General features: G+C 41.2%; 10 protein-coding genes and 1 pseudogene across 18 annotated transcripts in view; all 11 read left to right on the top strand.

The window, feature by feature from the left end:
* The window catches only part of LOC115044262 (acidic mammalian chitinase-like), a 15,814-nt gene extending 7,272 nt beyond the window's left edge, over positions 1–8,542 (top strand). The window contains exons 4-11 of the mRNA XM_029503218.1: positions 5,144–5,200; positions 5,288–5,453; positions 6,339–6,463; positions 6,632–6,755; positions 7,132–7,314; positions 7,740–7,856; positions 8,017–8,143; positions 8,334–8,542. Of these exons, the coding sequence (XP_029359078.1) occupies positions 5,144–5,200; positions 5,288–5,453; positions 6,339–6,463; positions 6,632–6,755; positions 7,132–7,314; positions 7,740–7,856; positions 8,017–8,143; positions 8,334–8,542 (1,108 nt within the window). The remainder of the gene's footprint in view (positions 1–5,143; positions 5,201–5,287; positions 5,454–6,338; positions 6,464–6,631; positions 6,756–7,131; positions 7,315–7,739; positions 7,857–8,016; positions 8,144–8,333) is intronic.
* Positions 8,543–15,775: 7,233 nt separating this feature from the next.
* LOC115043255 (acidic mammalian chitinase-like) lies at positions 15,776–19,233 on the top strand. 2 transcript variants are annotated; one of them, XM_029501555.1, is made up of 12 exons: positions 15,776–15,800; positions 15,914–15,940; positions 16,046–16,250; positions 16,381–16,437; positions 16,856–17,021; positions 17,099–17,223; positions 17,310–17,433; positions 18,150–18,332; positions 18,427–18,543; positions 18,636–18,768; positions 18,902–18,984; positions 19,060–19,233. In XM_029501555.1, the coding sequence occupies exons 1-12, from the start codon at positions 15,776–15,778 to the stop codon at positions 19,231–19,233; spliced, it is 1,419 nt and encodes a 472-aa protein (XP_029357415.1). The 2 variants fall into 2 exon arrangements, with proteins under 2 accessions (XP_029357415.1, XP_029357413.1); XM_029501553.1 differs by having other exon boundaries at positions 18,902–19,233.
* Positions 19,234–26,908: 7,675 nt separating this feature from the next.
* Positions 26,909–30,835, top strand: LOC115043131 (acidic mammalian chitinase-like). 2 transcript variants are annotated; one of them, XM_029501318.1, is made up of 11 exons: positions 26,909–26,933; positions 27,018–27,044; positions 27,137–27,341; positions 27,521–27,577; positions 28,114–28,279; positions 28,380–28,504; positions 28,598–28,721; positions 28,881–29,063; positions 29,159–29,275; positions 29,365–29,497; positions 30,594–30,835. In XM_029501318.1, the coding sequence occupies exons 1-11, from the start codon at positions 26,909–26,911 to the stop codon at positions 30,833–30,835; spliced, it is 1,404 nt and encodes a 467-aa protein (XP_029357178.1). The 2 variants fall into 2 exon arrangements, with proteins under 2 accessions (XP_029357178.1, XP_029357177.1); XM_029501317.1 differs by lacking the exon at positions 27,018–27,044 and having other exon boundaries at positions 26,909–26,939; positions 27,116–27,341.
* A 2,974-nt stretch (positions 30,836–33,809) lies between these two features.
* LOC115044261 (acidic mammalian chitinase-like) lies at positions 33,810–38,872 on the top strand. Its single transcript, XM_029503217.1, has 10 exons — positions 33,810–33,837; positions 33,934–33,957; positions 34,053–34,257; positions 34,347–34,400; positions 34,696–34,861; positions 36,090–36,214; positions 36,294–36,396; positions 36,621–36,803; positions 37,595–37,711; positions 38,678–38,872. The coding sequence occupies exons 1-10, from the start codon at positions 33,810–33,812 to the stop codon at positions 38,870–38,872; spliced, it is 1,200 nt and encodes a 399-aa protein (XP_029359077.1).
* Positions 38,873–40,720: 1,848 nt separating this feature from the next.
* arfrp1 (ADP-ribosylation factor related protein 1) lies at positions 40,721–46,620 on the top strand. The gene is made up of 7 exons (XM_029501491.1): positions 40,721–41,072; positions 42,160–42,247; positions 42,509–42,591; positions 43,117–43,198; positions 44,066–44,136; positions 45,145–45,245; positions 46,091–46,620. Exons 1-7 carry the CDS (start codon positions 40,980–40,982, stop codon positions 46,176–46,178), a joined length of 606 nt encoding a protein of 201 aa, XP_029357351.1. The 5' UTR covers positions 40,721–40,979; the 3' UTR covers positions 46,179–46,620.
* Positions 46,621–47,945: 1,325 nt separating this feature from the next.
* Positions 47,946–66,191, top strand: stmn3 (stathmin-like 3). 2 transcript variants are annotated; one of them, XM_029501493.1, is made up of 5 exons: positions 47,946–48,031; positions 61,920–62,000; positions 62,758–62,936; positions 63,632–63,823; positions 65,982–66,191. In XM_029501493.1, exons 1-5 carry the CDS (start codon positions 48,010–48,012, stop codon positions 66,039–66,041), a joined length of 534 nt encoding a protein of 177 aa, XP_029357353.1. In that variant the 5' UTR covers positions 47,946–48,009; the 3' UTR covers positions 66,042–66,191. The 2 variants fall into 2 exon arrangements, with proteins under 2 accessions (XP_029357353.1, XP_029357352.1); XM_029501492.1 differs by lacking the exon at positions 65,982–66,191 and having other exon boundaries at positions 47,971–48,031; positions 61,863–62,000; positions 63,632–63,885.
* Positions 66,192–67,611: 1,420 nt separating this feature from the next.
* Positions 67,612–85,727, top strand: LOC115043059 (helicase with zinc finger domain 2). 3 transcript variants are annotated; one of them, XM_029501136.1, is made up of 20 exons: positions 67,612–67,742; positions 69,238–70,724; positions 70,937–71,120; positions 71,368–71,475; positions 71,656–72,164; positions 72,276–72,914; positions 74,240–75,038; positions 75,185–75,260; positions 75,407–78,758; positions 78,864–78,949; positions 79,139–79,264; positions 79,857–80,012; positions 80,127–80,271; positions 80,350–80,481; positions 80,641–80,833; positions 81,447–81,608; positions 82,332–82,541; positions 82,633–82,789; positions 83,073–83,240; positions 83,340–85,727. In XM_029501136.1, exons 2-20 carry the CDS (start codon positions 69,373–69,375, stop codon positions 83,450–83,452), a joined length of 8,667 nt encoding a protein of 2,888 aa, XP_029356996.1. In that variant the 5' UTR covers positions 67,612–67,742; positions 69,238–69,372; the 3' UTR covers positions 83,453–85,727. The 3 variants fall into 3 exon arrangements, with proteins under 3 accessions (XP_029356996.1, XP_029356997.1, XP_029356998.1); XM_029501138.1 differs by having other exon boundaries at positions 67,635–67,742; positions 70,601–70,724; XM_029501137.1 differs by lacking the exons at positions 80,641–80,833; positions 81,447–81,608; positions 82,332–82,541; ... (1 more) ...; positions 83,073–83,240; positions 83,340–85,727 and having other exon boundaries at positions 80,350–80,485.
* A 3,380-nt stretch (positions 85,728–89,107) lies between these two features.
* LOC115043058 (serine/threonine-protein kinase 35-like) lies at positions 89,108–99,829 on the top strand. 2 transcript variants are annotated; one of them, XM_029501135.1, is made up of 4 exons: positions 89,108–89,126; positions 89,494–90,194; positions 91,862–92,603; positions 97,559–99,829. In XM_029501135.1, exons 2-3 carry the CDS (start codon positions 89,507–89,509, stop codon positions 92,578–92,580), a joined length of 1,407 nt encoding a protein of 468 aa, XP_029356995.1. In that variant the 5' UTR covers positions 89,108–89,126; positions 89,494–89,506; the 3' UTR covers positions 92,581–92,603; positions 97,559–99,829. The 2 variants fall into 2 exon arrangements, with proteins under 2 accessions (XP_029356995.1, XP_029356994.1); XM_029501134.1 differs by lacking the exon at positions 89,108–89,126 and adding an exon at positions 89,274–89,365.
* A 6,895-nt stretch (positions 99,830–106,724) lies between these two features.
* On the top strand, positions 106,725–111,094 carry LOC115044258 (WNT1-inducible-signaling pathway protein 2-like; annotated as a pseudogene).
* Positions 111,095–114,520: 3,426 nt separating this feature from the next.
* Positions 114,521–119,575, top strand: LOC115043817 (P2Y purinoceptor 1-like). The gene has a single exon (XM_029502532.1). The coding sequence runs from the start codon at positions 114,625–114,627 to the stop codon at positions 115,648–115,650; it is 1,026 nt and encodes a 341-aa protein (XP_029358392.1). The 5' UTR covers positions 114,521–114,624; the 3' UTR covers positions 115,651–119,575.
* Positions 119,576–126,087: 6,512 nt separating this feature from the next.
* On the top strand, positions 126,088–140,713 carry LOC115043816 (serine incorporator 1-like). 3 transcript variants are annotated; one of them, XM_029502531.1, is made up of 11 exons: positions 126,088–126,267; positions 130,784–130,945; positions 131,183–131,376; positions 133,135–133,214; positions 133,299–133,436; positions 133,525–133,694; positions 133,954–134,044; positions 135,359–135,385; positions 135,446–135,560; positions 136,313–136,540; positions 137,167–140,713. In XM_029502531.1, the coding sequence occupies exons 1-11, from the start codon at positions 126,229–126,231 to the stop codon at positions 137,300–137,302; spliced, it is 1,380 nt and encodes a 459-aa protein (XP_029358391.1). In that variant the 5' UTR covers positions 126,088–126,228; the 3' UTR covers positions 137,303–140,713. The 3 variants fall into 3 exon arrangements, with proteins under 3 accessions (XP_029358391.1, XP_029358389.1, XP_029358390.1); XM_029502529.1 differs by having other exon boundaries at positions 135,359–135,560; XM_029502530.1 differs by having other exon boundaries at positions 133,954–134,050; positions 135,365–135,560.
* Positions 140,714–142,075: the final 1,362 nt, after the last annotated feature.

Below are 142,075 nucleotides of genomic sequence, written 5' to 3'. Positions count from 1 at the left end.
ATCCCGCTGCTGCCTAGCCAGGCCCTGTTAAAAAACAATGCGCAATACTTCAGTGTAGGCTAAATGTCACACAATGTGAAGAAATGTGAATGGGAGCTATCAGTAACATCAAGATGTTACCTCTATAGGCCTTTCTGGAGTCCCCTCTGTAAAGGCACACAGTTTCCTCGTGCTCGACATCCAGGATGAGTGATATGTTTCATTATACTTAAACTAACAATTGTCAAAATCATTGGAGTATTGCCTATTTACAGTTACAAGGTCTGTTGTGGCGAGAGAGGGCTCCAGCAGGCAGATAGCACCATCAGAATCTGTTGGGACAAAAGAAAAAAGGAAAAAAAAAAAAAAGACATGAAAGGGGAATAAATATTTTTATGAATGGGCTTAAAAAGATATATAGTCCTTGCAAGTTATATTTCATCAACGCACTGTCTTTAGGGGGTGGGCTCAAAGGATGAGCTCCCTCCGGGGATTCCCTAAACCACTGGCCTTCCTAAATTCTGGCTTATGGCCAGCTCCTCTGCCTCCATTAGAGGTGGTGGTGGTGAATTATTTAACAGAACATGATATAGATGAGAAGATATTTATGTGTGTGCAAAAAGCATTATGTTGGGGATAAAACAACTGCGCAGTCAAACAGCCACTTAATATTTACTTAATGATGTAAAACATGATCAACACGAGGTACCCCGTGAGATTATTCTGAGGTTTTGACTGTGTGAGCAATGTTTTTATACTTCTATTAAGCTGCTGCCAAGTGCGCCTCTCTGCCACAGGATTGCACCTAAATGAAATAAATTAATAGGCTGCCATTCAAGCAGTTTTAACCTGTAATATTATTGTGATTGCAAAGGACTGCATTTACATGTACGCATTGGCCCGTGCAGTGATGTTCTCCCACACCGTCTTCCTCTCTTTTGCAGCTGAAGCAGTGTTGCACTTCTTTCTAAAAACATGTTCAAACTCATTAAGATGTCCAATTCTATCGGGGTGAAAAACGTGGCCCTCCTCTTCCCCATTGCCACAGTGACTTGTCAAATCAGGGCTCCATTGATGCTGTCTTTTTATAGTTATGGTGCATGTACTTAACTCCAGGTGAGACTACTCCGAGTTAATAAAACTAACTGAAATTAACTGTTCTGGAACCGAAAACTCAGAGTTTCCTATTTCAGGGTAGATCGACTCAGTTCAGGGTCACACTCAAAGGATTATTTTACCCATATTTTATATTTTAGAATTTCCTGATTAGTACCTTTTTGAGCATTTCAGTTCTTTTTTGCACCATCTATAATTTATCTTAACAATATTCTCAGTCCCCACATTGCTCGCATAAGAAATCGTGGACATGCTCTCAGCTGAAATTCTTTGCATTGCACTTAATTTTTCTGCCAACGGCAGTTTTTTTGTATGACACTAGCAATGTGGGGCATCTGTCAAAGGCAACCATCTGTCAGGCTGGCACTCAAACATTTACTGTATATGTTCCCCACTGACAGATCCACCAGACTTCTCAAAGGGGGTTCCACAGAATGGCAGGTATCAGTTAAAGCAATAGTTAATTTATGTAGTATAAAGCTTCGAGACTTGAAGCACTAATCAATTTTATATATTTTAGGGTTTCCAGGTGTGACTGGCTGCATAGCGGGCAATCACATTCCCATCACAGCTTCCCACACAGGAGATTATATGAATAGATCTTACCACAGTATTAATGTGCAGGTAGGCTAGGCCAAAAGAAACAAAATACAACTGATGCAGCTAATTGCTGTCCTGATTAAATGTGATGTAGCCTACATGATCAACACTGTGGAGGCAAAGTGGCCTGGGCCTGTGCACGACTCAATATTTTTGTGTAAAGTGTTAGGTTTGCCTGTGCTGAGTTCATATACAGTACATATCTATGTCCTATGATCAAAAATTAGTTTCCTTCTATTGTAAATGAAAATCACTCAAGACAAAATATTTCTTTTTTTTTTTGCCAATTTTTTCAATTAAACTCACACATTGACTTGGCCAGTGATCTTCTGCCATGTGAGCTCCTGTTTTGCTCCTGCTATAGTATTGCTTTTTTTTTTTTTTTATATATGCTCTTATTCTGCAGTCATTACTACCTCCAACTCCACTGGGGGAAAGTAGCTTTTTTCACTTGATGCCATGGTGATTCACGTTATCTGTGTTTCATTGAGGGCTTTTTATATCCACTTGCACGAGCTTCACTTGGGGTTACTTCAACTCAGAGTTGATTGAACTAATTGTTATCATCTGTTCTGAAACAGAAAACTCTGAGTTTGACAGCCCAGTGTTAGTCAACACAGAGCTGAAGTTTAGACTTAGTTTGTTGAACCTGCTTTCTGAAATTGGTCCCTGGTGTGGACTAAAAATATATTTACATAAACAAAATAAACCCAAATAAGAAAATGCAATTTTACAAACAAATTGTAACACAAGAAACCAAACATAAAGAAATACAAAACTATTAAACTACAGAAATTACTACTAAATTAATAAAAAAAAAGATTAACAAAATCAAGAAAACCGTTTAAGACACATTCATTTTAAAAATAGTGGCAGTCCACATGGTAGGGGTGGGAAACAGGATTAACCAAGCAGTCAGCTACCAGTGCGCCCCCGACAGCATCGGTAGCTGACCAAGCCTTCAAGGACGAACAGCCTTGCCAGCTGATCTGAGTCCAGTTAAATAGAGCCAAACAGCAGCGGCAATCAGGGTCTGGTGGCTAAGGTGGACAGGCCACACAATTTCACCCAGCCATGACAGAGAAGGCCACCTCCAAGGCCATAACTTCATCACACACCTGAATGAAAAGTATGCAGAAGCACAAATCAGCTGCACTTCCAGTGCCAGGCATTGAGTACAGTGCCAAATAGTGGATCCCAGCCACTTCACACTTGGCTGCAAACCACCCCAGTGCATGCTAAAGGAGCTGACTCGAAGGAGCCAACAGGAAAACACCACCAGCCATTGCCAGGGGCCCCGGACTCCATATTCTCAGAGCACCTCCCATAGAATGCCACTAGGGACACAGAAATGAATGCCTTATCCAAGTCCACAAAACAAATTTGGATTGGTTGGGCCAACTCTCATGAACCCTCAAGGACCCTGTATTTTAAAGTATAGAACTGCTCCAGTGTTCAATGAACGGAATGAAAGCCACATTGTTTCTCTGGAATCCAGGCTCGACTGTTGGCTAAATTCTCCTCTCCTGTACTGAATTAATTATTCCTTCCACCATCAACAACTCCCAGACTCCAATGTAAGTAGTGTTGTGAAGGTACCGCTTCCCCTTTCTGAACAGTTTGAATGTCTTTGAGGCAGACCAATAGTCCTCCTCCATGACTTCCCCGAACTCCTCACAAGACCAAGTCTTTGCCTCTGCAACTGCCCGGTCTGCAGCAGACTTAGCCTGCTGGTACCAATCAACTTCCTCAAGACTCCAAGAAGCCAACCAGGCTCAACATGACTCCTTCGTCAGCCTGACAGCATCCCTTAGTTCCAGTGTCTGCTACCAGGTTTGGGGCTATCCACCACGTCATACACCTAGATCGAGGGTGTTCTTATGCCATGTGCGCTGATGTGCACGCTTATGTTTGAACATGGTGTTCATTAAGAACAGACTGTGTCCAATACAGAAGACCAACAACTACACACCACTTGAGTTCAGATCGTGGAAGCCATCCCCCCCAATCACAAGACTCCAGGTGTCACTGTCGCTACCCACATAGGTGTTGAAGTCTCCCCAGTAGAACTATGGAGCCCCGAGTCAGAGTACTTTCCATCATCCTTCCCAGGGTCTCAAAGAAGTCTGGGTACTTTGCACTGTCGTTCAGCCTGTGAACCAAAACGACCTGCTGCCTCTCACCGTAGGCAACTCCAGAGTAGAAAAGAGTCCATCTTCTCTCAAGGAGTTGGGTTCAAGAGGCTGTTCATGGAAGTGAACCTGACTTTCTCTAGCCGGTACCACTCAGGCTCTTTCCCCCCAAGGGAGGTAACGTTCCATGTCTTGGTCACCAAAGCTCTACCAATAACTGCCACCTAATCCTCTACTGCACCAGCCCTTTATGCTCCTTCCTACAGGTTTTGGGCCTACAGGAAGGCAGGCCCACAAGGCTCCTAGAGGCTCCAAAGGGTCTTCTTTGTCCAGGAGTTTTGGAACTGCTCTTGGTCTTCTATCTAGGACCTTTTTGCCTCTGGAAATCCTACAGAGGGTTTTAGGTTTCATACATCATCATCATCATTCGGGTGCTCAAACCACTCCTCCACCACAATAAGTTGGCAGTTCAAGGAGGGATTGAGGCACATTTGTAGAACAACACATTATTACAGAGCCTAGCACGTACTGATCTGAGTGGTGTAACAGGTTCACTCCTAACAAGCATGTCAGATATGAACCCTGGAGTGAGGAGTGAGGTAATTTAAAACCTTGTATACAGTGACAAGACAGCAACACAGTTTTAATAACCACTTACACACACACATCTGAGTCAGCTGCAATCTCCTAATCAACTGCTAATAAAGTAATTTATAGACACGTTACCTGGTGAGCTGAGAAAGAGATACAAAAACAAACTGCTGAGAAACGCTGCAGAAATGTTTCACTAATGTAACCAACAGGTGGGGGAATAACCCAGTGATGTTATTTACAAAAGAAACAAAAAACTAATATTGATGTACCCTGCCAAAATAACATGAATATAGTCAAAATGTAATAGCTGTAGAAGCGAAGTAAAATTTCTGGCACAACTCCCTGAGCGCACAGGGTAGTGAAAAGTCCAAAGAGGTCAAATCTCCAGCGGCAATTTAATTAGACAGATTTTGTGATCGTTGTAATTAGTCCAACTCAGTGTAGGTCGAAGTCTCACCAAATTGCCCTCAACATTTCACCATTTCTTTTTTGTTTCTTTTTTGTTCTTACCATGATCTTACCATGAGCTGTTCTGTTAGCTTCATGCTGGTATTCTCCTATGGGTCATATTTGATGGTTGGACCTCTATAGTTATGAGGAAGGATGACCTGTTGACAGGAGAATGTCACTCTTATCATCAGGTTAAGCTGACATTGACAGAAAGCGTAAGATAGTTATCAGTGTATGTTTGATCAGAAACACTGTAATGCTCTTTTTTTTAGCAATCCTGCACTGAAGACCCTGCTGTCGGTGGGAGGAACAGTCAATGGTGTGAGCCCGTAAGTCCAAACACTATGCCAATCTCCCACAAGCAGCTGCTGCTTTTTAAAATGAAGGCCGCCAAAGCTTTTAATGTCTCCCACCAGATTCATCGCCATGGTTGCCAGGCCTGAGAGTCGTGCAGCCTTCATCAGGTCAGCCATCAGCTTCCTGCGCACCCATAACTTTGATGGATTAAACCTGGCATGGGAATATCCAGGACATAATGGCAGCCCACAGGAGGACAAGGAGAGGTTCACTCTGCTGGTCGTGGTTAGCATCACTCCCATGACTATATGAATGTGTGGAACCAAACAGTTGTTGGTATGCATGCCAACTTGCTAAAAGTAACCATATGATTTGTGTTTATAGCATTTATTTGACTATACTCTTTCTATGGGCATGTTATATACCATTGACCAGACGATTGGCTGGGATTGGCTACAGAACCCCTGGCAACTCAGAAAGAGATAAGCAGTAGAAAATGAGTGAGGGATTCTGGTTTATTTTAAGCTCATCTCTGGCTCTACCAGAAGGTTTTCCTTTTTGAGCAAAAATCTCAAAATTATTGGACAGATTGAAATCCTCCACAAAACATTCAAAGCTGGTGAACATGGAAAACTTTTAACTTCAACATATAGGCATTCCAACACGAGCACGGACATCAGAGAACACAGTTCTGCTCAAATAAGCTAACTCAAAATTTTGCTCTTCCACATATTCAACACTAACTTTGATAGCTGCTTATTTAACAGTTTTGACAAGAAGAGCTATTTCTTCAGAGACAGCTGAACACTCTGGTGACTCAGTCAGGAAGGACTGAGGTTGGCTGCCCACATGCTAACTTCAATAGAAGAAAAAAGTGTTGGAAATAAAAATGGTTATTAGTGGTAAAATAATTAAGCTTGATAGTGAATGCACATTGTATCTTCTAAATCAACAGTTCTTCATTCTATTTGTAACCCGTGATTCAGCCATTGAATCAGTCTTATTCAAAGAAGTGCAATGAATCTCCTGAGGTTTCTTTTTGATATTGTATGACAAACTAATGTAAAAGCATGTAGTGTTGATATTGCACAAAGCTCCTACACAGTGTGGTTGTAGAAGACAGACTAAATTGTGAGACCCGAGGTCATGTTTTGTTCATTGTGCTTCCAGGAACTGTCCACTGCCTTTGAGGAGGATGCCAGAGAAAACAGGAAGACTCAACTGCTGCTGTCGGCCAACGTAGCAGGTCTCCAGCCGACCATTGACAGGGCCTACGAAGTCAGCAAGATTTCACTGTAAGTGGAACTACACTGGATTCAGTTAGTCATACTTCCTACCAAGGTGTCCTTGGTATGATATAAATAAGAGAACTGAACAAATGTCTGTTACTGTTAGGAGTTAGAATATATGTTATGTCTTCTCTTTTACTGTGGACCTTAAAAAAACACTTTCTACACCATCAGTCATTTGGACTTCATCAATGTTATGACCTATGACTTCCATGGACACTGGGAGGCAGTTACTGGACACAACAGCCCGCTGTACCGCAGTTCCGTGGACTCTGGCTCACACAATAATCACAACATTGTAAGAGAGGCACAATCTACAAACACTCTCTCACATTAGTCAATGTGTTCGTTTTACCGTGTACTCATTGTCAAATTTTCCCGAATGCTGTAGAATAAAAGTTTAGGTTGGGACCGTTCTGGCTGTAGGATATGCCCTGAGAATGTGAATATCACTGACTGACTGATTGAAGTTCCACTACTTGTTGCCCAAGTGTTCCAGTTTCCCTCTTGGCCATTGTTCTGTGAACTGAATCACTATGAACAACACTTACAGCAGTAGTAATCACATTTAGGGCAGTCAGTAGCTTCTACTGCCCCAAAGACAATGAGCTCCGATATGATACTGAAGAATTAAAGTTTCTTTCACGTACCAACAGCCATGTCCTTTATTTTAGGACTCCTCTGTGTCATACTGGCTGTCATTGGGAGCGCCAGCTGTCAAGCTGCTCTTGGGTTTCCCCACCTATGGACGAACCTTCCGCCTGATCACCTCTGCTAACAGCCTGGGAGCGCCAACTAACGGACCTGCAGATGCTGGAGTCTACACACGCACTTCTGGCTTCTGGGCCTTCTATGAGGTACATGTACCTACAAATAAGTCTGCGCTGAAAGTCAATAGTGTTGAAGGCACCTGTGTTCCATGATGTTAACCAGTGTTGTCAGAAAAACCAAACACCCTCAATTAAAAAGCCAGGAAACATTTGTCACTCGTACTGCATCTTTTAATGTTCACTGCCTTTCAAATACTGACAATCTCACAGTGCTGACTGTTCACTATACCTCAACATTTAGGTGGTTTTTATTCTGCTGTATTTCAGCATTACATCTACATTTGATCAGCTATTCATAAAAAAAAAAAATAAAAAAAATCTAAAATACGCCCCTGAACAAGTGACTGATCCAAAACACTAAATCACATCAGTGAAGTCGGCACACCTACCTAGAATAATCGCCTACCAAGCCTTGAGTATTCTAGTCTAACACTTTGTCTCCATGCCACCAGATCTGTGAATTTATCACAAGTGCTACAGGTGGCTGGATCTCAGAGCAGGAGGTTCCATATGCCACCGACGGCAGTGCATGGGTGGGCTATGACAACGAGCAGAGCTTCTCTTCAAAGGTAGAAACTCAGTTTTTACTAAATCTGTCTGTTGCAGTCTATCCGTCTTTTGAAGGGCCTGTGCTTATTAAGAAATGTAAACAGTTGCCATTCTGGGACCCTTTCATTGCTGAGGCCTGCAGGTGTTCTCACCTTTGTCACTGTTGTGGTCGTCCTACAGGTCCAGTGGATGACAGCCAACAACCTGGGAGGTGCTCATGTGTGGACTCTGGACATGGATGATTTTGGTGGAGCCTTCTGTTCAAGTGGGCCATATCCTCTCATCAACCACCTCAGAAAGTCTATGGGTAAACAGTGACGCTCTGATGCCTTTTACATGCTTCATTTCATCTGTTGATCATTCCCTGAAAATGACGAAAAAACGACTTGCTGCACAGTTTCATAAGATCCTCTTCATCTTCCCTACATTTTAGTGCATTGTTGAGTCACCTGTTGGTTTATTCTCTGCTGATTGCATCCTTAAATCTGACTCTTCAGGCTTCTCCCCAAAGCCCACCACCACCCAAGCTCCCACCACTACCAGAAACCCTATTGCCGACTTCTGCCGTGGCCGTCCTGATGGTCTGTACGAGAACTTGGCTGATAGGACCACCTACTTCCAATGCTTCCATGGAATCACCTACCTACATCACTGCCAGCCCAGTCTCATCTACTGGGACTCCTGCAAATGCTGCAACTGGCCCTGAGCCACACAAACATGAACCACAACATACACCGGGTCCATATGTAATGTATGTTTGATTAAAATGTGGCAGAGACCACCTTATGGAGCAAAACTACAACAGGAACAGAACCAAAACAAGTTGCTATCTTACTTAAACGTTCTTCTTTTAAACTGCTTCAAATAAAGAAAAGCTTATCAGCTCATCTGACAGACTTTAATTATTTTTATTTTCTATTTATAAAAATGAAAACATGTCCACATGTTCAACATATTTTAAAATGTTACAGTCATTAAATAAATTCAATGTCCCCCCATTCAACACTTAATTCAACCAAAGATTATTAGTGTGTTTCCATGATTTGTCACCTTCACAATGAAACTCTCAGCACTATTTTAAGGGACTATAGTGTTCGCACTAAAGCTGAGTAGCACCAGCTGCATCATTCACCCCCAGTGACTCACTCACCATCTGTGTGGTGGTCAACTGACTATTACAGCCAATTACCACCTCTAAAACATATTTTCATTCAAATTATTATTTTCTGTAAAAACGAGCTATGTTCACCAAAGGTCTGACTCAGCCACCTCATCAACATCTGAGTGCAGAATCACACACTTTTCAGATCAAACACAAAGACACGAAAAGACAAAGACCGTTACACATCTTAAAAAGCTGTTCAGTGCAGATCACCTCAAGTAATAAGATTCAGGGTATATATAGTGCATTTATAAAATTTTAACAAATCAGATTAATTCAATAAATGTGTAAAATGAGATTTAGTGTTTTAGTGATTTATGAAACCTGTTCATTGATTTTGCTGCAGCACAGGTGCTGCGACACTTCTCATTATGGCCCCATTTCACCTTGTCGTTGCTTCTGTCAGAATAAAATCCAGACGCCAATGTTTGTATTTTCACTACAGTGCCGTTAGACTATCAATCCTGTTCCAACCTTGGTTTTGGGCTGCATGCATGTGAAAGTCCAATGTTAGTCATACACATGAAACTGTCTGCTATCTGTCAGCGGGGGAAAAGAGGAGTAAGTACGATGGCTAATGGGTGAACTGTAGCCTGTGTATGAACTACTGGCCCACACAGCTGGAGTGGACAGAACATGAATGGATGAGAAATCTGTAAAATGCTGCAGCAGCTCCCTCTTCTCTATCGTGATACGTGTTGAAGCTGCTGTTCTAATGATTTTATTATGAAATAAGCCAACAATAATTTGACTGCAGGGAACAAACAGAGTCTGTTGTCAGCTCTTGCTGGCCACTGTGGTGTTAGGTCGGGAAGGGTGCACCTCTTCAGGTACCACCATTCAGATGGTGAGTAGGATCATTATTATGTTGTAGATGCACAAAAGTGAATGTTGTGAATCTTGTCGGCACATCCACCATATTTACCAAATTCTGTTGTCGTTTCTTCATGACAAAGCAAGAAAATGGTGGCCTGAGAACTCATCACTGTCTCCTCAGGCCTGTCCCTCTTTGTGGGCATCGGTCACTTCTGTTTTTCGTGGCTGCTGCTACTTGTTGTAATGATTCTCTGTGGAGTCTGACTGTTTATAAAGCCTTCAAATTCACATCACCTTTCCCAATGAGGATTATCAACAATTCAGAACAAATTTCAGTCTGAGACCTTAATGAGTGTTGAGAGTCAAAACTTGCCTTTTCCTTTTTTCCCTCTGTTGTTCTTTGACAGATCTAGACAGGACAAGGTGTCAGCAGATAAACTTTGATGAAATTGAAAGGTACGAAGAACATCCCTGAAATAGAGTTAACACTCACTGTAGATCAGGCCTGCTGTAACAAGAGCTCAGTGGTTTGATGTACTGGTGTGTATGCGTAATATACTGTAGATGACAGCATTAAAATACAAAGATGTCAGCTCTCTGACTCTTCTTAAATATCTGCAGTCACCCACATACAACACAGCTCTCATCCACTTGCTCCTGATTTTTATGATTTCTGATCAAACCAGCTGGCTGCAGATCCAGCATTGGTCAGACTCCAACCATACTTAAGCCTTGCACCAGAGTAACACATGGATTCCAGAGGTGTGTGTAGGTGTGTGACCACACTGTCACTAGGTGGCGTAACTCTCTGTCCACATTTTAAACCAGGTTCCTCTCTTCAGTCACTTAGATTGGAGCAGTAAGAAAAAAAGACCCAAGACCGGCAACTATGAAACAGAAATGCTAGAAGAGTTTTTTTTTTATCATTGTGGAAATGTATTCACTCAAATATTCACTCACTCAATTTCCACTGCAGAGCTGTGTGATGTAAGCAATTGGAGAATATCTCCATCCCCTTCTTCTGCTGGGTTTTCGAAAGCATAAAGACCAATCAGTCTCCTCATTTATTCATCTACAACCGCTTTACCTGTATCGCGGGGCTGCTGGAGCCGATCCCACCTCACAGGGTACACCCTGGACAGGTCGCCAGTCCATTGCAGAGCCAACACATAAGGACAAACATCCACTCACGCTCGCAGTCACACCTACAGTCAATTTAGAGTCCCCAATTAACTTATACATGCATGTCCCACGCAGAAGGCCCCAGGCTGGGGACCGAACCCAACAGCTCTGTGTCCTTCACCCAGCCCTTGGTCCAGGTTATTGTTCTGACAGACTTCCCTTCACCTGCAGTAGGTGAAATACCCATGACATCCACCAACAACAGATGGCCCTGAATTAATCTTTGCTTCAGAGTGACTGCAGGGTCTGCACCATCTACTCCACCTCCTTTTCATTTCCTGAGTTCCTCTGATGACGATTGCCTGCAATAAAGTAATTTAATTTAAAGTAATTCTGATTTCCAGTTTCTCTCCAGTTAAAAGGTCCAGAGATAAATGGAACAACTTGTCCACTATAGAGGAAGTCTGTCATTTTGCAGTGTTGTCTGAACATACAGTGAGGATGATCACACGCTATAAAGTGGAGCCATTGAATCTCATGACGCACCTTGACATGTTATGTGCCATGTTGGTACCATGCACAATGATGGTCACTAACTAAACAACACAAAGCATCATGGATTGTACTCGTGGTGAAGCACAAAGATGGTGCAGAGGTAACCCCCAAGGTCTTGTCTAAAACTGCTTTCAGTGTTACTGACTTCATAGTGATTAGGAAGGAGTGAATGAATGACTTGGACCATAGGCCAAGCTTGAAACAGAACAAATTTAAATATAAGGTGAAATGACAAATCAAATCTGCCATCATTGCTATTTCAGTGTGTAAATATTTACTATAGTATAATATGTGCTGGGCAGACAATGTTACGTTATATGTCCAAACTCCATGTTAATATTTTGCTCTTCTTGATATTTAAAGACTTTCATCAGGACATAAGCATATGGTTTATGATCAGCATGACCATGTTGATTTACGTCAGCCGTATAAATCCACCAGGGACATTAGCTGGAATTATCATGCATACACATATACTGTATAAAAGAAAAACAAACTAAAACAAACCCCAAAAAACTCTAATAGCAGTAAAATGTTCTCATAAACTGATATTGTAATCAAGCAAGAGGCGAGAGAAGCTGAGGAAAAGCTTTCTAAACTGTATGCAAAAGTTAATCCAGGAGGCGTCAGGAGTATTGACGCCTCCTGGATGAGGTGGAAACTAGAAACATGACCTAGTTTTACATACACATTTTCAGATGTGTATGTATATTTTCAGTATAATGTGTGGATGAGTTTGATTTGCTATTAAAGACTTTGTATTGTTTATTATGGTGACTGATGAATTTATAGAAATTGACTCTATATTTTTATTTTAATTTTTTGATACAGGTGGTACTGCTACATAGTGGTTAATGTCGTTGCCTCACAGCAAGATGGTTATTGGTTCAATTCCCGGGCCAGCAAAATTCCTGTAGGTCAGAGTGTGAGTGTGAGTGGTTGTTGGTCTCTGTCTGTCTCTGTGTGTTGGCCCTGTGATGGACTGGGGACCTGTCCAAGTTGTCCCCTGCCCTCACCCAGTGTGAGCTGGGATTGCTCCAACACCTCCCATGACCCTTACAGATAAGCTGCAGAAAATGAGAGGTAGAGAGAGACAGCAAGAGTGTTTTGACCTGAAGAACCCTCCACAGCAGATGACACCTATCACAAAAGTAAGAGTGTCATAAGTTTCCATCAGCACACTTTTAAGAGAGGAGAGAACACTGTTCTTGGTGTATAGTCATTTATTGCTGGTGTATTAGTTATGTCTTTCACCCATGACATTGTCAGTTTCATATTAATATTATATGTTAAGTTTATCTTGCAATGATTGTGTGTCTTTTTTGTATTTTGTGAATTATTCACCATGTGATTTTACAGTAGCTACAAAATTTATATAAGCGCAATGGGAGAGGCCTGTTATTAATCTGTCTCTTCCTTTCTTTATCCTGTACCCTGTTGCAGAGTGCCTTGTCAGCAGTCTATGGAGGCACTCAAGGACAAGTTCTTGGGACAAAGACAGCCCAAGCATTAAAGGGCCATTGTAGTTTTTAGTAGTGACTCTATCACACATCAGCTTTGAAATATCAGAGAGTAGCTGTAGTTTAGATAAGTGTTTATGAGACAGGAACCGCTCCTGCAGCATGTCTGAAAAATACGAAACTATGTGAAATAGACCACATGGTCACACCCAACATACGCAAATGCGAATTTTACAGCCTCATTATCAACAGTGAGATTAATAATTTGTCTGTGTTCTAGTGTTATCAGACATGTAGCAATATTTACTAATATGAAAGATTTTTAATCTCATACTCCAGCTTCTGACTTTCAAAGACAGATATTGAGTAATCTACATGTACCTCCAAACCCTATACTTACATAATTTTAGGCACAAATTATTGATATACATGGGGCATTTAAGGAGAGTCATTGAGCATTGCTCGAATAACCTGCGTATTTTTGGACAGCCGCCAGCAGAAATCTCTATTCAAGGAAAAATTAATGATAAACACAATTGCGTCTTAATGTCTTTTCTATTTTTGTTTTTTCTTTTTCTCTGGATCACTTGTATTGATGTGATTTAATTGTTTGTGTATGCTTTTATTTTCTTATTGACTTTGGTGAGGTTTAGTCTTTGAGTATTTTCAAAATCACTAAAAATAAAATGTTTTATTCTATTATTATTATCGTTGTTGTTGTTGTTGTTGTTGTTGTTGTTGTTGTTATTATGTCTGTGTGAAGACCATAGGTGAGGGGAAAGAGCTCACAATATGTAAGCCAGCTAGCAGCTCAAAAGCTCACTCTTCTTTCCAATACGTAAATGAATATGTGAAGTGTGCATCTTAGCAGCAGAAGTAATGAGTTGTCCTTTGATGCATTCATTTTATACCTACATGCTTTTCTTGATGTCCCAGCTCATCTTTCCGTAAACACAATTCAATACAATCTGCCAGCACATGGGGTCAACTATGATTATGATGTTAATTTGATCTGTTGGGTAATTTTATATTGAGTTTGGTCTAGACTTGCTCTATATGTAAAGTGTCTTGATGTAATTTTGTTATGATTTAGCGCCATATAAATAAATCTGATTTGATTTTATCATTGGAAGGTTTACAATTATCTCTGATGTGGATGTATCCAGCAATTAGTTACTCATGCATTGTGACTCCAGTGGCATGAGCTGAAACTAGAAACATGGACAGTGAGTCTGAAGAGACTACCCTGCTGTGTAGAAAGAAGAATTAGAACAGTAGAACTCTTCTTCCTCTTGGATGTCTCTATTTTGAATTGATTGTCTGTGTGCATAAAGAAAATATGTAGATGAGCCTGCAAGGCACATATAAGGAACCTGAACTACATGTGTGAGAAGATTTTAGAGTATAAGACAAGCTCAGGGGGACTACTGGTTCACCAAGACAGAGGAAACCTGATTTATCTGCATTATGACTGTTCCATAATCTGAAATTTGTGCTTATTTCTGCAGCCATCATCTATAAGGGGTTTTTGTTAGTTTTGCTAATGCTACATGGCCAACATTAGTGTTTGCAGTTAAAAAAACAGCATCATATTTCACTCATTTACTCACCAAAATCAACACAAACACCTTTCTTCCACAACCCTGTTGTCACCATGATGATGAAGAGCTGGCATACCTGCCTTTGTTGAGCTCCACTAATCCAGCGTAGGGCTCATTAATGCTGGAGGATTTGCTCCAGACATATAGAAGTTCCACAGCGCCATTAACTTGGCACAGTAGAGCCAAGTTAATGAGCCTTTTAATTCCCCATTATCAAGAATAGTCAGTTTTCCATTATTTTTCATGTTGACTCATGTGAAGTAAACACAGCTACTGCCATAGATAGGATAGCTGTTGACACACAGATGTGAGATTAATTTGACCAACTCATCCTAAGTGATGAAGAATCCGGCACCTTCTGTGAGAAGAAAGTGTCCTTCTGATTTTCAACTTGCTGAGAGGACAGAACTAAAGTCTGACCTACACTGAGCCCCATAACTGAAATAAGCTTTACTATATTATATAGCTTATCACCAGCTGTCAGTTTAGGTCTGATATCACTTATCTTATCCACTTTTCTAACCTCAATATACTTTATGTTTCCTTAGTGACCACCTCCCCGCTGAGGACTGATACATTATCTCCCACCCCCACAAGAAGCAATGTATATAAAAACCTGCAGAACCCACTGGTTCCTTGGAGATCCCAAGGTAAGGAATTCAGCATCACTTCTTTTCCTACGTCCTGTGTTTAAAGGAGCTGCCTTGCTGTAGACTGTAGAGACTCTAGATTGAATTGAATGCTTTCATTTTCTTGTGGCTGGAGAAGCTTTACCATTGTGGTTAGGGCTGCAATGGAAATGTGAAGGTCAAGCTCATGATGTCATTTAGTAATCACACCTGCAACCAAAGGCTTTTTAGCTACGACAGGGAAAATATTAATGTTCCTGAAGATGTTTCTTTAGGTGTCAGATACTTTAATATCTTAATAATGATTCATGCAACAGAAAGTGAACTCATGTAACCTTTATTAAAGTTGCACTATATATATATATATATATATATATATATATATATACTCTTGATCTTAAGTGTCAGGAGGGGATTTTAAAAGAAAATTATTGAAAAATTAGTTCAGACTCTCTGAGATCAGTCGTTTCCGTCAAATTATACAGTAATCCTGATTAATATATGATTATATCATATATATGTGACATATATATATATATTGTTGTTTTTCTGCTTTAGAAAGTTGAAGTTGAGGTTCTGAGCTTTGAAATCAAGATGACCAAGCTCACTGTTCTAGCAGGTAAAGTCCCCAGGCTTGTGTGTTTCACATCAGCATGATGTTTAACTGGCATGATGAATTTTACTGTTATATCTGAGTTTTACTCTCTCACCTGTCTGTATTGCTCTCTGTAGGTCTTTGCCTGGTGATGTGCCACCTTGGTGAGTTAATCCTGATTAAAGTTTGTATTAACACTGACTTTTTGCCTTGGAATAATAGAAACTGAAGGCATCTCTGACCACAGACTTTCTCTCACTGGTCTCCAGCAACTGCGTCCCAGATGGTGTGCTACTTCACCAACTGGTCCCAGTACAGACCTGGGACTGGGAAATACACACCCCAAAACGTAGATCCCTTCATGTGCACTCATCTGATCTACGCCTTCTCCATCATCAACAACAAAAACGAACTGGTTACCTATGAGTGGAACGATGACGTCCTCTACAAGTCCTTCAATGGCCTGAAGAGCAAGTAAGATCACAGAAATGTTTGGCTGCAAAAGCTTTGATCCACTAATGATCATGGCCCTTTGTGATGAACAAACTTTTGTTAACATTGTGTACCATTCAGCTCGATATAACACCACATCTCTGCTTCATAGAAACCCTGGCCTGAAGACATTACTGGCTGTTGGTGGATGGAATTTTGGCTCAACTCAGTGAGTATTTCTGCTACATTTATTGAATTTTAGCTTCTTTTTGAAAACCTCAGCTATTGACTGTGGAATTAGAGCTCGCATATTAAAACCCAACAGGCTAAATTCACTTAAAATATATTTTCGGTACACTGCAAAAAAAAGAACTGGGATTCAACTTAATGTGAACATATTATCGTAGCTATTGAGTAAAGATGTGACAACTTTAGATATTTCACAACAGTCAACCTCAGTCAAGCAAAACAGAGCAATTGATCAAACAAACAGGTGACTAAGAATTCAAACAAGCATCTGTTGTTTGTCACACTACATACGAAAACATAACAGCTAGCACACTAATATAAAAGGTGCAATTCAACAATTCACAGTATACCAATCACTTAGTCCTACAGTAGTTGACAACAAGCGAATGTCCCTACAGGTTCTCCATCATGGTGTCCACTCCAGCCAACCGTCAGACATTCATCCAGTCTTCGATCAAATTCCTGAGGACTCATGGATTTGATGGTCTGGATCTGGACTGGGAGTACCCTGGATCTCGTGGAAGTCCCCCACAGGACAAACAGAGGTTCACTCTGCTCTGCAAGGTAGATTTTGAGCTCCACAGTCTTCAGGAACAGATACAGTACATTATATCAATCTTATCGCTTGCCTTTGTCTGCAGGAACTTGTTGCTGCCTATGCAGCTGAAGCCAAGTCCACTGGTAAGCCCCAGCTCATGCTGACTGCTGCTGTGTCTGCTGGAAAAGGAACCATCGATGCTGGATATGAGATCGCAGAGATTGCCAAGTACTTTTCTTTGTTTTGAAAATTCTTTACTATATATTTTTGATTGGCTGGCTGTTTGACTGGCTGGGTCTTTTATTCATTTGCAGGCACCTGGACTTCATTAATGTGATGACTTATGACTTCCATGGAGCTTGGGAACGAGCCACTGGACATAACAGTCCTCTGTACCGTGGCTCACAGGACAAGGGTGACCTCATCTACTTCAACACTGTAAGAACTCTATGGAAAAGATTTATTTATTATTATATATTTCATGGCCAGTTTCACAGTTTTCACAGAGATTTGATGCAGAAAGGTATAATCTTAGTTAGAACTACTAACTACAATTACAGTAAGTCTTCTGTGATGGCATAGTGATAGTGTGCTTGGAGACTGTTCAGATCCAAAACATTAACTTGCAAAGGAGTGCAAATTGTGTGAAAAGTTGCGTAAGGTTCCACATTTCAGACCCATCAGGTCAGTAGCCAGTCTTACAAAGTGTGCTTCTTGAAGGTTGAAAGTTTGGGTATTTACCAGCAAGATGATGAAAATACAGCTAAAATATAGCTTATAGGAAACTCAGGATACAGCTTGTTTGGAGCTTGACAAATTAATTGGACGAGCATATCTCAGTCTCTGCTGCTTCACCTCTCTCAACATCCCTAACTTTATTGATGTGCAACGACATTCATTCACCTTCAACCGCTTATGGACTGGCGACCCTGGACAGGTCACCGGTCCATCACAGGGCCAACACACAGAGACAGACAGAGACCAACAACCACTCACACTCACACTCAGACCTACGGACAATTTAGAGTCACCAATTAACCTAAACATGATGTCTTTGGATGGTGGAAGGAAACTACTAAAATGCCTGTTTGATACCTGACAAACAAAGTCTAAGCATTTTGCCCCCATCCTTTATGCCTCTATTCCAATTTTAGGACTATGCCATGAAGTACTGGAGAGACAAAGGAACTCCAGTGGAGAAGCTGATGATGGGATTTGCTACTTATGGTCGTACCTTCCGTCTGACATCTTCAAACACCAATGTTGGAGCCCCAGCTAGTGGTGCTGCATCGGCTGGTCCATTTACACGAGAAGCTGGATTCTGGTCCTACTATGAGGTGAAGTATAAATAAATTAAAGTACAAACTAACAAGGCTATAATCAATTGGCCATGGGACAAACCAGTGGCATTTCCTTAATCTGTTCCATCAGGTCTGCACCTTTCTGAAGGGTGCCACCGTCGGGTGGATTGATGACCAGAAAGTTCCCTATGCCAGCAAGAACAACGAGTGGGTGGGATTTGACAACAAGGACAGCTATGAGATCAAGGTTGGTGAAACATCAATACAACTGATTACCAACTGAAGGTCAAAACATGGACTTCAATTTGCTTATTTTTACTGATCTTTTTCAATCCACAGGTCAAGTACATGAAGAACATGAAGTATGGTGGTGCCTTTGTGTGGGCCCTGGATCTGGATGACTTTAAAGGAGAATTCTGTGGACAGGGAAATTACCCTCTGCTGTCATATCTTCGCAAACTCATCGACAGTGGTAAGTCCTGCACCTCATCTTTTTTGTAAAACCCTGTGTTCCCTTGATTACTGAGGTAAGGTAACATTACTGTCTTAATGCCCTTTGTTGAAACATTGTCTGACTGTCATTCTGTTTCTTTCAACTCTTACAGACACACCTCCAGTCCCAGGAACCACAACCCAGAGACCTAGTGTTACTACCACAGCACCATCCGGTACCACAACACCTAAACCTGTTACGACTGCTGCACCAGCCTCTACAACAACTCGCAAACCCAGTGGCACCACCACCAATGCTCCCTCCACCAAGACCACAATCCCTATTCCAGGACGAGGCTTCTGCAAAGACAAGCCTGATGGCACATATGCCCACCCTGAAGACAAGACCAGCTTCTACGTGTGTGCAGGTGGCCGTACCTACCTGAGGAAGTGTGGAAACGGCACTGTCTTCGAGGACAGCTGCAAGTGCTGTGTGTGGCCTTGAGTGTGGATGACTGTCGCTGACATCTCAGTTTTGACCAAATAAGCTAACTGAATCTGGAGAAACATGTTTTACTCTATGACTATAATAAGCTGTAACAGAGGGATTTTGCAAAACAGCTTGTAAGCTTAACATCACAAGTCTAACTTGAAACATGTATGTGCTGTCACGATAAAAGTACTATGGCAAATTAAAAAAAATTGTCCGAAGTCATTTAAAACTAAAATATGTTTTCAACTCATCCTCCATTTTTATAACATTTACATTTTTACATGTTGCATACATATGAAAATGTATATCAAATCCACAAATGTCTCCAGAAATACAGCTAAAAATATTAACAAACTGGGCCCCTGAATGCAACTTATGTTGCATTTAGCAGCTTACTGTGGCCTTCAGAAACCTGTGGCTGACTTCATCTATTTTCATCTATGGTTCATGATTTCATCGCCATTTATAGAACTAAATCAAATCAGATTTATTTATATAGCATCAAATCATAACCAAGTTACATCAAGGCACTTTACATATAGAGCAGGTCTAGACCAAACTCTTTCTAAAATTATTTAAAGGGACCCAACAGATCCCCTGATGAGGAAGCACTTGGCAACAGTGGCAAGGAAAAACTTCCTTTAAGAGGCAGAAACCTCGGGCAGAACCAGGCTCAGGGGGGGCGGCCATCTGCCTCGACTGGTTGGGGGCAGAGAGATAGAGAGAACTGGGGGTGCGGGGGGGGGGCAGCAAAGTTGGGTAGAGTAAGGAGAGAATGAGAGCAGGAGGAGGGGATATTCAATAAAGGTGCAAACAGGGATATGATACTATATGAAGTTCATAGAAATGTGGGAGCAGCAGGTGTTGCAGGAACATGGAGTAGTGATGATTCACCACCTGCAGGATGAGGACAGGGAGAGAGAGGAGAGGAACTGGGAGAGACTTTAGACTTTGGGTAACATGGTTAGGAGTATGTTGGTGCATGCAAGGGGTAGGAAGAGGGAGAGAGCGAGAGAGAGAGAGATGCTCAGTCCTTCCTCCAGCAGTCTAGGCCTATAGCAGCATCGCTAAAGACTAAATGAACTTTCACTTTTTAACTATAAGCTTTAGAAAAGTTTTAAGCCTGGTCTTGAAAATTGCAAATGAGTCCGCCCCCCGGACCGATACTAGAAGTTGGTTCCATAGAAGAGGAGCCTGATAACTGAAAGATCTGCCTCCTGATTTACTCTTGGAGACTCTAGGAACCACAAGTAAACCTCCATCTAGAGAGTGGAGTGGCCTACTAGGACCGTAGTAAGGAACTATGAGCTCTCTGAGATATGATGGAGCTTGGCCATTAAGAGCTTTATGTGTTTATGTGTTAACAGAAGGATTTTAAATTCTACTCTGTATTTTACCAGCAGCCAATGAAGAGCAGCTTTCCTAGTTCCTGTTAATATTCATGCAGCAGTGTTCTGAATCAACTGAAGGCCTTTCAGAGATTTGTTTGGACATCCACATAGTAATGAGTTACAGTTGTCCAGCCTAAAAGTTACGAATGCATGGACTAGTTTTTCTCTATCCACTTGAGACAGGATGATTCTGATGTTTCTCAGGTGGAAGAAAGCTGCCCTACTGACTTGTTTTATGTGAGGGAGGGACAAGAGGCATGTCCTGGTAAAAAGTTAGTCCGAGATTTCTTACATTGGAGCTGGAAGCCAAAGTAATGCCACCCAGACTAATTAGATGATTAGATAGTGTTTTTCTGAGGTGCTTTGGGCCGAGTACAATAGCTTCAGTTTTTTCAATCATGACTTTGGTCTTCAAGACATGTCTGCAATCTGTCTGACTGACTTCATTTGGCTTCATTGATAAATACAGCTGAGTGTCGTCTGCATAACAGTGGAAATTGATGCTCTGTTTCCTGATGACGTTGCCTAAAGGAAGCAGATAAAGAGGAACGGTCCAATGATCCATCGTCTGAAGCCATTATATCAATATCAATATCACCAATATCATTAGAGACTTTAACCAGCGCTGTTTCTGTGCTAAATCCTGACGGAAACTCTTCAAGCAAGTTATTCCTATTCAGGTTGAGAGTGGGAGAGAGCGAGAGAGAGGGAGAGAGAGGGTGAGAGAGGCATGGGGGTTGTGTAGGCAGGAACATGTTGCTACATGAAGTTCATGGAGATGAGCAGTGGTACAGAATTCATGAAGATAAGGGACCGGCAGGTGTTGCAGGAACATGGGATGGCGATGAGTCACCACCTGCAGGATGAGGACAGAGAGAGAGGAGAGGAGTAAATGCAGTACACATGCTTAGAACTGGGAGAAACAGGGATTTTGAAGAAGCATGGTTTTTATCAGCACATGCAGGGGGGAGGGAGGGAGAGAGGGAGTGAGAGAGAGTGATGCTCAGTCCTTTCCCCAGCAGCCTAGGCCTACAGCAGCATAGCTAAAGAGTAGAGGACTTTAACTTTTTAACTATAAGCTCTGTCATACAGGAAAGTTTTAAGCCTGGTCTTGAAAATTGCTAATGAGTCCGCCCCCCGGACTGATGCTGGAAGTCAGTTCCACAGAAGAGGAGCCCGATAACTGAAAGATTCTACTCTGTATTTTACCAGCAGCCAAAGAAGAGCAGCTAACACGAGAGAGATGTGATCTCTTTTCCTAGTTCCTGTTAATATTCGTGCAGCAGCGTTCTGAATCAACTGAAGGCCTTTCAGAGACTTGTTTGGACATCCAGATAATAATGAGTTACAGTAGTCCAGCCTAGAAGTTACAAATGCATGGACTAGTTTTTCTCTATCCACTTGAGACAGGATGATTCTGATGTTTCTCAGGTGAAAGAAAGCTGCCCTACTGACTTGTTTTATGTGAGGGAAGGACAAAGGACATGTCCTGGTCAAAAGTTACTCCAAGGTTTCTAACAGTGGAGCTGGAAGCCAAAGTAATGCCATCCAGACTGATTCGATGATTAGATAGGGTTTCTCTGAGGTGCTTCGGGCCGAGTACAATAACTTCAGTTTTGTCAGAATTAAGGAGTAAAAAATTTGGGGTCATCCAGACTTTTCTATGTTCAAGACATGTCTACAGTCTGACTATCTCACTGGCTAAGAGTCTGAGGTACATAAGACAAAAATAAGGTCAGCTTGATCAGATCCAAAATAAACGGCTCCATTAAGTAAAAAATCTCTTTAAAGGTGGCAGGTTGGCAGGTTGATGGTCTGGATGATGAAACTAAACTTCTTGTTTTCTTCTATTAGTGCTGAGTAATATGATCTTCTAGCACTGTGGAGAGCTTTTTTATATGTCTTTAAGCTATCTTTCCAGACTTGGTGAAACTCTTCTGAGTTGCTGGAACAATATTTTCTTTTTAATTTCCATGACGTCTGCTTTAAGGCACGAATTTCAGAGTTATACCATGGAGCCAGCCTCCCTCTGTTTTATTACTTTCTTTTTGAGACGGGCAGCATCATTAAGATTTGAACACAGTGTGGCCATAGTGCTGATAGAATAGAATGCCCTTTACTGTCATTACACAGTTGTACAACGAGGTTGGAGAGCTTCTCCCTTTCTCCCTTCTCCCTATTCACAAGGTTATCAACCTGTGTAAAGGAGAGATCCTCAATTGAATTTACAGATGGCATTGGTGCAAGTGATGACTGAATATTCTGTTTAAATTTAGCCACAGCAACTTCAGATAAACATCTCCGATAGCTGAATTTCCTCGATGCTGTGCAGTCTATTAATGTAAACTAAAATGTAACAAGGAAATGGTCAGTTAAAAGAGAGTTTTGAGGAAAATTTGAAAAATTGCAGTGAGTGGGTTCATTCACATGCTTGGAAAAGCCAAGTGAGTCTTGTAAGGAAAGAAACACAAAACTAAGGCTGTCACTGTCTTCATGAATATTGAAATCTCCCAGTATAATGATTTTATGATCGTTAAATGAGGCAAACAGGTTCACAAACTCTGTATATGAAACCCAACCCATGTACTATGGCCTCTCTGCATCCACAGACTCTACATTGTTTTCTGATGTGTGCTGCACTCGTGTCATGCAGAATGGCATGCCGGACACATTGAGGTAGCAGATCATGACTTTGAACCTTGCCATTTATTTAGTTTGGTTCTTATAGGTAACAAAGAAAGTATTTTTAAACAAAATGTGTAGTGCAAAAAGTGTCCACAATGAACAATTTAATATAGAATAACTCAACAACCATGAATAAGCAAAATATTTACAATCATGTAGAGAGCCAATTATGACTCAGTTTTTAGTCAGTGTAACCTCATTTTAGATGAATCAAAGGTTTCTTCCAAAGCTATCTTACTCAACAGGTCTGAAATAAAATAAAATAAAATAAAATAACATCCATTTGCAGCCACTACTATCAAGCAGGTCTGACTAAAACTCTCTTTCAGTAATCATGAACACCAAGCTAATGTAATAGCTTACCAACTTCATACTCAAGATGTCTAACAGGCACTAAAAATGTACGTGAGAAGCAAAGATTGACATCAGACCAACCTCGGGGCTTAAGTCCTGCCAACATCTGTCTGTAGTCTGCAATATATTAAGTGGCAGAGGTCTTAACAGTCGTAATCTATCTCTATATCTTCATATATATTTCTTAGTTCTGCCTGAAAGGTTGTAAGATTTCATGAAGGAAAATCGCCATCCCTTATGTACTAACTTACACCATATTTACCAGAGAAAAAATGCAGACTGTATTTTCAAGCTTTAGTGTTGTTAACCCTTTCTGGACAGTAGTTAAAAACTAGAAAATTCCAGGGAAATTTTGAAGGGCCCGTCGCCCGTCGCCCCAGACGAGCAACCCACATACTGTCCTGCTTTCGAAAGCCTTCCTGATGAAACTTGAGCTTGATTCAATGAGTGCGTCTGTATATCTGTCTGTGTGTGTCTGTGTACGTGTGTGAGTGCGTCTGTATATCTCTGTGTGTGTCTTTGGAGAAGAAATCATTCAAAGTGATGGCCGTAGCCCACAGACAGAGTGAGATGAGACCAGCATGACTGTCATTCTGTGATTGTGTAGTAAGCGTAGGAGCTATCATGAAGCCTGTTGTCACAAACAGAGTTCAAAGTGTTGTGACCCATTTAAACTTTGAACGGCGTTTCTGTGACAAAGTACGACGAAGCAGTGAGGCTCCAAAGTGAGGTGGGTTTGATCCACAGCAACAGCTGCACACAGACCTGAGCTGAGGGACCTGCGGTTGCCACGGTGATTTGAGAATTCGCTCAGGTCAGAGCTCAGACTCTCCCCAAAAGTCTCCGAAAAGTGGCTTTTGACCACGTCCCGCTCTACTGCGAATTGCGAACAAACCGTAGCTCCGGTCTGAAAAGCGAAAACACCGTGAGAGACAGAAGAGTCGGCAGATTCCGACAGTCTTTATTTGAATCGAAAACTCCTTAAAATGAGCGTGTACGGACAGTGTGAAGACAGAGTGATTTTTTTTTTTGAGGAAAACCTTGATTTGCATTACGTTCAATTGGGGCAAAAACAGGTGTCGCTGCCGCTCTGAGCCCTCCCGTTTAAATTTGGTGAGGAGCTGAGCTCTGAACATGACATTTTCTGAATCCCAAGACCTCTGTCTACGTTTTGCCAAAAAATTGTTTGACTCCTTTGTACGGTTTGGCCGTGAGCTCGAGTTAAAAATGAAAATGACAGTTACTTTTTCACTCTGCTCTCACTCTAGTTAATGAGCGGCTCCACTCGAACTTTGAGGGAAAAGTGATTCGGACTGCTCCTTTGAGCTCTCGTAGTTTGAAAAGTATACTGTTTAGGAGAAAACGGTTTGATGTTCTGGGAACAGCACAAGATTTCCTCCGTTTTAAAGTTTGAATGGCATTTCTACGTGGAAGTATGACAGAGCTACGCGACTTTTTCGTCGGCTCCCATTCATTCCCTTTGGAAAATTTCGGCTGGTTTTTTTGTGAATAACTTTGGGAAAAATCGGAAAATCTACTCGCCAGAATTTAGCACACTATTCCCGATCGAGCCGCACGTTTTGATGTATATATTGTTGGGCTTCGTCCAGCGGTACGACCCGCATTAATTGCCGAAAATCTGACGGAATAATAATAAGTATGGAGAAGATGAAGTAGTGCCTCTGCTTTGCACAGAGTGCAAAGCCCGTGGCACTAAATAATATCCATAAGCCAAATAGAATCTGTTTTCTGAGCAAATAATTGAATGCAGAATTCAAATAAAACCTCCAAAAACAGTACCAGGATTATGCAAAAAGTGCCAAACGGATTTCCACCGGTGGAAGGGATCAGTCTCACAAGCTTTTCAACACTTTGATTAAAAATCCTGTTCAAATCATTTCTCTTTGGAATGAGACCTTTCCCTGTATTAATATAGAATCTAGACCTGATTTATAATCAAGGAACCTTTAGACTCTCTGGGACCTGTAAAGAAGATTTGGTTCAAATCTGATGCAGTTAGAATTAATTACTTTATTCAATGATTTTATAGAATAAATGTACAGTTCATGAACCCATGTGTAGATTTAAAGATAAAAGTTTTATTTGCAGTCCAACTTAAGTATAATATTGCATGATGCTATATCTGCATAAGCAGCCAAAACATAAGGAGCACACTGTGCACAGTCAGCTAACTGTGAAAGAAAGGTCTTTGTGGTTTATAGAGGATTTATCTCAGTGTCAGCCACAGATTATTGTGGACAAGTGGCCAGCAGGTCCATGGTCACGATCAGGGTTCAACAGAGAAGACAGATAAAGTAATCACCTCCACTGTGGAGATTATGCTTTCACCACTGTCTGTGTGTTTGAAAGCACAGTTATGTAAAAACCACTGGAGTGACTATACATGTACACTTGGAATAAAAAAACTATTTGGTATATTTTTAATTTGTGTCACGTTTATTACATAATGGTGACTTAACAATACTCACTGGACGCTCATATCACCACAACAGATTCACACTCGGGGGGAAGGAGGCTGGCTGAGCCCATCAAATGTTGGGGTAGATCTAGATCATCTAGTATACATTTGAATTTTTAATCTCTGAAGTCTGTGCTCTCTGAGTGTTGAAGCTATAAGTTTAACCAGACTTCCACCCATTGTCTCTAGCACAAAATGCTGCAGCACACTTGAATACTACTGCAAATAAACTATCCGTTGATTTTTATTTCAATAGATTTTTGAAGTCACATTTTTATCTCTAGTTGAGTTACTATAACAACATGACATAAAAAAGAATAACAAACATAACAATAACACATTGATAAAATCAAAAGATCAGAGTCCAGCTCGACTTTGAGTTTGTTTAGGCTGCTTAGTAATATGATAATGAATGACATTGCCAATGATATAAATTACAACCAGGCCAAGGCCTGGGTGCTGCACTGAATTGATTCTACCTGCTTTGACTTTGCAAGATCTAATCAAATCACACTCTAATAATCATAATTTTTATTGAACATTGATTGTCAAAGGCTGCGGCACCTCCCCCTTCCATCTGTATAAAAGGACAAAAGTTGCTGCTACAGTTTGGGTCTCTCATCTGGACACCAAGGTGAGTTCACAAGGAAACACAAAGTTTTCCTTTTAATTGTGATAATCCTAAAAACACTAACTTTGTTGTGTTGCCTCAATCATACACTTTGGTTCATTTTTTCTCTCGTAGGAATCCAGTGAAGTTGTAAGAAGTGAATTCAAGATGACCAGGCTCACTATTCTCGCAGGTGTTTGTTCACTTGTGTAGTCATGTATATACATGCACAGACAAATTATTCTTCATTAACATATTTCATATGCATGTTTTTCAGGCTTATGTCTGGTGATGTTCCAGCTGGGTAAGTTGTAGCACTCATCCTATGATTTGATGTTTCACTATATATCATCATTGGAATCAGCAACACTTTAGCATTCCTTTTCTCCAACACAGCATGTGCCACCAAGATGGTGTGCTACTTCACCAACTGGTCCCAGTACAGACCTGGTCAAGGAAAGTATATGCCACAAAATGTGGACCCCTTCCTCTGTACCACCCTGATCTACGCCTTCTCCATCATCAACTCTAACAACGAGCTGGTTACCTACGAGTGGAATGATGAAGTCCTCTACAAGTCCTTCAATGGTCTGAAGTCCAAGTAAGTGGCCAAAGATGATGCCTGTGCATGACTTAAAGCTCAGAAGCCAAGCTACGGTGCCCTTTTCTTATGAGAATTTAGTTCCTTTAGTAGAAGCCTTTAGCAGGATGATGTTCTGGGCGTAAAGATTTCAGTCAAAGTGAGATGGAAATGTCAATGACACTCTCTTCTGTTTCCAGGAATCCTCAGCTGAAGACTCTGCTTGCTGTTGGTGGTTGGAACTTTGGTTCAACACAGTGAGTAACATTTTACCATAAACACTACCAACAGCCTACATGCCTGCTTGCAGTGCTCTGAGTTATTTTACCAGATAGAAAAATTAAACCTCTTAACCACCATACGACTGCGCCCTTTAGGGTTGGGGTTAGCTTGGCCCACTTTCACATCTGGTTGGGGTGCTGAAAGCTTTTCTCTCTGCCACAAGAGGTCCACCAGGAACAACATTTTTAGCCAAAACTATTTGTCAGAATTATATCACTATGAGCCAACTTTTTGAAATGCTCTGAGGATCCAATGTGATTAGCACTGAAATGTTTTTAATATTTCTACATGCTCTATTGGATGTGCAGAACAAGAGTGAAATGCCTCTTTCTAGATGATATAGTATTGCATATAAAGACGTTAAAATGGATCAATAAAAAAAAAAAAAAAAATCCACACATTTTTATTACTTCAACACTATAATCAGTTGTTTGCATAAAGCCAAGAGCTACTAAAGACAAATTAGCTCACTTTACCTGAAGGCTTTAACAGTGATCATTGTTCCCTACAGGTTCTCCATCATGGTGTCCACTCCAGCCAACCGTCAGACATTCATCCAGTCTTCGATCAAATTCCTGAGGACTCATGGATTTGATGGTCTGGATCTGGACTGGGAGTACCCTGGATCTCGTGGAAGTCCCCCACAGGACAAACAGAGGTTCACTCTACTCTGCAGGGTGAGTTCAGTACTCTTCAGTTTCATCCTGCACCTCCTAGCTTCTGTTATGACGCCTCATCCTGTATATCTTTCTTTCGGCTTCATTGGTGTAATTGCAGGAACTTGTTGCTGCCTATGCAGCTGAAGCCAAGTCCACTGGTAAGCCCCAGCTCATGCTGACTGCAGCTGTGTCTGCTGGAAAAGGAACCATCGATGCTGGATATGAGATTGCTGAGATTGCCAAGTGAGTGTGTGAGTTAGTTGAACTCCACTTTGAAAAGATAGCTGGGAGTTCTGCAAAGATTTTCAAAAAACATTTGCTTTAACCTATCTCCAGAGAACTGGACTTCATCAATGTGATGACCTATGACTTCCATGGAACTTGGGAGCAGTTCACTGGACACAACAGCCCACTGTTCCAAGGCTCAGAGGACAAGGGTGACCTCATCTACTTCAACACAGTAAGACGGAGACTAAAGAAAAACTTAAGGGGCAGCTTTCTAAGAGAGGCCAATAGATTAGTCAACCAATTTAACTCCTAAAATCTATTGACATAAAATCCAGCATCTGTCTGCTCTGCTTTTAAAAGAGTTTCACTTCACCTCCATTAACATCTGTAGGACTACGCTATGAGGTATTGGAAAGACAATGGCACCCCAGTGGAGAAGCTGAATATGGGATTTGCTGCCTATGGTCGTACCTTCCGTCTGACATCTTCAAACACTGGTGTTGGAGCTCCAGCCAGTGGGCCAGCATCTGCCGGACCATTCACACGTGAAGGTGGATTCTGGTCCTACTACGAGGTGAAGTTTAGATGTTGCTAAGATTCTGCTTGATTGTGTTCAGCACAACATAATGTACATTGCTTTAATGGTTTATCAAATTCTCTATGGTGTAGATTTGTGGTTTTTTGAAGGACACCACTATTCAGTGGATTCAAGACCAGAAAGTTCCCTATGCTACCAAGAATAGTGAGTGGGTTGGATTTGACAACAAGGACAGCTATGAGATCAAGGTAGGTATAAGATCAGCTCCATGTCTTTATTACTCCCATGGTGTTTCCAAATTAATTACATCTGTTTCTATTTCTTTATGCCCAAACAGGTGCGATACCTGCAGGAGCAGAGGTTTGGCGGAGCATTTGTGTGGGCTCTGGATTTGGATGACTTTGCTGGTCAATTCTGTGGGCAGGGCAACCATCCTCTCTTATCTCATCTCCGCAAACTTCTTAATATTGGTAGGTTGATCAAGTATGTCTTATCAGTTATCCTCATTATCAATATCTGACGCACCTCGAGGTTTTGTTCTGATTTGATTTTAGCTCTGCTTGTTGTGAAATCAGGTATTTCAGGTAGGGCTATTGTGATTTTAAGTAATGTCACAGGTCATTTACCATATAAATCTTGCTGAGCGGTAGAGGTGGTCACAGGATTGCAGCATCCTAGGTTCAACTCCAAATTATTATTTGGATGTGGACCGAAGTATAAAAAACTCATACTTATATTTTGCATAGAAATCCAAACATCATTACATATTACCTTGTAGTTTGTATTGTAAATCTTATCAACTTCCTGAGTAATGAGTACTCCCAGACATTTTATTGACTTTGCATCCCATCTTAATTTGTACTGCTTCCTTAATGCTTTATTCGTTAATGTTTGTAGTTGAGGGAGAGTACCTGAGTCTTTGTGATCTTCAGTTTATAGCCTGACATTAGTCCGTAGTTCCCCATGATTTTTACAAGTTAGGGAAATGTTGTATTTGGGTTTTGGAGGTACGTGATTATGTAAGCCGCAAAAAGCCCTATCCTGTTTTCCTCTCCTGATATAGTGCTTCCTGTCAGCTCTTCATCCTGTCTAATGATTTGAGCAAGCGGCTCTATGAAAATTGCAAAGAGGGTGGGGCTAGCACAACATTTCTGACGAGTGTCTCTGGACAGCTGAAAGCTGTCCGTAAGGTGGCCATTGATCTTTATTCTGGCAAACAGGTCGCAATACAGAGACTGTAAACACTTAATACATTGAATATTAAATCCCATTCTCTCTAACACTTTAGACAGAAAAAGCCAATTGACCGGGTTGAATACTTTCTCTCCATCAAGACTGATCAGAGCGGTATTCAAACAGTGTTTGTTGGCATGTTCTGTGATATGAAGCAGTCATCTTATGTTATCTTGGGTTTGTGAGCCGACCCCTTCTGTAATTTAGTTGGGTAATAATCTGCAGTGTTGCCTGGATTTTTTTTTCTTTAAACCAGGGTAATTGGCCACCATTCATATTTTCTATGGCCTTCATTCACATTCAGTAACCAACATTTATTGTCCTCTCACCCAGAGTTGCCGCCACTGCCCCCTACCACCACCCCCAAACCCGGTGCAACCACTACTACTCGAACCACCACCCCTACCACCCATGCCCCAGGATCTGGATTCTGCAATGGCAAACCTGACGGCCTGTATGCTAACCCAGACGACAAGACCAGCTTCTACATGTGTGCTGGAGGCATCACCCACGTGAGGCACTGCGGGAATGGCTCTATCTTTAATGACAGCTGCAAGTGCTGCGTGTGGCCCTGAGCCCCAAGTGGAGACCGTTCATATCACATCTAATGTTATTAAAGTGGAAAAGTTCTCTTAAATCTGTTGCCTTTAGAGTAATTTACTTAAATTAGACATTGTTATAAGAAACTGTAAAAGCATTGCATTACTTTGGTTAAAATTCCTAAGTGTTGACCCACAAACCCATTACTGGTATTAGTACTTCATTGATATATTGCGTTGCAATATAAGTTCACATTTTGTTTACATCTTAAGACAAAAAATTACTGGTATTTTGTACACAAAATCAACCATACATAAATGTACAACAATATGATATTTATGAGTCCTAGCTTTGCAGTCATATAATAATGAGTACAGAGGCAAAGTCTGTACAATATAACAAGTTTCATCACTTGTTTTCTCAAAGCTGGGGTGCGATAAAGCATAAAAGGTGCAGGTGAGACCTCAGACAAGATAATTAGTCTGCTACTGAATACACTATAGCGAAGATCAGGGTTTATGGCTCATGATAGGAACTGTCTCACTCTGCTTCTGCTTGCAATGCAATTCCTCAAAGAGACAATTTCACAAACCAACCGACATATTCAACCAACAAAGAGGACATCAATTAGTGCATAAAACAAGTATGATGCTACCATAATAAATGCAACAGTGAGAACAAAAATCAACCAGGAGACATGAGGGAGCAGGACTCCTTTAGAGCGTGAGAGTGATTCAGCTGATCTTGTCAAGTAAACCAGCAACAGTCCACACATAATGATGACATCGCAAACATGTGCTTTGTCACTGAAATTGATTGTCATTGTGACATCTAAATACTACCTGTGTTTTATGACAGCCTGAGTGTATATGTGTGTGGCTTTCGTGAACAGAGACAGAGCTCTCTGTGAGGACTGGAACAGCTGTCTTAAAACAAGTGACCGGACTGGTAGCCCATGCAGAGATCTTAAGAGGCAAGGGATGTGGTCTCTTTTCTCACGTTGAGTGATAACAGTTTGTGTGTCTCTGAGGCTTATACATGAACAGTTAATCCTTCATCTTGAACTAACTACCCAATCAGTTACTCCCAATGCACCTTCCCCGTCATGGTTACAATATAAGATGTCTTGGTGAAATAAAATTAGGAATCTCTTTGGTGTCATTGTCATGAATAATTGAAACAACATAAAGTGCTACTTTCCCCTGGAATACCTCTCCACTGTCATATCGCTGTGTTTTGTTAACCCATCCATTCATCCCAACTTGGTCCTCTCACGGGCTTTGTGGAACTATCAAGGACTTCTCTTTTCCTTTTGCTCCTCCATGACTATGATTACTTGATGCTAACCTGATAATAACAGACCACATGCAGGCTTGTTTTGTGCAGGACAAAATTTGAGGCAGGATTTTAATATTTCACTGGCTTGAATCTCTGATTTCAGTCGCGATCATACTGGACTGTTACAGGAGATTTGTGACGGAACACTTGTAATTAAAAAGTTACAAGAGAGGTCGACTGAGGGGCCAATTTAGAGCATTCCATGTGAACAACATAAGGGGAGTTCACCAGAGTTTTTATAAATACAGTAGAGGCTGTCACACTGATTCACTTGGTGACAAATTAATCTCAGGCAACACTCAGACGGCCTGACAGCTTTGTGTTGACAACATCATATGGTGACTGGCTCAAACTGTTTTTTAAATTCAAAACAAATCAAATCAAATCAAATCAGATTTATTTGTATAGCGCCAAATCATAACAAAGTTACATCAAGGCACTTTACATATAGAGCAGGTCTAGACCAAACTCTTTATAAATTTATTTAAAGAGACCCAACAGATCCCCTGATGAGCAAGCACTTGGCAACAGTGGCAAGGAAAAACTTCCTTTAAGAGGCAGAAACCTCGAGCAGAACCAGGCTCAGGGGGGGCGGCCATCTGCCTCGACTGGTTGGGTTGAGAGTGGGAGAGAGAGAGAGGCATTGGAGGGTGGGGATGTAGGCAGGAACATGTTTCTGCATGGAGTTCATGGAGTTGAGCTGTAGTACAGAATTCATGAAGATATGGGACAAGCAGGTGTTGCAGGAACATGGGATGGCAATGAGTCACCACCTGCAGGATGAGATCAGGGAGAGAAAGGAGAGGAACTGGGAGAGACAGAGACTTTGGCAGAACATGGTTAGTAAATGCAGTACAAATGCTGGGTGAAACTGTGTTTTTTTTTTTAAGAAGGATGGTTCTTATCAACGCATGCAAGGGGGGAGGAAAGGAGAACGAGCGAGACGGAGGGAGAGAGAAAGAGGGAGAGGGGGAGAGAGGGAGACAGGGAGAGACAGAGAGAGAGAGAGAGAAGCTCAGTCCTTCCCCCAGCAGCCTAGGCCTATAGCAGCATAGCTAAAGAGTAGAGGACTTTTTAACTATAAGCTCTGTCAAAACAAAGGACAAAGCAGATCTGCAGTTCTGCAAGCTCATCCAGCCGCTTCAGCCTCCATGTCAGAGCTCATCATTTCACTTTGACGTGTCCTTTGTGCCGCATGTCTTTGTATGCCAGACTGCATCAGCAAAAACTTCTCATCATTACACTGATGTATGTAAAAAGGCGAAGAGATATTTCAGAGTTGAGTTTCAAAGAAAGGTTTCATATCAAAAAGCCCTCAGGTGAAAATTTTGGAAGTGGGTCAGTCTGACAGCAGAGAGGACATCAGAGTCCTGGTTCAGTCCTGATCTAGTCCCCCTTGTCAGATACAGACTGATCATTCTCAGCCTTTGTCAAAAGTCATCCTTGAGCATGATTCTTGTGTTTTATAGCTCACTGTATAATTGACCCATCATCATCACCATCATACATATCTCTGCATGAGAAACGCTCCACTTCAGGTGAAGTTATTTAATGTTTGAAACAAAACCATGTGACTCATAGTAACATGAGCTGTAAGAATGTAGTATTATACTATTACACTGCTCCTCTGTCTAGGCTGCGCAGTGTGAGGCGCTCCACCATGACGCAGAGATGAACACAGGGGTAGGAGGTTTGACCGGTGAGTAGTCATGATTCCCTCATTATCTTTTCTTCTCTATGCTATATGCAGCCACTCGCCCAGTTGTAGTCACATCCACCGTGTCTCTTTCAACAGCTCTGCAGCTCTTCGTGCAGATCGGTGAGCCACACATTTTACAAAAGGCACGTGAGCATGTTTTTAGTGAGACTTCAGGACGGTCGGCTAACATTTTTGTCTTTGTCCCTTTGATCCAGCAACTGCAACCAAACTGGTTTGTTATTTTACCAGCTGGTCCCAGTACAGAACTGGTGTGGGGCGATTCCTGCCTGAAAATGTGGATCCCTTCCTTTGCACTCACCTGGTTTACACTTCTGCCATCATTGCCCAGGACAATGAGATCACTGAGTATGAGTGGGATGAGAAAAGCCTCTACAGATCATTCACCAAGCTCAAAAGCCGGTAACAACTGCTCCATTTACACGATGTCAGTTAAACTGAACTAATATATTTCTTTGTCATTATGAGTTTCTATGTGTGCAACTCGACAGAAATCCCAGACTGAAGACCTTAGTGTCGCTCAGAGAGAAGAAAGGAACAGCTCAGTGAGTTGACAAAACTGCTCCACCTGTTGTTCTAATATATTTACTGTGTCTAGTTCATTGTGTAGATAAATAGATAGATGATAGATAGATATATACTTTATTTATCCCAGGCTGGGAAATTGAAGTGTAACAGCAGTATTACACATAGAGACATCGAGACATCAAACAACATCGAATAAGAATTAATTAAGAAACAATTAACGAACAATTAACGAAAGTGTAGCTGAACAGTAGATATACTGCTGTTTGGAAATCTTACCATAAGTTTATTAAGTGGTCTCATCGTCTCTGGCAGGTTCTCCATCATGACATCCACTCGAGCCAACCGTCAGACATTCATCCAGTCGACCATCAAATTCCTCAGGACTCATGGATTCGATGGCCTGGATCTGGACTGGGAGTTCCTTTGTACTGGTGAAAGACCTGAAGAGGACAAACACAGGTTCACACAGCTCTGTAAGGTGGGACTGAAGACACTGTGTGGACCCTGTTCAGGTCTTGGGTTTTATGTTTGGAGCTTTTTTCTTTCTTTTACTCCTGCCCTAACCGATCCTTTGACTCCTTGCTTGACTCTTGCTGTGAGGGTTTGATGGAGTAAATCTCAAAGTAAATCTCACCGGATATCGTTGTGTGGTGTTGCTGTGATGTCATTGTATCATGTGCACATCCTGTAGAGTGTCAGTTGGTGTCAGCCTTTCACATCTGGCTGCTTTTCTCCCGTATACAAAACATCTCAAAACCTCCTCATGTTTCTGTTTCTTCACTAACATGAGTATTCAGACAGTGTGCTTCTCCTCGTCTCTCTCCCCGTCTCTCCTCTCTCCTCTCTCTCCTCTCTCTTCTGCTATCAGCTGTCTTTCTTGAGTTTCTTGAGTTTAATAAACATTCAATGAATGGACTCACACACATATAACCGCATGAACAGTCAGTCAGTGAGTAAGCCCCAAAGTGAGCCAGACTTACAATTTTATAGGTACATCAAAACATGTGCAAATAGACAAAAGATATGTTGTTCACACATATGGTGTGTAAGATATGCTTTAATAATAACCTCGCACAAAGACAACGTTCCCTTGAGATCCTTCAGGTCTCACCCTTGAGACCCCATTCTTGTGGTGAAAAAGTAAAGTCTTAGTAATGTGCTGGAATGAAGTTGAAAGTTCAAGACCTGAATGTATAACATAATTGAACTATTATTGTGTGGTAATTTTTATGTTTTATAGAGGACATGCAGGTTAATTTTTTGATGTTTGCAATGCATTTCTGTCCTGGAGGAGGAAACAATTGTGTTGATATGTCTGACATTTGTCCATATTCTTCCACATTATGTATGTAAGGCTTGCTGTTACTACATAGTTAACATTAGCATTAGCAGATGTTTAAGCAGCAGACTGGATTACATGTCATCAGTTCATCGACAAACTTAGTTTAGAGGTGGAACACCAGTGTTAACTCTTTTCTCTATAACTTTTCTTCCACTGATGTTTCAGCTGCAAAAACTTGATTTGAGGTTCTCAGCACAGAGATGTTACATGTTCTAAAATCTTGCAGATCTGGGATTTAGTGATATTGTGCTTTTGTATTATATGACTTCTGCTGTATCACCAAATCTACACACACACACACACACACGCTGACTCACTCACTCAAATTGAGCTAATGTGTAATTGTGTGTCCCCTGATCTTCAGGAGCTTTCAGAAGCCTATGTAGCTGAGAGTAAAGGAGGCAGAAACACTCAGCTTATCCTGTCAGCAGCTGTGGCAGTTCACCCAGATGTTGTTGACAAAGGATATGAAATCAGTCAAATGTCAAAGTAAGACTACATTTTATGTCAGCTCCCCTTTCTGATATAAGTATTTTTTTATATCATTGTCTGTGATGTCTGTGTTTAGGTACCTGGACTTCATCAGTGTGAAAGCATTTGACCTCTCCAGCTTTGAAGATGGGTTGACTGCTCACCACAGCCCACTTTACACTGACAACAATGCCAACATCGTAATTACACTTTACTCTTGTGTTTTTAAAACAGCTTCGTTTTACCAGCAGTGAACAGTGAACTGCTTATCATTTTAAAGTACTTGCTTTTCTTCTTTAATTTTAAGATCAAATCAAGCAAATTATCAGAACGTGGGCTGAAGTCAGCATTGCGAGGAGAAGTAGATCTCAGGACTTCATTCCCAGAAGCTCATTAAACACTGAATGCTTCCTTTGTCTGCCAGGATCATGTCATGAAGTACTGGATGGAGCGAGGGGCACCTGCAGGGAAGCTGTTACTCGGCTTTCCTGTCCACTCTCGTCCTTTTACACTTTCTACTTCTAAGACAGGCCTAGGAAGCCCAATCAGTGGCCCAGCCACCCCAGGGCCCTACACCCAGCAGATTGACCTCTGGTCATACTATGAGGTAACAAAGATATTTCCACATATTGCAGGAAACTGTGCAATCACAACAATAACAAAAATTTGTGTTGCTCATCACAATCACAATACATAAGAATCTGCATTCAGAACCTTGTATTTAGAATCAGCTAGACTTCTTCCACAGAAGCCTTTCCTCTGATAGAGACAGTAGAAACACAGCCAGGCAGAGGAGATCGGTTCACGTCCAACCTGATGGAGTTTAAAATAAAAAAAAAACTTCAAAACTTTATAGTTTTCTGTAGTCTCTTTTACACTCAACAACCAGTCACAGTCAGTAGACGCTCCAAGAAACCCCTCAGTGACATTATATGCTAATTGGCACATCTATGATGCAATTTCATAGTGTGAAAATAGTGTGAACAATAATCTCTTCTATATGTTTTTTTTCTGTTGTCATTAAAATGCAACAAGTTTGAAACTCTGATTGGTGCATTAAGATGACAAATTTATCCATAGTCTCTTCAAGCTGCAGCTGAAAATCTTGCTTTTATGAACAGGACATTGTCTGACAACATCCGGAAACAGTTGAAGACAAAAAGTGAGTTTCCATTGGATGTAACATGATCCCTCACAGAGGCTCATTCACAGCACATCAGCTGTTATATTCAGTGTAGCGAAGTGTGTGGAATGCTGATGTGATCTTTGCGTGGCGATGTGACATGCTGTGTCACATGAACAGCAGGTCCAACTGTCACTATATTATTGTATTGGGTTTGTCTTGCAGCATCAATTAGAATGGCACGCAGCTGTGTGTGTTTTGCATTTCTCCTCTAGACCTGCTCTTTCCTGAGGGGCAGCTCAGTGCAGTGGATTGACAGTCAGAGAGTTCCCTTTGCTGTCAAAGGAAATCAGTGGGTTGGCTTCGACAACCACCACAGTTATGATGCCAAGGTACGGTTCATGAGTCTGTCTATTCAGCTCAGTTAAGAATGCTTAATATTTGCCCCAAAGATCAGTTAAAATCAAACAAATACATGACTGTTCATCTACTGTTCAACCAATGTCGGAGTAGATTCCCCAACTGTGGCTTCTGAATAAATCCAAACGTACATAATGTGTTTTACACACAGGGAGACTGAATGAAAGTGCTGATGGCATTCAATTAAAGAGGACACAAAGAACATGATTGGGGTTGTGATCATCTATTCAAGCATCGGCAGTAATTTTCAGGCTTACATTAACAATACTTAATGATTGCTTCTTAAACAGATGATAAAAAGTTTAACATCTAAAAGTAAAATGTCTCAATCTGGCTTTAAATACTACTGCACCATAATCATATTTTATAAGCCTACATGACTGCAGTGTTGTCAGTGTCAGTTAGTGGATCCGCTGTGACTACTCTGTCACAACTGTACCAGGACATAAATGCATGACTCAGGAGACAAATTACAAATACTACAATCTATCAATGACAAATATGCAACATAAAATTGCTCTACAGAGGAAAGGTGACTACGAATAGTGAGGAACAAACAACAACTTTGTCAAGGAAAACTTCTACAACTGAAAAAAATATCAAAATGACACAAGACAAGTCTCTTAAAATTATCTAAACAAAGTAAAAAAAAATAATACAACAAAGAACTTCAGTCTTTATAAACAAAAAAAAAACAAACCTGCTTGGATTGCAAAAATTCTCTGACTCAGAGAAGACAAACTGTTAGCAAACACAACAACATGCAAAATACATATACACAAAGTAATGGGGAACAGGTGGAAACAATCAGGGTGTGGACGACAATCAGACCAACAGGAATACACAAGGAAAAGGGGCATGTTACTTGAAATAAGAGGAAAGGATTTTCAAAATAAAACAGGAAGCCATGAGACAACATGAGATGACATGTTCTGAAGGTGGACTATCTGAGGAGCTGGCATTTGGGGGGAGCGGCTGTGTGGACCCTGGACATGGATGACTTCTCTGGACAGTTCTGTCAACAGGGCAAATATCCAATGATATCACATCTACGACAGCTGCTCAGCAAAGGTAAAGATACTGCACTGTATATCATGCTGTTTGCTTCAGATCATGAATACACAAAGGCCTGATCACAAGAGGCCAGCTCTCAGTGCATTTGGGTTTAAAATTTGTTCCCACGCGTCTCCAGTTGTCATTTGTGATCAAATCTCTCTTACAGACATTCCATTTTCAATGTGTTTGTTCATACATACTGTGCTGTATCAGTGTGTGCCAGAGGGAAAGATAGTGGTGAGACAGAGCAGCACAGAGGAACTGGGAAAATTCTCTTTTTTTATCAAACTATGTTGGGATAAATCAGACTGTGGCAAAGGAACTATTGTTTCAATCTGAAAGACAGTTGTGAGTGGCAGGATCTCAAATGTGTCCTTGTAGTATTTTGAGTAATTTTACTCAATTACACAGTACCCCCCGCTCCATAATCCACCCATGATTTATAACTTATTTGCCTTTAAATGGGATCATCATTTAAATAATTGACATCATGTTGGATTGAAGACTAGAAACTGGAGATTGAGACCATAAACTCACTGGAAAATGTTTATTCAGCTAATGAAGCCAATCAAGGGATTACTGCCATTTTTCCCATAGACTTCAATACAATCTTTTTTTTTTGTTTGTTTTACAGCCAGTGGAGTTGGAGTTATTAGGTAGAACGCAGATTCTTAATTCAAGGTCCAGGTTTATTCACCTTTTGGGGATTTGACTCCAGGCCAGCTGGGCTCTTTCCAATAAGTTTGCCAAATTATCAAATTAAAATAATTAAATGTAAAAAAAAAATATATATATTTCATTGTAAGAATTTAAAGCTTTTCTTTCAGACTGGATAACTCCCTCTGGACCTTCCCCTACAGTCTACACTTCTCCATCTGAAACCATACAAGAGCTTTTCACCTCAACCCAACTGGACATTAGCTGCTCTCACAACATCACAATTGTGTATCCTGTCGGCCGCTTCTGTACATACAGAGCCGATGGACTGTATGTGAGACCAAATGATCCAAAGGTCCTCTACAAATGTCTGCGGAGCAAGACTTACGTCACCAGATGCCACAGTCTGGTAACAGAGCAGAGCGGTGGAGTCCAAATTCTCCCATCAAATCCTCCAATCATACTTATGGTCAGCCTTGTAACCACCGCGCTGCTCCATTTTTCATGTTTGTGGAGTTACGGCTGATTGTTTATAATGTCTTCCGACATCTGCAGCTTCTGTTTACTATTGAAGACAATAGTAATTGCAATAAGCTTTCAACACACCCTGTGCTTATAAAAATAAAAAATAAAAAATATACATATATATATATATATATATATATATCCAGCAGCATCATTGTGACCTTTTGTCTTTGTATCAATACACAACAGTTTTACATTGTGCCCCTAAAGGCTGATCGTCATCTGATTGTCAGACAGTAGGAATGGCAGAGGTTTGGACACTGTGATCTGAAGTACAAAATAATCTCTGTACATATACAAACACACTAGTATATCAGTTTGGTTCCAGCTGGGGTCGTTTGCTGCGTGTCATTCCCAACTCTCTCTCTCTCTCTCCCATTTCCTGTCACTCTTCAAGATGTTGTACCTAATCAAACAAGAAAGGCCGAACAAATAAAAAAAGGTCATTGTTGTATTAATTTGATTTCTTGGGAGAGTTGAGTTGTAGAGGCTTGTGCTGCTGGGACAAAGTGTTAAATTGGCTGGTATTGAAATATCTGCGATATTTATTGATTGGTGGTGATGATGATTACAATGATGACAGTTACAACAGTTTTGCCTCTTTAACTCGATTATGTCACGTGACTTTATTATCGCAGTGGTCTCTGGGACATGTAGTTTTTTCATGACTATGTTTTGCAGCCACAGTTTATCCAACTAGCCGGTGTACTTCATTTCCCAGAATCCTACATGTCTCCCATCTTTCCCCTTCGTTGTTACAGTACACATAGAGTCAGGGCTGCTGTAGAAAGTGTTTGTTTTAGCGAAAATATCTGAAGACTTCGATTTTTTTACCGACTCCCGTTGTGTGTCTGCGGTTGTTAGTCAGCAGTTCTCTTGGTTCATAATGAAGACACAGCGACGCACAATTGCTGTGTTTATCCGTGTTTGGAAGCTAGGCTAAGCTGACGAGCTAACATTACCAAGACCAAGCACCCGTGTTGTTGACGTTTGTGTCCCAACATGTACACGTTGTTATCGGGCTTGTATAAGTACATGTTCCAGAAGGACGAGTACTGCGTGCTGATCCTGGGACTAGACAACGCTGGTAAAACGGTAAATTCAACTCCAATCTGAATTTAATACCACTGAGTGATGTCGGTACTGGTGGACATGTTTTTTAGATGTAACCCTTCAAAAAAAAAAAAAAACCTCAACACATTATCTGTACATCGCATTTTAAACCCATTAAAGCTTTTAGATTTTTTTTTTTTTAAATAAGTGGATCCGATCTGCTGGTCCACCTGGACACCCTGAGTAGGACGAAGGGACCGCCTGTGAAGCCCAGACACACAAGGACATTTAAATGATGATTGACTATAATATTATTTGGGAACTTCCCATTTGTATTTACAAATGAATGTGTGTCAGTCAGGAGCGGCTTGCTTGTGTCTTTGTAAAGCTCTTGTATTTTGCTGTTGTCCAGTCTTTGGTTTCAGAGTTGACTCTCTTGTACCTTCAGAGGTGAACATGCCACTTGCACACTTTCAGTCAAAGTGTCAGGAGGGAACATATGCGACTGATGGTCTCCTTCAGACGTCATTGAGATGTAATGTGCTGACATCATAGTGTGAAATTTGAAGAGTTTCCCAGTTTGGGATTAATAAAATAAATCTGCATAAGTCAATCTGTTTTAACTCACACTGACTGTTGTTTCTTGTGTGAGTTTCTATATGGTGCTGCATCACACGCGCTTTTGACGTTCACTTTTTATTCTCCGAACAAGAATCCAGTGCAAAGCTGACTTATTAAAAAAAAGCTTTAATCAGTGTATTCTAGGGGTTTTTTTATTGTTGCATACCTGAGACTGATGAATGACAGTTATGCATTTTGACATTTTTGATGCCAAAATGGTGCATGCAGTCCAATAATTAATAATATAAATTATTTTAGTCCAATCCTCAGCTGTAGGATTCACATGTTAAGAGTGAAATGGCTAAACCTTTAGTTGTATCCCTGCCATAATATGTATTAGTTTTGCTTCAAAGTAGTTACATATGTTTATATTTGTTTGTAACAGTAAAGCAAAAGATCTCAAGCCTGGTGAAGTTTGTCCTTTTCAAGCTATCAATTTCTGAAAAGTTGTGTTTTAATCCTGGATATTCATCATCATCCGCCCGTCCCCTTCTACCTCTCTCTGTAGACCTTTCTGGAACAGACCAAAACAAAATTCAGTAAGAACTACAAGGGCATGAGCCTGTCGAAGATCACAACTACAGTAGGCCTCAACAGTAAGTGCTGCTCTCTGTGTCCAGTCATGCAGAAGGATGAACTGTCACTTCGAATAGTGTCTTCCCTGCATGAATCACTGCTTTGTTACACCAAAAGACTGTCCTTTATTCTTTCTTGACTGTAACTCTGTTATTTTCCATCATTATCTGCAGATTAATCAATTAATTTCTAGCACTTAGAATACTACCATGATCTCCTGACTCTACCGAACCAGCATTCTTCTCTGATATGTCCTGTGTGGTTCGCACTCTCTGTCATAGTTGGAACTATAGATGTGGGAAAGGCTCGTCTGATGTTCTGGGATCTGGGAGGACAGGATGAGCTCCAGTCTCTTTGGGACAAAGTAAGTTAGAAATAAAACAGCCACAAATGTCAAGTTTGTTAGACAAAGTTATTTAATACACAGTGGCTTCATGTAACCAGAGTGATTGTCAACATATTTTGTTAAAATCTGATGAAAGCATGTAATACCTCCGGTCATATAGGGCAATGTTCAGTCAATGGCGTATTTAAAAGGGGACACATGTAAGATTCACTGAGTTCAGATCCAAACTTCATTATTTTACTCACCAACATCTTTCCACAGACTTGACAACTGCTGCTAACTCTTGTAAGATAGCATGTTACACTGCCTGACAACAATGGCTGAAGGTCTTACTAAGTCATAAACATTGAAGTTGAGCATCACAGTGTTGAAATATTAATGGGACAATATGCTACTGTCAGTCTTCTAGCAACTCCAGCCATTATCAGTGCCACTGGGTTTTATGTCTCACAATGTGCTGACATTAATCAGGTCTTTCTGCAGGAAACATCACAGTGTCACTACTGTCTGATATTCTGTTTGTCTCCCCATGTTTATCCGTAGTACTACGCTGAGTCCCACGGAGTCATCTATGTGATAGATTCTACTGATGAAGCTCGTCTGTCAGAATCAAAGGAGGCCTTTGGTGAGAAACATTCTACCCTCCCTCCTTCAGTGTGTCTCTCTGTGTTTAACAGAGCTGAAGTCAGTCGGGAATTACACTGATTAACCATAACATTATACCAAATATTGTGTAGGTCCCCTTTTTGGCAAACAAAACAGTCCTGACCCTTGAGGTCTGGACTCCTCCAGGCCTCTGAAACTGAGCTCTGGGATCTCGACCAACATTAGCAGCAGATCCTTTTAAGTCCTGCAAGTTGTGAGGTGGAGCCTCCATGGATCGGATTTGTTGGTCCTGCTTATTCCACAGGTGCTGGACTCGTTTAAGATCTGGAGAATCTGGACCCAAGGCAACATTTTGAACTAATTATTGCCCCTCAAACCTCATGAACTCATGAAGTCAACTGACATTAGAGAATACTGTTTCCATGAAGACCTAGACTTGGTCTGGATCAGGTTTAGGTTGCTGCTAAAAGTCAAAGTAGCATCCACATTAATAAAGGACCCAAAGTTTTCCAAGAAGACATTGTCAAAATCAATATGACACTGTCTCCACCAGCTGGTCTTCTTCCCATAACGCAACCTGGTGCCATGTTGTAAAACCTGATTCATCAGAGCAGACCACCTTCTTGCAGTGCTCTGTGGTCCAGTTCTGAGGCTCACGTGTCCACTGTAGAAGGTTTTGGAGTTGGACCACCAAAGGGGTTGTAATGTTATGGCTCATTGGTGTAATGTCCTAATGATGATGATGATGATGATGTCATTTTTCACTGGTTTATGTTTAACGTTTGAAACAGCAGCTTTTAATCTTACTATAGCCTTTCATAGTCAGTGTTTATGTTGTCATTGTGTGATCATTACATTGTTCTGTTAATTTCACTGTCTCTTACAGAGAAGATGATTAGTAGTGAAGCTTTAGAAGGAGTTCCTCTCCTGGTGCTGGCCAACAAGCAGGATGTCCCGGTACTGTGAGATCCTTATGATTACTAGGACTATTTTCAGGCTGTTCTGGCCCTTTATTTACTCTGATGTCTCATCTTCAGTAACGACTGAAGATGAATTTCATTAGAACCATTGCAGGAGAGGGCCACTGATCTGAATTTTGTGGTCAAAGGTCATTGTGGCTCACAATGAGCCACAATGACCTCATTGTCATTGTCAATAATTAATTAGCTAAAAGCATGTCAACAATTGTACTTGGACAGTTGTTTTTTGTTGTTGTTGTTTTTCAAACTTTATTTATAAAAATAAAGCAGATTTGTCTGAAATATTGAAATATAATACACACAGAAAGAGCCAATATCTTCTTCACTCTCCTGATAAAAGGTTTGATATAGGTTTTCTGTGCTAAAGGGGCTAAGATAGGAGGCACTGAACCTCCTTTCTTCAGTATTTTATCATGGCTGCTGCACAGATAAATCGGTTCAGTTTGAACCTTCATTTGGAAAAAGAAGCTTCCACACCTCCTAATATCTTCTGGAAAAAACATTAGTCTAATTGGGAGGTTTTTGCCTGTTTGAAATGGAAACACAACGTCAAAAAGTTTGTGTTGAAATCTTAAGCAATTCAGCATTATTGAGCAGATTATTTTCAGGAAATTCAATGAAATATTTGTGTGTGATTGTATTTACACAGAAGGCAAAGGAAGGGACTCTCATTGGATTCACGTCAGTGAAACTAAAACATTCAGTTGTTGCAGCTGCATATACTGTGAATTCACAATGAAAATGATGCTTCTCTGCCACAAAAGAGTTGTCTTCAAGATTTTTATTTTCTTAGAGCAAATATACATTTAGATTTCTCAGATATTCACATACTTAGATGAGCTGTATCATCTCAAACACAACAATTGATTTTGTTAGCTTCAATGAGATGCTGAACTCCTCTGGACTCACTGATCTGTAGATCTGTCCCAGAGGTTCAGACTGATATTTTTTTAATCAGGTGTGTGCCTCTCTCCTCTGTCCTTAGGACTGTTTGTCCGTACCCGACATTAAAACTGCCTTCAGTGACTGTGCCCCCAAGATTGGCAAGAGAGACTGCTTAGTCCAGCCCTGTACTGCCCTCACAGGGTAAGACTGCAACTCTACACACTGAGGATGAGAATTTATTAAGGAATGTATTGATTCTGCTTACTGGTCTGATTCATAGCTTATTTCTGATCAGTTTTCTTTGTCTAGGCCTACCCAAGTTCTCAGCATCACTGATGATAATACCAGGTTATCTGTGATGAAACTTTGTATGACTCCTTCCTCTAACGTCCTTCTTTGCTGCAGTAGATGCTTCTGGAGTTTGACACATTGTTATAAAATTTGCAGCTTGATGAAAATTTTGGTGATAAGTGAAGACCATGTTTGGAATTGGTCCTCGAGTCACATCCCTACTTGCACTATCATCAATCTTTTTATTTGACTTTTCTCTAATTAGATACTTTATTTAAACATTCACATTTTTGTGGAAGTATTTTTTGATGTCTCTCTGGTTTTGATTGAATTTAAAAAAATTATTGTGCTTTTTAAAACCGAGTTAATAATTAAAATCCCTCCAGTTAAATATTAAAACAGACAGTACATATTGTTGAAATATTGCTAAAATGTATTTCATTTTATTTAAAACTAAGCTGTTGATCATACAAGTGAAGGGAATGAAAGCATACACAACATCATAACACAGTAAAGGGAATTTATTTGATACCCAAGGGAACCCATATCTATAAAATTGATGGCACAAGAAACACTCATGCATCACCACTGCACTTTGAGGTTTGAACTTTTGGTTTTATTGTACTGGACCTCGTTGAATTTTACTTGAATACCCCTGATCTATGATGCAGACAGTTGAATCTCATTTCTCATTTTTCCTCAGCTATGGCCGCATTATCTTGTTTTGTAACTAACTGAGCTCCTATCCTCTACAGGGACGGTGTCAACGAGGGTATTGAGTGGATGGTGAAATGTGTGGTAAGGAATATTCATAGGCCCCCCAGACAGAAGGACATCACATAAGAAGACATTAAGCATTTTCACTCTCATTGTGATTTCTCCCTGGGGACATTCCATGTATACCTGGAGCCGATTAGCTCTCCTCTCTCCTTGTGTTGTTGTGGCTGTGAACACTTTGGATTTCTACCATTAGGACTTTATCACAGAGAGAGTGACTGTTTTTAAGTCTGTTCCACCTTTGAATCCTCAGCTCCATGTGGAGCAGCAGACTCAGCAGTCTCTGCTGTGCCTGTGTCTGTATGAAGCTGACAGCCTGGATGTGACCACAGCACAGACAGAGAATACACAACTTTAACAGCATCACATCAGCATTTGGCCTTATTTGTCAAAGTGAAATTTGACTTTTCCTCTTTGAGTTTTCATTTCAGGAAGTATAATCTAACAATTGTGGCTATTCATAGAACATATGGAAAATACAGAAACAGGATGATTCAGTATTTTGCTGTTTGGGGTTTTTTGTTTTTGTTTTTTTTTTTTTGTTATTATTATAGTGAAATCCAATGAAAAGACCAAAACCAACCATGATTTGTTTCCCTAGGTGGCTTTCAGTTCAAAGTCTATTAGTTCCTACTTTAAACTGTGTTTTTCCTTTCGAAAAATAAATGAAATTATTTCTTAATGTATTTCAGTCACTGTAGTTTTTAACATTATTCTAATACAAGATGTTTGTTGATGAATGTAAAGGAGCATGAGAGTCAGCACCTCTCTGATGTGTAAAGGTTTTTTGAAATGGTGGGGCCCTGTGGTTCAGAAGAGACATGCAGCTCTGAAACACACAGACCTATTGGTACAGTTGCCCTGAAAGCTCAACACTCTGCAAATTACACACATGTAAATAGTCACAACAGAAGAAACAGGAGTGTTTCTAGGGGATGCTAAAAGGTGATGAACCAAGCTGGGAAACACCTGTTTTTTGATGTTTGATCGCAAGGCCCAATCCCAACATGTGCAAGGATCCTGAAAAGGATTTAAAATTACACAGACGGGCATTGGTTAGTGAGTATAACATTATCAGATCTCAGGACAGCTTTCTGTTTCTTAAAGCAGCAGGCTGTTCCCTCAGAGAGGTTTGATCATTTAGAACAATCCTGACTCTTTCCTGGTGACAAGCTACACACCGATTATGTTTGGCTAACTGTACTGAACTCAGCTTCTACTGTTCATACAGCAAGTTTGAGGCAGAATGGAAGGGGAGTAGCTTCAGTCAGGAATAGATCATGTTCCAAGAGGAAAGCTACCATGGCAGAAGGAAGATTCACAATGGCTTTAAAACAATCTGACATCTGGCTAAATCAGAAACATGACTAAAGATGAATGTTTTGGTTGATTTCCTGTGTAAACAGACGACTCTTTACTGATTAGTCAGCCAAGACGATAACACTGGACTGTTATTACAATTACACTGCTGAAGGAACGGTGTAATGGTGGCTGCACACCAGGATATGAGACAATGCTCTGGCAGAGACAGGAAGCACTGCGCAACACAACAAATGTGTGCTTTTAGAAGAGTCAATATATTTTGATATATTTCATGTGTGATCATATCTGGGTCATCTAACTGGTTCCTGTGACTGCTCTCACAACACACTCCTGCCTACCACACACACAGACCCACACCCATTCCCATTCCCATTCCCAGTGCCTGCTCATTGTTTACGTAGACATGTGCACTGCACCAGTCAGGACACAGACACACACCCAGCCCATCTCCTCTCTCTCTCTCCACCTCTTAACTCTCTCCATGCTCCCTCCTTGCCACTTTCCTCCTCTCTCTTTCACATTCTCTCCTCTCCATCAAGCAGCATCCTCTCCTCCTCCTCATCCACTGTGAGCAATGATGACCAGCACAGTGTCAGGTAAGACAACATTTTCCCCACCAGCTGATGTGTGTGCCTGTGTATGGATTTTATCCGAATAGTTAGTTCAAAGGCATGGGCCAGTGTCTGGTATTATCACAGTCACTGTCTCTAATGTGGATATGTGTAAACCTGTACCCTTCATCCTGAGCAGGAGGCTCATGGTCAATTATTTGCTGTTGCTTTCATTGAACAGCATATTTCTGATGCAGATCTAAAACAGAGCAATGAGCAGTTTTTATCATTACAGAGTTTATCATATGAGGAAAAGTGAGATTTGGTCTAATTTGGAGAAACTAAGCATTTTGAGCGGCTCACTTGACTCAGCTGAGCTAACTGCAGATGGGGGGGGGTGGAGTGCTTCATCTCTCGATTCTGATTCGTTCACACCATCAGGTTTCTCTCTGGGACTTCACATTTAACTCACAGGTATGTAAATATTTTGAAACAAGTGAAAATGTAATCATGTGAGTTCAGACGTTGGCTCTCAGGTTAATTTTCTTTGTATGTCTGAAGCAGTAACCCTAAATTAGCTTGATGACGAGAAGAAACAGCTCGCAGCATGAAGTATGAAAATGAGTACTGATCAGATCTGAAATTAAATTTGATTGCAGTACTAACAGTTGGTGCAGGGGTCAGCCATTTTGAGAACTAATGAAGGAAAGCAGTGACAGTGCTGGGAAATCTACAGAGGAGCTCATACGACAGTTACCTCGTCCTATTTTAGGCTGACTCTGGTGAGAAGACGTTATTCTTTCCTTTATTCTGACAGCTACACAAAAAAAGCCAGACAAGTTAGGAAGGACGAGATAGGGAGGATGACAAACCAGCAACAGTGCTGTTTCGACTTAGTCCTGATGGTAAACACTCAAATGGACGAGCAAACCGGGTGGGGGCTTGTGATGGCTGAAGAGGGCAACCCACTAATATCTGAAAAAACAGCAATAGTTTAATATTTATCAGCAGCTTTTACTGGAAGTGACCTTTCGATAATCATTTTGGGTTTGGACGAATTGAACTAATAAATTAATGAATGTGAAGCAGCTCTTAATATCAGATGCAGAGGCTTAGTTTGTCCTCAGGGAGCCTTCAAAGGTACACCAATCTGTTGGTGTGAGCTTCCCTCTAGTGGACAGGTTGCTCAACATGCCAGTGTAACTCATTTACGGAAGTGCGTGGGCAGGGATGGTTATGTTGTCGTGCAACAGATGTACGTGGGGGGAGGGGGAACGACATACGTTATGAGGCACTTTAATCTGGGTAAAGTTTCTGTGACTGTAATGATGTAGTATTTGTAACTGTTGTGTATGTAATTATGTAAGTGTTGGTTATTGCTGCACGGCTCAGGTCATATAAACCTTTTCATTCTTCTGTTTGCTCATCTTTTATGATTGTAGGTCACTGTGGTTGCTCTCTCCGCTGAGGTTTAATGTAGCAAACAGGAAATGAATGCCTATGTTTTGTGCTGTGGCAGGAAATACACGGGCTGCTGGAGCCATCAGATCTGTGGACATTATTGCTTTAGGCAGTCATTATGAAGAAAAAAGTCCTGTTCCCCTACATGATGCTGTTTTTCCTCGGAAGGGAACTGACATAAGAAGTTTGGAACACTGAGTGAGACTAACGCATCCATCCTGCTGAGCACTTCAATAATAGATGACCTTGTGGTGAATGCACACACCCCACTCTTGTCACGCAAGTGAGGCCCCACATCATAACTTGCCCTCCTCTCTTGAATCTTACTAAATCTGTCTTCATACTGCAAGACTCAAGGCTCTCTCAAAAAACATTTCCCTGTTTTTGTGAAGTGTGGCGTTTCTGTGGTTGTGTTCCCATGATGATTCAGTTTTTCTAGAAATCAGATTGGTCAGCAGTTTGGATGTCGACACTGTTAGTTACCATGGTGAAATACCATGGTAACAAGTGAAAACCTGTCCTGAGTTAAACCTGAAATTACTTCAGTGACCTCAGAGGCAGCTTTAAAGTCCATGCCTCTGGAGACACAAACACAACAAGGGACAAGGAGGAACATGTAAACAGCAGCAACGGCTGACTGTAAACAGGTTGCAACAATAGAGGGCAATGTTTCAAAATAAAGCAAGAAGCAAGATGTGTTTCTTGTGTTTCGTACATGTAATTTAATGTAACAGGAAAAATGTTGACTCGCAAAAAAATCAGCTAAATTTCAGTTCAGGACTTGATTGTGTTACTAAATCACACAGACTGTACATGACTCTTCTCTGTATATCTCTGTCAATTTCCCTCAATCACCTCGCCTTAGGCCTGGATCTCTGTCCTGACACATTCAGGACAAGTGTATTATCCAGAAAGAGCACATTATTTTATACATTTTACAGCCTTCAAATTGGAGAATAAAATCAGGAGACAGTAAGTCCAGAAGACAGTCTGTGAAGCCTGAAGAGTAAAATGTATGGAATAATTCTGAGCTTTAAAGCCCCTCCAAGAAAATCCAGTGTCCAGACCTGTTAATGTTTTCACTGTTAACATAATCTGTGAACACCAGGGCTGATTGTTCCCACTTTCATCTGCAGTGAAGCAATGACAGTCTCATAAAAACAGGTTCTGATGATCTGGGAGTCACAAGTAACAAATCTGAGGAACCAATCCGGTCGATTTGTGAGGATAGGAGGCGGGGCTAAATAATCCTGAAACATCAGCACAGAGAGCCAGATTCAGCATTACCACTAACACTGTGTCAGCCACTCCCAGTTACTAGCTAACAAACAACATCAACCCAAAAAAAAAAAAAAAATTGTTAGCTATGCTTGAACTTCCTGCTAGTCTGTAATTTTGGTGTTTCCATTCTGATTCTGTCTCTAGTTCAAACATGACAGAGTCTCTGATCTTTCTCCTCTGACCATCTTTCTGCTCTTCCATTGTCAAACTAGAGAAGGTGGGTGCTCCTGCGCTTTGGACACATTTATGCTTTTATATAAACAAACATAAACAAAACACAAACCGGGTCAAATAGGGGTCAAAATGTGCATTTTAAAAGAAGTTCAATAAAATTGTTACAGGACTTGAAGCAGGAAGATTTGAATTGATTTTCTAAAAGGAGTGGCCTCCTGTGGACAAATCAGGGATCAGCTCTAATGAGGCTCATGATGAGATGACACACACAAAGCTTCTCGTGAACCAGCTGTGTTCATCAGACTTTGGTTAATCCAAACTGTGTAGCACACTTGGACACAAAAAGTTCAGACCTTCAGGTATGCACTACAACACAGACACACATAAGTTAAAGGTGGCTGTAGCCTGTCTGGGTGCGTTCTAATGTGTTAAAGACCTTCATGTCGTTGTAGTCGCTCAAGTACAAAAGTTTTCACTGCAGATTTCCTTATGAACAAGTCACTGAGTGAAGCTGTTTCCTGGGCTAGTTCTGTCATTTCCTTTGCAAATCTCTGATATGCCTCATATCTGCATAAAAAAAGCTCCATTACTCTGTTGTATACATTATACACTGGCGAACTGTCTGAAATTAACTTGACCCTTCTGTCTTACCCAATTGATGCTGTGGATGCTCAGAAGGCCTGAATGAGTTTCAGTTGACAAACCTGTGATGACATCATTTTGTTTGGCTCCTGGTTTTATTGCAGATAGACTACACAACCATCTGGTTGTGTAGTCATTTACTGTAAAAGCTCTGCCCACACGAAGAGAGACAGGGGAAAAGCCACCTTTAGTTTTTTTCTTTTGTGGCTAGACAATCTTATATTTTGAATGAGCCAGACATGAATCCTGCCAGTGAAATGTTAAGCAACCACAGCTGTTTGCAGCTCGAGACAGCGGTCTTGGTTCTGGTCTGCGGCCTCATGTGTCAGTCATAAAAATGCGGGAGCCAGTTCTTCACCTTAGCAGGAAGGCCTGAGCTACCTCATGTAGAATAACACAACGATCGGCCCACATCAATGCAGCCAGACATTTGAGTTCTTCACATGTGGCTATAAACCGCAGTCAGAACACAGAGAACATCTACTGGGTTTTTGTTTGTTTGTTTGTTTGTTTTTTTTTTCCCTCCATCGGCTTTTCCCCATTTGTGTTCGCCACAGCAAGTCAGCTCTGCGAATTTCATGGCTGATTTGGCTCCAGTTTTTACAGCAGATGCCCTTCCTGGCACAACCCTCCACATTTATCTGGACTTAGGACCAGTACAAGCCTACCAATGGTTTGCCTTGTGGCTGCGATTTGAACCCGAGGCCTCTGCATGTAAAGCACCTACTCTGCCACTGAGCTACATCCCCGGAACCTCTCGTAAATAAGTGGTATTATTAATTTTTAATGTCTGCATTATTTTTAACATTTGATCTCATACTCATTTCATTATCTGGCTTAAATTTCTACCTGGAAACAATTTTTACTTTATGTCTTGTCTTTCCTTCAATGTATATTGTCCAGTTATCAGTACAGAAAAACTGGTGGAGAGAATCACAAAAGATGAAAATCTTGTTCTACCGCCTATGATGCACCTGACTGCAGAGGGATAAATAAAGGGTGGATGAGGTCATTAGTGTTCCAGGGCAGGTGGATGTGTTCAGCTCAGCCTCACAACTGCACAAAATCATGGATCAATGGTGCGAGACTGTAGGTGGGGCAGCCATCACTGACTTTCTTCATTGCCCTGGGAAAGTGAGCTCTGATGTGTGCATGCCTCAGGCAGCTGCAGCCATGTCCACGTTCTCTCACTTAGGAGGTGCACACACATCTACAGCTAGCAGTGAACACTACACACATATCACAGGAGGCAGTGGGGCAGCAAGGGATTTCCAGGATATGCTCATAAAAATAGCAAAACAAGTTTCAGTCACGCAACAAGAGCTTCTGAACACACACACACAGCTGAAGTTTCAGCCACTGAGTTGTGCCTGGAGCAGCAGCTTTAAGTTTGACTGACCTCTACGACCACTGATATTCCTAGCCTTTAACCATACCAGAGCTCCTGCTGCAGCTACCTCTGTTGATATGTCTCTTATTCTATGTCTTTGGTGGAGCATTGTTTGATTTCCTGGTGCGACAACGTCCAACTATTTCTCTCTAATACTTCAGCAGTGTACCTCTGATAACAGCCAGGCGTTACTGTCATAGCAGTCATTTCTAGTCATGTCCCTGAAGCCCAATATTCTCTCTTCTTTCAGCTCTGTGTGGTCTCTACCAGCTCTACCAGCTGATTAAATGGCAATATTTTATGCCAGTGTTCTATCTCAAGGCTACTCTGTGGAGCTTAGTAAGAGCAGATCAGTGAGCCAATCAAAAGAGCCCTAAGATCCAGTAAAAATAGGTGTGGGTGCTGAGGGCAGTTACCGCTTTGTTGTGACATCACAAAGCTCACACTGGATTTCTTTCCTGTAGCTGTTAGATATCATTTTCTCTGTAACTGTAAATAATGCTGCTGTTTCATTGGCTAGGTTTGTTTAAGATGATGCTTCTGAGGACAGTCATTCTGCAGGTGCAGCAGCCTATAGAAATAACTTGCATCATATACTCTGCTGTTGTCAGTTGCAACTCAGATGTTCTGGGTTTGTGTTCCTGTTTCCTGTCATCTCGATTCTTGCTCACACAATTGAACAGTTTCATTGTCTGCTCAGGATGATGGTCGAGCACAACGAGACAGGAAGACTCAAGATTCAGTGTTCAGAGCTGTGAGATTAATGCTTCACAAGGCTCAGACCTTCATCCTGAGGTTTCAATTATCCAAGGTTATCCAAGTATTTCATCAGTGCCTCCCCACCAAAGTTTTATATCAACACAGCTGAGAGGTTTTACTTTTGTTGATTTAATCAGTTTTCTGTTTAGAAAATTGCCCACGTATCACACTCTGTATTCACAGAGACGCTGAAGCTTCAAATTAATAGGTGGTGTCAGGACTAAGTTCTATATCTAATCACTAAGAGAAGGAGATGAGGTAAAGAGGTGAACTGAAGTTCATAGACTCTTCCATGTTCTCTCTGAAGAGATGAGCCTTCCACAGATTCTTGAAGAGACAGAGGGACCCCCCCGCACTGATACGCTTGTGGTCCTGGTTCCACCAGCAGGGAACCACAGAACAGAGAGCAGCAGCACTAATGATTGGAGTTCAGGGATAATGAGTATTTAGTGGGTGTCAGTGATAAGCAGGGTGACATGTTGCCTGACATGCTGAGTCCATAGAATACAATACTGATCACATTGAGTCCTATTTAAAGATTTTCTCAGTTTTAATCACTCATTCCGTCAAGCCTCTTCTTTATCTTCGTATCTTTATTTCTTAACCTGTATCTTGATAACATGTACTGTTGTACTTCCGCCTCTGTTGTCATGACAAGGAGAGACACATTAATATCCTCAATGTGGTTCAACACAACAGGAAGTTGCAGGAAGTTGTGCTGAACAGATATTAGGAAGTAAAGCACGAATGAATAACTCCATTTAATATAATATATAATTAAATGAATAATTTGATCACACAAAATCACACAGTGTGAGAGGCTTAAAAAACTGATCATTTCAATGTGAGATTACAAAAAGTTACATATTCTGCTTTGTTTATTTTCTATTCAGCAAACGGGTGTAAATGTTTGTTTGATCTCAGACCTCAATAGAGGCCAGCCATGTGGCATGTTATTAAATTATATTTCACTGGTTTAACAGATCCTCATGGCCAACGGGACTCATGATATGACAATACAGAGCAGATGAGGTCAAGAGGTGCTAGCATGATTTACACAGTCATGCTACAAGTTAATTTCAGACAACAGTTTGGAGCATCTGTGGGCAAGGCAACAGATTTAATATCAGTTAACATGAAGATGTGCCACGGTTTATAATGTTTAGCATCACAGTTTAGCATCAGCATCCTAACTTTTGTTAATTAGGACTAAAAATACAATGTGAATGTGAATGAAACAGAGCAGTTTAGTTCAGGGAGAGTGGAAATTTCTCTCCAACACAGTAATACAGGCTCATTCGCAACATGTGGCCAGAAACATACCATCATATTAAAGCAGGTGCAGAGCACAACTTGTGGCTGCATCCCATTCCAGGGTCTGCATTCTTCAGCCGAGGGCTGAACTGAAATGAGAACCTGCCCTGTGGAGGGTTTTGCATTCTCAATAGTTCCCTCTTTCACGCTTGCGTTGCAGACCATAGACCAAAGCATATGGATTACAATACTTTGTTCAGCATCCTCAGAGGTCATTAGGTCTTCTGGAGGTGGTGAATGTTTTAAATGTTTTAAGTTTGACTTTGCAATCAAATGAATAATACACGGCACAACTCACAAAGTATGTAAGGGATTCGATGGTCTCTGGGCCAAGTGGCATGGATCCCCTCCAAGACATAACAATTGTTGTGGCCACACACTGATTATCCTCACATGCTTCTGTCAGAATCTTCTAAGTCTGGCCTCTTTCTGACTCAGTCCAACGCATAAAACCTTTGTTACATGTCTTATCTTCCAATATCCAATACAGACGGTGATGAGGGTTGATTTTGAATGAGATGTCACCACTGTCAAAGTTCACACTCGTGATCTGAACACTATGGGCAACTGAAAGGTCAACCAAAAGGCTTCTGCATGAATACCAGATAAAGGAGTCCATCCCATAATCCGTATGAGGTAGCAAGGCCCTATCTACAATATCTCTGCACCCCTGCTGTGGTTGTCCTTACCGCTGTCCTATATGCTTCTTGGAATATATTCACAAACCAAGGAGACAGCTTTTTTGGCTGACCAAGACTGGAAGAAATACAGTGGCAAGCCCCTAACAGAGCACACCAGTAATTGCTAATCATGCTCACTTTACCGTCGTGAGGAGGCTTTAAAGGGAACAGCATTCCTCATGGGATGGGCTGCGACAGGGGACGCCAATGCCAGGCTATTATTGACTGCCACTCTCGCTTGGTCATTCCAAACCACTGCTATTGACTTCTTTGTCTGATACAGATGCCCAACAAGAGGCACTGATGCTTGTGAGGAAATTCTAGAGTCTAGCTGCAATATCTGAATAAAAAATTTCATACAGGATGCTGAATAATGACTTGCCATGCCCTAAGCAATGCATACAGTGACCATCTTCCATAGGTATCTTTGTCCCCCCAACCTGAATATGTGTGGGCTACTGGTCCTGCCATTGTGTACACAACCGATATGTGTGAATGTGTGAAGAACAAGATTGTCTGGAGAGTGCTTTTGTTCAATTAACACTTAAGTCCTGAAGTCACATGTGGCTAAAGTGCGTTTCCTCACATTGTCCGAGGTTGGGTTCCACAAAGGGCGAAAGCCGTGAAACAAACCACATACACAACAGATAATGATAATGATAATGAAGTGAGAGAGACCGTTTCTGTACGTCCACTATGATTTTCACACTGGGAATCTCGGGAGACTAGCCTCAGCTGTAGAAGGGATGATGTTTGAAAAACAAAGCGATTCTGATTTCTATTACAGGACAGATGGCTGTAAGATATTTCCATCCTTACACAATGAGCCTGAAATATACTGTAGGGGAAGATTTGAAACACCTGATTAAGACCATTCTGTCATTCCTGTAGATTGATCTGTCTAACTGCTCACCAATCAGGTCACCAGAGTTATTAGTTGTGTTATTAGTTCTGCTGTGTACTGACATGGATCAGTACACAGTTATTTCATTATAATAGCTGTTCTATATGGGCCTTTGAGGAAACTGTGATGTGAAGTTTTTTTGTTTTATGTTTAAATTGGGGCTGAATGATAAACAAAAAAGTCAAATTCACCATGATTGTGAATTTTTTCACTTTGCCCAAAGTAGTATGCAGAAAATGATAAAGATTAATGGTAACCCTATTCCAACAGTCATGCATCAGTATGGCTGAAGAATATGATCTGTAGGCTGAGACACCTTTGAACACTACACTTTATTCGTAACACATTTAGCTTTCATTAAACACCTGAATGATCTTAAAATGATGGACAGAGAGGCTGAGACTGTATGTACAGTGTGTGTTGGGTTGGAGTGTCTATCTCATGGAGCTGAAGAGGAGCCAGAGCTTGATATGACCTGCTCTGTATTCTTTCCTGATAGGTTGGTAAAGTCTGTCAATCACCCAGTAGGATGTGACTGCTTTCTGGTTAATTTTCCTCTACATGATCATGTTAGATTGAAGGCTTGAAACTGAGACCATAAACTTATCAGGAAACTAATATATCAAATTCGAAGGAGGGACATCCTTCCATAGACCTCAAGACAAAATGATTTCTTCCACTGGAGTCAGGCTGTCATGGCCGTCAGGTAGATTGCAGGTTTAAAGATCTTCAACAGTAGCTTCAATAGGCAGACACAGTGTTTATATATCAATTTGTAAAGACAGTCTATGGGTTTATGTTACTGCTTTGTATCAATAAAAGATGATTAGTTTACAACTCAAATGATTAGCTCTCCTGCTCTCAATGCAGCCTTTCTTTCACATAGACCTCATCAGGCTTGAAAAGAGCTTTACTGTCTCTGTGACTCAGTGTTCCTGCAGTTATCACCTCGTTGTACATGAACTATATAGTTCTAATTGTGTTGTAAAAAGGTTTCTGTGACTTAACTTAGTCAGCTGATGATCAGCTGTTGGGCAGAGACACAGTTACCTTTGACTTGTTGTCTTGTATCAACTCCTGCCCACAATGTTCCAGATGAAAGTAGAGATAGACAATCTCACACCAGTTCTTTCAGAAAAACACAGCAGTGTTTGGAATAAAATCTTAATACAAGAGAGTGTCCCATATACAGTTTTTATTACTGAGAAATAAGAAAACCTGTCACTAGACACCTGAATATGTGTGGATGAAGGAAACCAGAGGCGCACTGGCTGACGGGAGTTGGAGGAGTCTGGACCTCAAAGTCTGAACCAGGGCCCGAGTCTGGGCCTGAAGTCTGTACCAGCAGTCTGGCCTTAAAGACCATGTCTCCATCTTCAGCTTCATCTGCAGCACCGGTCCTAAGTGAAGCAAAGTAGGAACAAGAAATAAATGAGATTGGCCTTGGATGTGGTGCTGAGCTGGCTCAGCTGTGACCATGGCTGGAGCAACAACCAACCCGGGGCTTCAAGCTCTGCACATGGGAAGCATCGCTCCGATGTATCGGTGTCAGCCAACAGGAAATTCAGTTTACTGGAATAGCTCCAACATACAGCGGCTCCTGGACATGTTCACCAGTTAATGTGAATTAAAGTAGTGAAAAAACAAAGACGAGGTCTTGATGCTGGTCTCTACTCCTGCCCCTGTGGTTCAGTTGTCTGCATGACAGGACCAGTGGGTTGCATCAAGTCTTGCATCAGGCCAGCCACGTTAAAAGAGTGAATGAAGCAGATCTGCTAAAGGCCACCAGCAAACATGTCTTTAAAGTCACTGCAGAAGGAAATGGAGGAATTGTAGGACTCGATAAATATGCTGTCCAGTAATGTGGATAACATCGCCAAGTAACAGGTTGCCATTACTGGTCTGATGAAAGAAATCCGTCAGCTAAAATCCCAGAACTCTGAATTGAGTAAAAGGGTTACCACATTGGAAAAGCGAGTAGATGGCATGGAGCAATACTCCAAATGAAATGATGTTATAGTCTTGGGTTTGGACACCAGACCCAGATCTTATGCTGCTGTTGCCAGGGCTGATGAGGATCGGATTTCAGCAGAGATGGAGGCAGTGGCATTGCTGCACTCCAAAGGGATACTGATCAACAGTGACAACACTGAAACTTGTCATCCTCAGGTTTCCCAATAGAAAGCACAAAATGAATCTGCCTCGTCAAGGCACTCGGTCTACCTCAGTGAGCACTTGACCTAAAGAAATGTTGAAATATTTAAAAAGGCACACTACCACATAAATTTACAGATAAGGCCAAAGCTGCTTACATCTGGAGTCTGGAGAAACTGGACAATTATCAGTGACAGTTAGTGTAGCGTCTGTGTGCGTGCGTGTTTGTTTATGTGCATGTCTGTGTGATTGTTGAACTGAGTTGAGTCTTGTTACAATGACTCAAACTTTCAATCCATGCTCTGTTGGTGATTGTAAATTGTCAGATTATGGTGATTTATATGATCCCGATGTGCACTTTTTCAACAAGGTAAGCATTGGGTCTAATCCATGCAACTGCTACAAAGAAAATGATTTTCACAGGCTGATTGAGACATCAACCAAGAATGCTGGTATATTTTCCTCATTTAATTTTAATATGCGTAGTCTTCGAAAAATCTTTGATCAATTTTATCATTATTTATCATGAGTTTTTGATTGTTGCACTTTCAGAAACTTGGCTCTGGGTTACATAACCCAAAGATAAAGTCAGATTGATCAGATCCAGAATGCACGGCTCAATTAGGTAGAAAATTTCTTTAAAGAGGCTAGTTGGTACTGGGTCTAATAGACAGGTTGACGGTCTGGATGATGAAACTATAGAAGCTAGCTCTGACAGATTCAGAGGTGAGAATGATTCCAGATGTAAAAGAGGCGTCACAGTTGATTCAGGAGTTGCTGTATTCAGTAAAGAGTATTGTCTAATGTAAATAAGAGCTGATAGATTCTTTCTCTGATTGTTATAATTTGATCTGTAAAAAAGCCCATAAAATCATCACTGCTGAGAGCTGAGAGCTGATGCTGAACTGAGCTATTATTCTCTGTCAGTCTGGCTACAGTGCTGAAGAGAAACCTGGGGTTACTCTTGTTTTCTTCTATTAGTGCTGAGCAATATGAACTTCTTGCACTGCGGAGAGCTTTTTTATACATTTTTAAGCTATCTTTCCAGGGTAGGTGAATTGCACCAGGAGTTAAAGCCCCATTCATTAGGCTCATTTGGGTCACTATCCTCAGCCCAGCACCTCTATATGCATATTATGATGGCCAATGTTTGTTTGTTTGTTTTTTTTTTCTACTGTACAATGATACAATGTACAAATAAAGAATATTGTAATATTGTGTTATATTATGTGTTTCATTGAATTATTGTATTATTATGTACTGTATGTTACAATGCAAAGGCATTAGTAGCCTTTATTTAATTTACTGATATTTTCACCACAGGGTTTATGTCATACAGACTTCAACATATTTTGTCCAATCAAACAAAATGTGTTTGATTTTCAATCTATTTATATTTAACAATTAAACATGAATACATAAAAAATAATCATGTCATTAGTTATATTGACCTGTGTCCCAGATCCAGGGCCAGATTTCAGGAGTATGTCCACTGCGCTCTCTGTTTACAGTGCTCGATAAAACCAGATAAATAAGGATGAACTTTGGACTAACATCAGAATGAACCATTTCATCACACACAGGTCTAAATAACAAATGTTCTTTCACAGACAGAACAAAACCAGATTAATGAACACCAGCGGTCCTCAGGATGTGAAGATCTGAGATGTTATGATGCACAGTAGGAAGCATGGGAGCTTCCATTATCAGCTGTCTGCAGGACGGAGCCATCAGTCCAGTCATTGCCTTTGGATTTACATACATACTGGTTTGACCCTGAGTGGGTCATCTTGACTGTGTAGGCTGAGATTATTTCTCTTTCTTTTGTTCACTTGATTCTGAACCTCAGGGCTAATTGACCCTTTCATAAGGCTCAATTCCAATAAAATATCAAAAGTTGTCTGCAATGTTTCCTTCACAGTGGGTGAAGGAATATTTAATCTGAGATGCTGCATCCTCCCTGTGATGGAACTGTCAACCTGTCCAGGGTGTTCCCTTCCTTTGCCCAATCTGAGCTGGGATTGGCACCAGCACCTCCACTGGGCAATACGGTGGAAGAGTGGTTAGCGTTGTTAGCATTGTAGCCCCACAGCAGGAAGGTCACTGGTTCCTGGGGCCTTTCTGTGCAGAGTTTGCATGTTCTCCCTGTGCCTGCGTGGGTACTCCGGTTTCCTCCCACCGTCCAAAAACGTCACGTTTGGGTTAATTGGTGACTCTAAACTGTCTGTAGGTCTGAGTGTGAGTGGTTGTTGGTCTCTGTCTGTCTCTGTGTGTTGGCCCTGTGATGGACTGGTGACCTGTCCAGGGAGTACCCCTCTTCACAAGCTGGGAGGTGGGATTGGCTCCAGCACTCCCGCGATCCAGAAACAGATAAGACCTTCAGAGAGGTCATCCTCATATTGACAGGGAGGTCAGGAAATCAAGGTGGACCCAAGAGCACAACTCCAAGAGAGGGATTTCCAAAAGTCAGGTTTAATAAACAGGTTCGGTACACGGGAAGGCAGTCAGCGAAGGCAAAGGTACAAAAGGAGTACGCTTGCAAGAGAAATACAAAGACGAACTGCAGAGAGGGTAGGGATCATAGAGACTAAATACACAAGGGGAGTATGGGTAATGAGGCACAGGTGGGGGAAAGCAGGGGAGGTTGCGGGGCAACACGTAAGGACAGGAAGTGGATCTGAATAGAGAGGAGCATTAGACACCAAACTAAAACAGGAAATAACAAACTGAATGAGGGAAACAAAAATAAAACATGACCAAAATCCAGGATGCTTCATGATACATATGATGATTTTACATTTTAGGTTCTCTGCACAATTATACTTAATCTTGCTTAGTTAGACCTGTTAACCCTATTTGTTGACTATTTGTCCACCATCTTGTTGTTGCATGAGCCAGTCTTAACACACAAAGCTGAAAAGGTTTATTTACATACCAAGGAACAATGAAAGCCTACTTAAGTTATGAGGTATGCAGCCAGTGGAATCAGTATGTCTGTAGATGGATGAGTGGAGAATAGTGAGTGAAGTGTGATGGATGGGGAAATATAAAACTATTAACCAGGTCAAAACCAACCAAACAAAAACACATGGATTATATTCCACCTAATTCTTCCAGTTGACAGAGTCCAGGAGGTGTCAGGTGGACTAACTTTTTGCCATCTATGTGTAACAGCCTACACAGACAAGATGAAGGAGATGAACATGCTGTCTCTGCTCTGCTCCTGCCTCTACTCACAGACGAATCAGTACAGAGGTCAGTCTGTCTGTACCTGTCTGTGCCTGTCCATCTGTGCCTGTCTGTCTGTACCTATCTGTGCCTGTCCATCTGTACCTGCCCGTCTGTGCCTGTCCATCTGTGCCTGTCTGTCTGTACCTGTCTGTGCCTGTCCATCTGTGCCTGTCTGTCTGTACCTGTCTGTGCCTGTCCATCTGTACCTGCCCGTCTGTGCCTGTCCATCTGTGCCTGTCTGTCTGTACCTGTCTGTGCCTGTCCATCTGTGCCTGTCTGTCAGTACCTGTCCATCTGTTCCTGTCTCACAGGACCTGTCTGTCAGTACCTGTCTGTCTGTACCTGTCCATCTGTGCCTGTCTGTCTGTACCTGTCTGTGCCTGTCTATCTGTATCTGTCTGTCTGTACCTGTCCGTCTGTTCCTGTCCATCTGTGCCTGTCTGTCTGTAACTGTCTGTGCCTGTCTATCTGTATCTGTCTGTCTGTCCCTTTATCTGTCCCTGTCCCTGTCTCTGTCCCTATCCCTGTTCCTCTCTCTGTCCCTGTCTCTGTCTCTGTCTCTGACCCTGTCCCTCTATTCATCCCTCTCTATCTCTGTTCCTCTCTTTGTCTCTGTCTCTGTCCTTCTCTCTGTCCCTGTCTCTGTCCTTCTCTCTGTCTCTGTCCCTGTCCCTGTTCCTTTCTCTGTTTCTGTCCCTGTCTCTGTCTCTCTCTCTGCCCTTTGGTGCCTCTCTTTCTCTCTGTCTCTCTGATCTGTGTTGTGTTTGACCCTGGGACTCAGACCTGGAGGTAAAGGACCTGAACAAGCGACTGTCTGGACAGTCGTTTGAGGTGATCCTGAAGGATCCTGGTCAGCTTGGGGACAAAGCCCAGCTTCAATCATTGCGTGGTCCCCCAAGGAAGGAGGTGTCCCTGGTGGGGCTGCAGAAGAGGCTGGAGGCAGCTGAGGAGAGGAGAAAGGTGAGAAGATATTGAGGGACCTGAGCAGGGTCTCTTCATGGAGGACTGTGGCAGTGATTGAATGATTATCTATGGTAATAATAATAAAAAAAAAAAGATTGAACTTGAACCTTTTTAGATTTGATCAGAGTATATAAGTAAAACATCCTCTAACAGCTTCACAGCCAACACTCTGATATGAAACCTTCCAAACCCCTGATACCTGTTTGTGTTACTCTACAGTGTTTTGACATGATTCCGCTTCTTCTTAGATAATATTACTTCAAGTCTTGCAGCAGTTGTAAGCCAGAGTCCAGCTCCATATTTCATGATGCTGACTCATGCTGACTGTTAGAATTAGTACACCAGCTAAGCACAAAGGAAATGTTTTGGATAATTATAGGGATAGGTTTAGCAGGGTGTGTAGGGTGGTGGCACTAACAAGAACATCTGCTATTCTATGTATATTGACACACCACTGCAAATAAAACTTGGTAATTAAGTGACTCATTGAGAAGTTACTTATCGAAACAGAGTGAGCAAAAATTCCAGCTTCTCGGGTTTTTTTAATTACGTGAGTGCATGAATCATAGAGTAACAGAAGTAATCAAGTAATCATTAACCCCAACAGATAATGACTTTTCACCTTTAAAGACACACTGACTGCCATTCTTCCTCTACAATAATCATGCCATTACCCTCATCCCCAATTGTAGTCCCAGGAGGCCCAAGTGCTGAAGCACCTGGCTGAGAAGAGGGAGCACGAGCAAGAGGTCCTCCACAAGGTCCATGAGGAGAACAACAATTTCAGCAAGAAGACAGAGGAGAAACTCATCCAGAAGATGGAGGTCATCAAGGAAAAGCGAGAGGCCTACCTGAGTGCCCTCAAACAGAGGCTGCGGGAGAAAGCAAGTCTTCCCTTTTGTCTCACCACTTAATGTCATATGTGAAAGAAAAGACAACTAGGTTGAATTAGGTGTCATTCTTTCACAAACCTACAATGCTTAAGACTCAATAACTACATTTCTTGGTCTTTTCCCATGAAGGCAAAGTTGAACAGCCCTCATCAAGCAAAATGTTGGGCTTTTAATTTCAGATCTCAGTTAATGTTGAGCAACACTTGTAGTCACTGATGGTGAGGACAGGAGGGTGTGTCAGCAGTCTGGGAGCAGAAGCCTTCAGCACTGTGGCCTCTGTCTGTTCCTCAGAAGGAGCTTTGGAATCTAGCACACTAAAGATGGAAACACTGGGAACAATTTTATTGAGTCAGTTAGTAGATTAATTGACTTGCTACTATTAAAGCCAAACTGGGTTTGAAATATGGGAAATCTTAAAGGTGCTAAATGCTATATAAGTTGCTAACAACATAACATAAAACAGCAGTGTACTCACCAGTCTGTGAGCTCAGGGTGTAATTTCATTCCTCGACCTACCAACACGTCTCTGGGGCGGAAACATCAATGCACCGCTGGTTTGGATTAGGTTTCTGTTGCTGAACAGTGTGGTGAGTGTGTGAAGATGATGATGATGGTGCTGCTGGTGGTATGACAGTAGTTTACGTGCTTCAAGCTTCACAGGACTGTTCAGACCTGTCCATCTCTTTCAGGTGATCTAATTAAGGTGTTTAAGGTGACAGTTCCATATCCAGGTGTGAATGTGAGATGCATCAAGGCCATATCTGAGATCTGCTCATTTACATCACATTCTTTGTAAGGCAGTGTAAACACACAGTTTTTCACTTTGTCTTTATTTTCATTGTTTGTCATTCCTCAGAAAAAAATATTAATTTCAAATGAATAAAACTTTATTTCACTTTAGATCTATGTGAAAAACTCATAGTCCTCCTCCCCCCTGCTCTGTTACACACAGACCTGCCTGTAACAGTAAAGAACTCATGCTTGTTGTTTTTGCATATAAAACAGGGAAGTGAGATCTAATCACAAGCAGCCACTGGAGACACATGTTTATATCATCTGTGCCCAAATTTGACAAGAGACAAATCTTACCACCCTTCAACGATCTTCATGCTAAGACCAGCCAAAATGATCCTGGTGGTACTGGTACTGGGTTTATTTCATTTCCACTGATTAGTAAACTGTCATGTTAGCATAAAAAGTGGAGTTCCCTGCTTGCTTTGTTTATCAGGGCCACCGTACCTCTTAGCAACATTTATTCCACATCACTGAGTGGCATAATGAGACAGGGCTGGCTTGCTTCTCTTGATTTCTATTCACACTGATTGACACCAAACACTATTCTGATTATGTTTCCAGTTTCAAATGACAGAGCAAGTTCTCTCTGCAGAAAGAAAAAAAAAAAAGCGTTAATATTTAAACTTCCCTATTTTCACTGAATTAAATCCTCCCCTGGTTTTTCTTGAATGTTCATCTATGTTTCTGTAATTATTGATTTATTCTCTCTCATGTGTTGAGAGAAGAGGAAATAATCAACCAACCAATATACAGTAAGTTCACCTGCTGAGATGATATGTCAATGAGGGCCTGCTTTTAAAAGCAGTTTTCTCAGTCAGAACAAATAAAGAGTTGTTTGTTTAAAATTGCCCACAGATATCAGTCAGTTACCATGTTGAAAATAGTATGTGTGATTTGACACAACCTAGAGATTCCAGTGAGATGGAGGAGAGATAAATAGGCAGTGATGTTGCCTGTGCTTGTGAATGTTAATCTGGACATGACCAGATTCATTTTCATCAAACTTTACATAAATGTTGTCCATGCTGGTTGTAAACTGCTATGAGAGGTGCTGTGATTAACTTATTTAAAATGTCTTGCATGTGGCTCAGTTATAAAAAATTGACTACATGAAATCACCAAGACATCAGACAGGCTGAAATTTATATGTCTGATCAATGAGCATGGAGAAGATTGAATCTTAAAAGAAGAGCTGGTCTGAAGTTTGTTCTGCATCTTTGTGTTTCTCCACCCTTGACCCTAGTTCTGGATTTGTCTCATTTTAGTTTTATTTTCCACTGAAGCCCCACCTCCTTAGTTGTTAGGTTTTGTTTTCTTTCTTTTGTATCTGCCATCTGCGTCCTGTGTCTTACAGGAAGTCCATGCTGTTGAGGTTCGCAGAAATAAAGAGCGTCTAGCTGATCTCTCTGGTTGAAGAGGCTCTCCACCTTCTGGGTTCTCCCTCTGATAATCTTCAAACTCTTCACCGTCTCTTCCCACAGTGCACCTTTCATGAGTTAATCTGCACCAAACACCTTCACCCATCTGTCATGTTGGGAGAACCACATCTGGACGAGCAGCTGAAATAAAGTCTAGTCCAAATGAGTTTGTGTCAGGTTTTTATGGGAAAATAGCAATATAAATTTAACCACAGCAGCTCTGATGATGGCTGACACATAAAGCATCAGCATTCAAATTCATTTTGTTTTGCATCAAAATCAGATGGAGTCAAAAAGGACAGATTAAAGACTCAGCAGAGAGAGACAGACTTTCAGGTTCAGCTTCACCATAACGATAAGATAATTTTTGCTTAAATTAATTGAAACGTTTTCAATGCAAGATAAGAAAATCTTATATTCCAGACTCAACAAAGAAACAATATCAAATAACAAATATCAATAAAAATTACATACAAATAATAATAATATAATAATAAAAACAGATGTAGATATATTTCAAAGAATTCCCTTGTGGCGGCAAGGGTAGTCAAGTGGTTAGTGTGCTTGCCATGTAATTGCAGCATCCAAGATTCGAATCGCTCTCTGTCTGAAATTAATAATAAATAAATACACACAAAAAAGAATTCCCTCATATCTGTTATTTCAAGAGTGGATCAAAGATTCCATGAAAACGTTTATCAACGTCATCCTATCTCCTCTAAATCTTCTATGTATGAGAGTTTTCTCTTTCTCTTTCATTTTCTCAGGCTGTCCTCATATAATGTCTCTTTCAATCCAGTTCTCTGGTCCTTCTCAATCTGATCCATGTATTTGACACCAGACTGAGCTAACACATTCAATGTGACTCCACCACAGTCTGATAGAGCTGTAAAAATATTTAGTTGACTAAATTTAGAAGTTCTTTTAATTATTAACACTATAGAATTACACTACAACACACTTTTCCTTCATCACCTGTTGAACCACAAGATCTCCAAGTGAATAATTAGCAATGATATAATTTTTTTCAACCAATATTCACTGGTTGCATAATCCATTCATGCTATGGAGATGGAGCTGGGCTGAGTATCCCTGGTAATTATTCTAAATATTTTTGTGTTATCAGCAAAAAGATATGCATCATATCTGGCAAATCATATGTACATATATAACAACTAAGGTAACAAACGCCCTGTTAGTGATCTGTTTCCTTTTTTGAAAATTGCATCAATTTGTGCATCTCTCCATTCACAGGGTAAAAGTACTTCTCCAAGAAACTTACTTTAGATGTATGTGTGTGTGTATAGAGAGAGAACATCAATCACAATCACAGATGAGAAGCAGCATCTGCAGGAGCATGATTAGCTTGCTGAAGAGGAAGAGGACAGGGAACCTGCGCATACCTCAAGGTTGCTTTGAATTTCGCTCGCCTACGTGACTGAGGGAGCGCTCGTTGTAACCTGCTGCTGACGTAAAATGGGTAAAACGAAAGTTAAGAGACGGTGAAGGGAGGGGTGGCTGGTTCAGAGTAGTCCCACGTTATCTGACAGGCTTAAGCTGTATTCCGGTTCAGGGAGGGGTTATACACAGAGACTGGAGACCGAGACCAGAGATCCGAGCAGACTCACATCAATCCGCAACACGGATGAGCTCAGTTATTCCGCGACATCAGTTCCATCTACACCGGCAGTCTGACGGTAAACGCCGCTATTATCATCATCACTATTGTTGTTGTTTTTGTTGTTAGCATCGTTGTTATTGTTATTGGCTGTTATTGTGCCGGTGTTGCTCTTGGCACTCTTCCTCTTCCTGGTTCTCCTCTCACCAGCTGTCAAACAGCTGCATCCGTTGCACAACATCTCAACTTCAGTCCAGTTCGGGTTCAACATCCCAGTCTGGTCACTAGAGTTCGAGTCAGCCATGACCTGAGTCTGACCCGAGTCTGACCGTAGTCCCACACAAGTCTGACACAAGTCTGACCCGAGTCTGACCGTAGTCCCACACAAGTCTGACACAAGTCTGACCCGAGTCTGACTGGAGTCCCACACAAGTCTGACCCGAGTCTAACTTGAAGAAGACTGCTTCACTGAACAGAAGTATCTGTGCAGAACACATGACCTTTATCTTTGACGATGGCTGGGATGAGCAGTTTCCTGCCTCCGGTCTACGGATGTAAACCCCCCTGGTGTAGCGGGTTAATGACCGTCTGTCTGTACTGTGGTTGTGTTGTGTGTTAAGGCTCTACTGCGCCCCCTTCTGGGCTGTAGAGGTCCTCATCTGCTATAATCCACTTATCTGATCAGCTTCGCAGTGGTCTTCTAGAGGGTCTTCTGTTGTGTCTTATGTCGTGTCATCTGGAGGGTCTACTGTTGTGTCTTATGTCGTGTCATCTGGAGGGTCTACTGTTGTGTCTTATGTCGGGCCATCTGATGGGTCTTCTGTTGTGTCTTATGTCTGTCATCTGGAGGGTCTACTGTTGTGTCTTATGTCGGGCCATCTGTAGGGTCTACTGTTGTGTCTTATGTCGGGTCATCTGGAGGGTCTTCTGTTGTGTCTTATGTTGGGTCATCTGGAGGGTCTACTGGTGCAGTTGTGTCAACCCCCCCTTACTGGAGTTGTAATTTACTAATACAGAGCAAATGTAATACAGTATGATAATTACATAGTCATCTATTTCGACAGTGCAAATCAGTATATGGGTGGACCTGCAAATGATTATATGATATAGTACGGCAATATTTGTTTTATGGTAATGCTGAAGGATTCAGTATGCACACCTGTCCAGAACTGGTTTCTTTTCTAATAATTTTTGTGGCTCATTCACATGATGTCTGAATATTTTTTTATTCTAAATCTAATTTTTGCATCCTCCTCTTTTTCTAAAGTCACTAACTTTTTAAAATAAAAAATAGCAGATCATTTGATGTCAAAGTCAGAGGGTGGTTCAGTGATACCGCTGGGACCACAGGTCCTGGGATCAAATCTGATAGGCTTGAGGCCTTTAAGGGCTCATGCCCTGCCCCCTTCTGTCCCTAAGCACTGTCCCTCAATCTTTTTGACACTGAATGTATATACGCACAGCTGGTTGCCATCATCCAGGTGCAGATGACATGTAGTTTTCAGTGCAGCCATGGTATTTTCAACTTGAACAGGCTAATCATCACATTGTTTCTCTGATGTTCTTTCTTTCAGACACATCCAAGAAAAGTTGGGCATTTCTGAAACTTGAACGGGTTAATCTGCCCAATATTTTGTCAGACTTGGGGGGTGGGGTCACTAAACCTTTAGAATCCAAGTGGCTGCCTTCAGCATTATGAGTGTATCACAATGTCAGCTGATGGGTCCACACTGGCTCCTCTCTCCTCAACACATGACCTCAAACTTGCATGTGCTCAGTGCTCTGTTAAGGTTACAGAAATTACATATAAATTAAAGTTAGTCCAGCACAAGTGTGCCCTCACTCTACTGCTCTGCAAAGCCAAAGCTTGCAGCAAGTGGAGGCCTGTTAGTAAGAAGCCCACATTTCCAAAACCAGCTCAGTATCAGGTGTGTCGTTACTTTGTGGATAATTTTGGCTGTACACGTCATAAGAACCGGTGCACATTTGCCAGAAGTGATGAGGAGGCTGCAGTGTGGAACTTTGTCAAGGACTACAGACTAGACCACATACTTCTCCATAAACTTGTGGCTCAGTCTGAAGGAGGACCTGATCAGACTGACCACTCTGGAACTTTGGGTGACCTTTTGACATCACTGGATTTGAAAGCTGTCTGTAATCTGTGCTCAGTCAGGGACAATGAAATCACATACACAGTGAAGTCTGTTAGTCACCAGTGCAGCAGAAATTTGCTTTTAGTCAAAGCAAAGACATCCGACCAGTGGAGACCTGTGTCTGAGCGGCCCATTTTGGGAAACTTTGGTCGAAATGTCTTTTATCAAGTATGCATGTACTTTTCTGAGGGTTCTGGGTGTCAAGCGCATGGAGAGGGATGCACTTATGCCAGAAGCTATGAGGAGGCCACTGTGTGGAACTATGTAAGAGACAGTAAAATTAGTAAAGCTGAGTTGATCAGACTTGTAACTGAGTCTGAAGCAGCTTCATCAACACCAGAAAGTGCAGCTAAAAGCATACTTCAGCAGTTTCCTGGTAAATTCCTGGAGTTCTGTAAAACCTGCTTTCTTTCCCGTCCACCAAAGATAACAACCAAAAGGTGGAATACAACTTGCTCAGCAGATGAGGCACACAGCTGGGACCCAGTCTTAGTTCATCATTTCTCAGACAGCAGTAGGAAGCAGATCTTTAGTCACGTACGACCTCTTCCTCAAAATTGTCAGTTTAAGTTCTGCAGTCATGTCAGGCAAGGCAAACCCTGCTGGCATGGACCAGGACACTGCCTGTCTGCCCAGAGTGAGGTGGAGATGGCAGTGTGGAAAGCTGAGGGCAGTGGGCTGTCTGTTCGACCTCACCTCCTTCAGCTGAGTCCCCCAGAGCAGACAGAACACAGACAGGTCACCATGTACTGCAAAGTTTGCCTCCTGGTCCTGTCCTCCCCAGAAAGCTTCTACAAACACTGCTCCTCTCTGGAGCATGCCCAGCTGCTCTGCGAGGACACCACCACCAAATGGAGAGGACGAATGCCTCCACACAACCGCCGAGATGAGTTCTGGTTGTGTCGAAGGTAAGCACAGTGTCTTACAAGATTTGGGCACTTTATCATTGCTCTGTTTCATGCTAAATTACACTAATGGTTACCAATCTGAGGTTGACAATTTCGGTAAACTATCTATGTCTAACAAGGAAATGATCTATAAAGCATTAAATAATGAAACTTTAACATATTAAAAGACAACAAATGTTAAACAGTAAGTAACCATTTCCCTTTCATTGTAGGCCTCAGACATGTGAGTATGGCATGAAATGCCCAAGAGCTCATTCCGTAGCAGAACTGCAGGAGTGGATGATGCGCACGGCCGAGGCGAATGAGATTAAACACAATATGGAGGCTGAGGGTGTTGTGTCCTATAATGAAAGGCTGTTGGAGGAATACAAAACTAGCAGTGATGAGGAGCACACTGTAAGTGTGAAGCGCATCCTACCAGAGATGATATATCTGCCCTGTAAAAATAAATGAGGCTTTTTCCTTCAGTTTTTTCTGTTTCATTTCATAAAGTGGAATAGTAGTAGTAAATTAAGTTAAGTAAATTGATTTGGGGAGCAAAATCCCAGAATTGATATAAACATGTTTTTATAATTACTTGCACAGGAAGTGGATTAGTTAAATAGAATGTTTGGCAGTAATCACTATTTCAAATGTTGAACAGTTATCTGAGCAAGTGGACGATGTCAGTGTCTCCTGTGATGATGATTTAACAGTGGAGTGTGAAGAGATTGGTAAAACACTGAAATGGACCTTCCAAGTTGAAACAGAGGTAAGATTTTTAAAATTTCAATCACAATCACAATCACAATCACTTTCAATCACAGAAAGGCCTCAGACCCAGGAACCAAACCTGCAGCCTTCTTATTGTGGAGCAACACTTTACCACTGCCTCACCATTGTTCCTGATTGTTTATGGGGTTTTTTTGTGTGTGTGTGTGTGTCTATACAGAGACAGCTTGTGCATGTGGCTCTGCTGAAACAAGAACCAGGAGCTTTGTTCACCCTCAGAGACATCAACTCTGAGCCCTGCCTTTACTCCTCAGGTGATGACCTTAGAAGTGAGGACATGACCTATGATGTCACTGTGTCTTTTACATCCATCAACCCTGGTCTGTATGAGCAGTGGTTGGTGTTGGACTTTGGCATCAGACCAGTGCTCCTTAGGAAACTCAGAGTAAGAGTAAGCCAGCAGTCATTGGATGACACTGAACAACCAACTGTGAACCATGAAGCCACCTTTAAAAAAGCTGAGCGTTGGCATCGAGACAACAGGGTTATCATCCCATGTTTGTCAAGGAGAGAGGAAGAAGAGGAGCTGTTGAAGCAGTACACGGCTCCCAGCTTTCAGTATAAATCCTTCCACAGCGAACCAACACCTCTGAATAATGTCAACTACAAAGAGCAAATGCACCACTTCCTGTACAATGAGGAGCTTGCAGAGGACAAGGTTGTATCAAGGTAATATGTTAATTATTGTCAAAGACATTATGGTCTGAAAATCTGACACCATGTTCAATTCCTTTGTGTCTGTGTAAAACGACACCTGAGCTGTTTTCTTCTTTACTTCAGGTTAAACGTTTGTGGAGAAGTGGCAACACTGGAGGTGTTAAGCAGTCCGCTGTGGGGCATGATGATAGTCCCTCAAGGAGAACTGTTCTGTGCTGTTTCCATTCCTTGTACTCTCACACCAGACACCCCTGAGGGACTGGTTCTGAGACGAAGCATCCAGTCAGTTCTGATAGCCCCTTTATCTTCCAGGGAGCAACAATCCAAGGTCTATGAAGCCACTATTTTGCAGGAGCAAACAAGTGAGAACAAGATATTTTTGAAACTGTCAAAGAAATGCTGCATGGATCTTATGCTCAAAGGCAACGAATTATATCCAATGGAGGTCCAATTTCAGATGAACCGCTACAGCTTCTGTACCATGCACAAGTCCATAGACCTCCTCTCTGACACCAACATAGTCCTACCACAGCTTAAAAACTGCGTTGTTCCGGTGAATACCAACAGCTATGAGAATCTGAATGCAAGGCAGAAGTCAGCCATCAACTTCATCACAGGGAAACCCAACACTGAGAAAGCTGTTGCACCACTTCTCGTCTATGGACCTTTTGGAACTGGGAAAACATTCACTCTGGGTACAGCAGCCAGAGAGCTCTCCAAGCAGCCTCACAGTAAAATTCTAATTTGCACCCACACTAACAGGTAATGCAAGTTTTGATATGCTCTTTGATTGCTTCATTTTGATGTATGCTCCCCAAAACCTGTTGGGCTTGATGCTTTTGAAGCCAGGCAAAGCTTGTTTCCTGAAACTGCAAAACTGAAACTGTGTGGTGTTTTTTCTTGGGACTCAGCTGACATCAAGATTTTATGGTGCACTGTCCCCAGCCAGGTTTAGGTACCACAGATTAGGTCTCCATGACTCAGTGCTGGTAATAAACTCCTGTAAACTATGGATCACATCTTCCACCTGCCTCAGTGTGTTAGCGTGACCCATATTGGCATATTGGCCAAAGTCCAACCCTCCCAGTATTGTATAGTGTTCTGTTTTCCTCAAAGGTGGTTAGCCATGGTAACAAAGGGCATTCATTTCAGTGAATTGTTTTGAGTAACTGTCTTGTACTTGAGTTTGTTTTTTTTTTTTTTTTTGTTTTTTTAATTATGATTTTCACTGCACTGCAGTTTTTAAAAACTGTTATTTAATTTAAGATAAGCTTGGCTAAGTCAGCTGCATATTTTTCCCTCCTAAAACTCAAAGTTGCAGTGACAAGTGGACCAGATTCTGTTAAACCATTAAAGTTGAGTTGTGCTTTCGCTGAGTTTTAGGCAACGAGATAAAAGCTGAGCAAACATGCTATTACATACGGTATATCTGCTGAATCAATGGAGAAACAATGATAACAGGAAAACTTTTTTCTTAATTACTTGCTCAGGAGGGCTCTAAAAATAATTCTGCTTTTATTATTCGACATCTGCTGGTTGAAATAGGTTTTATTTCTGTGAGTGGATGAGGTAGATGATGATTGCTGCCCCTAGCTCACTGGCGAAGTAAGTTAACGTTAGTGGGCTAGCCCACTAAATTTTGTTTATATAGTTGGGTTTGTTTCAATGCTGAAATTTGGCTTTGTGTATGAGGGTTTGGTTCTACGGGAGTCAGTGCATTCACCGGGTTTATTTAGAAAGTTACAAGGTTCTGTTAATGCAGCATAAAAACAATACAGCAGCATGAACAGCAGTAAAAGCCAGTAATCCAGTATTCATGTAAAATTTTGATTGAGCAACTTTTACTTGTATTGGAGTAAAATTTGACCAAGAGAAGCTGTACTTTGACTTTAATAGGGTTGAGTACCTTGTCCACCACTGGATGTTATAGTTGCTATCAATACTGAATAGAATCGGCATCAGAATAGATGTGCAGTTTTCATGAGAAACCATTAACATCTCCAACATAGTAATTTCTTTCAATGTAAAGTCATTTTAACGCAACACCAATATGTATGCTTACCTCTGACTCTTTTGCTTCCTTTAAGCTCTGCAGATCTGTATGTCAGAGATCACCTCCATCCATTCATCGACAGGAAAAATGATGGAATGAGGCCAATTCGAATAAAAGCAAACAAACATGGCAGTGCTTTGTTGGCCACTGACGAGATTACTTTAAAATACTGTTTCCTTTCAAATGATAGACAGTGTTTTCTACCACCCACCAAAGCTGTCCTGGATAGCCACAAAATCATCATAATCACCACAACAATGGCAAGAAATTTACAAGACCTGAATCTGCCCAAGGGATATTTCACCCACATCCTGATTGATGAAGCCTCCCAGATGCTGGAATGTGAAGCCCTGATGCCCCTTTGTCTTGCTGGGCCAAACACTAGAGTAGTTTTGGCTGGAGATCACATGCAAATGGGACCCAAGCTTTTTTCAGTGGATGATCATCACCGTTCAGATCACACACTGCTCAATCGCTTGTTCCATTACTATCAAGACCACAAGTGTGACGCAGCACAGAGCAGCAGAATCATTTTCAGCGAAAACTACCGCTCAACCAAAGAAATAGTGGAGTTTGTGTCCACCAATTTCTACGTTGGCAAGAATGATGTCATCAAAGCCAGTGGAAATGTTCCAGCTCCTGGTGATGGTCACGCCCTAAAGTTTCTTCATGTCAGGGGAGAGTGTTTGTTGGACACTGCGTCTATGTCCTGGTATAACAATCAAGAGGTTGCCAAGGTGGCTGAAGCAGTGAAAGAAATTCTAGATCAATGGCCATTGACCTGGGGGCCCAAGGACCAAAGCTCAATCTGTGTTCTATCAGAGGGGTTTCAGGTAAACCAGAAACTATATCAACAATACAGTGAATATTTCTGCATGAATGCATTGCTGTTGGCACTATTAAAAATAATCATAGCCTATTTATTTTAGTTGACAAATTTTGCCTTAATTCCCTAACCAAAACTTTTCATGTTTCATAGGTTCGGACAATAAGGACAGCACTTTCAAGTCGACGCCTCTCGAAAGTCCATGTTGAGAATCTTGCTAATGTGCAAGGTAGGCCTATATGATTATCCCATTTAGCTATGACCGATTAACTCAGACTGCAGATTTATCAGAGTCTGTAAACATTCCATAAATATTACCCTGCATAATAAAATTGTGTGGCTTTAAATCATTAAGTTATGCTCATGTCTCAATAGGGAAACAGTTCAGGGCAGTCCTAATGACAGCTGTGCAAACACGTGACAGTCTGAAAACTTCTCACCTGCCTGGTCTGGAGCTCTTCAATGATGCCCGTGTATTAAACACTGCAATGACTAGGGCTCAGTCCCAGGTGGTTGTAGTCGGAGATGCTGCCGCCCTCTGTTGCTTTGGGAAATGCTCAGGAATTTGGAAGAGCTACATAGACCACTGCATCTGCAACAACAGTGCTGCACCACAGCATTTCACCAAGGATTACTTTGAAAAAGATGTTAACGAAACTGTAAGGTTTCAAAAGTTTCAGCATGTGGAGGAGAGCAATACTCTCAATGATACAATTCTTCAAGAGCTGAAAGATGAATATGAGCAGTCAAGAACTGAATACAGTTCTGATGATGATGATGAGGCTCTTTCAAGGTCAATGGACAATTTAGTTCATTTTGGCAAAGACCTCTCAGAGTTGTGTGTAAAACAACCAGAGAAGTACAAGCTAGGAAAGTTGATCAGGGAGTCATCTGACAGAGGTTATGTCATACCATTTGATAACCCCACCAGACGTATAACCATCAAGGGAAGGCAAAACCTGGGTAAGACCTTTACCGGAGATGAAGTGCTACTGCAAGCGTCGAAAGTCATCAGCGTCACCAAGGAAGACAAATCAGCCCGTGAACTAGTATGTCTACTTGAGGATGAGGATTACAGCAAACCTAGGAACTCCAGTTGGAATGACAACTTTGTCAGAAGAGTGATGATGCCCATCAAAAAATCTGAACCCAAAGTACGCATACTGATCAACAAGAAGAGGCGTAACTTCCTTCCAATATGGCAGAAAATAGAGGGAGAATGGACAGTTGTTGCACAAGAACGACTGAATGAAAATCTGAGACAAAACAATGCATTTGTGGTTGAAGTGCTTGGATGGAGGGAAAATTGTGTTCTTCCAATGGGAAGGGTCACAGATATTCTCCCAGTGGGAGGTTTGTTTGTGGATGAACTAAGAATCCTGAATGAAGAGTTCAGAGTGACATCACGTAAATCAGGTGAGGTACACAAGGTAGATGAAGACGAGATGCACAGACAGGACTTATGTGAGGTAATCACATTCACTGTTGATCCAAAAGGAGCAAAAGACTTGGATGATGCCATCAGCATCAGGGACATTGGAGACCAATTTGAGTTGGGAATCCATATTGCGGATGTGGCAAGCTATGTGCATCCAGGTAGTGAATTAGATGAAGGAGCGAAACAACAAGGGACTACATATTACTGTGCTCAGGAAAAACCCAATCATATGTTCCACCAAGACCTGAGCACTGGACTCTTCAGTCTTCTGCCAGGCAAAGATCGCAGGGTGGTTTCACTAATGCTCAAAGTAAACAAGGAAACAAATAGGATTATTGGAAATCCTGAATTCCAACTGTCACTAATCAGATCAGACAGGCAGTTTTCATATGAGCAAGCAGAAAAAGAAATCGCCGAAAATTATGGAGCGAGACCAAAATTTAACACAGTAGAAGACTGTGTTGTAGTGGCTTACTCTTTTGCAAAGGCTCAAAGGAAGACCAGACTTGTGGATTGGCATTATTCTCAGCCTGATGCTCAAAGATTGCCCGGAAAACGCAGAGCCCATCTGATGATTGAAGAGCTGAGTGTGTTGTTCAACAAATTTGTGGCTGAGACTTTGATAGATTCAGAAAAAACCAGGTATTACACACCTCTTCGCTGCCAGGAAAAGCCTAGTCCTGAAAAACTGGAAGAATTCAGTAGTAAATGGAGTGAATTCATACCTCTGGCCTTTCATGTGCGGAATAAAGTTGACCATTGTGAAGAAGGTCCAACCTGTGAAACCTTTCGCATCCTCACAGCAGTGTGGAAAGATATCCAGTCAGCTGCCAAAGCCAATGACATAGATAAAATGATCGACTTGGTTGCTGCGGATGACATCTACCCCCAACTCCAGCCAGTCATTGCTCAGTTCAGAAAGTGCTCTAGTAAAGCTTACGTGATCCGTTCCAAGTCCTCTCCTGCAGCGGAAATTGGCCATTATTCTCTGAATGTACCTTCTTACACACAAGCATCATCACCAATTCGGAGATATATGGACATTGTGTTGCAGAGACTTTTGCATGCTGTCATATGTGACAAGAAAGTACATTACTCTAGAAAAGACATTAGCATTTTGTGTAATGACTTTGAGGTCATCCTCAAGAAAGCCAAGGAATATGAGCAAAAGGCTGAACAGGTGTCTTACGCAAAGAGCATGAACAAACAAAGTGCTTCCAAGCTAGCCTTTGTTGTCAGTGCAGAACCCAATGCAGAAAGCTTTGCCGTGTCATTTCCTTTTGACAATGACATATTTTCTGAGAGTTTGTCAGTTATGTACAAAGACTTGCAGTTAAAGGACCAGCCAATTTATGATGAAAAAAATCACTGCGTTCATCTTAAATGGAGAAGGCGCCTCTATGGTGCTGACAGGATGCAAATTCAGAAACAGCTGAGCATGCTGCGATGCTTTGAATGCTGCGTTGAGGTTCCACTTAAAAGATGGAAAACCACTATTGAAGCAATTGAGAAAGAAGAATGGTCGGTTGCGAGGTCCCTGATAATGGAAACAACTGCAAGCCAGCTGCAGCGTAAAAACACTGGGATGGACATTCCATGCACTTCTACGGAGGCCACAGAGGTCGAAAGAATGCCTGAAGTGGAGATCAACTTCCAGCTACAGCTGGGTGACACTATTCAGATCCAGATGACGTCAGAGTTAAAAAGAGGTTATCAAATGCCAGCTATCCAGTTGCTGCATATCAACCCGAAGTTTGAGGTCTGTGTGGACCATGTCCACAGCCCTATCACATGCTACGCCAGATCTGCTGAGTATCCATCCAGGATTCATTATAGTGATACCCAGGAGTATATACAGATCTGGAAACCTCTCTGTGAGATGGAATCTGCTACCACTGCTGTGGATGAAAGTGACAGCATTGTCATTGAGAATCTGGAGGTAAACTTTAGTCAAACGGAAGGCACACTAACAGGCAGCTTCTTCCTTCCTCAGGAATGGATTGATGAATGGGCCATTGAATGCAATGTTTCAAAGTGTTACCTGTGCATACGGAAAAGAGGATTAGAATTGCCTTCATCCGTAGAAAATTGTGCTGCAGTGGATCCCAAAGAGTACACATGGGTGGCCCATGGCATCACAAGGAAAGAAGAGGGGAAACGCTCTAAAAAGGAAGGAAGTACAGTGGAGTTCTATGTCCATCACCTGCCAATGGAGCATATACCTGACTGTGTGATGAAGAAAAACACATGTTTCACTGTTGAAATAATCCCCAAACTCCTGCCAGACATGTAAGTTCAAATGTAGCTCACCTTGACATTATAAAATAACAATAAGGTTTATGATTTCACTTTTGTGTATTTATATTGTGATGTGTGTCCATGCTCTTTTTCTAGCCGCAAAGAAAATGCTGTGGTCAACATTAAATCTGCATGTGATCTTGTTCAGAGAATAGCCCTTGGACAAAAAATTACAAAAGAGGGTATGTCCTTTACTCAGCAATCTTACTAAACAGTCATATCAATTTCAACTATTTATGTCCATGTGTGTGACACTTTTTTTAAGAACGTGCATCACATGTTCCTATAGTGGCCTTTGAATTTGAATAGCTTGTTTGTCTGGCAAAAATAGTCACAATCTGTTTATTCATTTTACCGGTTTGACTTTGCAGTTCAAGTCAGACCTTACATCGTAAGGAAACGTCTGTCCAATGAACTGCCCAGCCTAAATGAAAGCCAGTTTAAAGCTGTGGATAACGCACTGAATAGCTGCTTCACACTTATTCAGGGACCACCTGGTAAGAACGTCAACGTGCATTCACTCTGATGCTTCATGTTGCTGCAAAAGTTTAAAGGCTAATGTTCACCCCTTCTTCTGCTGTAACATCTCTTAGACTGCAGACATGTTACCTGTCAATGCTGGTGAGCTAGAGAGGCACCATAAGTTGAAAAAACACGCAATCGTTGATCACATGGAGACTCCAACACTTTAACTGGAGCATTTTAAGCAGTTAGCAGCTCCACTGTGTCTGCGGCTGCACCTGTGTCCAGTCTGAGCAGACAGGGAAACTGAACTGGTAGTGAAAAAAGGGGTGTGACAATATTAGTCTGGAGCTGGAGGAAGCTATTCTTCTTCATCCTCATAATTTGGACTGAGTGCAGAGCAAACGTTAAACTGACTCACTTATCACTTAGTGTAACAAGGCAGATATCTCCTTCCTGTAGATAGCTCTGGAATACTATACATGGAGGTCTTGGATGTGACATCATCACTGTGGCTCTTTCAAACTCTCTTGATTATGTTAGGTTATCTTTCAGTATATTAACTAATGCTTCTTACCATATGTTACACATTGCACCTTTAAGCCATTTCTCTCATTGGTCTCTTAGGAACTGGAAAGACAGTGGTTGGTGTGTACATAGTGGACTGTTTGTTTGAGCTGAACTCTCGGAACCCAAGGACATTTAATGATCCAAAGGATAAAAACAAGAAACAAGTCATTCTCTACTGTGGTCCATCCAACAAATCTGTTGATGTCGTAGCTGGCAAGTAACTTCTGACTGAAAATTTAGAAATGTTAACTTTTTTTTTTTTCCTTTCTTTTTTGTTTAACCATAACCCATGTTGTACATTGTGTTTTATTTACTGTTGTGACACAGAATACCTACTGAGGTTTAAGGACAAACTAAAGCCCCTCAGGGTCTACAGCCAACAGGTAGAGATGCTTGATTACCCTTATCCGGGCTGCTCACTTCAGTTTTCCCAGAGGACACTCCGTCAAGATAAATCAAAACCAGAGCTCAGGTATAATAATCAAACCTGTGAGCCGCACACAGTTAGGGAACACTTCCTGTTTTTAATTGTTTACTATTATGTTTGTAGGAGTATCACTCTGCATCACCGCATGCGGGAGAGCCAAAATCCAAAATCATCTGAAATAAAAGCTTTTGACCAACGTATTGCTCTTGCCTCTAAAAAACAAGGAAAAGAGCTTACCCCTGAGGAGGTGGAACAGTAAGTTCAAATGAACTTTTACGAAAAAATGTCCAGTTCACTCATCTTTTACACTTGAATCCAAATCCCAAACAAGTTAGACTAGAAACTGAGTACAAAATGTTTACTTTGGTTTAAATTTAAAGAGTTATTATCTGTGTGCTAATTTTTTTCTTGCAGATACAAAAAACTTCTAATAGAAGCTCGGGAGCACGAGCTACAAAAGCATGACACCATATTGTGCACCTGCACGCAATCTTCCACCCCCAGCATGACCAGGACGGTCATTGCACGTCAAATCCTCATTGATGAATGTGCAATGGCCACTGAACCCCAGGCCCTGATTCCATTAGTCTGCAACAAGCCAGAAAAGGTCTGCTTCACATTTACCGATATCCTGTCTCAATATGATTCCTTTCATGCTTATCATGAATGCTGCTTTTTCTGCCTTGATTTGTGAAGTTACTGTTACTCATCAAACATTTCCTTTTATTTCACGTTACATGAAATGATGTGAAATATCCAACCAAAAAAATAATTTTTCAGATGAGCTCCTGATCTGTCATCTGGTGAAAGTAACAATATCCATATGATTACTGTGATGAAGATGTCTTTACTTTATTGTCTGCAAAAAACAAACACACCTTCTAATACTATGTGAGACTTTTCATCCAGGTTTCTGTTTCTGAACATTCTTTTTAGAGGGCCATCTCTAGCTCTGTTTGTAGAACCTGACTGCCACCTAGTGGCTAAGTCTCATAACATCCTCTATTGGCCCAATCAGATCTTTCTCTGATTACTCAGATTGCTGAGCAGATTCATGATGCCAGTAGAGTCATGGCACTCCATTGCAGGCAGTCAGTGCACTGGTAATGCCAGGAATTAGGGCCACTGATTCATAATTACTTTGAATCTCATTTATCATTTGATGTGAATCCCTGTATAAGTAGAGATGTTCACTCTAATTTTTACGATCTCACTCTCAGATCATTCTGATTGGTGACCACAAGCAGCTGCGGCCCATTGTAAAGAATGAGCATGTGAGGAAGCTGGGGATGGCAAAGTCTCTGTTTGAACGCTACTATACATCTCCTGTGGGATCAAATCAGAAAAAAAGGACAGTGATGTTGGACACCCAGTACAGGATGGTGAGAATATACTATTTATACTGTATATGCATGTATTGTATTTTCAATTAATTAATATTCAATGGAGTCAATCAGAGCTTGTGATGTTGGGCTAAAGTGGACCGCAGGAGTCAACTTTAGGGCCTTTGCTGGTCATATTCATGGTCTGACTCCTGGATTCCTGCTAATATGCTATAATAAAGTTAGATGCAGATGGTACTGTGATCTGCTTATGGTAATAAGAATGTGATAGAGTGTTATAGCACTGTACTAGTCAAACATTTAGACTCGAATTGTCATACTGTTTGCCATTTGCCAGCAGATCTGACCTGACCTGAGAACCAATAATAACCATTAGTCAACTAACTAATAATTAGTCGATTCCTCTTCTCTTTTTTTGGGTGAGAGACCACTGAATAAATAAATAAATATTTTTGTTTCTGATCTGATTTCTAACTTTATTTTAAGTCCAATATTTGTTCAGTCCTAAGGAAAATCATTTCAGCCTAGGGATATTACATGATTCAATATATATTATCTGATTCTCCTATCTTGCATACATGACAGTAATTGATATACTGTTGGTAAATGGACAATATACTTATATTGTCCATTTTTTTAATGTATTTCACATCATAGTGGAACCAGTGGCTTTGTCTGTATATGGTGGAATACCTGTTTACAGTCACAATATCATTTTACCACATGACTCAAATTTAACTGACATCTTCTGCACCTTTATAGCACAAAGACATATGCCAATTTCCCTCTGAAGAATTTTATGAGGGAAAACTGAAAACTGGGGTGGAACAGCCAAGCAGCGTCCTGCTTGTTGAGCAGAGGACAATGCCAATCGTTTTTGGACACGTCGAAGGAAAGACCATCAGGCTGGTTGTCAACACAGCGAAGGGCAACGAGAACTCAAAAGCAAATGAAGAAGAGAGAAAGAAAGTGGTACTGCACTGGGTGACCGAGTGAATCCATGTTCCTTGAGGCATGTTTATTATGTTTCCAGTCACAAGAGTTTCATTTGGGTCTGTTGCAGATTCACATTGCTAAAAAGCTGGTGGAGACTGCCAAAATCAATCCAAAGAGTATTGTGATTCTCTCGCCCTACAATGCACAAGTATCCGAAATAAGAGACGAGCTAAAGAAGAACAAAATGGATGGCATCACGGTTACTACAATCACTAAAAGCCAAGGTGAGCACATCCACCAGACAACAAATTATCTGCTGAAATGAAAGTAGCCAGTCCGCAAGGGAAAAATAATCTAGAGTAAAGTAACTCATTCTGAACACTTCATGGCTGAACATGTAACCAGTGTTTTGTTGCTGTGTTGCTTAATCAAACTGCCTTCTGCAGTTTAAATGTCCAATGAATGTAAAATTCTGATATATGAATAGCCAGTACAGATTCAGGGGGGGTGATATATATTGTTCTCGATGTGTGTGACTCAGATGACACTGAACATTTTGTCTTCTAGGAAGTGAATGGCGTTATGTCATCATATCCACAGTCTGCTCTCTCCCAAGTGAAGAGATTGAGACTGAACCAAAGAGAGCTTGGCTGTCCAAACATCTGGGCTTTGTGGGTGATCCCAACCAGATAAATGTGGGCATCACCAGGGCCAAAGAGGGACTGTGCATCATAGGTGAGATGCAGCCTCCTTTTTCCACCTACACTTTCAACAGATGGAATCTCTGCTGTATGCAGCTTCATAACTCAAATGATTATGTCTTTCCTCTCAAAGGGAACAAAATGATGCTGAACTGCAGTAGTACTTGGAGAAAACTCCTGAACCACTATATGCGTCACAATGCAGTGACTGATGCAGACAAGATTTCAGTTAAAGTTGCCACATAAAAAACGGAGATGACACTCAGCAGACCAGAGCTCCTAAACTTAGGCAGTGATTAATGAGATCTTCAGGCTTTCATATTTTTATTTAAATATTTTTTTCTTTTGTATTTTGTATTGTTTTTAAAAGATTTTGAATTTTTGATAGTGTACTGACTCAGCTGTTGCTGATGATTTCTCTATAACTTGTGTAACCTGTAAATAAGAAACCCCAACTTATATTTTATTTTTTAAATGTACTTAATTCCCTCAGGGTTTAAATTTTAAAGCTTTCAGATTCATATATATTTTATCTTCTTTTTTTTTTTTTTTTTTTTTTTTTTTTTGATAAAAATTAGCAATGTTGTGTTGAAGAAATTGTAACTAATATATTCTGATTGGCATACTGTGAAGACAGATTTCATTTGGGTTTTTGAAGTCATGTGAAGGTTTAGCTGACAAGTACAGTTACCACTGTGTGAAAACGGCCTTGGTGCAGCAGAGCTAAACGCTTTCATTTCAACCTTTCATTGAGAACATTTTCCATTTGTTATGTGTAACTAATATATGGGGTCTTTTAACGTGATTTGTTTTTATTGTATTTCATTTAATTTTTGCTTTGTTCCAATTGTAACACTTTTCTACATTGAGCGATTTTAGTAAAAGCAATACAATTGTTGAATTTTGTCTGCCTAGTTATTTTGAATTCCAGGGATTTTATGGCGGGTTATTGGGGTATCTCACCACTTTGATTAAAGTATGACCCCAAACTTTTAACTTGTCTAATACGATATGATTAATGGACAGGTGGACTTGAAGCAAAGCTGAAATTCCTCTTTCCCTTTGAATCATCATGAATGATTCGCTGCCTCAGATGGACAGGGAGCAACTTAGAGCTTTAGACTTTGATGATAAGACCTTCTGAAGTGCAGCTCCTCCTGAACAGGTTGGATTCATCATTCTGAAACTGATGTGCTATTAATACAGATGATTTAACTTAGAACACCCCATATACACATAAGACAAGAATAGTTATTGTTTAATTGTTGTGTAACTGGCAGAGTTCAGGATTTAAGCTAAAGGCAAGCTGTCTTGGAGCAAGCTGGAATGGCAGGGAGAGACCATTATCTATTGGTTGTAATGAATTGCATTTCAAATTCCACACCTGCAAAGCAGCTGTCTAATTCTATCACCATAAAGGGGAAGCATTTTTTTCTGTCAATCTATGTAGCTGCTTAGTCTGGAAAGCAGCCACAAGTACACAAGTTTCCAGGGAACCTTTGTCATAATAACAATATTCGCATAACTCCAGTTTGTCCATTTCAGTTGATGATGATGTACATCAAGTCACTGCTATCATTCAGTTGAATCCACAGAGATAGAGCTCTAGAATTGTTTCAAACAAAAAAATACTAACTGAGTAAAGTGAACACTGAATGATGATGCAGTTCTTCTGGAGAGCACAAGAGGGCATGTAGTACCTATGAGTAAACAGCAGTAAATAAGACGTTCCATGCATTTTCCAGAAAAATAAAGCACCAAAAAAATGGCAGGAATAAATAATGAAATTCACGATAATTGCAAAATCAAAATTTATTGTTGATGTAAAGTTCTTTTTGTATTTCTACATTTGTTGATTTAATTTGTTTGTTTATTTGTGTGCAAGGCAAAGCTCCTGTGTTCTAATCATAGTCAATGAGAGGGTCTATCTAATCATCACAGCTGCAGTCATAGTAAATAATAAATTAATGAAAAGCAATTTAAATATATATAAATAAATATTAAAATGTCTAAAAATATGTAACGTGCAGAAATAAACAACAGATAAATTCTTGTCTTTGCTACATCATTAACAAACAGCTGAAGGAGCTGTTCTTAGTGCTGGAAAGGAGATGAGATTCATGTGGGAATAGACTATTGAAGATCCTAGACATTGTCTCACCCAGCAGACAGATGAGGTGATCTCTGGAGGACGATATCTCCACTGGACACAGAGAAGCCTGTGACTTTTCAGAACGACACCAACAAACACTGGACTGAAGAGCAAAGCAATACTTGCAACTTTTTACATATATATATAAATAAAAGAAAATGAAACACATTTTCAATAAAATCATTAGTGACAGGCTTTACTGAACTCATGAGCATAGCCTCAAACGCTAAATTAAAATAGCGTCAAGAACAGTGTAACACTGCATTAAAACGCCATCAAGAACATTGTAATAGTCACGATCAGTCAACGATGACGAGAGCCTGTAAAAAAAAAAAAAAAAAAAAAGACATCTGTGGTAAAATATAAACATATGAAAGACTAATGGAGGGAGAGAAAGAAATATAAGAATGAGGGGAGAGAAAAGGGCCAGCGCAATAAACTGTTCAAGGGAGAGAGAAAATGGTTAAAGACAGGACAAGTGCAAAGAGGAGAGAACAGCAAGCGACAGAAAGGAGAGAGGGTGGTTAGTTAGTTGTTATAGTTTAGGGAGGGAGGTTATCTCATAAGCGGGCTCATAAGTCAGTAGAGCAGCACATTGTGTTGCATGAAGTCAAGGACAAACTAGAAACGTCTAAATTTTCAGAAGATTTATTGTGTGGTTTCTTCCAATTTGAAAATGTTTTTTTTTTTTAAGCAGTACTTGATGTAGTTGAAGCATTAGTTGAACAAGCTGATGCAGTACTTCATGTATTTTTAAAAAAAGTTGAAAGAACAGGCAAAACAATGCGCTCATTTGAAATCAGACCGTTCCTTTGATCAATGATAAAACCAGATTAAATGATTTGCACCCGCTCTTTCTGCTCTACTAAAACAAGTGCAGTCACCCTGTCAAGTCTGTGATGTTCTAGGATGTTGCTTTTGCAAATTTTTTAAGTTTATAAGCAAAGAGAGTGTTTAGTATGCTGTTTTACTAGAGCTAAAGCAAGCAAATAAGAGAGTGAGTGATACAGGTGAAATAACAAACCCAGCCTATTGTATGTTACACAGGTGGCTAAGATAACTTCAAGGCCTATTGACTGAAGGAGGAGCTCCCACTCCATATTGGCCAATATCAACGCAACGATAGCAACACTTAAAGTGCTAAATTGGGAAGAAAAAAAATACACATAAAAACAGATTTTGTCTGTCTCATTGTAGATAGGTTGTGTGTGTGTGTGTTTTGTATGCAGCACTTTCAGATATTGTGATTGTTGCCTTGATATTGGCCAATATCAAGTGGATATCCTCATCCTCATCCAATAGGCATCTAAATTATCTTAACCATCACTACTTGTGTCACATACAATAGCGCTGGGCTTAATATATTACCTGTGCCACTTACAGCAGTAATACCTACCTTTGAATGGATTCCAGCTTTTGGGAGGCCACATCTGGATACTGGAGGTTTAAAATGTAGAACACAACAAAAAGTGCAGCCAAGCCGGACACAAAGGTTGGCTGAATGCCCTCACAGACCACGTGCCCCGTGATGCTGATCATCCACTGGCTGTGTTTCCTGGGCTCATTACCTATGAAATGTAGAGTGAAATTAGGTCGAATCTCCAGTTCCAAAAGTACTTACCTTGTCCAGTGCCATAGGACATCATTTTGATTGAGACTCCCCACACTTTTAAACTTTATTGTAGTAATTTCAGTTTCAGTTGAGCAAATTCTATCTTCATTTTGAATACGACCTCTGTACAATTATTGTTCTGTTTTTCAGTATGACATGCCATTACACTGATGGACATGGAATCTGCACAAGCACTTCATAAAGTTACCTCCTACTCATTAGAAAATAAAGTTCTCTCAAAATGTACATCAAAATACAAAATACAAAATACATACCAAGCAAAATGAGCGGATAACTGGCTGGTAGAGTGAAGCTTCTCTTAATGTCAGCAGCAATGGCAGACACCTGAAAAGTTAAGAGAAGGTACAACAAAATAATAATGCTAATAATAATAATAATAATAATAATAATAATAATAATAATAATAATAATAATAATAATAATAACAACAACATGTATAATCATAAGAATCATTCAACAATCACTGATAAATACTCATCAGTCATCTGGGCTCTCATCAAAATGAGCCATAAGAAGCTGAACTACCTGGAGAGTCAAATCCCATCCAAACCCTGGGAAACAATAGCTTCGACATCACGGTGGTTTGATTTGGTCCTGATGTACGCTACAACTGCTTGTCCACATTCCTTCATGGAAAGCTCCAAAACTTGCAGGACTTTGATATCTGTCAGCAGCTCAAAATGAGCAAAGATGCCCCTCTGAGTAAAAAGGTATGTCCATTTCATCCTAAGATCCTCAATGGAGGATGCTGGCATTTGATTTATGTGGGTATGCTGAAGGCTGTATGTAGTCTCCATGAGATCCATCACCTCCACCCTCTGTCCTCCATTAAAGCTAGTAACATAGCTTGCTTGCCTTAGCCCTATTTAGCAACCTGAACTAATGAAACAGACCAAATGAACAGTCTGGAATGTCAACATTTCAATAATCATGCAGACAAAACAACGCTGGACACTACCAGTTTCATGAGATAAGCATAACTTTACCTGCTTTGTTGAACTCCACATGGACTTCTCTGGCTGAAATGATGACAAAGCTGTGCTCCCCAAAGTCAAGTTCAGGAATGGCTAGTTAGGCTACATCTTGTCATTCAAAAATGAGAAGTTTGAGGACATTGGACCACAATCATCAGTAGGATGCTGATGAATAGTGACTGGAATTGAGAAGGGACCATAGCACGTCTCCACCGCTTGTAAGAAAATACTGTATAATGCTGTTAAATTACAGTTTCTCATTGTTAATTAAGCAATAACTATTAATTTACATGTAAACATGAATATTTAAGAGTAGTTTCCAATTCTTAAAATACAGTAAAATACTGTTGTAATCCATCGAAAATGTACGGCAATTCATTATAAATACTGTTTAAAGATGTTAAATTACAGTTATCTACTGTTATTGTTAATTGTATTTTACAATTATTATAAAATACAGTAGGATACTGTTGTTAATCCACAGCAATTCGTTACAGTGTATTATAAGTTTGCTTTGCAAGAAATAGGTATAGTTTACAAAATGAATACTTGCAATGTATGCAAAAACATAACATAAGACATATGAAACATGCCTATATAAATCTCTAGATGAAAAATTACATTTAAAAAATTGAAACCTTCACACAACAATCTTGTAAAGCGTGAGAAGGTTTAGCATCTTGATAGCTTTTTTTTTGTACATTCTGAAATTGAAGAAATGCATTGTTGTAGACCCTGGTAAGGATGGGGTGAATGTGCCCGAGCATGACGTCATGCCTTTACCTCTGTAGGACGCGTGCTGCCACACGTGCCCTCGCGTCTCGAGGACGCGCGCACGTGTAGTACCACGCTGGATCAGACTGGATGGAAGGAACCACCAGAAGAAAATTGGCGGGGGGGAAAATGGAAATAAATAAGTTCTCAAAGTGAGTGGAGGAGGAACTGAGCAGAGGCTCAGACTCAAACTCACTGACAGGTCAGCACGTCACGGTAAGGTTCACCACTGAAAAAGAAGAAGAAGAATCTCTCTCTTAGCAAACATACGGTATAGCCTCATTAAAACTTGTTCCCGCCTGACGCTGATGACGTTCACGGTAGACGTTTGTTAACACAGCTCGGGAGTTTAGTGGACGGCCCTGGAACCCGAGCTCCCTCACAATGGTACGGTCTAGATACTGGCCTGAGCCTAAACAGACAGGAAATTACTACATCTCTGAGTAAAAAAGAAATAGTTTCACATGGCATTTGTTATGATCATATAACACTTCCTGAAGTGAGACGAGAAACGTCCGTCCCGCTTAGTGTTCAATCTTGGAGAGTCTTGTGAGTTGAACCCAATATGAAACAATTACTACCTGCCAGAGAGGATAAATAGGAGGTTCGGGGCCCTTGTGTTTCTAGTAAGGTGTGCTGATTTGGCATCAGCTGTTAAGTCATTTCTTCGAAAGGCGAACGCCTGAACTGTTTTGCTTTATTTTAATAAATAACCCGTTGTTAATTATTTAAACTGGTTTGTTTTATTTTGAAGGTCCCGTCCTAACATGCCGCCGGGCATTGTGTGGGCCTTCACCCCTTCCGCCGTCACTCCTCCCCTCTTTAACCTACATTTCCCAGCCACTTTCCTCCCTGATTTCAGCGACGGACGGAGACGTGACGGGCCGCACGGGGGCCGCCGCCATGTGCGGCATGTGGACATTTTTCTGTGTAACATTGGAGTCGTGAGGGATCGCGGACGTATGGAGAAAGTTGGTGGCGACAACTGGCGGAATCGCACGAGGAGCGCGCGAGCGTGCCGTAGACAACAAGCCAGAGAGCGAGCGGACGAGTCCGCTGTGTTGCGGTGTCTGAGTGTGGGAAACACGGAAGAGGACCATGACATGGAGGAGGACACCGGCCTCTTCAAGCAGGACGGCCTGGAACGAAAAGTCATGGCGCCCCGCTACAGCCTACTCCGGGAGGTGGGACGGGGAACCTACGGCGTGGTCTACGAAGCGGTGGCCCGGAGGTCCGGAGCTAAAGTCGCCGTGAAGAAGCTACGATGCGACGCGCCGGAAAACGTGGAGCTGGCCCTGCAGGAGTTCTGGGCGCTGGCGAGTCTGGAGAAACGACACCAGAATGTGGTGCAGCTGGAAGAGTGTGTCCTGCAGAGGAACGGGATGGCCCAGAAGATGAGCCACGGCAACAAGAGGTCCAAACAGTACCTCCGGCTGGTGGAGACCTCTCTGAAAGGTCAGTCCCCCTTCCCCTTCTGACTGAAAGAATTTGCCTTGACCTCCCCAGACGCGGCGGTGATGGAGTACACGGTTGTTTCTGTTTCAGTAATCCAACGAAATCAAAATGAGTGCGTCTTTTCGATGTAGTTATGGTTTTCTGTCCGATACAGCAGGCCACGCTTTGCATGTAAACTGCAGTAGTACGGTATGCCTGGACTTATTGAGTGGCAGCGGCGGACTCTTTGTAATGATTAGTCGTCGGGGCTGGTTTACGATCAGTTTCGGTTTTCTAGGTCGCCGCTCACTGCTTCTCCCGGTTAAACCCGAGGATGCCGGTGAATGTCGGTTTTTGAGGCCGTAGCCGCACCTTAACGCCTGCCTGTCAGGTTCACTGTAAGTAGCTTTGTCTGATGGATTTGTCCTCAGTAGTCTGAAGTGTTGTCGCCATGACAGTGGCTCGTTGGGGGATGGGCAGTTTGTGAGGGAGCTCCTGAGGCTCACACTGACTAAAATGGAGTCCACTGTGTTTGTCTTCACTTCACTGCAGTCAGTGACTAAAGTCTGTCTTCGTCTGCGAAGCCCTCCACACTTAAACGTCTGCATTCAATTTGGTCAGCAAGTGTGCTCCAACTTGTTTCAAAAACAAGGAGCCCCGTGGGGAACGGTTCATTGCATTCGATGTTCTTGTTGCCACTCCGTCCACTTTGTTGTGGGTCGTTGGTTCTTCTCTTGTGCGTTTGCGTGGTGATACGGGTGTCCTTAGGACAGATGTCTATGGCCCTTGTGTATTAAAAAAAATAAAATAAAATAAAAAAAAGTCTGACTGAATGAATAACAAAGTAATGTTCTCATGTCCAATGTCATGGTACCAAAATTTAATCTTCCTATTTCAGTCTGCATTCACTATATCATCATCGAGAAATATCAATAGCACTTCTCTACCATACTTATCTGACAACCTGCAGCACACAGTGGAAAATATAACAAGCATTTTTAACTGTGGTTTCCATTCATTTTGGCTTCTGATGGCTTACAAATGTCAAGATGGTCAGGTCAGTAATGTTAAATTAGGGGGTTTCACTCAGTATTGTTTCACTGCCATTGTGTTGCTTTGGAACGGCATTTTCCTTCCAACACTGATCTAACTGGGAACAGGGCACAAAGGTAGTTGAGCAGTAACCTCCACATCAGATGTCGGGCCTGGGGGTTAAATGTGGGGAGACATAGCTTTTTCCCTGATAACAATTCCTTGGGGAGAAAAAAAAAGCCAAATTTGCCTTATTCTTTTTTTCCTCCTTCCTCACTCAGCAGAGAAGAACATGATCATGGCATCAGCCAATCTTAGGTCCACTGTGACCACATGGCTCTCTGCTGTCAGTTGTGACTGGTGCAGGTACACCTTTGCTAATACCCTGGCCTGTGTGCAGTGTAGTTGGTGTCTGCACCCTGAGAAAGCCTGATGGAGAAACTGTGGACTTGGGTCTCTGTGCTCTCATTATCTTTTAACACTGACATCCCTCATAGTGAACCAAACTGAATGTGTGTCCAGAGGACCACACATAGTATGGTGTAACTGGTGTCCTCATGTAAATGCCCAAATCCAAATCCAAATTATTTTGTCTAAAAAAAAAAAAAAAATCTGGTATTGTGTAGTGGTGTGACGTGACTGTTTGTCTGTTTCAGGTGAGAGGGTGCTCAGCCCTCCAGAGGAGCCATGTTACCTCTGGTTTGTCATGGAGTTTTGTGAAGGCGGTGACCTCAACCAGTTCATCCTGTCTCGACGGCCCGACCCACGGACCAACAGCAGCTTTATGCTTCAGCTGACGAGTGCTGTTGCCTTCCTACATGAAAACAACATTGTGCACAGAGACCTGAAACCAGACAACATCCTCATCTCAGAGAAGTCGGGGGCACCAGTCCTAAAGGTGGCCGACTTTGGCCTGAGTAAAGTCTGTGCTGGTTTGGGTAACACTAGTGAGGGCAAAGAAAGTGAAGAGAAAAACAAAAATGTCAACGTCAACAAGTTTTGGTTGTCATCAGCATGTGGCTCTGACTTCTATATGGCCCCTGAAGTGTGGGAGGGCCACTACACTGCCAAGGCTGACATATTTGCCTTGGGAATCATCATCTGGGCCATGCTGGAGAGAATCACATTTATCGACGCGGAGTCTAAGCGGGAGCTGCTGGGAACATACGTGAGACAGGGAGCAGACATTGTGCCAGTGGGTGAGGCGCTGCTAGAGAATCCAAAGATGGTGCTGAGCATCCCGCAGAAACGCAGGTCGTGCATGTCTGATGGCGTGAGGAAACTGCTTCAGGATATGCTCGCCGTCAATCCTCAGGACAGGCCTGATGCCTTCGAGCTGCAGGCCAGAATGGGCCAGGTTATGTGTGTGTCGTGACACCTGGCCACAGTCTCGTACAGGTATTGTGTCTGCCTTGTTTCTAATGTGTTACGATTGTTTGTTTAGTGACAGTGTTCACATGTTGGCTGATGTAATGAGTTTGTTTTAGGGATACACAGTAACCCTAACCCTGGAGAATCTATAGCAGAACTACAAATACAGTTCAACACATCCAGATTGTTACTCAGCTCGTTGTTTACTGTACAATGATCAGTTTCAGGACTTATCACAAATTCATTGAGGTCCTCTATGACCTTTGAACCACCTTAACCACACCCGCTTTGGTTCATAACTGGTGAAGGAGGATGCAGGCTCTTTAGCATTGTTCTTTTACAACAAGTTGCTGATGTGAACAAAGGAGTTAGACACTGTTGAACGTCTTTTCCTACTATTTCAGCAATTATTGTGCCTTGTGTGACACAACATTCAGGCTAGTTTTTCTAGCCTGGTGTCCACACAAAAAAAATCTGAAAATGCATAAGACATGACAGTCATGCACCTGACCGCCACCTGGTGCTGTAAACAATAAAATTTGCCTCTACAGTTGTACTACCAAAAAAAACAATTTAACAAATTTAACAAACAGCTCCTACAAAAATTCAAAATTAATCTTCCATAATGTTTCTCCACAGATAGTCCAAGCTGATCATACCCAACTGCGACTGAGGAGGTCCGTTGCAGTTGGGTCTGATCACAGTTGTCTATCAAGATGAAAACACAAGCCCAAGCAGCTTTTCTGAGAGTCTTACGTTCAAGAAATTTTAGAGTTGTGTGGATGGAGGGAGAGAAGTTGAGTTTAAAACGAAAATGTAGAAGTGTCAACAAGCCAGAGACTAGCCCTGACCCTGATGTCAGTGTGACACTGTCCTTTTACATGCAGGTGTCTGAGAAGCATGGGGTGCCTGTGGAGGTGCAGATGAGAATGAAGAAAAGTAGTGTAATGTTCTGGGTTGTTGAGGACTGTCAGAGCCTCAGTCATTGGGTGGCTGACAATCTGTGTGAGCTGTTGTGACCTGTTCTTGCTCCATAGTGTGTGTGTTTATCTGTATGAGAGGGTGGGGTCTGGCTGCTGTGTTGCCTAGGGCACATATTTAGTAACAGCAACGGCTGGCCTTCATGCATGTGTGCACACATCAATCATCCTGCCTAGCTGAATGTAGTGCTTGTTGTGCTGGAGCTAACCAGGACACCTCTTATGCAACCAAAGCACCAATCACCACACAGCTAATGTACTTTTCTGCATGGAAGGTTCATATGATGGTAATCTACTCTGCTCAGCAGCACTCCCTCCCTCATCCTCTAATGTGTGACGCCACTGTTTAATCACTCCCTTTTCCACTCTTTGTTCTTTCGTGTGTGTGTGTGTGTGTGTGTGTGTGTGTGTGTGTGTGTGTTTGTTGGGGGGTGATGAGCACACACAAGCAGGGTGGGGGTGGAAGCTGCAGACATCCCAGCAGTCAGTCATCTGAGGCTACCTACACACTATGCTGTAATTTTAAAATGAACACCATCTCCATTATGACAAGTGCTTTAGCTCAGTATCTTTAACACAAACACCTGAAGTCACTGTGAATGTGTGAGCTAGTGTAAATAGGACACCCATTGTGTCAGTTGTACTCTGGTTATTTGTTGTGGAAGATTGTGGACACCAGCAAGGACACTGGCTCCTTGATGACCATTTTGACCTGATAGCCACATATGTTGTCACTGCTGCTCTCACTGGCTTAGCAGCAGTTGAGAGATCTAGGACTACAGGTATCAGAGTCAAACTACTAATCAGGGACTGTGTTCTGTAGTGTTCATATTCAGTGGAGACATTCATCGTCAGATTCCTGATTCCCTCTACACTCCAACTCCATCTGGCTTTGCCTTAAGTCACTCCCAGGTCACATGACTCTGCAGTAGTCACATGCTATTTACACAACTCCCAGGTAAATGCCTGTCCAGGTGGTTCATCCTGGAGACAGGCTGGAAAACATTAACATTACCTGTCAGACCGACAGCTAACTGTAAATGCATGTGTGCTCTTCATGGCCTTCATAGACACTGGCCCAGTAGTTGTGTGCCTGTTTACCTGAGCTAGGTAAACGCAGCCTCTTTTGTAACCTGTTTAATCACAGTTGCAGGAGAGATGACTCCTCATGTGAGCAGGAAGGTCGTTTAAACAAAGCGCATTCAGTTGAACAGCTGAATGTATTGAGTTGTTTTGTTGTGTTCCTGTGGGGTGAGGTCTGCCTTTCAATCAGTTACGTAACATGAACATCTAGTTATGTTAAGCTTACAACAAAAAGTTTGTCGCAAAAAATCCTGCCCATACTTTATGGCAAGGCATTTCATGCAGAACTTGCTTCTTCAGGGCGTAATAAGATTTTGGTTCATGAGTGGTGGCATGAGTCGTCACGTGATTGTGCTAGACCAATAGAGTAGCTAGTTTATGACAACAGACCAGCAACATGGTGGCCTCTGGCTTTATTCAACGTTACCGATATAGAGGAATTCTCTCAAAAGTCTTCTGAAGTGTGCCAAATGGATTATAAACAGTGCTTTATACATAGCCACCTCCACGAAGAACAATGAGGCAAATACGCGATAAGGTGTACTTTTTATGTTCAGTCATTTTGATCAATAAAAGGAAATAATTATCAATGACAAGGACCGTTCATTTATTTTTGTTGATTTTCATTTATTTGCTCATTATTCAATACAATGCTGATCAACCATAAAAGCAATCTGCATGAAAAACATGTATACAATATATAAAACAGCATAAGAAGATGAATGACCAATGCAATCCAATTCTGAGGCAATACCACGACATGCTAGTCCTCACTGTCAGTGTCAGGGCAGTTGTCATCTTCCTTCTGCTCGATTTCCTTTGTGTTTGAACAGTTGCAACACCTGCACAAGTCTGTGCAAAAGCCTTGTACCTTGCCTCATTGACATTTTCAGTAGCTGGCTGACTATACAGGTGACATACATATTTGCAAAGTAGTGCAAATGTTGAGTGGTCCAAGCTAAAGTCAGTACCTAGATTTTTAAAAGTCTTAAGGTACTTATCTTTCACACATGCCACAGAAAATGTTTTTCTTTTTGCCTTTACCATAAAATGCACTTGTCAAGTCACACCCAGAGAATGTATGTATCCCAATCAAGGCTGAACACACTGGCTCCGAGAGCTGATGACACCTTGGTAATGCCAATGATGTGTGTCCTGTTGCCCGTCCCTTTGAAAATATATAAGCTGCATGGTAAATTTGTCTGCAGACTTACAGCAATGACTCCCACATCAGTGTCAGGGCTCTTAATGATGGCAGTTGTATGCTCCTGTGCAGCATGTTGTGCGTGTAAAAACATGTGTTGTGTCACATTCTTCATGATCACACAGCAGGTCTTCAACAGTATGAACAGATTGTACACTTGTCGGACTCAGAGTGGTCCTGCTCGATGTTGATGGGATGGTCTTGCTTCTTGAGCGGTCCGTATCATCTCCCCTCGCTCTCTCTCTCACGCTCGAGAGACTTGTCCACTTGTCAATAAACCTCCGGTAGCATGTGGGATGGAAGGCAGAGTCCTCGGGAATGCTTTGCGAGTTTGAAATCCTGACCTTTCGTGCGTCACAGAAGCTGTGCATGTAGCACTATTTATGTCCCGAAGTCTTTTTTTTTTTTTTTTTTTTTTTTTTTACACCACTTTCTGGTGAGTTTTCATTTTCTTCCGCACTGCTAGATGAGACTCGGCTGGCAGCCATCTTGGTTTTCTGTTTACCAAATGCAGCTACCCTATTGGTGTAGTCCGATCACGTGTCGACCATGGCACCTCTCGCGAACCAAAACCTTATTACACCCTGAAGACGCTAGTTCTGTGTAAAATGCCTCGCCATAAAGAATGGGCAGGATTTTTTTTGCGACGAACGTTTTTGCTGTAAGCTTAACATAACTCCTTTTTATGAACTAAAGATTGTGTTGTTCGCAGACGTCAGAGCGGAATCCAATTTCTGAAAGACTGGTTCACCTTGCGGCTTACTGCTGTCTGTGTGTGTTGCAGCGGACAGGGAACTCTGCAGTGGGTACTGCTGTTTGCTGTTGCTACATTTACTGCTCTGGCTCAGCACATCTCTGTTCACGCTCCTCTTCAGGAGTAGTGGAGACCTGGAGCTGGGGTTTGTTGTTCAGACTAGACATGAAACTGGTTTTACCCTTAGGTATGGTAGATCAGTAGTCAGTATTACAGTTTGATTTTTAGTTAACTATAACTCTGATTGGTTACAGTTGGGGCTGGGCGATATGGCTTTAAACATTAAAATCTGTTTTTTTTTTTCCTCCTTTTTAAAAAAAAAAAAAAAAAGACAAATGATTCAAAACTATTTTTACTTTTGTTTGGTTATCCCCTTGCAGTTAAAAGTATTAAGTTTCTTGCAAATTGTAGTCAAGGGGTGCATGAAAGTGAAAGATTTTTCATTTGAAAAAAAAAAAATCATCAAAAACTACAAATTCAAATGAATCTATAACATCTATATATTGCTCAGCCCCAGTTGCATTGGGTAATTAATGTGGTTAATAGAACTCTCATTAGATCTCCGTGCCTTGGAGCTCAGTGTGATGTAACATCACTGTGCAGGACAGGTGGCGGGTATTTTCACAGCCATACATTAACTATTCTGGTGTTTACAGAGTAGACATGCAGTAGATTTTAAAGCCAGTCTTGGTACATTTAGAAAACACTGATAACTGATCATTTTGGTCACTAATAATTCGCATTAACTTTCCTGCCTTGAGCCAGCTGTACCAGGAGTGTAGGGGTTCACTGCCTTTTCCATAAAGGCAGAGGGAGGAATCATTGAAATTAGTCACTGTTGGAGCCACTGATGTGATCCCTGTAGCCCTATTTTCCACTGATTCCTGTTTTAATTGATGTTCACTTGTCAGACTAGTGTCCTTGTTCACTCTAACATTCTTCTTCTTCTGTATCTCTGCAGACATGTCTCTACCTGGCGCTGCTACATCACAGAGGCTCTCCCTGCTCACCGAGGACTGAAGGAGAAGCACAGATGGCAGGCAGTCTTACAGTGTGGATGTTTGTTTTCTGTTGTATACAGCCAGGTCATCTAACAGACTGTCCTGCCTATTGGAAACATGTGGCCTGCTGCTTAGTGGGAAGCTGATGGTCCTGATGTAGCCTCATCTCATCACAGTACAGAGGTCTGGAGAAACCCCCCCACACAGAGGTTTGATGGTGCGTGATAATATTCAATGAAAACAGTCAGAAACTTTGCTGCTGAGTACCTGCAGATGGGGAGTTTTTTTTTGTTTGTTTTTTTTTTTGTTTTTTTTTCCTCCTGTGAGTGTTGGATGAGTCACTGGCCTTGTGTTGGTGTGTTTCCTGTGTCCAGCAGGACTGGGAAGATTTAACGGGAAGTGTGTCAATGGTGTTTGCCTATCAGTGGGTCGAGTTTCTCCAGACATCTGTTGGTTTGCAACAATAGTGTTTGATCTGGGTGAATTCCTCTGTCATGGTATATGTAGTTTGTTTGTTTTGTTTTTTATGCAATGGCTGTGTATGTCATGATGTAAATTAATTTTCAGAGATTTAATCAATTCTGTAAATTTAATATTGTATGTAGCGTTGTCTGCAGTATCCTGATTCAAACAGCTTGTAATGACAGAATGACAGTCTGATCAGTGTGAAGGTACAGACATATTTTCAATGTATAAGTGATCTTATGACCCTGCCCCTGCCAGCCCCCCGATCACTGCAGGTGTTTCCTGATCTTACTGTTGTGGTGTGTCTGTCCATAGAAGACCCCATCTCCCCCCTCCCCCTGCCAATATTCAGCCCTTAGCAGCTAATGCAGCCGTCTTAAATACCTGTTCACTCCAAACAGTCCAGCATGTGGAGCTGGTCCTGGTCCTGGACTTGGACCTATATGAGTTTCTCCTTAAGTGAGCATCTGTTTGATGTGAACATTAGGGCTAAAACATCATACTTTGGTGTTCAACATTTTCCAATGAGAAGTATGAATTCAGTAATGGGACAGGTTAGAAGCATGAACACCTCCTACACCACACAGATGACTGAACATCAACATCTGGACACTTTCTCTTTGAGGAGAAACAACATGGAGGTCATTTGCACACCTGTTTTTAAAATCTGACTTATGGACATGTCGCACCTTAACTTCCAGCTCCTTACACCTGTGGTGCCTTTACCCTGACTGGTAGTCGGGGGAGATGTGGCTAGCTGCTATTCTGTTGATTCCTGAGGTGGTTAATGATCCTCATAAATTAATCAGCCACACCCACCCTCCCCCCATCCAAATAACATTTGGAATAGGAGCTTTGACATAAAGATGAACTTTTTATTGCTTTATTGTGTGATAGCAGGTTTTCAAGGGGAAGTGAACAGTTCTGATCATCTGTTCTTTATATAATTGTTGATCAAATGAGTTCAGACCTGAGTGATATGTCTGTAATCAGAAAATTAGTTTAAAGCTATTTTTTGTTGCTGTTGTTTTTTTTTTTTTCCTGAAACCAAAGGTAAGAAAGTGGGAAAACTAAAATGGGACCTGTTTGTTGAAAGAATTCCTGTCTTTTTAATTGGTCTACCTCATGTTTCCACATCCTCTCCTGTTCTTTACTGAGCCGCTTTTTCCCCCTTCTCTCTCAACACGCACATTCCTCACTCAAGAGGTGGGAGCTGGCAGATGTGTCTAAAAAGTGTTGAATTGTAGAAGTGACACAGCTTGACTATTTCTTTCTGTTGTACTGCTGTTGGAACTAGGTTTACACTGATACACATGTTTACAGATGTTTAGCTACAACTAAACCCATCTCACCTGCACGTGTCTGACTGGTGTTTGAATAAATTGTCCTATTGAAGTGGAGATGAGTGAGCGGCTATGTACGATGAAGAACTGCTTTTATCTGACTGTAATCAAGAGGAATGTACTGAAGATGGAGAAGCAGCAGCACCCTGTCTGAACTGAACAGTCGCTTTCTGGTCTCATTTGCAACACTCTTCTATGCAATGCTGCCTCCCTGGATGACTGTGGGGCTTAATTTAAGATATTCCTCTGCATCTCACCTTGAAAGGATCTGACTTTACCTTTTGTTTCAGCAGGATTTCCAGTCCATGGTTGTTCATGAATATGAAGCCATTTGCTTGAATGAAAACTTTTTTTTATTATTGTTACTGTTGCCGACTTTGTACATATCAGAGCTCTGTTTCAATAAAAGTTGAACATACTTCATCTGTGTGGCGTTTGAGTAACAACGACTGGAGTTTTTGGTGGAATTTATTAGCACATTGTTTCCATAGCTGTTACCTGGGTGTGTTTGCATGTGATTACATAGGAATAACTGAAAGGAGCAGGTAGAAGATAACGATCAAGCATCAACCCTGAGAGGTGAGCTCTTTCCCCACACCCCAGATGTTCTCTACTTGTTTTGACTTGTCCAATGACCGGGTCAGGGCCGTCAGCATCTTTTCTTTGTTGACGTTTTTAGCGGGTGATACATAGTTGGTGACTGTGCTAATGCTAACCCTGGCTCTCTGTACCGACATGGTTCAGGTTGATTCATTGGCGAGATTGGTTGCTCAATTTGGGAAGGAGGGGTACTCTGGACACGCTGACAGGATTTCATGTGATAGACAAACCAATCAATCATATTTACAGCTAATTCAGAACAATCGATGGGCCGAATACCTGCAGGGAGAACTTCCAAACTCCCCAGAAAAGCCGAGAACGCCCCTCTCAGCGGGGTGGCAGAGCTAACCACTGGCCCACTGTACCTCCTGTTGCTCAAACAGATCCTGAGTTACTCATCCAGCGGTGGAGCTGGTTTTTAGGTCAAATAGTCAGGCACTGATCTCATCAGTCATCACTGAATAAGCTGTCTGTTCGGTCAAATCAATCAAACCCAGCGAGGTCACTACAGCAAATACGGCTGTTACACAGGTTGTAACTAATGATTGTCAGCATTGTGTTGTTCTTCACCTGGTCCATGTCAGCTGATTAGAAACAAGCCTCGCGAGTAATATCTGAGACACTAAGAGTGAAAGAGTTGATGACAAAGGCTGTCCCACCCCCGGGGACCAAAAGACCCAGCTGCCCAGTGCCAACAACAGGGGTTCCAACTCAAACCTTATTTCCAAGAAAAGGAGCACGCTGACATTGTTCCACACGTGGTGGAGGAGCACAGCGTGAAGGTGATTCTGCGGCGATGAGAACTCAGTCACACCCCTGCTGTGATCTGACTGTCTGCTTTCGGTTTTATTAACTGGTGTGATGAGTTTGATTTTGAGTCCCTCCTGTTGAGCTGTTGGCCTTCCCCACATCTAAATACAACGGCCACAAATGAGCTGACACAGTGCAGTATGTGGCACCAGCTTAAGAGGCCCTTTGATTTTCAACGACTTCATGTGTCAGTTATTTGATGCCCCATAATGTGACAGGCCTGTTTTCGATGACTGCAGCAGCACGATAATGTTAGCCTGTCACTCGTTACTGTGTTCTGCCCTGAAATGGTGGTGGTCTAGCGCGACATCTTGTGGCTGTGATGATCCCCTACAGAAGATTCAGATAAATAGTGACAGAGTAACTATTGTTTCATGGACTTTTGGGATTTTTGACAGAAGTTTGTTTCCTGACATGTGGTGACTGAAATTCTGTCCCGTGGACAAGCCTGATAAGTAATGCTTCCACCATCACGTGAAGAGCGAAAAGACCTTTGTTGACAGCTCAGTTTTACTTGTGACATATCAGAATGGGTAAAGGCTGCGCACAGTCTCTAATACTGTGTCTCTGTTCATGTAATTCTTTCAATCTAATGTTGTGAGTGGGCTTTAACAAAAAAATAAAAGTCCTAATTACACAACCTGAATAAACAAGTTGAATGTATATAATATGTGGAATATAACAAGTGGAATAATACATACGACAATATAACAAGTGGATGGATGAATTGTGTCATTACGTTTTTTAAAATATGCTTTCTTCAGCTCAATTACCAATATGCTGCAGTAAATTGTGTTTAAAAATGTATAATATGGAAAGCACATACAGTCTGGAGCTGTACTATTCTGCGTTACTAAAGAAAGTTTGGGAAATGTGCCTTGAAGCTACAGGTCATATGACCTGAGTGTGTAAACCTCTACATCCTCATCATTAAACAGGAGAGTGACAGTATAGTTCAGTAAACAGTCAAACAAAGACTGAGGTCAAAAGGTTAGAATTATTTTTTCTGTTAAATAAATGTAAAATTGTTGATGATTAAGAGAGCGCCAATTTTGTGGAAATTAAAATGGATGAGATCTGAAATGAGAGACTGGTTATCTTTCTTTGTGTCATTCTTTCTGCAGACAGCCAGACTTTGAGACTACATACCGGATTTAATAGATTCTTTCCCAAAGCTCCCCATAGAGGAACCCCTGTCTAATAATTATCTCAAGAGAGAAGTGACCAGCTCCAGTTAGCATCATATACACAGGCAGTCACATCAGGCATGAACCAGCACAACATGGAAGTGAAAAGGATTGCATCCACCTGGGTGGAGAGAAGAAATTATTGGATGGCATTCTCTCCTTAAGGTCTGTGTTTCCTACTCCTTTCCTCTGAGGTATTGATACAAACCCAATGAAATCACAGTCAAGTTTTCCTTAGACACATGGGGGCAGCAGAGTGTTAAACACTCCAAGCAAGGAGGGGGTAATGAATGAGCCATTACCTTAACTATAAGGGCTTGGCATTGAATGTCCAGCAGGTCTGCCAGCATATGGTGGGGACTTCAGGAGATGCTCCTATGGTTGATATTGAAGCTGGGTGTGTTAGTTGATTTATCGACAGAATGGGACAACTTCACTTCTCTTTTTTGCTACAGACTGTCAGACCGGGACCCAGAAAGGACTCAGATGCAGAGGTAGCGAGGTACAGATCTTTATTCGTGTGGGCAATGATCTCAGAACCGAGTGAAGAACCAAACAATGCTATCAAACATTAACAGTGAAGTCACTAGATTATAAATTCAAACAAAAAAAATAAAATAAAAAAATAAATTAACGCTACACTAAAATGGGCCATACAGGGAAAACAGAAAATACTCCGTAAGGAGAAAAAACCCTGGCTAATCCAAACAAAAACGCTCACGCTTCGAAGCGGAGGATCAATTGTAAATCGATGTAATGTTACGGGAACTCAAAAATCACTCGCAAGGAGGAAAAACACAAAGGCTATAAACATTAATCTATCAAAAGTTATCTACAAAAAAAATAAAAATAATAATCACTCATACAGAGGAAAAGCTAAAGCTATGAAAGAGCTAAACTAGGATAAGAAAATTACAATTTAAATTCACTCCTTCGAGGATCAAAGTCTTACACACAAGGATCGAGGGCTAAGGCAAGGACGTAACGCTGGTGTGGGACAAGAAACCACAACACACTGGCACAAGACAAGGGGAAGACAGACTATTTGAGCTGTGGGGGAAATAGGGAACAGGTGGAGACAATCGGTAATCACGAGGGCACACAGGATACATGAGGAAGGGCAAGTGTTCTGAAACGAGAGGAGAGTTAGGCATTTCAAAATAAAACAGGAAATGACACAATACATCAATATATCATACATGATCATCATACAAGATTTAAGTTATAAAAAAAAAAAAAAACAACTACGTAAAAATGTGTAAATCTGGGCTAAAAGTGAACAGATGGATGTGCAAGACTAAGACCAACCTAACAGATTAAGATTCAGCCTCTCAATAGCGACAGGGGTAATAGAGACTCTGGAACACAATGAACTTTGTGGTATCCTAAAACGCATCCAGGTGGAGAGAGGTCTCTGTATGAGGAACTATGCAGAATATATACATGCTGACGATAAATGTTATGTAGCTGGATTTGCTGCAGTTCAACCACCTTGTTGGCCACTTTAACAAATTTTATTAATCTGTTTTTACTGCCTAGAACAGTGATGACAGTTGTTCCCCATTTTGGACAAGGGGGAATTTTCATGCCCCATCTCCCCCCATCAGTCCAACAAAATGCTAATTAAATACCCCAAGTTTAAAATTTTCATCAAGTTACACACAACTTTTGTGGTTTGTGTCACAGACTAATCCATTTTGTGACATCATAGCCTGTACTTGCCTACCCCTGTGTGAAAGTTAGTTTATTGTTCTGCTACATGTTAACTTTCATTCGTTCATTCATCTTCTGCCGCTTATCCGTTTCCAGGTCACAGGCGGTGCTGAAGCCAATCCCAGTTCACAGTGGGCAAAAGTGGGGTACACCCTGGACAGGTCGCCAGTCAATCACAGGGCCAACACACAGAGACAGACAGAGAAAACAACCACTCACACTCACACTCAGACCTACAAACAATTCAGAGTCACCAACTAACCTAAACATGATGTCTTTGGACTGTGGGAGTAAACCAGAGTACCTGGAAGAAGCCCACAGGCATATGGGGAAAACATGCAAACTCCAAGCAGAAAGGCCCTAGGTACGCCCACTGGTGCCTTCTAAGCCTTCTGACAAACAATAAATGCTGTCAGGCCTTTTTTCTCAGTGTTGGATTGAAATTCAGTTTGTTTTCAATAATGCTTCCTAAATATTTATATTCAGGGACAATGTCAACTTCCTCATTCTCAATGATAGCATGATTGGGTTTTCCGAAAGTCAATTATCATATCCTTAGTCTTTGACTCATTTACAGATAAGGAAAATCATGAATCACCATTCAAAAGACTGATGGAGTTGTCTGTGAACTTCAGACTTCAAGTCTTTTTTGATATATGATATATGCGTTGTGTATACAATTAGAGCTTAGAAGTTAGCACATCACTGACTGTAATACACTCAAACCTATGTGTACAAAAATCCTTTAACCAGCCAACAATATATATATATATATATATATTTATATATAAGCAAAAAGGTGGCAGGAGTTGTATGGAAGGAGATACGGCTGGATGGTGTTAGATGGGAACTCACCAAATAAGAGCCTGGCATGAGTTTTAGGGGCCTTTTGACTAAAAGATTTAACAAGATTAGGGTTACGTCCTCCAGCCATGTGAGAGAGCGAGCGAGAGAAAAAGTTTTACTAAATTAGCAGCATAAGACTTGAGCATGCAGCCAATGCTATTATCTGGTCCTGGGCTCTTACTGACCTTTGTCTACAAGTTTAAAACATGCCATAATATGTTTTAAATAATTTTTGGCCAATCTCAAGACTTTTTTATTTAAAATTCTATAAAGAATTTGTTTTTATGCAACTAATTTCCTTTATGACTCACAATTGCACTTTTCAAAAATTTCAGTCTGGTTTCTGTGCCAGGCACATTACTGAAACAGCACTCACTGAAGTTACTAAAGACCTTTTAATAACCACTGACTCTGGAAACTTCAACAAACTTATTTTTACATTTAAGCTCTGCTTATGGCACAGTTGAGCGTGCAATTTTAAACGAACACCTCAAAAATTGGGTTGGGATCAAAGGCCTAGCTCCTGAGTAGTGTTGTTCATACCTCTCAGGTAGAACCTTCACGGTAAAAATTGGAAATGTATCCTCTTCCTTGGCCCCCCTTTCCCCCTCATAAAGCTTAGGTCCATTATTATTTTCAATTCATATGCTTGTCCTAGGTCACATTTTCCGCAAACATGGCATCCACTTTCACTGTTTCACTGCAGATGATACCCAGCTGTATATTTCAAAGCCGGTGAATCAGTAAACTCAACATGTATATTGTCATGTCTTACAGAAATTAAAACCTGGATGGCACAGAATTTCCTCCAGCTAAATGAATCCAAAACTGAGATCCTTTTATTTGGTCCTTCCCACTCCACCAACCATCTGAAGACAATTTCCCGTTTCTAACTCATACACAACGCTGCTGCTAGGCTAGGAGATGGGAACATGCCTCACCACGACTTGCTTCTCTCCATTGGTTACCTGTGAGTTTCAGGATTGATTTTATGATTTTATTGATAACTTTTAAAACATTACAGGATAAGGCATCAACCTACATTAAGGATATACTCCTTATAGCCCTATACACAACCCAAGCTCATCAAGCTGTCCCTCCCACCGGTCTCATTACTAAAGGCGACTGGGCCTTTTCGGTATGGGCCCCTCAGTTTTGGAAGTCCCTCCCTATGCATCTTAGGAAAGCACAGTGGGTTTTAGCTTTTATGTCACTTCTTAAAACTCACTTTTATATAAAAGCTTTCCATGAATTTTTAATTTATAATAATTATAATTAAGAATATTTTTTTCTGGTAAGCACATTGAAACATTGTTTCACAAAGGGCTATACAAATGAAGTTATTGTTATTAACGTTATTATTTGAAATCTTAGTAACAGTATCAACTTGAACTTCAACACCAGAGGTGTCTTCAACAAGTTCTTGCATGTTGTTTGTTCATTGAAATCATTGGAATGAAATCTCAATTACAGACTTTTCATTCATTTGAATATCAGAAGTAAAATAATTTAAAAAGACTTAATTGTTACATTTTGCATCCCTGTCATAATTTTCATGCCATTCAAGACATATCACAGATATCAAATTTGGATTTTACCTTTTTATTATATATAGGTTTTGGTTTAATTATTTCAGCCCGAACATCTCTTCTGATCTCAGCATAAGCAATTATTTCCACACCTCTGAACACAGCCTTTTTAAGAGTAGATTTTTCAGTTCCTAGTGATCTGTGGCTTGTTAATTAGATAAAAGACTGCTGTTTTTTTGGAATCACACTACTGGCACAAAAGGAGATGAAGCTGAACATTACAAAGAGACACAGCTGAGAAATTTGAGGCAAGGACCTTAGTTATTCTTTTCTTTCAACCTATTGTATATAGTTGAGTTAGGAGATGGCAGAGAAATGTACTGTAACATGAGCATTGAAAGAAGCTCCTTCTCCTCAGCCATCTTCACACACGCTGGCTCCCTGAGCAACTTCCAGCTGCAGCAGTGGAAAAGGTTCTCCAGGAAGGTGGAGATAGACCTGAAAGCTTTCAGTGTGCTCATGGAACAATTTACTTTGCAGTCCACTGTCTGTGACATCAGAACCCGGACTGTATAAACAAATGTAGGCCGGTAGCTTTCTTGAATTCAGAGGGGTAGAAGAACAAACAGGGTGATGAAGCTGGTGAGAAGAGCTCCCCAGCTGGCCTGTTCCCTGCTGTTGTGTCTCATTTCACAGGTAAGACCTGCTGGGGAAGGTCCCATATGTGATGGGACTGCAATTGATAGCTGGTTCAGAAATCCCCCTCAACATGCTAATGGTGATGATTGGAAATGAATCATCTACATGAGGGGAATCACCACAGGGAGTGTGGTTTACTGGGTTTATCAGAATGTAAAGACTTATGATTGTATATGAATATATATAACCTGAACTAATGAAGCATAACTTAAGTATCATTACACCATTACTAATGACACTGCCAGAAGACATTTGGTATTGCTTTAACATATCCTCTGATGCAATGAAATAATAATGCTCCCACTGCAGCAGACGTTGCCGGGGTTACGATAATAACAGTTGTGCTTTGGTTCAATTTAAGAAAAGGTGATGATGAAGAGATGAGTACTTCACAAGATGGTCCAACATTATGTGGAACAGGTTAAAGATACAACATAAACTGCTCCTTTTTGGGAATCAATGCATATGTGCACGTGTGTCTGTGGCCTGTGCTGGTTTGTGAACACTGTAGGGGCTAAAATATGTGAAGTTAAACAATGTTCAACAGTCAGCACTGTAAGCAAAATGCATAGAGTGGGGCTCATGATATTTTGGAGTGTATAAGAGGTTTCTGTTTCAGAATGTTTGAGACTGAATACACAACCTTTACAGGAAGCGATGCAATCTTTATTTAACATGTTCACTCCTGACTCAAACCTGTCTAACTATGTAAGCATCCTTTCACTTCAGGTGTTGTGTCAGATGTGCAGTGGGCTATGTCAATGTTCTCCCACAATGCCGCGCTGCCCTCTTGGCATTCCTCTGATGATAGACAGCTGTGGCTGCTGCCAGCTCTATCCCAGACAGGAGGGCGAGGCCTGCACCAACCTGCCAACTTGAGATGCCAAGAGAGGGCTGAAGTGTGACCAGCTTTCCTTGTGCATTCGGCCAATGTGTCGGTGCGAACACAACACACTCAATCTGCAATGCCATTACAACTGACAAACTATCTGCTGCTAAAGCATTTGTGTCTCAGTTGTATTACACTCAAGTCACAGCGGCAAGCACCCGTGTTAATAACTGGCCCTGTTCAACAGCTCCAGGAGCTCATTTGACAACACTGTTCACTCTCTGTTGACCCACACACTCACAATATGCTGGAGTTGTTCTTGTCTGATGCTCAATTAAAAAAGCTTCTTGACCAGGTTATGAAATTACCATTACAGCAATGAGATGACCACTGTCTGCTGGTCACACCACAGCATCCTCCACACTATTGTTCTTCTCCACCTTCCTCTGACTTCCTTCAGTCACGTAGCAACATGGACTTCCTGGATCCCATGATGACAAACCATTTCCACAGAGCTGTAGACAAGTCCTCATTGTAATAAAGTTACCCAACTTTATTACGATGAACCACTACACATACCTTTAAATACCGTTCTCATGCCAACAGCCACTTCTGCTGTTACACAATCACTGTGTGTTACTGGTACTGCCACTCAGAGGCAGTACCAGTACCAAGCTATCTCTGTTGGTATCAGAAAGGTAAAAGCTTTGTTTGTAAAAGCTTTTCTGAGTTTTCCGCCTCTCCCTCCACTCTGTATCGTTTGTCATTGCCTTTGGTTTGGATTTTATTTTGTGCAAAAGCAAACTTACCAATTATTAGCAGAAGAAACATACTTTATAAATCAGCAGAGCAGACGATGAGCAGTCCACGGAAATGAAAATATAAAGGTTAGGGTTGGTATTGTAGGCTTAGTATGTATGTCAGCTACACAGCCTGCTCTTGCTCTTCAAATGATGGCCTTGTTCCAGCAGCTTATTTGTCTGTGCATGTTCACTTATCTCACTCCCATAAGATCTTTCTCGTGTCCTCTGCTGAACTCAGATCTGAACGAGCTGGGATGTGAGCTGAACGGAACGAGGCTGGAGGAAGGACAGGTATTTCAGCCTTCCTGTGCCCAGCTCTGTTGCTGCCTGGGAGGGGGAATGTCCTGCATGCCCCTGTGCACTGCTGATTTGCAGGGACCTGCTGATAAATGCACCAACTCCTGACTGATGAGACTCCCAGGCCACTGCTGCAAAGAGTGGGTGTTTGACAGCACAGACGACAGCATTTCTTCAAATCCATCAGCAGGTAATTAGGCTGGTGACAAAGGACAGATTATCGCAAACATTTCACCATAGAAAGGATGATGCTATTAGGACTTATGACTTGTAAAAAAGAAAGAAAAACTGCAAGGCTGAGACCTCATCATCACCTCAGCCTTGATTTTTAACATTTATATGGTTTTCTGTTAATTTCTGCAAAGCTGTCTTTAACTTCAGGTCAACAAGGAGCTACAGCCAGCTCACACAAAAGCTTGTGTTGAAGAAAACTCATTTCAGAACTAAGGAGGTTAACCTCATTTGAGCAGCAGTTTACGACATGCCACACTGTGCATTTGAAGGATTTCCTGAAGCATGAGGTCTCATCAAAGCCTCCTTCTTCAAACAGCGCTCACCTCTGTGCACACAGAAAATACTTTTTGCTCTGGTGTCTTTCCAGCAGAGCAGACACGTCAGGACCATGGGGTGCTTTGTCTGGTCTGCTCTCTGCCTCAATCCCCAACGGCATTGAGTGGACCTCAGACTGGAGCCCTTGCTCTCACAGCTGTGGCCCAGGGGTCTCCATCCACACCACCAACAGGTGGCGGGCCTGTCTCCTGCAAGCCGAGACCAGGCTGTGCCAGATCAGGCTGTGCCAGACTCTGCTGTAGGGCCTCCAAGGGCTGCAACTGGTAAGTGTATAAACAGCATGTGAAGTCCCAGTGGACAAATACTTGTTCATGCATTTTGAAGCAAGGTTCTTTTCCACAACATGTATAAAATACAAACTATGAGGGTGAAGAGCCTCTATGATTATTATATAACTATCATTCATTACTTAAAAACTGACTTAAAGCTGACATGAAAAACACTGGTGGAAGTGATAACACATAGGCAACAGTACAACATCATCACACCACATTCATAATTATATATGAAACAATTCCACAGCTTATTTGTTTAAAGCCCCTTTATGGTCATAAAGAGAACCTAGTGCTACTTTCATGGTAAATCATGAGGGAGCCAATGTGAATGGTTTACAACAGTAGCGATGATGATGGTGATGTTGAAGCAAAAAGGCTGAACAGACTATCTCAACTCAGTTCAGCCATCATACTCAACAGTGGTTATACTGGACCCACCATCAAAGACTGCTACCGCTGAGGAACCAGTGCCACTGGTTCATCCTCAGCCTGAAAGATTTCTAAAATAAAATTTACTCATTTTAAATGTCTTCATATGGTTTCTACAGTACTTGAACAACGTCAGCTCATTCATTACCTCCATGTCACAACACAGTTCAACATCATTGTTTCTGGTGCAACGCTGACAGCATAAAGACTGGAGCTGAAGGAATGACCTTACATCACCTGAAAGCCAATGGCAGTAACTTCTAACTGACTTATGTTTTGTCTGTGTGTTTTTCAGGGGCTGGGATAATGTAAGAGCAGCTACAGCTCACCTCGTTCCATCCAGCTTGAAAACCAGGACTGCTGGAGCACTAAAGCCTATCGCCCGAGGTTCTGTGCCCTCACCTGTCCAGAGGGTTAGGGGGCATAGCAGGGCTAACCCTGCTATGAGGAAGTCCAGCTCCAGGACAGAGGTCCCACCTGTGGGAACCCAGAGGAGAGAGAAGACCAGATGGACACAGATCAGTTAATATTGTGTCACAGCAGGAAGCTGAGCCAACATTTCAAAATGATTTTAAATCAGGATGTGAAAGTTGACCTTGGTCAGTTGTAAGTGCTGTGGTTTCTGCAGTGATCTATATGCAGACTTAAAAACAAGCTAATGCTAGCAGTATTCACACTTATCTCTACATTCCTGTAGGTCGGTTTGGTTCAAGAGTTCAGAAACTAAAAGAGGACAACCAATCTTGCATCTTCCCTCAGCTCCTCAGTGTCTCTTATCTTTTAGCTTCACATTTCAGCTTTTTTACAGTTTAGGCTCAGTGTCCAGTTAGATACTCCTATTTTACTCTATATCCCTCACTGTTGTGTTGAACAGAAAGGCAACGTTTACATTCGCTAAATTATATTTTATCTTATTTTCTCCTGCAGCAGAGCTCTGATCACAACAGATTTCTTGGTTCAAATGATCAAACTGTATAATGGCCTACCCTGCCCCAAAAAAAAAGACAAGATAGAAATAAAAGATTAAAAAAAAAAAATTAAATTAAAAGGAAATATACACTACCAGTCAAACGTTTGGACACACTTTCCTGTTCATTTGAATGAGAATGTTTACCCAAACCTTTCAAAAGTGACAAAACACTTTCAGAAAAACTTTTTTTTTTTAATTTACATTCTATAGATTAGGGTTGTATATTCATGTAGATAAAGATCTGTGCTAGTTAACCAAGTAAAAGTGCAGACTGAAGGTTAAAAAACATTTTTAACAAATTCACATGCTTACCTTAAAGACTTTATTTGTGTCAACTCCATCAGATGGACACACTAAAAGTATATAATTATATAATAATAATAGCCCAACACGAATCTTAAGTTCTGATGTATTTGTAATAGTATTTACTCTGATATGCAATAAAATATAATATATAAACTTAAGGCTTAATTTCACACTGTTATGAATAGACAGATTTCTAAAAATGTGCATTTTCAAACATTATCTTTTATTTTGCCACCACAGAAAAAAATCCTTAAGTGAATAAGACGCAAGAGGATATAGATCTGATGATCCTTTATTACGTAAAAACAAAAACTGAAGAAAGAATTAGATTTTTCCTCAAAAAAATCCAAAACCATACATCTGACGCGCTGATAAAGATCTTACGGTGTTGACGAATGAACAAATGCTTTTTTAAACAGATGAAAGTGACAATAGATTAAGAAATAACACCTTTCTCCGATTCCTCTGTGCCCTGTCTCCCATGATCTCTATTACTTTTTGTGTTGAACTCTCCTCTTCCACCTCTGTCTTTGTGTTTCTTGTCCGGGTCACTATTATTGTTTCTCTTCTCTTTTGTTGGTACTCTCTATTTCCTCTCCTTCACTCCTCAACTGACAATTTCTCTCTAGCCATGCTTTCCTTTAATACACAACTCATGAAAAATGCATTTTAACATGACTATCGAATCTGATGTCCATTTACTTAACATGATTGATTCATGGATGGATGGAAAATCTTAAAGGTCCAGTGTTTGCTTCTACAACCAGATGTTGAAAACATCTACACACACACTTGGCCGGGTTTTGCACACTGTCCGAGTCAAACAGAAAGGATCCATAGGCTATGTGTCCAGAATGCCACAACATCCCGGACACATAGCCTATGGATCAAAACAAAATTACCACAGGTGCACTTTTGGTCTTATGGTCCAAGTAAACTGGATTTGAAAAATCAACACTGAAATTCTTCTACTTTCTATAAGAAGCCAGTGTGTATATTTTCAACAGTGGAAACTACACACTGGACCTTTTAGATTTTACATCAATCAATCAATCAAGTAGACAAGTGCTATATATAACACATGCTGGAAAGTTATTCAGTAATAAGCAAATAAAAGGAAATTATTCAAAAAGCAGACCACAGCTGTTGAAGAAAATTTTGGGAAGGAACTGTGAGCAATGCTATGCTGAATACTGAAGAACACAGGTAGTACATAATATAATAGGCTGAATGCTAAAGAATACATGTAATACACATAATATTGTAATAGACATTAAAGAGCACAAATACTACTATTTCAATTACTAAAACAGCACAAGCTACTATGTTAACCACAAAAAGCAAATGGAAATTGGTTGTACTGTGTTAGCGCTGAGGAAACAAAGAGATCATACACACACTCACAGTAGAGAGGAAGCAGTGAGGGTACAGGTGTCAAAAGAGGATTTATGAGAGAGATAAAAGATTCACATGAGCATGTGTTAAGAGCCAACACACAGGCACGATGATAAGGCATAAGTATGAAGACCCGAGGTGGAGGAAAATGGGGGTAGCGGAAACAGACCTAAAAGCTGATGTGGCAGCCCTCTCGCAAAGATAGGTAAGGCCTTAATAAAATGCTGAGATGGCATCAAAGTCAGAAAAGGGGAATTCCTATTGGTAGAAATACAAATGAAGACAGGAAGCTTAGAGACGAGGGAAAAGCATAGGTAGTAGGTTGAAACTCAAAGAAGCATATGTATAGGGGAACAAAGATTAATTCCTCAGTGTGTTGGGAGGATGCTCTCAGCTCTCTCTAAATATTTCACTTAATTTTTCATCTAAAACATTAACAAAATGTCAAACTTACTTGACCATGTGTGGTGCTGCTGCATTCACCACAGCCAGGAGAATGAAAAGGGGTCCTCAGGAATGCAGGAAAGCTGACCATGCTATTGCCTGATTTAATGAGGTTTATGAAAAATCTGACAGAGTCAACGGAAACAGAGGACACAACTTTGATATAAATGTTTTCACAACTGTATAGGTTTTTAAAGTTTTTTGGGGCTGGTGAATATTGTGACCGCTTGCTGAGGACAAGAGAAATAACATGGGGCGTCTAACCACGGGTCATACATTTAACCAGATAACCCAAAAAAGGAATTATCTATGCTAAAACATGACATCAGTATTCACAATTCCTTTAGATCTGACTTTATGTGTATGTCAATCATTAATTTCTTTATTTTTGATATAAATAAGACTTTTCTATGTGGGACTTGTTTTATCCCGACTCTCAAGAATCAGTGATTTACAACAGAGCTGCAACGTGTAAAGAAGAAACAGTTTTTGTTTTTCGTTTTGGTGGTTTTGGCAAACAGAGCTCTGTAGCGCCTTCCAAAGGGAAGCAGTCTGAACAGTTTGTGTCTGGGGTGTGAGGGGTCTGTAGCGATGGTACCTGCCTGGTTCCTGACTCTGGGCCTGTAAAGTCCTGGATGGAGGGCAGGTTGGCTCCAGTGATCCTCTCTGCAGACCTTATGGTCTGAGTCTGTGGTAGTCTGTTCCTGTCCTGCTTGGTGACCGATCCAAATCAGACAGTGATGGAAGTGCAGAGAACAGACTGGATGATGGCAGTGTCGAAGATGACCAGCAGCTCCTGATGCATGTTGAACTTTCTCAGCTGACACAGAGACTACAACCTGGGAGGTCCACTTCAGCTTACATGAGTCCACACTGGGAACTGTACTGTTAATGGCTGTTGAGGGGGTACAGTGGGGCCACAGTCTCCAGCGGATTTAGCTCCAGGTGGTTCTGACCACACCAGACAGCCAGTCAGTCCACCTTGGGCCTGTTGGCAGACTCATCACCGTCTTGGATGAGGCTCATTACCGTGATCAGCGGCACATCATGATCCATCTACCCACATTATAAAGATTGTCACTCTGTGTTTGATAAGTGTGTGTGTGTGTGTGTGTGTGTGTGCTGACTGGAAATTTGATTTTGAGCTGATTTCGGTGCTACTCTCCTGCTCTGTCAGGAGGACCTGATTTGTTGTGTGTGTTGTGTCTTCGTGTCTCTGACACCTGATGTTTGTTAATCGATTCTCATATTAAAATGTGTAGTTTGTCAGTAGTATTGATATAGTATTGGATCGTTATCGCCAATACTAACTTCAATTTTACTTGGCACGGATTGCAAGGGAAATTGAGTTTATGGAACATCTCAGTCTTCAAGCCATCCTGAGGACTGGAAGTGGGCGGGGTATTTTCTTGGTTTCATATTCGGTTCTGTCGATCGTGTGTGTTAGTTGTGTTGTTTTATTGCCGTGTATAGACGGCTGCTGTTCTTCCTCTCCATGTGAACGAAAAGGGCCAACATGTCCGGGAACTTGACGGCGGACGCGTGTGAGAGCATCGACCTGAACTTTACGCACAGATTTCTGCCCTCCGTGTTCGTCACCGTCTTTTTGGTCGGGATGGCGTCTAACATATGGGGGCTGAGGAGCGTGTGCCGCTGCTGGAACAACATCGGCAACATCAACGTCTTCATGCTGAACCTGGGAGTAGCCGACTTGCTCTACCTGTCCACACTGCCATTCCTCGTACACTATTACGCATGGAACAGCCGCTGGTATTTCGGGCAGACGTTCTGCAAGGTGACCCGCTTCTGCTTTAACCTCAACCTGTACGGCAGCATCGGCTTCCTCACCTGCATCAGCGTCTACAGGTATCTGGGCATCGTGCACCCCATGAGGGTGATGGGCAAAATCTCCAGCCGACACTCCCTGGCCATCAGCGTCCTGGTCTGGCACTTGGTGGTCATCCAGATCCTCCCGGACATGCTCTTTGACAAAAACGACCTGAACATGCCGTACTCGTGTTTCGACACCACCTCCAACGAGCTGATCGGCCGCTACCTGCCCTACAGCATCGGCTGGGCGGTCAGCGGGTTCGCCGTGCCGCTGGTCATCATCGTCCTGTGTTACGGCCACATTGTCGTGGTCCTAGCCAGGAAGCGCACCGTTAATCCACTGCTGAAGCAGAGGTGTCTGAAGCTTGTGGTCATCCTAGTCATACTCTTCTCCGTTTGTTTCATCCCCTATCACGTATTTCGGAACTTAAACCTGAAAACCAGGATCCTGAAGCAGAGCGGGGTGTGCCTGTCCAGTTTCCGGAAAATCTACATAGCGCACCAGGTGGGCCGGGGCCTGGCCTGTCTCAACAGCGCCTTAAATCCGCTGATTTACATCGTGGGAAACGATGAATTCTTGCTGAAGCTGCATCAGATAGGTCAACGAGCTCGAATGTCTCTGGCCGGGCTGAGAGGTGCGGTGTTTTATCGCAAACCCACCGAACTGGGACCGAATTCACTTCACTTCACTTCACAGGCACACCAGCTCTGAGCGGATGAACAGATAAGACTCACAAAGGACCTTTCTGTCGTAAGTTCACACCATGAACAGGACTCCCACGTTTCTGGGAAAAAAACTTAAGTGATGTGCAAACTGTCAGAGTCGTTGGAGGTCATCTAGAGGCGGGAGTAGACCTGTTGCAGCTCCTGAGCTGCACTGAGATGGTTCTGGACCAGTCATGGTGCAAATCTTCTGTCTTTACTGCTGCAGCACGTTGTTAGGTGAAGCTTTTCATATACTTTGCAGAACTTTTATCTTATATGTAACTGAGAATTTTAAACGGAGGCACTTATTTCAACCATTACTTACAGAGCAACTCTCTGCTCAGTTCACGCCTGTTTAGAGAAAAGGCACAAAAGCTGTGCATGCAGGGGAAAAAAATTCTTATCAGATTTTTCTGTAAAAAAAGTCTTATTGGAGCTTTTGGAGCTCAGTAAAAGTATTAAGCACTATTATGTCTATGTGTCGGCCCTGTGAGAGACCGCATCTGTCCATGGTGATACTGGCTCTCACCCACTGTCAGCTGGGATTGACTGCAGGTTCCATGGATGCAAATTTGCATGAGCTTTCCTCTGTGTTACCCTCAGATATCAGATTAGATGGAAACTTTATTAATTCTCTTGGAAAAATCCAAATTTACTAGTCCATTTACTAGATCACACTGTGCTACTTTATTAGTTACACCTGTTCAACTGCTGGTCAATCACATGGCAGCAATGCAATGTATTTAAGGCACGTAGACATGGTCAAGACAATCTGCTGAAGTTCCAATTGAGCATCAAAAAGGAATTTGAAAGCGGCATTGTTGTTGGTGCCTGCCATGTAAGTCTCTAGAGTTTACAGCAAGAAAGAGAAAATATTCAGTGACTTTTGTTGCTAAGGATCTCCAGCACCTTACAGACTGCACAGTCTGCACAACAGTCCTGAGCGACTCAACTTTCATTGTATCTGACAGAGTTTGTGCAGCATTTCTGGGCAGACGCAGATGTTTTCTGCTAAATGCTGACAGATTGGGGTATGTTTATAGTCCAGTGTGTTTTGTGCTGCCCCACCCTGTTGACTAGCTGCAGCCCTGCCATGAGAAGCCAATAGAGTGCTTATCACAGGACAGCAGCAGCAGCAGCAGTGGAGAACCTGCTGATGAGCAGCCGTAAATCTGAAACTGCCAGTTTTTAAACATTACAGGTATGAAGTGCTACAAACTTACAAGAAGCAAATGAGCATTGACTGATATGAACTATGTATTTTGTTTGTTATATGTGGTGAAACAAGATCAGGTCTAACCCTCATACCTGCTCAGTTGTGTCTTGTCAAGATGAGGACCCTGATGAGAACTGTAAATAAACAACATTGTTGTGATACAATGAAGCTGTTCCACTGACATGTTTTCTTCACTTTCACTTAAAGCTGTTGCTAAAATCCTGGTTTTGTAACATCACAGAACAGATAAGTGAACGACAATGACTGAGCTGTGATTTGAACAAGATTTCCTTTGGCATGATCACTAACGGTGGCAGAGGCAAATCTTACTTTATTGTGTCAAACAGCTCACAGCCTGGTTAGTCTGTTTATTTAAATCCTGACGGTAACAGGAGTTGATTAAATCAGGTCTTTTGTCTGACTCTCTCTGTTTGATACGTAGGCTTGATCCCAGCTGTGTTTTAGTATGACACATGTAGTCACTCTTGTTTGGCATTGTAAGCATTCTGCATGCTTCCGGAGAACAGTATGACAGGTTTCTCAGATGTGGAAATTTTGTAGCAAGTTCAACTAGATGACACTTAAGTGGAAAGGGTGTGACAACCACAATTATGGAGCTTTTACACAAGCGCTTGCGTTTAGATCAATATCAAATCACAGTCCTGCATATTTACTAGAACTGATGTGAGATCAGCAGTTGCTCATGATTTCGTGGAAATGGTAATTAAGGAAGGAAGGAGTCCTGAAGTCAGGTCAGTTGCAGGAAGTCAGTGCCAAGGCCTGTTTGAAATCTAAGCACTGTGGAGATTTCACTAAATCAATTATAAGATCTGCAACCTGCTCTGCCCTCCATTTCATAAGAAAACCAGTCAAAGGTTTGGACACACATTCTCCTTCAAATGAATAGGAAAGTGCATCCAAACATGGTAATGTATGCCAACATTTTTCTACCCCATTGGTGCACTCAGAAAGGCCTTAAGTGGTTGAGGAAGTACTTCTTACATTAGCACAAAGAAGACAAGCAGAGCCCTTACCATTAGTGTGATGTGACAATATTTGTTTAATTGCAGGAATGCATGAACTGAGGCAGAATGAAGTGTTTCTTTAATGATTTTGAATTAGCAGTGCATGTCGGTGCACGGCTGTGGGAGGTGGTTGCTTTATTGGGATATCACAAAGGCCCAGTTTCTGAATGCAGGCTGAGCGTTTCCCGTAAACCCGTAAACCTTTACATGGTTTCAACCATTCGACTGTATGGATGTTTCAAGAGCGCTCGCTTGCATGCTCTGGGTCAGGCCACTGAATGTTTTGGTTCAACAGTGACTTCAGCTCATCCCATCTGTGCTTTTGTGGTGTGAGCAAGATCCCAAACTTTTTATATACAGACTATGATATGAACACAACGCTGTTGTCTCTACTGATAAATATTAACATCTCCGGATTTCCCCGACATTTTCTGATTCTCTAAACACAGTCTGTTAAGAGAAACACAAAAGAATGCATGTAAGCACTTAAAATGCACAAAACGTAGAACCAGCCAAGGAACATGTTCACATGTATGTGACCTTCAAACAACTGGATCATTAGTTCCAGACTCAGCTTCATTTGTCATTTACTGTATCTGCGGCTGTCTGATAAATAAAGGAAGTGAGTTATATTGGACTGTGATGTTCCCATTGTTAACCAGGATTTGTAGGCAGTCAGTTGTTCCTCTAAATGAAGGAAATGGTCAAGTGGAAGAGGACAATAACACAATGTTATTGTCAACATTCACACAATTACACACATATACTTTTTTCCCTCTCTCCCTCCCATTTCCTCTCTCTCTCTTTGGTCCAGAGAAAAGATGTAATCCACCTTATAGTTGTATTAATTGGTTTGCCCATTTCCTTAGATTCTGTTGTTTGCGATAAGAACAGCTCTTTATCAAACGTGACAGAATACCACAATGTCCACCAAACAGCCAGCTGGTCGCACACTAATTTTTGGTGACCCTGGATGCACACATAATCCATCATAAATTTGAATTCCCTCTTGACTGAAATCCAGTGTCAGACCTTTTTCTCAATGATGCGTGAGTATACATGTCAAAGTTCAAGTTCCAAGACCGTCGCTGATATTATTACTCTGGTGTCATTCAGACATGGCTCTGACATCACTGAGTGCTCCTCATGACCTCACATGAAAATAAAACTAGGTGATTTCATCATTACTTGAACCCTGGTTAGATTAAAAATAGATTATGAAATTGGAAAAACTATTAAAGCCCCATTTAGTGAATATTCTAGCGCTTTCTATCTCGAGTTTGAACATGACAGCATAGAAGAATAATTATGCTGAATATACATGATACTCAAACTGCAACACTGATTAAAAGCGCGCCTTCACTTTACCTCATGCCCCTTGTGTTCAGCCTCACTGGCTGCCTTTCTCGTCTTATACTGTTGTAAAGTCTGTACAGTAATATTACTATAGTAATGACCCAGTGATTAAAGCGTTCACATGGGTGCACTTTCTCTGAGTAGTCCTTTTCTGCATGTCATCTCATTGGTTTCTTTAACCAATTTCCTGTCCCTACCTTGACAATCAAAATAAAAGCATAGAAAATGTAACTTTTGGAGTAGAATCTCACTGTGACACTTCTTTTTTTATCTTCTCTTCTAACAAAGTGTTCTAACAAACTGAAAACCTGAATGTTTCATTTTAGTCTGTTTTCTGCAGCAATTTGTTTTGCAAATACAAATAAAGTTGTTGAGAAAAAAGGTTTCACACTCAAAGTTTTAACAAAGTTTCATTTAAGTTAACATTTTTTTAATAGTTCAAATTAAAAACTGTGGCTGTGAGTTCTTCTCTCTCTCTCTCCTCAGATTCATGTGCCTGGTGACTAGAAATGTTCATGGTTTTCAGGATGATGGTGTCCGTCCACACTCCATAGACCAGTTTGGTGGTATCTATTCTCTTGACAGAGAATTCATAATGCCTGTCAGAGATTAGTTGGTTTACATATATGTAGTGTGACTCACATACATATTTCATCACGTCCATGTTGTCGTCAGCATTTGGTCGAAGGCTCTTTATGCAGATCTCAAACTGCTCATCTGGTTCCATAAAGTGCTGACCAGCCACCTCCCAACACAGGTACACAGAGGTCGACGTCAGACTTGCATGCGACCTGCATCTGTCAAATATCACTGGCATTTTTATGACTAATAACGCACTGATCTCTGGGTAGAGAATGTTTCCTACGTCTCGAATGAGTGGGTTTTGAAGATTTAGTGGGCCTAGACTCTTGGTCAGTCTTCTCTCAAAGTCCTTCAGGTCCTGGTGGGTCTGCTGGAGCCTCTGCTGAATGGAGGCTGCTGTATGAGCATCCACCAAACCCTGGCTGTGTTTCTCAACAAAGGCCTGCAGCTCCCTGCAGTCCTTCAAGATTTCTTGGTAAAGCATTTCCAGGTAAATAAGGAGGAGCTGCACCTGAGTTTTGGCCATGGCCTTAGCGGCATGCAGCCTCTGTTGGTCGATCATAGACCACAGAGTGTCATCAGACAGGTCTAGCACAACCTCACACTGGATTTCCAAGTAGTATGAGCCCCTCTGCATGAGCAGGAGGTCCTGTTGCATCACCTGGGAAACACATCATATGATTCAGGAACACATAGCTTTTCTGCCATCTTCACCCTCACAGCTCTTATCCCAGCTCTTCATGATCTCTATCACCCCTTGCTACAGGCTACTCGACCACATTCCTCAATCACACTGGATGTATTTTATCATACAAGAACATGTGATAATAGATTGTAATCAAGAAGACTTGTGATCAGTCCTGCATTGTTTTCCACAAACCATGAGAGCTTCATCACTGAGTCTGGTGCTAAGTAGTTGGAGGATTTGGTTGTGAATATTTTTGGGGGGATCCAACTGAGCCACCACCTCCTGAGATCCACATCCTTCTGAGCTAGATGTGTCTTCATTCATGGCAAGTACCTTAGAAGGTAAGATATTGCATTGTTATGTCATGAATCATATCAGGTTGAGTTGTTTCTATTGCTAGTTCAAAGTATTCAATTATTAACGAGAAAACATGACATAACTTGAAGCCAAAGGTCAGGTCAACTATGAGGCCATCAAAGTTGCTCACAGAAACCATACCAAAGTTCAAATACAAGCAGGCAATCAGTGACCTGTACACTGGACCACATCTGTCACAACACATCATGTCACATCTAATCCACTGATAAACAGCATTTCATTCCATTATTAACAACAGCACACATACATATACACATATACACAGTTTAAATGCCAAGAAGACGACCACATGCCCTTGATTTTGTTTAACCATATGGCATTGAAACTGACCAAATAATAATATTCCTCCAAAGCCCTCTTTGGAGGTGGCCTAACCCTAACCCTCTCTGACCATTACCTAATAACAATTGGCTGCACAGACTTTAGGAATAAATTCAGTTATAGCACACGTTTATCTGAAAATGCTGTGGCTAAATTTAAGGGGAATATTCAGACATGATTTCCTACAATGCCATGTCTAATTTCAATAGAGGACTTCTCTCCGGCACTGACTGATGACCTGGTGACTTGCACTATGGCTTTACTATGTTTAAATGTTGATACTGATAACTCCCTTAATTTAAGAAGCTCCTATTAGTCAGCATTAATAAAATAAAATAAAAACAACTCAGGGTTTCTCTGCAGCACTATAGGAAGACTGACATTAATAGTATATATATTATAGTGTAGATTGTCAAGTTAAGCTCAAAATGAATGATTTTGAAATCGAACAAGTGTGCGAAATGAAATTCTTGGGTGTAGTAATTGATGATAAACTCATTTGGAAAGCAGATATAAACAATTTTAAATCTAAATTATCCAAAACCACTGCAATCCTATAGAAGACAAAATAACTTTTAAATCAGTGTGGAGGTATGAGGAAACACTATAACTAACACTGGTCCAATAATTAGATTAAAAAAGAGAGCCAATTGTAAACCACTCAAAATATTATGACCCAACGAATCAAAGCTTCATTAATTTAAATACCTCAAAATTTGAATATCTAGTTGAACCCAAAAATTCTCTTTACAAGCGTAAGCAGGTATGAACTTTGGGTAACTTGTGTTTTTGAAAAAATAAAGGTAAGGACTAATTTAAGACGTAGATGTATTTTTGGGGTAAACCTGTGGAATAGTCTCTGTGATGAATTAAAACTGTGTAGTTCTATGTGTAAATAAAAAAAAAAAATTACTTAGGGCAATTGATAAATATAAAGTCCTAGTATGACTACATATATTAAGTTACCTTTGGCAGCCTCTGTAAATGTACTAAGCCTACATCACATACTTTATGATAATTGATCTCTGTAACACCATTTGTTTTTTTGTTTTGGTGCGATGTCATGTAAAAAGCATTATATAAGATGTTGCTTCTGCCTACAGTTTTCCTGTGATGCATTTATGTTTAATCAATCAATGAACCAAAATAAACTACTGAACTACTAAACGAAAATTTATTCATTTAGTTCTCATTTTAGGGAATAAATCTGAATCAATGCCTTTTCAATTATCACCAAGTGTTTTCTCATGATGGGATTTGTTGGGTCTCTTTAAGAACTTCATAAAGAGTTTGGTCTAGACTTGCTGTATATGTAAAGTGCTTTGATGTAACTCTGTTATGATTTTGTGTTATTTGACACGTTCCTTTTTCTAGACATCGCTGAAGTTTTTTGATTATATTCTTATGGATATGTGTGTGTTTGTATTTTTCATTTATCAGTAACTGTAACAGCCAGTTACTAATTTAATCAATTATCTTTCCAAAACATGAAGCCAGCAAGCTCACCGTCAGTCAACATCTTTGTAAATCAAGTTAATCTTAGAAAACCTGAAATGATTTGCCAAACCAAGTTTCAAAACAAAATTCAGCTGGATACTTAAAACTAAAATGTAGTTCAGTCAAATTATTGCACCCACCTGTTATCCTTTGCTTTACTTCTGTGTGACTTTCTGTTTTGTTTTGAACTGTTTCCTCTATAATTTTTCAGTTTGGAGCAGGTGGTGAATTTCTGTCGTTACCATGGTTACCAAATGTTCAGGCGTGAGAGCAGCAAGCTACAGCATCTTTGTGTCTTATCAGTAAATGTCAGTGTGTTTATATCATTTCAGCTCCTTCAAAAGGAAGTGCCACTGGCACTGGTTCATTATCATTGCTACATGTACCTTTCACATTGCTTTATTGGTAATACTTATATAGCAAGAAAGTTGTGTGTTGAAGGCCTGGCCTGGGGCCTTTCTTGTGTGTGGAGTTTGCATGCTCCATGTGTCTGTGTGGGATCCCACCAGGTTCTCCATTTCAGTCCCACAGTCCAAAGACATGAACATTGAGTCAGTTGGTGTCCCAGTCCATATTAAATCATGTCTGGTCTGCTTGTCAGGTCCACAAAGCAGTCCAGGGTGGAGGGGATCAACAAAGTCAGGAACAGCCAGGTGGAAGGAGAATAACAGGAGCAAGCATGGTTGTCAGAATAAAGCCCAGAACAAGGTTTATTAGCCACATGTGTGGCTATTAAGCCCAGGAGCTGTCTGGCGATTGCCCTTTGCTCCTATGAGTGTCCTCATCTTGCCCTTCCACCTCAGCCTTTATACCCAGCTCAATTGTGATTGCTTACAGGTGTGCAGCACTGCAGGAGGGGAGGAAGTGATGGACACACACAGCATGGGCATCCGGCATTAAACTGCAGTCAAATCAATCATGCATGTCTCAGGAAGCTGACTTGTTGTGTGACCCTGAACAAGGAAAAGCTGAAAGAGGGGGAAAAAAGAGACTTTTTTCTAATTATGTGAAATTTGATCAATGTGATATTTTTAGATGGTATCAAACCCCTTCATGGTGTTGAGAGTTTTGTGATGTGGTCAGGTGCCAGCATGATGGAGCCAGGAGTTCAGACAGACGTGGAGATCAATTGTTACATGGTCATCTGTAACCCTGACTTCAAGCCTGAACAGTATGACCTGAGGGCTCTGTACTGTGTTTAGAACATGACTCTTTATTCAGTGAATGAAGCTTTTTACTTTGACACCACAGCAGATTGTTGTTCACAGTTGATGATGTTGATCATTCACTCTGTGTACCACCTCATGTGATATTTTTTCTCATGGCACTGTTCCTGTCTGCCATCTTGGCTTCAGCTGCTCTTTAGCTCTATCAAAATCAGTGTCTTCTATTGAATTGTCAAATAATCGACGTGTCTGTTTATGGGTGATATGCTTCCTTCCTTCATGCATCCACTTGAGGCCTCAATTTATTTGTGATGCATCACCATAATACAGGATGGTCCACTGGATGGAAGCATCAGTCATGTGGGATCTGAATCTTGTTTAAAAATTATTTCTATTGTTGCAGATCCTGTGTATTTATTTGATAGTGATTTGTCTCCACCCAGTTGTTATATTGATTCTTTGGTCGATAAAGACTTTTCCCATGATCCAACAATTGGTTTACTAATCCATTCATTTATCTTCAACCACTTATCCGTTTCCGGGTCATGAAGGGTGCTGGAGCCAATCCCAGCTCACTGTAAGGGAGGGGTGAGTACACCCCGGACAGGTCGACAGTCCATTGCAGGGTCGACACACAGAAACACACAAACAAACAACCACTCACTCACACTCAGACCTACAGACAATTTAGAGTCACCAGTTAACCAAAACATACATTTCTTCGCTATGGAAGGAGAAACCCCATGCAAGCACAGGGAGAACATCCAAACTCCACACAGAAAAGCCCCAGGCCCAGGAATCGAACCCAAGACCTTCTTGCTTTAAGGTTGTATAGAAGTGAACCACTCCCCCCGCTGGGCTGCCCTGAGCATAGTGACTTAGAATTTAGTGACACCAATAAAGCTAAACATGATATCTTTGGACGGTGGCAGGAAACCAGAGTACCTGGAGGAAACTCACACAAGCACGAGGAGAACATGCAAACACCACACAAAGACCTCAGGCCCGGGAATTGAACCCAAACCCAAATCAGTGCAGGGCTTAGGCAGGTCTCAGTTTAGCTTGTTTAATGGTGGTTGATTAATTCCCTACACTTGATGGAGGTTTTCTTGAAACCTAATGGTTCTTCATCTGATATCTGATAATGTGGAAATGAATTAGCTTATTAGGCTAATGGTCTGGCCATTAGCCATTAAATCCTGAGCGATAATGGGAATTTGCTCAGTTTATTAACATTTCTTGGATGTAGCTGCAGAGAAACAGAAGCAGGAACAGATGAAGGGGTAGGAGATGGGGAGCGAAGACGATAAAGAATCAGAAGAAAGGCAAAGGGAAAGAGAGGAGGAGAACAGGGGAAAAAGAGGTGGAAGTCAGGAGAGCCATGGAGAGGAAACTGAAGGAGGGATGAGCACATCCGCAGCAGAAAACTGACAAGGGGCAAAACAAGGATAAAAAACAGTGGAGGGAAACATTAGTGCATTGTTTTGCGTACTTCTAACTGTGGGGAATTCATATAATATGTTTGAATCATAATCTGGTAGTGTAACAGTAAAGCAGAACAGCTTACACAACCATGGCCTTGAGGAGCTGCTCGAGCAAAGCAGAACAGCCTATGTAATCATGGCCTTCAGAAAACTGTTCTGAACAAGAAGGGAGGGGGGGGGGACCCGAGAACTGCAAAGACTCACTGTCATTCGAACACAGAAAAACAACTCCATAATAGGACAATAAACCTGAGCATAGGGGGATCCAGGGGGTACAAAAGACGGGGACCTCTCTTTGTTGTTCAATGCTCTCCAACATCCATGAATAAAGAAGTGGTTATCCTCACCCGGTTTACTTGTCTTCGCATTAATTCGGACTTTGGGACAGCAACCATGAGCGAAGCATAGCAAGTGCGGTTGCAACACACAACAGACTTTCAAGAAGAGAAAAAGAAACACAATAAAAGGGGAGGGCTGCATGCCCAGGGAGAGCTTTACGTCTGGCAACGCCCCTGCGTCAAGCAATAATTCTGCCTTTAAGAAATGAATGAATAAACTAGGGTGTCTAGGAGAAAAACGCTCCAATGTGTTCGCAAATTAATCCATTATTATAATTATTATTATTATTATTTGTTCAGTACAGTTCAGTTCACTGTAGGTCAGTCAACGTCGTGCTGACGTAATCTGACGTGACGAGCTCCGTGCCTGACTGAGGGAGGAAAGCCCGCCGCTGTTCAGACCAGACAGCGGAGACCTAGAGCTTAAGACCCGGACCGACCCAGAGGCGGATTATCCCGAGGGACCTGTCTGACGCCCGCGAGAGCGAGAACCGAGGAGGAACAGGCGGGTTGGCCGGCTGACAGCGGGCAGTCATGGGGGCCGTTCTGGGGGCTTTGTCCGTCGCTAGTTGGGTAAGTTTGAACCGGAGAATATTAAGTGTTACCGACTGACGCCATGTTTTATTGGATTGTGAAGAGATGAAGGAGGGCGGCAAGGATAAAGCAAGAAGTCCTGCTGTGGCGTCCAGTCCGGTTCAAACCTGTCAGTTCTGCCATCAATTGAATCGAAAGCAGCTGGATTTAGGATTTAGGTTTGTCAAAGAAGATGTTTAGCCTCTTATCCAAAGGGCTTCATCAGTTCGTAACGCATCGGTCTGACCAGACAGCACATCCAGTCACATCCACTTCAGGTACAATCGGTTAGAGAACATGTCAGTCCAGGTCAGTAGCCTACAGAACAATCCAGAACTGTCCAGTTCAGTACAGTCCATCACAGCCAAGCCCGGAACAGCAAGTCCATTTTTTTTAGGAGTAAAGAGTTGAGTATGTTAACTATGTCTCGGTGTCAATTACTAATGAAATTCAGCTTCAATTGATCGTGAAAGCACGGAAAACCTATTTTAACCAATTCGTTTTAATCCGTTCAACTGTTAAAACAATAAACGACTACAAACGCCCAGAAGCTGATTAAATATGAAACTGATTTCCTGTTGGCAGCGAACCGGGAGAGTGAACATGGCTTCAGCTCACCTGAGGCTTCAGATAGACCACATGTGTACCTCACAGAGAAGTTTTGAGCCGATTGCCGCTTGTCTGATTCATTATTAAAGTTTAGAGTGAAACCTGGGGCAAAGCCACTAGCTTCACACCTGATCACCGGGGCGAAAAAAGGGTTAATCAGAACACAGTCATCTGCTTACGCGTGATTAATTGGATTAATACTCCTTTGTTGTGTTGTTGTTGTTCATGATCAACAACAAGGACGATGTAGGAGCATGTAGACATCAATGCCCAGGGTCAGAGGCTTCAGCTTCACAAACATCTAGAATATTCATCCTAATAATAAATATTGATGATCAATAACGGTCCAGTAAGCATATATTCTCATACTGAATTAAAATCGATTTAAGAAGCAGTGAAAACATGCAGTATTTCTAAGGTGTCACAAGTAAATATTTAGAATTAATATTTAATGAAAAATAAAATCATTAAGAGATAATGGAAAGAATCAAATAATAACATGTAACATAATATATGAATAAAATAATTCATGTGTTCGGTGTTCGGTGTCATGACTGAAGCACTGTCGGAGCTGATGCTCTTTACTTGCTAAACGAAACCATGCTTCCACACATCTGGGTCCATTTTGGTTCAAACCAAAGCGTGGTCTGGTCGGTTGTGTGACACACTTGCACACATCAACATGGTCTCGTAACTGGTTAGACTAAGCTGACCTTGTCTGGCTTGCAGAGGAATTAGCTTGTTTTCGCCTTATCTCTTGACTCTACTCAGTTGTTGGTAGAAGAAAGACACATTCTAAAGCAGTGCGGATGGTGGTTTATCTTGTGTCATCACATAGACTGAATAGAACCCGCTAATTGTCTTCTTACCCACTGAATCAGTTTTATGATATAGGTTAGGTTTTTTTTTTATTTATTTATTTAAAGGTAAGACTCTCTTGGGTCAGTTTTTACTCCTGCAGTTTCGCTCAGCATTCCCATATTTAGCACCCCACTGTAGAGACAGAAAATGCTAATAATCTGGTGGATTCATCTTTACACCAGGCTCCACTGAGGTTTCCAGGATTATAATCCTGTTGAGCTATCTTCAGACTCTACTTTTTTTTTCACTGTGTGTGACTCTGGCCAAACAACAGGAAAATAAATTGTACTGTGGGATGATTCAGGATTTCAGTTGAAATTTGTATTTTGACTGAGAAATTTTTGTAAATGATGATAATTAGATTTTTCTTGAGTCTTGTTCCTTTACATTAGTAGAGCATGATCTGTTGGCCCAGGCACCTTTGTAGCAAGACAAGAATTATGGCGCAAACAATGCAGAACACATCCATAATCATGTTTTATTAGGGTTAGGGTTAACCCTAACCCTATTTGCAGCGCTTCCTGGAAATGAAAGAACGCTGTTGTTGAAAGATGCCACACACACACACACACGCTCAGGCAAAGTTTATTTTAAGCTAGTCCCACACGAACTGTTCCTCACCCAACTGAATACAGAACTAGTGTTTTTTAATCTGTAGCTGAAAGTACTCCAAAATCACTGGAGCTGCTTGTTTTTAGAAATTAAAGCTCAACAGGGACAAAGTTCAGGGTGTTGTTGGTATCACTCCCGTCAGGTAGACCACAGTTCTTCATTACAGATGATTTTATTGCAACCATCGCAGTTGATCTGTTAACATTCAACTCACAATTAAACATGTTTCACACATAGACACATAAAACACAATATAAGAAAATTAAAATACCTTGCTGGCTGCACCCCTGAAGGAATGAGCCCACCTCACAAAAAAAACTTTGAGTGTCACATCAAGAAAAGTCTAACACTCAACAACGAACAGAAATAATTTCCTCTTGGCTTAGGTGTTAAAGAAAATCAAACACTCGCAAAAACAAACTTAAGTTCAATAAAATATTATACAAAACATAAAATGACAGCAAAAGTAATATTTATGGCAGTTAAAGTTGGTTCTGGTCTTTGTTGAGAGTAACAGAAATAAATGAAAAGGGAAACTTTTTTAATTGAAGTCTTCATTATATCCTGTGTTTGTCTGAACTGGATTTCTGAAAAACAGAATGTCAAACCCCTCACTTCCCCTGGTTTCCCATCAATGCGTGCTGCTGACTGAGTCTGCTTTGTGTAAATTCAGTGTTTCAGTTGTGCTTATATTATTTCTTAACCCAATGGCAGACGCAAACAAGATCGAATAAAGGTGAAGTGATTTACTGTCACCAGAGTAAATTCAGCTGAAGCTGGTGGATGGAGAAGTCTTGTAGCTGAAAGATAGAGGGCAAAGCAGGGAATCGCTAAGACGAGGGCTGAGAGTGAATGCAGGTGTGAGGGCAAAGAGATTGAAAATGTGGAGGCGGACCACTGCCTGACCTTGGGCCAGAAATGGAGAGGCAGCAGTGCTGCAGTAATGTTAATGTAATGTTAAAGTCTCAGAGTCTTCAAAGTCTGATGTGGATGAGGTTTATATTATTAGCAAATATTTGAACAAACAGCTGACTGGATCGAACCCTGGGGGGCTGAGTGGATACCTGTTTATACATCCCTAGACCCCTCCTGTCTTCACCCGAGGCCACAACCCGTTCTTTTAAAATTCCGGTTTTAGCCGGTTTGTAGCTGTCCATGACTGTGCAACTTCTGCACCTGTTTTTGTTGTCCTTGGCCCTTATCAGTTATTGGTACTCCCCTTACCAATCATCATCAGGAGTGGTACTCCCCAATTATCTGTGCTTACCAAATCACCAGCAGACCTCTGCTCCAGCTGTGGGTTGCAACCTCTGTGAATCTACCAGTATACCTTTGTGTGTGAAGATACAGCACAGTACTAACAAGCAATACAATTTGCAACACATATTCCCACAACAGTAATAATGGCAGTATGTACGGTGGAGACTGGGTGTAAGTGGGTGTAATGAGACAATAAGTGTCAACCCCCCCTCAATGGCAAGAGGAGATGTTGACTGGAAGAACATCTGTTTTTGTGTGTTACATGTCAAACCACGGCAATAATCAACAGAACTACCTGTACGGGTTCTAGCTGCATAATTTTCACCTGTGCCCTCAGGCAACTAGTATTAGTGCATTAAGACAACAACATGAATCTACACATGTCTACGTTTGTATAGATTCTGCAAATCAGATTCGCCATCTGATCAAAAATTTCCTGAAAGGGACTGTTAGCTTGGTCTGAGTGAGAGCTGATCTCATCCCATCAGATCACATGGTTGTTGAACTATTTGTTTGCTTCAGCTTGAACTGTTTAACTTATAAGATCATTGGTAACTAAGCTTTATTCTTCTTTCCCTACGGTAGAAGTGTTACCCCCCCATCACTGGGGTCAGTGTCTGTATACCAATCATGAAGCTTTCTCTCTTTCAGTTCTTTACCAGAAGGAGGGCAGGATATCATATTTCAGTCATCATCAGCTGACTGTGGACATAGTTGTCAGATGGTGGTTTAATGATGTGTTTTCTCTCATGTCCAATCTGATTTACCATATTGGCATGTGGAGACAAGGTGTTTGCTTGATCCTTCTGCCTAATGGAAGATGTGAGTGATATCATGCTCTGATGAGATGTACATTCTTCCATAGGAAAAAAAATGATAGTAGTGCTGCAAACACACTCGCAACCAGGAACATTTGTGTTTGATTTAATGAAAATATATATGACACTTGGCACAGAATATCTAAAGTGCATTCTAACTTTTTGCATTATGCATGTGTGGCACATTCCACTGAACCAATAATGTGGGGCTGCCCATGGATGTGCCTGACTTCAAATCCTCCTTCACGCAGATAATCGGGTGATGCCAATATATAAAAAAATGGAAAATATCGGCCAACGTCTCTTCTTAAGGTTTCTGATTGTTATGCGCTGTGTGTGTGTGTGTGCGCCTGCAGGTGCCATGCCTTTGCAGCAGTGCAACATGTCTGTTGTGCAGCTGTTGTCCAAGTAGCAGGAACTCCACTATAACCAGGATCATCTATGCCTCCCTCCTGCTACTGGGGACCATCGTCGCCTGCATCATGCTGTCACCTGGTGTGGACGAGCAGCTGAAGAGGGTATGAGAGCATCATGGGAATCAAACTGTCTGAATGTATAAAAATATTCCTGTTGACAGTAAATGAAATGACATAGTGAGAAAATGTTATGTAATGCTGGTGGCGGTTTATACTCGCTAAGAAATTATCAATATGTTGGTTATATTGCATTTTATGGCCTGCTCTTGCCATGAACTGAAGTCTGGCTCCTTGGCTCTGTGACCTCTTTAGAATGAGACTTCTTGTGTTTTTCTTTAGGTCCCAGGGTTCTGTAAAGAGGGGGCAGAAACTGCTATCCCTGACATGCAAGCTCACGTCAACTGTGACATGTTTGTGGGCTACAAGGCTGTGTACCGGGTCTGCTTCGGCATGAGCACATGGTTCCTGTTATTGTCTATCCTCATGATAAACATCAAGAACAGCAAGGACCCCCGTGCTGCTGTTCACAATGGGTAAGTGGTGTCAAAATCTTGAAAAAATGAGGACTTTGATTTGTCTTTTTCCCTTTATAATGAAGCAAAGCATTTGAAAATGTATTCAGCACTTACTAAGCAAGACCAAGGCCCCAGACGAGAGAAGCTCAGGGAAGGTAGGAGAAAAAAATCAAGTAGAAAAAATAAGTGAGATCAGCTACTTAACTAAACTTAAATAACTGTGTTGCAAAATTGATTGATTTTTTTTTTTTTTATAACTGTAGCTAACAAAACTTTTAAAGTATCTATCCAATTGTAAATTTCACACTGCAGAAGCAGCCTCAAGTTTTTCAATCCTGACATGCAGCAAAAGAATGCAGATAGAGAGCTTCCCCTCTACCACAGTAAAGAGCTTAGCTGGAGTTTATCAGCTACATAGAAGTGAAAATGAAATTAATGTTCTCATTACAATAAAAAAAACAATATGTTAAAAATAAAGGCACACTAAGACTTTCCACCGCACAGACACCAGCAACACACTGCACTGACCACACTGTATAAAGTTTTTTCACTGAGAGGCGCCTTGTTCTTAAGACATATTGCTGAGCAGCTGGAGTTTATACTATGTTTATTGCAGCTGACTTTATTATTCCAATCCACCCATGTTGTGTTAGTGTGTGTGTATGTATATGTATCTTTATGTATTTTCTTACAGACTTCATAAAGCTCTTCCTCAATGAAAATAGCTTCCTTATCTGACCTTTATTTTTCTGTCATGTAAATCCCTTTAATTCTGTACAGGTGATCTTAATAATATCAGCACAGGCTTAAGAGGATCTTAGATACGACCCCGCACCCCTCCCCCATCAGTAGTATAATCTCTGAGTCTCATTGTCATCATTCCCCTGAAATGAGGCAGTTTATTGACAGCTAGCTGTAAACTCTGTGCACAGATACTACACAGCACCGTCTGTTATTGCAGGTCTGTAAACATGCATGCAGTGAAATATAGCATCATGCAGCTTTTTGAGATGGGTTGTGTTTATCATGAAATCCATTGTTTGACAAATTTGCCTTGCTTTTAAAATTGAAATGAGCTGTCAATTAGCTGGTGTGATGTGTGTAACAATTCAATTGTCAGTCCGAAAGCCATCTTGTTCCTGTGTGTCTTCAGTCTGACAGACCATGACTCCTGTGCGCTTTACCACTGGACCATTTGGTGTCTTTGAGTGCTGAGTGAGTCCCAATCAAGGCGCTGCATCCTTCAGAGGACATGGTCATACTGATAGACCACAAAAGCTGAGCTGAAATGAGATGCTCTGGTCCACAAAGGATTTTCACATTGCTTCAAATACTTACGTATTTGATGCAATGCATACGTATTCCTTACTGTTGCATTGCAGAGCACGCCTTCTTACCAAGAAACCATGGCAACCCTCAATTCTTCTTCACACAAACCTTTGGGTTTAAGGTCCTTCGCTTTATTAGTTGAAACATAATTTAAAAAATGCTTTTATATGAAAGTGTAATCCTCAAGATCTCTGTTGGTAGTTTTGCTGCCATCTTATTTTCATTCTTGCCGTATTTTGGGCCATGAAGGATCCTGTTTGAGCCTTCATAACCCAGAAAAAGGATGACAAATTTTTCAACTGCATGTGAAGGAAAGGATGATACCCCTGAAATGGGAGACACTTGCTGTTATACACACCTAATAACAGGGACTATATTTGCATGCTGTATACATGTATATCTGTGTAGAGCTTAATATGTTCTAATTGTCAGATAATGTGTTCTCAGGTTTTGGTTTTTTAAGTTTGCTGCATTAGTGGCTATCACAGTCGGTGCCTTTTACATCCCAGATGGGAATTTTACCTATGGTAAGAACCTCACACTGTCATCTCAAGTCCACACATAGCTTTGATATGACACCTGAGCCACTGTGTATGTTGATGTTGCTGCAGCGTGGTTCGTGGTGGGCTCTGCTGGAGCTTTCTTTTTCATCTTGATCCAACTGGTCCTGCTGGTGGACTTTGCCCACTCCTGGAATGAGGCTTGGGTAGAAAAGATGGAGACGGGGAACTCCAGGGTCTGGTATGCAGGTGAGTGACCTCGTAATGTGACATGCAGACAGATGGACTTGGTGTAGATTAGTTTCTGATTGTGTCTTGTCCTGCCTCTTGATTTTAGCTCTGTTGGCTGTGACCATCCTCAACTACATCTTTTCATTTATTGTTATGGTGCTATTCTTCATCTTCTACACCAAACCTGATGGATGCTTCATCAACAAGTTCTTCATCAGCTTCAACATGCTGTTCTGCTGTGTGGCCTCTGTTGTGTCTGTGCTGCACAAAGTCCAGGTAGACCAGAGCAAGATGTGGCCCTGAATACACACTGTAGGGCTCCTCTAATGCACAACTAAAGATCAAACCATCAGATACACTGGAAGCATATGAAGCTCACTTAGCATAGATTGGATTTAAAATTTACTGTAGACAGAATGAACCTTTATGAGTATGATGAAGAGAATTAATATGATGGCTCTTGTTGAAATGACATGTATATGAACTGCCTTTTTAACATGTGAGACTTCTGACTGTTGTTTCTCTTTCTCTGCAGGAGTCTCAGCCACGTTCAGGTCTTCTCCAGTCCTCTATCATCACCCTGTACACAATGTATCTGACCTGGTCAGCCATGACCAATGAGCCTGGTGAGAGTCGCTTTCCTCAAGTAAAAACCAGGTTTGCCTAATAATGCTCGGTCTTCTCCTCAGGATCCAGCACTGGGTGTTTGCTGCATCATCCCTTATCTTCCCTATCACTCTCTCGCTCTTTCTTTGCCCCAAAGTGCAAAAACATCTTTAAAAAGGGCTGGCTTTGTGATCTATGCACACAAATGAAGGCTCACCCCAAGTACAGCAGTAGTATGCTCCGCCAACACTGGAAGCTGCGGTTTTACAGCTTGAGGAGCCTGGTGCATAAAAGCCATCATTATGGTTTATTCCACCTGTGTACTACCTTCTCTCTGGGTTGCTAAGAGTTGTATGATGGGCAATTGGTGGAATTAGCATAGTAGTTATTGTAATAATCAGGTGAAATAAGTGGGAAAGACATGAGGATGTCTCTTGGGACAGAGTCTGGATTATATAGTGAATACATATAGTTTTTATGAATTGAATGAATGAATTAAAAAATTATTTATTGGTGTATAAATCTATAAGGAGGTAGTAATTGTCTGTCTGCTCATCAAAGCTTGATCCTTTACTCCAGTGCCTGAGTTGTAAAAAAAAACTAGGTTACTGAGACCCGAACCCCCAGTGCTGCAAGTAGAACCTACTCAAATAAAACTATGAGTAGATTAACTTTAGCATCCCTCAACACTTTGTTGTTCTTGCAAGAAGGACCATTTCTCTAACTGTAACCAGCTGGATTTACTTAACAGACCTGTGACCTTCTGGAGCTGAAGTCAGTGCAAGTTTACATGTCTTTATATCATGAATTGCAGCAACATCACCCATTTGACCGAAACAAGGTGTAACAGACCCTTCATTCATTTTAATCAAGTTGAATTCTGTTGTTGTAGTCTGGTCTCAGACTCGATGTTGCACACACTGTGGATAATTGATTCCTCCATATAAGGTACCCACAAACAGGCCATGGCCATTGATTTGAAAAGGTTTTTTCAAGCTACTTCTTGGATCTCATGCCCTGATTGTCTCAGCAAGCATGTGAAAATCAGGTGATGAGTGTTTATTTGTGTTGTTTGCTCACATTTATTCACAACAAAATGCCCTTTAGTTGAAATCTGTTTTGTAAACATAAAAAGTTATCACTGCATGTCATTTACGAGTGTGGATACTGAAGAGGGGGCAGTTTGTCTGCATATTTAACCTAGTTGCATATTATATTTACTGAGTGAGTTTATTGCTGACAGTGTTAATTATGGCTCACACTATATTTTCTGAAATCTTTGTTTCACTGCAGTAGATTCATATTCTGTGCCTGTTTTTTCCTACCCTCCTCAGACCAAGAATGTAACCCCAGCCTGCTGAGCATCTTCCAACAGATTGCAGTCCCGACATTGGCCCCTCTGCAGATAGAAAACCAGACAGCTGTAGTGATCATTGGCACTGAAGAACCTGTCCTGACATCCCCATACCTGCAGTGGCGGGACGCCCAGAGCATTGTGGGGCTTGTCATATTTGTCCTGTGCATTCTCTACTCCAGGTAGTGTTATAGCCCTGACAGCATACAATAGTGGAAATTTAGGAAAAAACTGTATTTCAGATGTTTTTATGATCATTTTACATGCATTTTATGTCAATCCATTTGAATGTAGTGGAAAATCACTGATTATGTCTATAAACGCCTAAAGGCAGGTGTTACTCACTTCCAAATCAACCATTTCATTGTCACTTCATGTCTTTAATACTAAATTTCCCTCTTGTAGGTGAGGAAGTTTCAAGTTTTGAACTTATAGTGTAGCCATAGAAGTCCAGCTGCCCACTCCAGCTTATCAGTTGTTCAGTGTAGCCATCAGTTCTGGGTATGGAATATTGTACAAATACAGCTCTTTATTCTCTGTCATTTTGCTCATGCCCATGCACATGCATCTGCAGAAAAATCTCCACGTCTCTGCACCTCACAAACATCCTTGCACACATATCTCTGAAATCTGTCTGTTTGTTTCGTTGCTCTCTACAGAATAAGGAATCAAGCTTGATGCGATTTAGCTTTCAGTAATGTTTACTTGACTTATAAATAGAGGAAACCAAAACCTGCTGCAACAGATTAACATCTGATAGCATTATAACTACCCTGTGGAAGGGTAGCTTTTACATAAACTCACATCACATCAAAGGTTCATCATGAAAACTAGAAAAAATAGAGCAGACTGGATTTTTTTATTGAACTTAAACAGTTTAGCTGTGGCCAGTGGTCTTTTTGCCCATGTCCATGTGTCCCTGTTTTGTCCACAGCATTCGTTCATCCAGCACCAGTCAGGTGAACAAGCTGACCATGGCCTCTAAAGATGCCGTAATCCTGGCCGAGAGCGGCAGCAGCCCTGACCTATCAGAGGAGTCAACGGGGCCCAGGCGGGTGACGGACAATGAGCAGGACATGGTTCAGTACAGCTACTCCTTCTTCCACTTCATGCTCTTCCTGGCCTCACTCTACATCATGATGACCCTCACCAACTGGTATAGGTCAGTACATCTCCCTGCCTGTAGAATTGTTTTTCCTCAAAGTAGAAGGGAAAGAAATCATGATTCTGATTCAAGTCAGACTGATGTCCAGCTGTAAAGAAGAAGATGATTCATTATGAAGTTTCTCTTTTGTGTGATGATGAACTTTGATCAGTTATAGCGTCCTTAGAGTGTTAGAGGATAGTGAAGCAAAACATCCACTCTTTTGCCCCTGTAATTAATTTAGTTGGTTACAGGTTTGATCAGATCAAATCTTTCAGAGGTTCAGCATCAATTACCATGGGGATTAGGCCCTCATCCCCCCCTGCCAGCCTTTGTTTCAATCTTTTTTCCTCAGATTTTAGCCTTGTAATTCCGGATTTTCTGCATTAGAGGTGGGAAGTGTGACATCAACATGACTGTCAGTATGTGTAATTGATTTGATACCATGACACTCCAGTCATGGGGATGAACAGCACCTGGTGTATGAAAATTCGATGCAGCACACAGTTTATTTTCATATTTGACCTCTTGTGACAGTCACATGATCTCTGACTGGCAAAGCATCTTTAAACCGTAGGTCCAGGTGAAATAGGCTGAATGAACATTACACTGATGGACAGATCTGTGCTATATTTTCCTAACAGCCCTAACACAGACTACACCATAATAAGCAAGTGGCCTGCAGTGTGGGTGAAGATAACTTCCAGCTGGGTGTGTTTGAGTCTGTACATCTGGACCCTGGTGGCCCCTATGCTTCTCACCAACCGAGACTTCAGCTGATCAGCATCTCTTTCTGACTCAACTCTATTCTTCTTTTCCATCAATTTGGCGTCTGTCCTGCCTACTTGTTGCTGTAAGAATGGATTCATGCAGTTTGATATTTTTGTTTCTGGTTTGAGTCTGGTGAAGAACAGGTTGTGTTCCACAGGTGCCCTCAGAGCTGCTTCAGGTGCAGGTGATTTTTAGTAGTTTAATTTTATATCAGTTGATTCAGTAGCAGCTGTTCATCTGTTGAGGCCCCTAAGGCGCTTTAAAGATAAGTCATTCCGTGTTCTTTTTTGATTGTTTCTGCTGTTCTTCGTTCTCAGTCATCTGTCCTGGCAGCGCAGGGCAGAGGAGGATGTACAGGTTGTTCAGGGAGCAGCAGCAGAGTTAAAAACAAAGATTGCATGCCATGATGTGTTAAAGGTGATAGTAGTGTCACCAGGTGTCACCAGGTGTTCTGAGAACAAGCTGGGACCCAGTACGATTCCTGTATTAGTCAGTAAAAGAAGGAATTGAATACATTCAACTCATGGTGTGAATCAATCTGTTAACTGTACCACGTAAAGCTCAGAATGTCACAGAGGCTTTAGATATTAGATATTAGATCTCACTCCAACAAATCACTGCTAGTTAATGACTTAATAATTTCACAAAATGTACATGTTCTTTTTCTGACAAATATGGTTAACAGAAGCCACAAGTGCTGCTGTTCTTAATGAAGCAGCACCCCCAAATTTTGGTTTTATGAACAACTGTAGAAATGACAGGAAAGAGGGAGAAGTGGCCTTATCTAAAGATACATTCCACTGTAAAGTGGTTTCACTTGATTTTAGTTCTTTTGAATAGCTCAGTTTTATTTTAAAGGCTGCTCCCAAAATTGTATTATTTATAATTTACAGACCTCCAAGATACTTGGAAATTGTATTGATGAATTTGCTGATTTACTGTCAGTTATCTCCACAGATTTAACTACTTTGACACATATGGTCTGGTCCAACATGTTCAAGAGTCTACACACATTCTCAGCCACATTCTGTACCTGGTTATTTCAAAAGGTTTTTACATTTCCTCTGTTGTGGTTACTGATCTGGCTTTGTCTGATAATGTCTGTGTTTTGTTTGATTTACTGATCACCAAGAACGTTATAAAACGTCTTTCTCTGTTAAGAATATGTACATTAAGGAGAGAACGAGTGCTCAGATTGTGGAGGCTATAGCTGCATCATAATCAATGAGTGCAGAGTCCATTGAGAGACTTGGATAATTTCAACTCAAAAGCCTTGCATGTAATGGATGATGTTGCACCAGTCAAAATCAAGAACACTTTAAGCAAACAAAAAACGCTGTGGAGAAACACCACTGTGGTAACAAACCTGAAAAGAGAATGCCGGAAAGCTGAGCACAAGTGGAGGAATACTAAACTTCAAATTCACTATGAGCTGTCCAAACAGAGCCTGTGTAACTATGCCAACAAGCTCTGCAAGGCCAGAAAGCTACTTTTATCTCACAGCTCTTTGCACTCTGCCTGCTATGGTTGATCAACTTGAAAACCCTCCAAAACAGATAAGCACAAAACTCCTCTCCAAGGAGAAATGCAATAAATTGGCCAATTTTTTAATTAAAAAAATCAAAACCATTAGACTAAGCATTATTGCCACACAGTTAAACAAAGAAACTAATCTGTCCAAAACCTGGGAATACTGCAACTCTGATGTCACAATTTAATGAACCTTAACCTGAACCTTTTTAATATGATTGATTTAAAAATCCTAAAAGAAAGTTTGGCCTTTGAAATCAACAACCAGCACCCTGGACATAATTCCATCTCACTTCTTCAAAACAATTTTAAGCTCAGTAGAAATTGATCTCTAACAACTGGTATCAGGCATTTTTTCCAAATCTCTTAAGGTGGTCATTAAGCCACTCTTAAAAAAGAGGACTCAAGTATTAAATGATATAAGGCAGAATACTGATTTTGGTCACATATCAGTGCTGGTTTTACTAAATCTCTGTGCTGACTGCACAGCGTAGGTCAGAAAATCATCAAGACAGCTTTTACCAACTTAAAAACATCAACAGAATTAAAAGTTTTGTCACCCAAAAGACCAGGAGAAGCTCGTCCACACGTTAATTTCCAGGACTCGATTACTGTAACTGTCTTCTGACTGGACTCCCCAAAAGGAGCATTAAACAGGTGCAGCTCATCCAGAGTTAGGGTTGCTGCTGGAGTTTTAACCAGAACAAAGAGATCAGAGCGCATAGAACCAGGTTTACACTTTTGCACACTGGCTCCCAGTCAGTCACAGAATGGTTTGGGACCAGAATACAGCTTTGATATGTTTAGAGAATATAAACCAAGCAGGACTCAGTTCAGCTAGTCCAGACCAGAGTCCTGACTAAACATGGAGAAGCAGCAGTTAGCTGGAACAGAGAACAACAAACTGGTAGTGGAGATTCAATCTGCACCAAATGTCGACACTTTTAAATCCAGGTTGAAAACATTTCTTTTGTCATGCACTTATACATGAAACCTGCACTGTACTTCTTTTAACATATCCAAACTGTTGCGTATTCTTTTCATGAATTTAATTTAATTAATTAATATTAATATTAATTAATAATTAATTAAGTCTGATTTCTTACATATTACTGTTCTTACTTTTCTCGGCATGTTCTCTTTATATATGTAAAACACATTGAATTGCCTTTGTGTATGAAATGCGCTATATACATTAACTGCCTTGCCTTGACTTTTAATTAGATTGAATCCAATATGTTATTTATATTTACATTCTGTGTCATTATTGATGACAAGGGTTGAACCGTGCACAGCAAGTAGTAGTAAGCTGATGTAATTTGCTGTCATGCCTTTCGATGCCTTATCTATCTGAGATACTTTAATATATTAAGAAAAAGTATGAAGAATGTGTGGAGTAAATCATGACGTCCATTTTAGTTTCTGCCAAATATGTATGACCAAGATGTTTGATGTGTTTTTGAGTTGGTAAAATTGTGACAGACTTGCAGATACAATCACAGTATTTAGATGAAGCACTGACTGTTTTCTCTTTGCTTGATGAATGCTATGTTTTCTAATCCAAAATGTATTTGATACAAAATGTTTATGAAATGTGTTTGAGAATGTGAATCAAAGCTGATTTATATAAAAAAACTGGCCAAAGACTTCATGACCCAAAATCATTCATTTATGCTTCTTAATACCACAGCATTATAGTTAAACAAATCAGTTTGAATCCAAAGAGAAACCTTTTCTTACACTCACATGAAGGAAGACAAAAATTCCAAACAAGGCTGGCCTCTTTTTGTCTGTAACTGATGTTTGTTTTTATAAATTGTATGGCTCTGCGTTTGTATGCTGGCAAATTGTGAAAATACCGTAAAAGAATAAAGGCTGATTTACATCTAAGCTTCTGTCATGATGTATGATATTGTTCGGATGTTGCAAATCAAATTAAATATTTACAGTGCAAAATCATAACAAAGTTACTTCAAGGCCCTTTACACATAGAACAACTGTAGACCAAACTCTTTATGAAGAGACCAACATTCCCCTCCAAGAGCAAGCACTTGGTGACAGTGGCCTCTAGGCCTACAGCAGTACAACTGAAAGAAAAAGAAATGAAACTTTCAAGTTTTAGCTATAGACTTTGTCTTAAAGGAAGGTTTTCAGTCTCGATTTGAAAGCTGTGATAGGGTCCTCCCCCCTGGACTGATACAAATAAAACAAAAAGTTCAACAAATATTCAGTATTCATTTTACATTTTAAAGATTATTATGCCATATTTTGTCCTCACTGATTTATTTATTGGCACTTAAGCGCAGTAGAACAGTTTGGAAAAAAGTTGCAACTAATGATTATTTTTCACACATAGCAGATGTTTCAGACAGAACAACCCCCCCCCACTGCTGCCCTGAGCATAGTAACTTAGAGGAATATGTTTCCATTTTATTACAATGACCTGTTTCACAGTTCACATATTGTAGAGATCACCAGTTGTGTAAAATAACTCGGAGGCTGCAGATAAAACATATGTATTATTATTCTTGATGCAAATATTTAACCAGTTTAAAGGAATCGATTCACTGCAATGCAAGGAAAACTTGTGTTACAGTGTTTCTGTGTTTTGTTTTGTTTTTTGTTTGTTTGTTGTAGTAAGAGTGAAGGGAACTCACACTGCACCATAAAACAGCCTCAGCAATCACAAGTGGAAAAGTGAATCAGGACGTCAGCTGTGCTTTGTGTCAGCAGGAAAGCAGAGCTTTAAAACCTTCCACCACTGGATGTCCCTGTTGGCTGTATCTGTTCATCACACACCAGGTCTGTGTCTGCATGTCAATTAGGACACAAAATACATTTCAACCCTGACTCAAAGATGTGATGAGGATTGTTTTTCTGACGTTAGCCGATGAAGAAATTTCCTTCACAGCTGAACACTTAGCTGAACACCCTTTGGAGGAGGTTTGAGCAATAATGGGAATCAAAAGTAATTAATAATTCAACCACATGAATAAAAAACAGTATGAACAGCTGAGTTTTGCTTGTCTCCTGGACTGAGCTCTAATCAGTGACAACATGAAGGCGCCCTGTCTTGTCTTATCTGAGCAAACAGCAACAAGACAGAAGAGAAACAAAACAATCAGATTCAGTATTATTCCCAATTTAGCAGTGAAAGAACACAAACGCATCTACACTAATTCAGCCTCCATGATACTCACAATGTTCATTTTGAGCTCAGACAGAGCTGCAGCTCAGAAGTGCTCCACTATT

This window comes from Echeneis naucrates, chromosome 5 (genome assembly GCF_900963305.1).
Source record: "Echeneis naucrates chromosome 5, fEcheNa1.1, whole genome shotgun sequence".
NCBI classification, from domain to species: Eukaryota; Metazoa; Chordata; class Actinopteri; order Carangiformes; family Echeneidae; genus Echeneis; species Echeneis naucrates.
The sequence above is the reverse complement of the archived record's forward strand: the minus strand, read 5'-3'. Positions and strand labels throughout refer to the sequence as shown.

Bases quoted from the DNA above. Each gene is read 5' to 3' on its own strand.
- LOC115043255 (XM_029501553.1), top strand. From the start codon at position 15,776: ATGACCAAGCTCACTGTTCTAGCAG. The intron at 15,801-15,913 runs GTAAAGTCCCCA...TGCTCTCTGTAG, and splicing joins CAAGCTCACTGTTCTAGCAG to GTCTTTGCCTGGTGATGTGC. The intron at 18,544-18,635 runs GTTGGTGAAACA...TTCAATCCACAG, and splicing joins AGGACAGCTATGAGATCAAG to GTCAAGTACATGAAGAACAT.
- LOC115043131 (XM_029501318.1), top strand. From the start codon at position 26,909: ATGACCAGGCTCACTATTCTCGCAG. The intron at 28,722-28,880 runs GTAAGACGGAGA...TAACATCTGTAG, and splicing joins ACCTCATCTACTTCAACACA to GACTACGCTATGAGGTATTG. The intron at 29,064-29,158 runs GTGAAGTTTAGA...TCTATGGTGTAG, and splicing joins GATTCTGGTCCTACTACGAG to ATTTGTGGTTTTTTGAAGGA.
- LOC115044261 (XM_029503217.1), top strand. From the start codon at position 33,810: ATGAACACAGGGGTAGGAGGTTTGACCG. The intron at 34,401-34,695 runs GTGAGTTGACAA...CGTCTCTGGCAG, and splicing joins GAGAAGAAAGGAACAGCTCA to GTTCTCCATCATGACATCCA. The intron at 34,862-36,089 runs GTGGGACTGAAG...CCTGATCTTCAG, and splicing joins GGTTCACACAGCTCTGTAAG to GAGCTTTCAGAAGCCTATGT.
- arfrp1 (XM_029501491.1), top strand. From the start codon at position 40,980: ATGTACACGTTGTTATCGGGCTTGTATAAGTACATGTTCCAGAAGGAC. The intron at 43,199-44,065 runs GTGAGAAACATT...TGTCTCTTACAG, and splicing joins AGAATCAAAGGAGGCCTTTG to AGAAGATGATTAGTAGTGAA. The intron at 45,246-46,090 runs GTAAGACTGCAA...TATCCTCTACAG, and splicing joins CCCTGTACTGCCCTCACAGG to GGACGGTGTCAACGAGGGTA.
- stmn3 (XM_029501492.1), top strand. From the start codon at position 48,010: ATGATGACCAGCACAGTGTCAG. The intron at 48,032-61,862 runs GTAAGACAACAT...TAATTCTTCCAG, and splicing joins GATGACCAGCACAGTGTCAG to TTGACAGAGTCCAGGAGGTG. The intron at 62,937-63,631 runs GTGAGAAGATAT...CCCCAATTGTAG, and splicing joins CAGCTGAGGAGAGGAGAAAG to TCCCAGGAGGCCCAAGTGCT.
- LOC115043059 (XM_029501136.1), top strand. From the start codon at position 69,373: ATGTCAGCTGATGGGTCCACACTGGCTCCTCTCTCCTCAACACATGAC. The intron at 79,265-79,856 runs GTAAGAACGTCA...TTGGTCTCTTAG, and splicing joins ACTTATTCAGGGACCACCTG to GAACTGGAAAGACAGTGGTT. The intron at 83,241-83,339 runs GTGAGATGCAGC...TTCCTCTCAAAG, and splicing joins AGAGGGACTGTGCATCATAG to GGAACAAAATGATGCTGAAC.
- LOC115043058 (XM_029501135.1), top strand. From the start codon at position 89,507: ATGCCGCCGGGCATTGTGTGGGCCTTCACCCCTTCCGCCGTCACTCCT. The intron at 90,195-91,861 runs GTCAGTCCCCCT...TGTCTGTTTCAG, and splicing joins GGTGGAGACCTCTCTGAAAG to GTGAGAGGGTGCTCAGCCCT.
- LOC115043817 (XM_029502532.1), top strand. From the start codon at position 114,625: ATGTCCGGGAACTTGACGGCGGACGCGTGTGAGAGCATCGACCTGAAC.
- LOC115043816 (XM_029502529.1), top strand. From the start codon at position 126,229: ATGGGGGCCGTTCTGGGGGCTTTGTCCGTCGCTAGTTGG. The intron at 130,946-131,182 runs GTATGAGAGCAT...GTTTTTCTTTAG, and splicing joins TGGACGAGCAGCTGAAGAGG to GTCCCAGGGTTCTGTAAAGA. The intron at 133,695-133,953 runs GTAGACCAGAGC...CTTTCTCTGCAG, and splicing joins CTGTGCTGCACAAAGTCCAG to GAGTCTCAGCCACGTTCAGG.